The sequence below is a fragment of the Lepisosteus platostomus genome, chromosome 8 (assembly GCF_059453375.1).
Source record: "Lepisosteus platostomus isolate fLepPlt1 chromosome 8, fLepPlt1.hap1, whole genome shotgun sequence".
Classification (NCBI taxonomy): Eukaryota; Metazoa; Chordata; class Actinopteri; order Semionotiformes; family Lepisosteidae; genus Lepisosteus; species Lepisosteus platostomus.
Genome location: NC_142618.1, coordinates 56,317,985 through 56,462,163, shown reverse-complemented (window position 1 = coordinate 56,462,163; position 144,179 = coordinate 56,317,985).

Sequence of the window (144,179 nt, the reverse complement as noted above, 5' to 3'; positions counted from 1 at the left end):
CATTTCATATTTAAAGTTTTCAACATTCATGCTTTTTCTACAAAAGATTGAATAATAATAATTGCGTACACTTATAGAGCACTTTCTGTACACTCCAAAGTCCTTTATGGGTAATGGGGACTCCCAGCCATCACCACCAATGTCCAGCATCCACCTGGGTGAGGTGACGGTAGCCATAGTGGACCAATGCGCTCACCACACGTCAGCTATCAGTAAGGTTGAGAACAGAGTGATGAAGCCAAATCATAGATGGGGATTATTAAGAGGCCATGATTGGTAAAGCCCATTGGAATCTTTGGCCAGGACCCCAGGGTAACACCCCTACTCTTTTCGAGACCGCCCTGGGATTTTTAATAACAAAGGGTCAGGACCTCGGTTTTATATCTCATCTGAAGGATGGAACATTTAAATATTGTAAACAGACATTGTGAAATGTGTCACCAACATTATTGGTTAAATTTTATGTTCACTCTTTCACACTAACAATTAGATAACAAGAATTTGGAAAAACTGTGGCATGACATATTAAAGTGCATAAATCCAGCAATGTTTCAGTTGTTACAGCTCATAATTAATTGTTTCCAGTTAATAAAACAAAGAATTTGTGAGGTTCTGAACATAAGCAAATGAGAAAGACAGTTGTAAAGAATCAAACAAAAACTAAATAAATGATGTTGGAAAAAACAACATCATTTCTAATGATTGTAATACTGTATATGCACATGTACCTTTTTAGAGTTAGCAAGGTTGGGTTGAGAGGTGGGAAGTACCAGAGGCAAACACCTTCACCCTCAAGTCCCCATACCAATAAATACAAGCATGTAAATGTTTTGTCTGCAAGAGAATGTTCTATGGAAAATTGTTTTAGGAATCATACATATTTTTGAAAGACTGAACTTCAAGTAAAACATGCTGAGGAACATTACAATAATGTAAGTGTCAAATCATGCAAGTAAAGCACATTATGGCCTAGAAGTTCTTAATGGTGTCAGTAGTGATTGTGATTGTAATAAACCCCAGGGTTTTACATCCCTGATTTCTGAAGCCGGGTTTCCCATCTCATTACCTGACCAAGTTGAGAGGATTTCAATACCTTTTCCCCAAGCATGTTTTATCCATACACAGTAAAACAAGAAATAATAATGATCGTATGAAGTTCGTGTCAGTAGCTGTGCCAGCATGCTTAGGTTGCAAGGAAAAGGTAAGTGTTTATTTGATGCTGAAAGGAAGAGAAAAGAGACAACGTTTCAGCCATGGAGCCGTCTTGAGGTATGAGGGGAAGAGGGAAACCGGCAGAAAAATTCTCTGCTCTTTTGCAGGTTTCGGTCTCTCATCTCTCCTCCTATTCTCCTTCAATGCCGATACTTTTTGTTCCCTGCTCCCTGCCCCTACCTTGTCTTTATTCCATGCTGAAAAGGAAAGAAAAAAAAAACAATGCTTTCAGCTGTGGAGCTTTCTTCTAGCTTGAGGGAGAGAGGTAAACCAGCAGCATTGTTTCTTTTCTTTCCTTTTCAGCATGGAATAAACATTTACATGTTCCTAATGAACATATGGTTTTACTGTCCTTGCTTTGCCTGCTGAACACATAGTAATAATGAAGCACAATACAATTGGAACCCATAAAAAGACTGTTACTATATTTACACCTCTCATCTTGTTCCTGTGATGCTTTTCAATAATTTTTCTCTTTAAATGTGTATTTAACCCCACAGATATCCTTAAGGATGCAGTGCCTACCAAGCATGAACAATAGATAGAGAGAAAACAATAAACATGTATGTTTACTACTTTATGCAATTATGAAAGCTGTCACTAGATAAATTAAAATCATCCCTGTTTGTAATAATTCAACCTGAAACCATTAAAATGTTGTGCCAGATCTAATTCCTCACAGATTTGCTCTTTAGTCTCATCTGGGCAAATTTGCCAGACTTTTAATGCTCTTATGAAATTTTAATTGGAAATGCAGTGAATCATAAATGCACACAATTCACAAACATACACATAAAAATGATTACATGTTATGTAACATATACTGGTGCAACAAGATTGATTTTAAAGCTGCTACATTAAATTAATTAATTAAAAGCCTCAAATTCAAGTTCTATAAAAAACATTACATGATATATACACATGTTCTGTATCTAATATGTTTACATATATACTGTACATATCAATACCATAGCACAAATAGGTATATTTTCAATATTGCATCTGCAACTATACATGATTTATTAAGAACAAATAGAGGTCTGAAATATATGGAGAAGACACTTATATATTTTTGTTTCGATTTACACATTGAATTGGACTGTCAGATATAATAATAATAATAATAATTGCTTACACTTATATAGCGCTTTTCTGGACACACCACTCAAAGCGCTTTACAGGTAATGGGGACTCCCCTCCACCACCACCAATGTGCAGCATCCACCTGGATGATGCGACGGCAGCCATAGTGCGCCAGAACGCTCACCACACATCAGCTGTCAGTGGGGAGGAGAGCAGAGCAATGTAGCCAATTCGTAGAGAGGGATTATTAGGAGGCCATGATTGGTAAGGGCCAATTTGGAAATTTGGCCAGGACACCGGGGTTACACCCCTACTCTTTTCGAGAAGCGCCCTGGGATTTTTAATGACCACAGAGAGTCAGGACCTCGGTTTTACGTCTCATCCGAAGGACGGCGCCTGTTTACAGTATAGTGTCCCCATCACTATACTGGGGCATTAGGACCCACATGGACCGCAGGGTGAGCGCCCCCTGCTGGCCCCACTAACACCTCTTCCAGCAGCAATGGAGGTAAAATATGCCAATATGCCAGATATGCCAATTGAGGTAAAAAATGTGACATTAGAAAATAGGAGTGTATGTTTTAAAGAACTTGTTTTTATTCAAGAACCTTTCTTAGTACTGACAATCTGTAAGTGGGATTGATACTGCTTGATGTCATCCTTTGCCTTCCTTATACCTTTTGTAGAAGAGGTTAGCCTAAACCTGGCACAGACTTACCATCAACAAGTAATCACCCTTGGAAAACATACTGGTTAAAAGCAAAAATAGAAAAAATAACATCTCCCTAGTGGCTGAGATAGTGCCTCTGTGATTGCACAGTTTCTGACAGTAATGAGGGATATCTGAACAGTGACCCAGGCTTTCAGGTTGTTTTCTTGGAGTGATTCCTCCCACTAGTTGACTTTTAGCCTAACTTTCAGGCTTGCACTGGAGTGCAAAATAAATGCAATTTAAGTGACTTTATTTAATGTCATATTTTAAGCATCAAGAAACGTAGTTTATTGGGATGCTTGCAATTAAATGTAAATATAACATTGTGTTCTATGACTTGAAGTCAAACACCCACACAGAAAATGAAAAGTGCTGTCAGCTTTCAGTGTCTATTACTATGCTTATCACCTGCCTTTAAAGCTGAATTTAGAAATTAGAAAACTCTCGTTTTTGATTAAATCACTGGTGTCTGAAGGTGATAAAGTTAAAACACACAAGCAGTCAAATGTATTAAGAAAAATGTTATTTAAACTGCAATCTAATTTGCAGTTTCCCTGGCGACAGTATGCTGTCGTCACTGACTGATCGGCAACAGTATTAGCGAGTGAGTTCAGGCAAGTCTCTTACCATCAGCATCAGCATCGGGGGAACCCCAAGGCTGTGAGCTGTCTCCATTGCTTTTCACACTGTACAACTGTTCGATTTAGTAAATTTGTGGATGATGTTTCCTTAATTGGACTTTTGAATGACGACAAAAATAAAAACAGACAGGAGATCTTTTATAATGGGTGTCAGGATAATTCACTGTTTTTAAATACAAGTGAAATAAAAGAAATGATAATTGATTTTAGGAGGAAATGTTCTACGCCTATCATCTCGGTAACTGTTAATGGAACAGATATTGAAAAAGTAAATGAATATAAATAACTTGGTACTATTATCGATTGTAAATTGACTTCGACCACCAATATAGAGGCAAGGCATTTAAAGGAGCAACAAAGGTTGTCAATGAATTTTAATGTAGAATTCACAGTGTTGATTGTCTTGTAAGAGTTTTAGTCAGAGCATTCTAACCTTTTGTATTTAGAGCTGGGGAGATGCCTTGTCCTTGCAGAACAAAAATAAATAGAACAAAGTGATCAGGACTCGCTGCAAAATTACAGGTGCATCCTTGCACTCAATAACATGTCTAACGGGGCTTATTATTAATCAACCATACTTTTTAGAATATTCTCCTACCCTCTGGGAGAGGTAATAGATCCCCCGTATAAAGACATAAATATCATTGTTGAACACTAATTTCAGGTAGGGATCTTAATATCCTGTTGTTTTTACTATCTCCCTCTCTCCCTCTCTCCCTCTCTCCAACCTAACGACGAGTAACAACAAAAATACAATTTTTGGAATAGTCAATGTTCATTGCATATTTATATTTTTTGTCCATTAAAGGTAAAATGCTCAACCACATGAAAATGAAAAACACAAGGGAAATAGCCAAAAGCTAAAGTGGGCTCAAATAGTTTTCTTTTCCAAGGGGGAATTTCAGGCTACAACTGCATACTACATGAAATAGGTAAAATATGAATTCAGCACTGTCCTAAAAAGGTTTTCAGAGAATTAAACCCCATGGACATAAATGCAGCCGTTGTCAATAAGAAACCCTCAAACCCAGTAAAGAGCAGCATTTAAATGTTTTATCTTCAACAGAATGTTATATGAGAAATAAATGTTTTAGGAAATGTAAGTGCTTTTAAATTTATAACTTAAAGCAAAATATACTGAGAAAAGGGGCAAGACTGGAAGAGCCAACCCATGCAACTAATGGACATTATGCCTTGGTGGTTCTTAACAGTGTTGGTAGTGGTGATGATTATGAGCATTTTTCAACAAAATCAAAGTTTAAGCAAATACAATTCTTGTATATTGCATTTTGTTCTGAAGTAAATACAGTATATCAAGAATTATATTTCCATTTGTTTGCTTCCAAGCTCTTGTCTAAACGTTATGGTTTCAAAACATTCATCAGTGTATATTTCTAGCTATACAGTACATTTACTTTGCTATGAGTCTTTGGGGACTGCAGTCTTCCCATTTCAAGAAATATGACTGGACTAGAGGTATACCTGCAATTAAATTTAAATTTAATGAATAATTAATGCACCAAGAAAGAAGGTCTACATTTAATTGTTTTTGCTTTCAAAAAAGGACCATATACAGTATAATCTACAATTAGGAAGCTGAGGGGAAAGAAAACATGAAAAGCACTAAACATTTCTGTGCCATGAAAAGGTAAATTGAAAGCCATTCAGTAAAGTAAAGTCTGCAGTAAACATTTTAAAAACAAGATATTTAAATAAAATAGTTTTGAACACCTGGCACCTTTAGAAGACATGAAAAATCTGATTATTGTGTGGATAATACCAGCATTGATCAAAATGATCAAGACCTTGAATTTCCAATATTTAAAATTGTTTTTCACCAGTAAAACCAGGAACACCAGGAACAGAAATACAGCCAAATATTCTATATCAGGTCAATTTTATTTGATTACATTAATGAGAATTGCATAGTAAATGTTAGTGGATCAGAAATACTGCCATAAAAGCTTTAAACTATCTTGTAGATTAAGATAATTTTTTAAAGAAAATAATGTGTTAAAATGGTAATAACCAAGTACATACATACTGTGCAAATATAGTTTGGAGAGAAAGTTAATTCAAAACTGTCTTCTCGGCCACAGTAGCAGGGCTCTTGATTAACTCAATCATTTAAAAGTAGGAGATTAATTTAGTGTTCTTCCCAGGTATCACATTTATAAATGACACAGAAAAAAACACGTTTGCATTGGGGTTATTAGTTGAACGAGATTCATCCATATCCATTGGCAAAGGGTGACAGTTGGGAGCTCCTGAGCTCGTGAAAATAAATGCTCTCTCACTATGAAACTAATTACTGGTATAGGCTAAGGGGGTGGGGAACTGATTCCACTTAGTGAAATGGAAATGTAAGGATCTCCATACATTTACTGGTTAGCCAAACCTGTTACCCTAATCTTTAACAGAAAAGTCCAACTGCTTAACTGCTAGCATGTGCATTAAACTCATTACAATTTGTATTAGTAAAGTAATTTACTTACAAAGGATTCTATTTAAAAAAAAATGTTATAAAAATGCTGCCTTGAAATTAATTTATCTGTAAATGACCTACTGAAAAGTAAGACTCATCAACTTTAAAACTGATTTCACGAATCAGATATATTCTAAATTGAATTATTGAAGCTTTCAATGATCAGTTGTCAGAATGATGTATTTTCAACTGTGTGTATCCTTTTTTAAGAAAAATGAAAATAATCTAGAGATATACCACAGATGCTAATGTCTAACCTTATAGATATTTACTGGGTATTTTATACTTGAAAAACAGAAAAAAACTGAATAATATTGTGAAACATATTGCTTTGATTTATTAAACCAAAAAATAATGTGCAAGTGTTAACTAATTTTCTGAAGATGCTTCAACACACAATAAAAATTGTATCATTACTCTTGTTACATATTTTATTCACGTAATATTAAAATACTGATGTGGTGGTCTTAGGCCCTTTCATTTTCCCTATTTTCCTCTTCTTTGTTTGAATTTATGCACTATTGTACTATTTTTCTTTTCCCTATATTCAAATCTTCCCTCACTCCAATTTTGATTAAATGGAATTTATAGTTATTAGTGTTTGACATTAGTTGCATGGCTATTAAAACTCACAGAGCATGGTGATCTGTTGACTATTATGGCACCCTCAAAGCTCCATGGTTCAGGGTCTTCATGGAATTCACATGCTTTCCACTTGTTTGTGTGGATTTTACTCAGGTAATCCAATTTGCTACCACCTCCCAGGCATACATATTGGTTACGTTTCAAATTCCAAGTTTTCCCTTTATCCATTGTCCTGCAATTATGTTATCCCATCCAGGAAAGCTGTTATATGCTTTCTGTTCTACCATGCACCGTCCTGTACAGTATACAGTAAGTCAGGCACAGGCTCTTGTTTTGCTGTGTCCTGAATTTGCAACTTTTTGATAATGGATGCACAGAGCTATTTAAATACTTTTCAAGGGAGTGGTGGAGAAGTGCAAGTGAAGAGGTGAAATGGATGAGAGAAATATAATTTAAAAACTGTTTCAGTTTCAGGCTTTGGTTAAGGATCACAAGCATATTATATGGGGAAACAAGCACTAAATTACTTCATTAGTGAGAGATTTATTTTTTTCTTTTGAATTGAAAAGTGCTTGCATAGCGTGAAAAAATCTGCTATTAATAATGCGGCTCGGTGAATCTTCAATTACTGCTACTCTAACTATGTATGATTCTCCTCAGTACTCTGACTTTTAAGCAATATTTCTCTTATCTATTACTGCTCACAAATTTTTTACTGCCCACAACCCAACCACCTTCTAACCACCTTTTACACCACCCTCTTAACACATTAAATCCAGTGGGGAGTAAGGTTTTCTTTCCTCTTATGCTATGCCCAGCAGACATAGTATAAGACACAGACCAGTCAACGGATTGTGATACTGCCTTACAATCTCAATTCTTTGCCACACTACTTGCACTTGTGGGTGGGGTATCATCATATTCTTGAGCCCCTGCTCATCACCAGAATTTTTCAGGGTTGAGTCTTTCTTCTGATCTGCATGGAGTAATACCAGTATTTCCAGAAAATCATCAATTGACAAGTTCAGTTTTTAAAAAAGGAAAAAAATTAAGATAGTGTTTCCTTTGATGAGCACCAGGGGGAAAAGTGTTTCATTTACAGAGTATGTGGAACATCCACATACTGTACATGGAACAGCATGGTAATAGTATTTTATTAGGGGTGCTGAAATAAAGTTGATCTTCCCATTTTTCTTCTCACAAGGAACTCCTATTTTGCTGCCAAAATTATCAAGCATGGTTAAATTGGCTTTCTTCTAAATTATACTTTGAACTAATATTTCGGAACGTATCACCCCCTTCCAATGATGTCCCATTTTGCCAATGTCCCATTTAAAATTATGTTTACACACAGTAAATATTTTAATTAAAATTGAATGCTCAAATTGCACACATTTATGGGTGAAACGTTGGATGTCAGTAAAAACTGAAAAGAAAAATCAGATATTACAATATTTCACAAGTTTTAACTAACATACTTAAGTAAGGACTTGGTAAGTCTTTATAGATAAGTAATTTTCTGCTTTTATTTTTACTATGAATGTGAAAGAAGAATATAAACCCAGGTTTTAATTAGATATGTGTTAAAATAAACAAATACACCACATGATAGATGTATACACATTATAGTTGTACATCTTTTAATTTTTGATTATTTTAAATAAAAAGAATACTAATATTGACAATATAGAAAAATGGATGGATGTATACAGTATACTGTATTCTTGTTTATATTTTTATAGGAATGTGTTCAGTTTTATCCAGATTACAGTGTAAGAAGAAACCTAACCTTTTATAAGGTTGAGCAAATTTACAACCACCAAAACAATAGTGTAGCAGCAGCATAGCAATGGTATTGCTGAGATAACGTAAAAAGTTGACCTAAAAAGAAGGGATAAATACATTAATTTAACACTCTGCATTCCAGTGAATTTATTGACTGGTAGGGGAGAAGACAAACTGGTTGTGTGATTACAGGGGTGCAAATTTTCATATAGACCTTGGAAATTTCAAGGACAAAAAAAAAAAACAGAACAAAAACATTGCTTTCAAAATCTACAAAGAAACAGCACAGAAATTCATGTTTCACGGTGAAGAGAACAGGAACAATATGAAAAATAGTGTACTGTAGATGGTACCGTGGGCGTGAGAACAATATCTGTCATGCAAAAAAATTACTCATAATCTACGAGCACATCTGTATAGGTTTTTGGACAAGATAATAAATTAAATTTATGTATGTACCTTTTGAAGGTAGAATACTAACAGGATTAATGCCACAGTGACAGAATGTACACTTAAATACGTAAATAACCATTTATGTTTAGGTTTTTTTTTCTCATCCATTTTCTTGTTAATTAACATGGGAAAAGTTCTATATAAAAATAATTATTACTGTATCATCATAAAGTTCTACATTTCCTCCTAATAGGGGTTCCTATGGATCCCAAATTGCTGTACATGTAGGATGGGACCCACTTCATCAACAACTGAATTACAGCACCCACCTGTGAGAAGTGAGAAATTGCTTCACCAAGTAAATTAAAATATGAGTTTAGGAAGGCCAAATTGTGCATCCACAATGTTTTAATGAATAATCCAAAGAAAATCAACTCCTGCAACACAGCTTCCCTAGTCATTGTGCTGGGAGAATTGTTTTGTTTCTGTTGCAGAAGGAGGAGCTCCGCCTAGTAGTCAACCAACACCAATTACAGGACAAATCCTGGTTTTCCTTAAATGTCTTAACCTCTGAGATTCCACCCACATGTGCAGCATACTGTCAAAACATATTTTTTTCACCTCAGAAACATTGCTAGACTACGCCCTATGCTATCACTAACTATGGCTGAAAAGCTGATCAACACATTTGTGTTCTCCCGAATTGACTACTGTAATGCTCTACTTGCTGGGGTATCTAAATCTACTCTGAACAAACTGAAGTATGTCCAAAATTCAGCAACCAGAATCCTGACCAGGTCTAGTGCAAGTGCGAACATTACTCTTATCCTGGAGTCCTTGCACTGACTTCTGGTCAGATTCTGTGTAGACTTTAAAATCCTCATGCTCACCTATAAGGCTCTGCATGGCTTGGCACCTCAGTACCTGTCTGAACTATTATCGCCCTACTCCCCACCTCGCAACCTTCGCTCTTCTAATTCTGTTCTCCTTACTGTCCCCCAAGCCTGTCTACATTGTATGGGTGACAGGGCCTTCTCCTGTTATGCCAATCTACAGTATTTACATTTACAGTATAACATTATTTCCAAAATGTAATGTACAGTATTGTCCTTTACTCTGATTTAATGTTTTTACTTTATTGTAAGTGGAAAAAAATGTTTGAAGGATTTTAATAGGTTGACTCGTGACTCGAGTTCCACTAACCCTATTTTTTCCATAAGTTCCGAAGTTTACCTCCTGTGTGAGTATTCAGTGTCACAGAAGCTGGTCCTGACTCCCGTGAAATGTGTTGTAAAGACCCTATGCATTTGGTATAATCCGGAAGTGGCTGGAGAAGGACAAAAGGGAAGACATGGCAAGGAATGGACTGGAGGACGAGCAGGGGACGGTGACGGCAGTGATCCTGTGCTCGGGGGGGGCGTAGCGATCTAGTCCAGAGGGAAGTCCAAAAAGGGGAATCAGGGCGCAGTCCAAGGTCCAGGTACTAGGAGATCCATCCAGACAAAAAAGCAATCCAGGAACATGGAAGGTAAAACCATAATGGAGCAAGGCGCTCTGAGCCCCAGACTCAGATGGTCAGGACGCCTGGGGAAAAGGCCTTGCCATCGGGCATCTCCTGAGCCCAGTGGATAGGCGGGCCTTCAGACGTCCGTCTTCCAATACCAAGCCCAGAATAGCAGAGACGCCAGGCTTAATAATAAAAAAGGTAACAAGACACAGGTGTCGGAACTTAAACTAACTGGAATACAATAGGGTAGGAGCGCCCTCTAGAGGAGGACTGTTGTGGATGACAAGGGATTACTGTACTTTCAAGAATCTATTGTTTTTCTTTTCCCCTCATTAACTTCCTTGTTTCAAACGCGCATGTGCTTCCTTAGGTACTCAAATAGTAGTGCCCTGTGTTGCTCAATCAGTGCTGTGTCTGTACAGGCCAGCACTGAAATCAGACCGGTTAGAAATATCTAAGCTTACCTCATAGGCATGTTTAATATTCTTTGCATCTATATTGTTATTACAGTCCAGATTGCTTATATTACCTATAGTGAACACAAAATTGAAAATGTTATCATCAGGAAAATAACATTTCTTGTAGCAGGTGCACTTACATTTTGTTAAATAGACACTAATAGATCATAAATTAATTATGCTGATTAAAGATTTACCCTGGGAGATCAGCTGGTTGCACAATTTGTGCCTTTTGAGGGTTAGCTTGGAGCCCCCACTCCTGTAGTGTCTGCAGGAGTTCTGTTAAGAACCCTAGGTGGCTTTTCATGTCGTGTTGCCAGTAACAGATCATCTGTACAGTATGTTGCACCAGGAGCTGCTGTATTACCCCAAAGCCAACTGCCATTGCTATGTTTTTACAACCTTTTTTTGAACAATTCTACTGTACGTGGCTCCTGCCCATACATCTTGCTTGTTTATGTAGGATCCTGTCAGACAGTGCACTGTTAGCACACAGTTCTTTTTACTAGACACAGTGTGACCAGAAAATATGCACAATCCTACACACACAAAAAAAAAACCTTCATAAGTCTCCATCGACACACAGTCATACTGTGTGGGGCACAGTTTCATTCCATTCACTGCACGGTTTAACCACACACAGTTGCACCGAAACCCGATTCTACTGCACAACTTAAACTTCACACAACTGCAACAATACCCAGATCTGCTGTCTGGTGCACAGTTCCACTGACACCTGGTCCTACTGTAGGACTTTAACCTCACACATTTCCCCTGACAACTGTACACACAGCTCCAATGATATCCAGTCCTGCTGTGAAGTGCATAGTTCCACCGACACGTAGTCCTACTGTACGACCAACATGCATTAGTGACAAACCATTCACACAGCTCCACCCTGACAGGTCCTATTGTGTGACTAACAACACCACCTATTTGTTAATCTACTTAGATGCTCACCTGAACTCACCCCAGTGAATTTCCATAAGACCTATCCTAGGGTGCTAAATAAAATAGTACTCACCTTTCTAATTAGAAAGCCCCTGGTCACCATCTTGGGACAGCTCCATCCTCAGTGAACCCTGCTTGCGGTGCCAAAAACTGTTGGACTCCAAACCAAGAATCAGAAAACTTGAAAAACATCAATAGAGCCAGCTTTATTGAATCTGCAGAAAGGAAGACAGTGACAGTGACAGAGCCCATCATCTCAAGAACAATTCTCAAAAAGGTATAGATTTTAGTAGTATAGATTTTAATTTGAGTTTACAAGTTTACAAATATCTTCCATAGTAATAGACTATACTGTATCTTTATCTCTTTTCTCCTATTTTCTGCAACACCTGCTTTTTTCATGTAATGTTCCATTTTTGGGGTAATTTTGTATTTTTCATCCATTTTGGACCACTTTTTCATTGGCCACATGAAACAAAAATGTAAATAGCTGATTTAACACTCCAGGTCATGTGTAAACTAGGCTATTTCCCTAATTTATTAATGATGTTTCACATTTGCAGTGATTGTTAAGGATCATGCTACATACTCTGGATAATCATGTCAACAAACAGTGTCTCCGTCTGACTTTGGGGTGTTAAGTATGCACAAATAGACTTTGAATTAGCATTAGAGCTTTGTTACTGTTTTGAAGCAAAATGTACTGTGATACAATAGATTGGTTAAGGTCTTTGAGAGCCAGAAATATAAACCAGATAGCTCTTCATAAAATAAATAATGAATCAATATTTTTTCAAGGATATGAGAATCCTGATTCAAAATTGTACAACATTTTTGTAACTTTGGGGGTTGTTGGCATTTGATTCTATGGAGAATGAAGGAAAATGTCCTGTGGCAGTTATATTTGTGCTGTTAACCATTATGTCAGCTTTTAAATGAAAGTGAAAACAACACAAAAAAGAAATGAAAAACATCAGTTGTAAATGTCTGAAACACCTTAGATCAACACTAATTGTTTACATCTCTGTGCTCATAGAAAGTAGAATGTATTACAAAAAAAGCAACATGCCCTTACATACTGCCTTTCATCATAATGAGCGATATCAAACAGAAGATGTCCAGATGGACCAGCAATAATGCCCTGAAGTACAGCCATCTCTGGGGAGAAACATACTGTAACACTCCTTTCACAGCAACACATCATGTACTACTGTAGCTAGGCTCTAGAAAATCTTAGCAGGGAAGTGGGGCAAGAACCAGACTTTGGTCCAATTTAAATTTTAGATGCATGGACTTTAGGTTGATATATCAGGCAAGACACTCCTCCTAACCCAGTTACTGTTTTTTTTTCCTTGAAAAAAGGAGGACATTGGGTTGATATTATAAAGTAAAAAGAGTAGCATTCCTTAAAGCCTGCATTGGTTTTCTTTGAACAGAATTTGTTGTCTTTTCTTGTGCGATGCACATATTAAGTAAATAGTGTGACAGAGTAAAAATGATCCGGTAATATTAAGACCTAATTATCAGCAAAATTAATAGTCAGATTCTGTAATAAAATCTAAAAGTTCAGTGTAAAATCTAACTGATAAATGTATTTAACCAGAAGAAAAAGATGTATTTATTTTTTAATCTACTGTATATCACAGTATATAATGAGGCAGATCATACTGCACTTTTTATGGACATAAGCTTACTCTGGGTAATGGTGTAGGTAAAACTGTTGGTTCACAGCTTGAGGGTCCTGGTTTTGCTTCCAGACTTGGGCACTTGTCCATTTGCGTTCTTCATGCTCTCCCTGTTTTCATATCATTCTAACCATGTGCTCCTGTTTCTTCCGTTCTCAGCTTGGCTAGCTTTTATTAGCCTTTCTAAATTTCTCCTACTGTACGTCCCATGATGGACAGATGTCCTATGTGCTGTCAATCCCACCTTACTGTATGTTTCTGGGATAGGCTTCAGCCTGCCACAGCCTTCACCAATATAGAATTTTCCATCCAAACTGTAGCATAAGACGTTTACTCATAATGGCAAAATAGATTACACTGACTGGGACATCTTGAATGCATACTATGTAACTGATGTTCTAATGTTTTTTTCCTGCAGGCAGGAGTTTTATTGCATTTTATTTTATATATATATAAGATTATTGTATATTTAATGTTTCGGTAGAACCAGTTCTCTAAAAAAGATAAAAGAAATGTTTCATAATAGAGTATTTGTAGATTTAAGGTGCTAAGTATAGAATGTATTTCAAATTAACTTAAGGGTAAGAGAAAATATAATGATAGATTTTTATCAGATTAATTAGCTATTACAGGGATTCATTAGAGGTTTCTTAGAAACCAGGTTTATGTGAAACTAATCACTTTCACAATGTAACTGTGGGTGTCCTAAATGTTGGGTGTTCCTCTTTTCAAAATGGAACACTGGTTGAACGTTATGTTTTTATACATGTTTAAGACAAGTAATATTTATTGCTTTCAAACATATCTATTCAGATCAGATCATGTTCTGTTTCATATAATTAAATCTGCACTATACATTTTATTGGAAATTTTAAACATACTGTAAATGCTGCACGTGAATGTTTTTTTTATCCTGATAAGCTTTGTGAAATTCCAGTGTCTTGCAAAATTATTCAGACCCTTCCTATTGTGTCCCATTCTGTGAACTTCATAATGATGAATACACATTTAAATATAAGATGTTATTGGAAAAACAGAATGCTCAAACTGAAAACTTCTAAGGGTAAGATACAGTAAGTTACAGTATACAGTATGTCAGCCAAAACTAAAAGCAAAAGAATTGAATATGTTGCTTGCATGAGTATTCAGATCTGTGAACTCACTCTGTGGTCGAAATGCCTTTGGCAGCAATTATAATCTCAAGTCTATCTGGAAAAGTCTCTAACTCCAACTTTGCACTCCAACTTTGTGCAGTTTATGCCGATTATTGGCAGATTTGCTCAAGCCCAGGTTGCTTGGGGATGGCTTTCAGACAGGACTTTTGAATTCTTTCCAGAGATTCTCAGGATTCAAGTCAGGACTTTGACTACAGAAGGTGACTCAAACACATTCACTTGTTCTTAAGCCACTCTAGTGGAGCTTTGGTCTTGTTTTTTGGAACATTGTCCTCCTGGAAAGTAAAATTTTACTCCATTTTAATGTCTGAAGTAAACGTTCCTCTAAGATATGCCAGTTGTAGCGGTGAGGCTTATTAATAAGAAAGAATTAAGTGTTCTGAGCTTCCCAAATGAGGCCCCAATTCTCTGTTCATCTCTGTGGTGCAGCCACAGAGAAACTATTCATGCAGGCTGATTTAAGGTTTCCTTTGATAAGGTTTCCTAGGACAGCTCCCAAAGGGGGATGCACTTAGCTAAGCCTGGCTATCATGATCAATGGTCATCCATTGGCGCCTATCTGTCTAGGGAGTGCCAGATGGACATCTAGACTGCATTCCTAAGTGTCAGGAGTAAGTGACTCATATCTCACCTTGATCAACCAATCAGGGACTGGTAGGGCCGAGTAACCCACGTAGGACTCTGATGCCCATGGAACTTTCAGCCAATCAACGAGCTGAAGTTCCTCCAGGTAAAAACAGGCAACACAGAGATTCAGTGGAGGATTTCTGGAGAATTCTGTGGACTTTCCTAAAGGGAATTCAAAGGAGAATTCCAGGGCAGGACGGCCCAGGAGCAGAAGGCTCCCAAGGGCAGGATATTCTCGCAGCGCGCCTCCTGACCATCCTGAGACTCAGCCCGGACAACCACGGAATGGCCAGTGTGTCCGAGTGCCAGAACTTTCCTTTGTTCTAAGAGTCTAGAGCGGAGGTTGCCAGAGAGTAACCAGAGGATCCACCCGAAGTTAGCACCAGCAGCAAGCCTCGTGAACAGGTCAGAACTGTGGACAGGTGAATCACTATTCAGAACTAGCTCTTCATCAGGAACGAACCGGTCCTCTTCCTGACTTGCTGGGATCCACAGTCATCTTTTCTCCTGTGCACAAACTTTGCTAGTTAAAGCGGTCAGTGAGCATCAGCAGCGCACCGTCGCAAGCCGCACAGCACAGCCTGGCACCGAGCCAGAGAGCGCGGATTGGACAGCAACAAGCCTGCAACTGTTTCTTTGAGTCCGCAGGAGATCTGGATCCCCAAAGATTGGATGAGTATTTAACTTTACTGCATTACTGCTCGAGAATTCAATTGTTATCCCAACCAGTTGATATCAATTTAATTCCTAAGAGTTATGTACTTGTTTTGAGTATCTAATGCAGAAGTTATAACCAAGTTCATTTATGAAACGGTCTTAATGAATGATATACTGAATGTATGTCCTCTTGATATATGTAACTCTTTGTAACTGACTGAATATATACCTTTTGTATTCTGATAACCCTCTCGATAAGATCTGTTAGTTTTATATGCATATTCTATGTATTAATAAATGTATCCTCGTGTATTAGTACCTGTGTGTGTGCGTTGTTTGAGTTATGTCGCATGGTTGGATTCTAAAGCCATCAAAAGAATCAATTTTGTGATTTACTGCTACAATTAATAATTGTCCCAGTAAATGCCCAAACCCTACAGAACTGGTGCCTTCAGAGAGCACACTACATTACATTTTGGCTATGGCAACGTTACACAGTTCTTTGTTCCATTTATGTTCCCATTAGGTTTATAAGCTTTCCTGTCTCTGCTGATGAGAAGCAGAACCATAAAATAATTATTCCACCACCATGCTTGAGAGCAGGGATGGTGTTGACTGATAAATGCACTATGTTGGGTTTGCATCAGATTTAATGCTTCCATACAAGCTCAATATGTGTGGATTGACGAGGACATTGTTGACTCATGGACATTTTGATTTCAGTCAGTTCATGTCAGTTCAGTCAGTTTCATGTCAGTTTAGAGCAGCAGTCAGATCTAGGCAGTGGATATTTTCCACTTCTTAATAATTGACTTCACCAATTTTTAATATGGAAGATGGGTTATCTTAAAAATATAATATCTTAACGGATTATCTTAGACATGTATCTTAAGGTTGTCTTAAAAGTGTAATATTTGTAATATTTCTTATCTTAGAAAAGAAATATCTGAATGTTTTCCTGTGTGGCCTTACACAGCTTTATCCCTGACTTGGTTTTAAAGATACTTGGTATTTAAAGACTGGTCTTCATGTTTGAATGTTAAGGGCCTTTGAAATGTTTTCATAACTTTCCCCTGATCTAATGCCTTTATACAACTTTTCTCTGTCTATCCTTGTTTTGAAAAAAAAAATCCTTGATCTTATTTAGTTGAACTTTAAAATTCCCTACCCAAATGAGAGCCTTTACAAAGGTAGGTGTGTTTAATAAGAAATCATATGAACCACTATTATTGGACACAGATAGATGACACTCAACTAATTGTGTGGTTCATTAAGACCATTTTGTGCAACTAATTTAATTTGATACTCAATTGGATTGAATACTTAGGAAATCATGACTTTTCCATTTTTCTTGAAATAGAAAATTTAAAACAAGATTAAAGTATGATAATTGAAAATTAATGGCTAATTCTGACACCGTTATGTTTTTGCACCATACAGGTTAGCATACAACCTGCAATTAAATCCCTCTCTCTGCACCCGGGATGCCACAAAATAAATGGGAGCCTCTCTCCCTATTCTAGAAAATGCATCCTAAGCAGGAAAGACATTTCTAACCGAGGTATCTTTTACCCTAAAAACCCAAGTTTCCTGAAAACCTAGAATAGATAGGTCTCTCTAACAAGGTTCAAATCAGTCAGGTTTTGTTTTGAAGATCATGAAGTAAGGGCTTTAGCCTGGCACAAGCTTCAAGTTCCATCTCCTCTCTTCTCTCTTCTCATCCTTGTTCTTAATGCGATATTATATTGTGTGTTTCTGTACTGTTAATTGACAATCCTTAGCCCACAGTTTACCTAGGTATACCAAGGTAAACTTTACCATGGTTTCTGATCAAGAGCCCACCACATTTCAGCAAACATCCTCTCTGCTTTGAAATTAGAAGTGTTTACTCTGTCACAAACTTTATCTAAAATCTAAGAGGCACTTTTCATTTACCCAAAGCTGTAACAATACATAACCTTATCACAGCCTTTGTCTTTTTTAAATTAACATCATTCTGCAGTATTTCTATGTGAAGTTTAAGAAATATGCCTTTAATTTTTCTGAATTATTTACTTTTTACTGTAACTGTGTCGGACATTGAGTATAACCACAGAAAACCAATTATACTTTCCAGACTAATAAATGTTTATTCAAATCACTAGCATTCAGTGTTCTTACATATGTTTTTAAATTTATTTTGGTTGAAATTAAATAATTAGTTCTACAAAAGAACATACTGTAAGTAGAAAACAAAATGCTTTAGAAAATAATTTGTGTTAAGAGCTAGATATACAAAGTTAACATATTATTTTAGTATCATTAATTACTGTTTTTTACCACAATGACTTTTATTCTCTCTAAAGAAAGTATCAATTTCATTGTGCAGTCCTAGTCTAGGAGTAACAGATTCAGAACTGACCCTATTTACACTCTGTATCAAAATGGTTTTGGTCAAACAAGTGGACATTTTCAAGTTGAGTGCACACATTCCTTTAACTTCTCATGTAAAAAAAAAAGCAATCACCCATGAAATCAAAGAGAAAAGTGTTTTCTACAAGAGAAAGTTTTCTAATTACACAGCTTGTATCTGCCAGTTTCTTCTCCTCCACACAGCTACATGAAGACACTTTCTATGATCTTTCACCTAAACCCCTTAACCCCTGAGACCCACGCCAGTCTTGCAACAAGCTCGTTAATCTGTAATGTCGGAAACACTGAACATTCACACTCAGGAGCATAAACACAAACTTTTCAAACAATGATTATAAGCAGCAAAGCTATAATAAGTGCAGTAGGACATGCAAATAATATTTAGACAGTTTTCCAATACTGAAATTGATTGTATTTTATCAAATGTGCAAAGCAGGTAGAGACTTATCCAAGAAGACTTATTGCTATAATTTCATTTATAATTAATTTAGGAGGATCTGTAGAATTTTGTTTTCACTTTAATGTTAGAGTGTTTTGTTTTGATCAATGGCAAAAAAATAATCAATTAAATGCATTATGATTTCATATTGTAATACAATAAAATGTGACCAATCCAAGAGGGGTGAATACTTTTGATAGCCACTGTATAGTAATGTGCCTTATTGTTTCAGCTTGTATCTTTCTTGGTGGGCTAGATGCTCTATAACTCATTGGTAAGTACTCTGGGCCTAGGAGGACCAAGATAAATTAGTTTTATTTTCACAGAAGAATATAAAATTAAAAACAAAAACATCAAAGCAGAGAGAAGCAAACATTTTTCTTTTTTTTTTCCTTAGAGAATATTGTTGGCAACAGCCAACTATTAAAAATCAGAACTATACACTTGCAGAACATTTTATGTGTTTCGTTTATTTCACATTGGACATCTGTTTTCCTTTATAATAAGATACTATATTTGTAAAAATAACATGCTATTTAAAAAATAGGTTTTATATGCTTACATTTATAGGAACATACATATGCAGATGTAAAAGCAATGTGTTCGAGGTATCCAGTACTGTTATTTTAAGAAAAAGTACAGAGCTTTACATTACAGCAAATTCATTACATAGATTTGTAAATGGTTAATTCTAAAGTATTTCAGAGTAACTGTATGTTTTGAAGAGGACAAACAGAACTGCAAGAATTCAGATCTTCCCAAGAGTATATTTTTTTATAAATTAATATTAATTGCTTAAGAAATTAAAACAAGTGGAATGTGTTGCTTAAGAAATTAAAACAAGTGGAATGTGTTTGATTCAGTAAAGAACTAGCCACTGTCATTCAACACTTAAGGTCTCAATGAACAAGGTTCAATAGGTAATGAATCATCTATTAAGTTCATGCATGATAATTACATATGTTAAATGTAGAATCTGTAGGATCAGATTTAGTGTGCAATTACCCTAATCTTTAACCAGATATTAATAACTCCTAGTCTTTCCATTGTACAGTCACTTCTATTAAAACAAGGTTTTCTATTTTCTTCCAGAAACAAATAAATGCTAGGAAGGAGTTGCTAAAGACTATTAAGGAATGTGTTTTTTTTTTGTATGTATGCACATATATACTGTATCTGTTTTCTTTTATTTGATTGATTTGATTACCATTTTATAGCTGCACCAGAGAAAGAAAATATACTATTTTGTACACTTGGACATGTACCAAGATATAGTTAACAATTTTAATCATGGATATGAAAAGTAAATAAACTGACAGAACTAAGGTAGGTTACTGTCATTACACAAAACTATTCATCATAAAATAATTTAATCTAATATTAATATTTATTAATATTTGAAAGGTTTGGTAAGTCATTGCCCAATAATATTTTTAACTGTGACAACCATCAAACTTTAATCATCACAAAACCTCCCTAATTGCTAGATTAACACATATAGGTAGAAGGAAAATTAATTATTTACAGTATTTATCAAAGATGTCTCTCAACAATTTTATTTTTTAATTGAATACTGCACAGAAATCAAAATAATAAATTTGTCCCACACGCACTGCTTGACATGGTTATGCTACATCCTTTAAAATCAACAATTTAATCATTAAAATAATGCTGTACATTTCTGCATAACACCTAATGATGGATTTTAAAATGCATTCTACTATTTTATATTAAGATTCTTAATCACCTTCCTGAAAGAAATGTATTATCTTGTATTTTTTAAATAAATCAATTTTCTGAATGCTATATATTGTAAATTACTTAATTTGAGTTGAAAAACAAGTTATCACCATAAAGAATACTCTGTGACTACAAACATTAACAAACAAAATGAAAATGGAATTAGGAATTATGACATGATGGTGATTAACATTATGGAAGGTGGGATGAGTATGTATCTATAATTTCAGTGTTAGACACTTTTATATTTCACACATTTGTACTCTGTATGGCATTTAATAATAATATAATCACACATGTTCTACTTCTTAGTACAGTGTATTGAATAGTGATATGAGGGGGATTTTGTTTTTGCTTGAAATTGAAATAATCCATTTGATAAATAAGGACCTGAAAACATGTAAAACCCAAAGAGTCATTTAGAAGGCAGATTGTATGAAAATGAGAACACCATCAAAATTTCAAAATGTTAATTTTTTTACCTATTCAGAATAGTAAATAAACTAAATCAGATAAGAAACAAAAGAGATGCGGACAATTGGACAATAGTGATATGTAGTGCAATATTGCTTGACTTACTTTAAGTACCATGCATTGTATCAGACATTTTATGCAAAGATATTTCTAATCATAAAAATATATAAGGAGGCTGGGAAGGAGTATTGGAAAATACAGAATATGTCTCATTTGAAAATAACGCAGTGCAATACAGTCCACCATAATGAGATTTAATAGACACACAAATAGTGACTGGGAAAATTATTCAGACTCTTGCACAGTTTTCACATTTTGTTCCTTTAAAGCATCCAGTCATTTTGAAGTGGCAGCTGATATCGGTTATACACACAACCTACTCCACAATCAAAGCAAACAAAAAAAGAAGTAAATAGGTAATTAACATGAAAAAATGGAAAAGCCATAACTGCATTTTTTCAAAGCAGAGAATTCAAAACAACTAAATTTAAATTAACTTAGGTGCACTAAATGACCTTAACAAGCCACATAATAAGCTGATTGGCCACTGTCTGCAACAATCGTTGTTCACATGACTTTAGAATAGTAGTGAATTTCAAGGAAAGATTCAACTATGAAGACGAGGTACAGTAGCTTTAAAAGCGACTCGGGGTAAAGTTGTGTAAGGCCACACAACAAAAGGTGGGAAAGGGTATAAAACATTTCTAAAACAAAAGACCTGTTTAACATTGAGCATTGCTGAAGTCAATCATTAAGAAGTGGAAGGTACCCAGACACTGACGAGATTGGCTAGATCACACAGTCCCTCCGAATTCAGCAGCTGAGTAAGGAGGAATGTGAGTGATAACATTGAAAGTGTTACAGAGTTCAGTGGCTGAGATAGGAGAAAATGTCCATGCGTCAGCGATATATTGGTCACTCCATAATTGAAGAGAGTTTATACTAAACTGAAATAAATCCCAAACCCTGATTTATCACAAAGCAGTTAATATTCCAAATATTTGGTAAAAGGTTTTGTAGTCAGACAATTCAATATTGGACCATTTTTGTCTAAATGTATGTTATTACAGTTTACACAAACTCAATGTAGTAGGTCAGTTAATACCATGATTTTCAAAAAATCCTTAAATATTAAAGTACATACAGTACATGAAATCCCTGTTGATTCACATTTATACTGTAACATCTATAAATGTATGCTAGGGTATATATTATACATTAATGTTCACATTAGTACTAGATGTTAAATCATTGTTAAATATTAGTCAGTTCTGACACTATCTTGAGTACAATTTTGTTTCGAAAGTTATATACCGTACAAACCCACACTGTTCAGGGAATACAAAAGAAGGTCTTGGGACTTTGTTTAACTTTCTGTTAAGAGTTTGGTGTTATGGTACAAAAACACAAACTGACATTTAAAGATTGCAGTGTTTACAATTGTGTACAACAGTACAATTGGAAAGAGTTTCAGAATCCAAATTGCCACATCCACCCTTTATACTTTGGAACATTTGAGAAACATTGCCCAACCCTAATCCATGTCAAAGTGCAACAAAACTACTTGGAAAATAAGTCTGTTTTTATAAAATATATTCTTAATCAAAAAGTTTGTACATAATAAGCAAGAGAAAAAAAATAACTCTGACTGACATCAAACTGTGTCTACTCAGATGGAGTGATTATCTGATTGGATTACCCCATGAAGGCACTGTCAATAGATCTTATCTGCTCTATACTGTAAATCACTTCCAATAATACAAGTGCCAGATCTGCTCCCCCTTCATACGATAAGGAAAAATGCAAATAACAAGCTTGCACATCCATACCCAACACTAAACTATATATATATAAATGCATAGACCGCCTGTGGCAATCTTTCAAAGTGATCACTACATATCATTCAATTTGCTTTTATACAAAAAATTGGATTTTGAACTCAAAGAATTTTCCCATTGGAGCTTTAAATTCTTTTTTGGAAATGAAAATAGTTTCACTCCTCCAAGATTTTGTTCCCATAACCAATAACACAACACTGGCAGAATATGCTGGCACACATAAGTGTTTCCACAGGAATTATATAGAATATCCATGCAGTAACACACATTCTTTTGAGCAAGAGTCCGTCCATTGCAGTGTGTATGAATGGAATTTGAGGTGAAGAGCCCACACTGGTGATATTTATTTGAAATATTGGCACTGTGCCCTTATACAGGTGTTAGACATTATAAAATATAATTTAGACATCATAAAATGAACAGTTTATTCAACAAGGTAGGGTACTGATATCTTATTTTCCAGGGCAGTACCTTTCTGACTTTTTATATGGCTTCATTCAGCAATTTTTAAAGAATTCTGAGAGGCCTTTATTTCAATTATTTTTGCTGCAAAAAAATTCCAGAGTTTTCTATACTGTATGTAAGGCCGCATTGCTACATACAACCTACACTACAGTGTTGTGTATTTTCAGAGCATTTCTTCATTTATCCTCCCTTCTGTATTATTTATAGTGTTAAATAAGTATTTGTTTTGTGAAAATACTATAGAGAGCTCAAAATCTTAGCCATAAATTGTCTGTGAGGTCATATCATGGGACCAGGTGTACAAGGCAAGTGTACAGGGAATTACTAGTGTATTGGGAAGTGTACAGTATCCAATTACTGTATATATTACAAATTACTTTTTTTACTTCCATAAAAACTGACCTTATGAGGTCACTTCTGGATTAATAGAAAAAAGTTGTGCTAGCAATATACAGTATGTACCCCCCCACCCCCCGACACTTTTAATCTTCTGTGGACTGGGTCTTAGAAACCCTCAAAACCTCATCAAAAGCTTTTGGAAATTGAATGAGCTTGGCTAAAGAAGAGTATAGGATCATGTATTAAAAAGAAGCGAGTAATAGAAAAGGTCTATTTAAGTAATTCAACTTAAGCACAGTGTAGGATCTTTTATCTTTTATCATTCAGTCTATTTACTTGTCTGGCTTGTTTATGACATTTAAAACATAGTTTTAGGATAATGCTAAGGGTAGGTCATATAGTGTCAAAAGAGATGGAGAGGGACCTCTTAAGAAGCTGTGTTTTGAAGGGAGCATGGGTGAAACAGAACTAAAAGATTCATTTGAAATTAACAACACTTTTACCGCTATGCAACCAAACGCCTTCAGCAGTGAAAGGGAGATTATTTACCTCTCTGATTATTGGTCACCTGCATTACACTGTCAGTGCAAAACTTTGGGGGTTTCTGGTGGGTTTTGGAAAGCAGAAAGGCAGTGAGCTCTGACTGGCAGGATGAGTAGAGGTTAGTAATGAGCTAAAGAGATTAGAGAAAAGGCGGGTGGCAGAGGAATGACACTGCCAGGAGGACAGCGTGGTCAGCTGGTGAAGCACTGTCAGGGATGGCAGAAGAGAGGAAACCGATCGACTGCTGTGCAGGGTTGATGGCAGTGAAGCCGCTGTACAGGAGGCAGTAGGGTTAGTGGATTGCGAAGAGCAACAGGCAGTGGTGCAGCTGAGCGAGAGCTGACCAGGAATGCAAGCAGGAGGGCAGCCTGGGCATGTTCTCACGGGACCAGGGGAGTGACAAGCGCTCATGGGAATGTCCCAAGTTCCCATGGCAACTCCTAGCCACTCCCAGCCTAGGTGAAACAACCTGTCTTTCATTTCCTACAAAGCCTTTATTCATTCCTATTTACCATATTTAATAAACTAAAATAGGTACTGTTTAAATACAAAACAAGGATGGAAATCCCATTTGTCTTTCAAAATAAATCAACAGGATACATGCTTTCTTCTCCCACGGATTTTATACTTGTGCACAGAATTAACTACTTAAAAAATCACAATGTTAAATACACTGTTCTGCAGTGCAAATTTTTAAAAGATTTAATTATTAAAATCTTATTGTATACTATTGTATGCACAGTATGGAAAATCTTTAACACTTCATGTATCTTGCCTTTTTCTTATGCTCAGCTTCCATCTGATATGATATTCCGTACTTTACTGGTCATCGGAATACACAGCATAGCCTGGCTTGAAAAGTCTTGGAGACACATTCCTACAGGTTCTATTACCTTCTTAAACATAAAACCCTTATTCAAAGAGTAATTCTAAGTAATATCCCAGTATGCCAATAATAATTTTTGTAACTGTGTATGATTTCAACTTGAATTGCACTTGATTGCAGTGTAACTTTACAATAGCCATACCTGTTGTTATGTAGAATTTTCCTTTGCTTAATCTGGTATTCCAACAATGAGCCATAATATAGCCAGTTCCAACCCCTGCTTGTTTTCTCCAATTTCTAATACTTAATCCACTTGTACTTAGTATTCCTCTCTGTTGGCTTTCTGCTCGGTCTCAGTCATATTAAGCTGCCTACTGATAGTACCCTTCAAGCTTACTTCCTATTGACTACAGATATTATAATTTGTCTTTCTGCGCACTCAAGAAAGCTGAAAGAGCAAAGCACCTTTTTGCTAAAGATAATTAGCATTCTCAGTACGTTAACTCTTTTTAACATATCTTAAAATGTATAAAAACCTACTGAGAAACTCTCACGTTGCTTCTGGAATGAATAAGTAAGATTACCCCAGTAGCTTCAGTAGTTTGAAAGTAACTGGTTCCATTCCAAGTTATTGCACTATGGCCCAAACATCACAATTGTTCTAGAAATGTATTTAAATACTAATAGGGTTAGAATGCTTGAGTTGAATAAAACTTTTTCATGCATAAACAACACCTGTGTTGGGCTCAATGCCTTATGAAGCCGTGCCTTATGTATTAAATGAGCAAGAACCATGTTTTTTCTTTGGTTTACAAAATAGTTCCTGTCTGAATTGTAAATAGATGAAAACAAGGTAGGTGGGTTGGTAATGCATGTCTCTGTGGGTGTATGTTTTGATTTAATTGCTCTTAAATAGAAGTAGTAGTGGTAGATGAAAAACCACAGGCTATTTTAATTGGATGTGATATACTGTATGTTTAGTGACATAATATTTGGCAAAAACAAAGAAAAATACACACTAGATGTGCAACAGCACTGTAGTGAGATAAGACTGTTGCTTTAAATCCTCAGGACTCTCACAAGCGTTTGTGTACTTGCCTTTTGGAAAAATGGGCTTGACATACTGTATTGCTGAGGCATGTATGTGACTTGTGCACTCAGAACATTAGTGCAGATTAGATTCAATTATTCTTTATTGCCACACAGCAATAGTTGGTGGAATTTGCTTTCGGTACAGCAAAGAACACAGATTAGACATCCATACAACATACTTTATACAGTACAAATTTAAATAGGACAGAAGACAAACAAACATCGTCACATACATATGTAAACAACTATCCATGTAACAGCATAACTATACAATGGAATTCAGCGTTCAACGTAACTTTAGAGCTCATATGGCAGCGGGAAAGAAGCTGAGGTTGAAGCGGGCAGTCCTTGAGAGGAAGGATTTTAAAGGTTTTCCAGAAGGGAGAAGCTGAAAGGGATTATGAGCTGGGTGAGAGGGGTCTGAGATGATTTTCTTGGCACGATTATTTGCCTTTTGAGTAGTTATCCAAGCTCTCAAACCACACTGTAATAGAGGTTGTCAGAACACTTTGGATTATGGCTGTGTAAAATAGAAGGAGGAGTTGCAGGTTCACTCTGTGTGTTTTTTAGTTGTCTAAGAAAAACATCCTCTGCTGTGCTTTCTTATCTATGTGGTCAGTGTTGGTGCTCCATTCAAGATCACTGTTTATGTATTTACCCAGAAATTTAAAGGAGTCTGTGGTCTCTATACGGAGATCATTAATGAAGATTGGAAGTTTTGTCGGAAGTCAATGATAATTTCTCTGGTTTAAGAAGCGTTGAGTAGGAGGTCATTGTCCAAAAACCAGGCCATTCCCAAGTCAATCTACTTTTGGTAACAAGTCTCATCATTATTCAAGATGAGGCCGACCATGGTAATGTCATCTGCATATTTGAAAATCTTGACAGAGTCATCCCAAGAGGTGAGGTTGTTTGTGAAAAGGGGAAAGAGCCACGAAGATAGGACACAGCCTTTGGGAGCACTTGTGCTGAGAGTCAGGGGGCAAGATGTCCGGTTTACTGGATAATTTATGTGGATTAATGGTATTGAATGCTGAGCTGAAATCCAATAAAAGTATGCTGGCATAGGAATTTGCCTTCTCCAAATGCTGGAATACACAATGGAGAGCCAGGTTGATGGCGTCTTTAACAGACCTGTTGACCCTGTAGGCAAACTGGTGAGGATCCAGCAGGGAAGATGTACAGTGCTTGAGGTGCTTAAGCACTAGATGCACAAAGGCTTTCATAGCCACCGAAGTCTGTACTCATTGAGGCGGGATATTTTTGAAAATTTAGGAACAGGTATTATAGTGGATATTTTAAAACTGTGAGGGACTTTCTGCTGAAGAAGTGAAGTATTATAGATGTTACATCAACACAGGAGCCAGTTAATCAGCACAATAGCCGAGGGCTGCAGCTGACAAACTGTCTGGGCCCGTGGCTTTTCTTTTATTTTGTTTTTTGAAGATTGCTCTTACTTTGTCGGTATGTTTGGAGAAAGGAGGAGACAAAGAGGTGGATGAAAATGAAGGTAATGAGGAGGCCTTAATGTCAGGTTTTTCAAAGTGATCATAAAACTGGTTGAGTTTATCTGGGAGACTGGGGTCGTCATCCAGTAGGGTTTTTTTACTGTAGTTGGTCATTACAATTTAAATCTAGAGCACAAATGCATCCTCTAAAGATGTATAAAAGGAAACTGTGGAATAGGAAATTAGTTGTAACTGCAAAAGCATAAAATTCACAAAGACATTGAGAATAACAAATCTTAAACCTTATTATCATACATCATTTATATCTGTTGAAGATATGGATTTGTTATGACTTTCAAAGTATCTTTCATACATATTTTTTCTTACAATAACATTGGTTAGAAGTCATACTGGCAAATTGTTACAAAAGCCTTTTAGTTCTGACCTGTGAAGGTGAAAGGATATCATAGTTGTATTGTTTTACACAAAGAGCATAGCAGAGTTGGCTTAATCAAATTTTAAATACAGTAAATCAGTTTAGTTACTCAGATGGGCTTTTCAGATATTTCATATTATTTCTATAGCTGAATGTTTGAATAACCATTCTTTGAGTATGGATCTGATACCTTTGGTTTATGATGATGATGATTGATTATTATTATTATTGTTCCTGACAACATACCAATTGATTATTATTATTATTATTCCTGACAACATAGCAATGCTGCCTCATTGTACCAGAACTGTGGCCCTTGGTTCAATTCCTGGGGTGCTATCTGTGTGGAGTTTGTATGTTTGTATGGGCCCTTGTTTGTGTGGATTTCTTCCATGTGCTCCAGTTTCCTTCCACAGTCCAAAGACATACTGGTATGTTTATTTGGTTGTGGGAAAACTGGCCCTGATTTGAGTGTATGTGTGTGACCTGCAAAGGACTGCTCTTCCGATCAGGGTGTATCCTGCCTTGTACCCATTGCTTGCCAGGTTGGGCTCCAGTTCCCCCTGCAACCCTGTACTGGATCAAGTGGATATGAAAATGGAAGGATGGATGGATAATTGCATTTTCAATAACACCTATCATGTCAAGACATCTCAAAGTGCTTTACAGTGGAGGTAACTAATCAACAATACATAGGTAGAAAACCAGCAGCTACAGTATATCACCCTGCAGCTCTCAACTGGCTACCCACAGAAGCTAAGCAGGGTTGAGCCTGCTCAGTACCTTAATGGGAGACCTCCTGGGATGCTACGATTGCTTCTGGAAGTGCTGTTAGTGGGAATAGTGGTGGGCACCCACCCTGCAGTCTGTGTGGGTCCTAATGCCCCAATATAGTGGCGGGGACACTATACTGTAGTGGGTGCCATCTTTTGGATGAGATGTTAAACTGAGGTCCTGACTCTCAGTGGTCATTAAAGATTCCCGGGCATTTATCGATAAGAGTAATGCCTTGCGCTTATTGCTTGCCGGGTGGGCTCTGGCTTCCCGCAACACCGTATGTATGGTATAAAGTGGTTTGGCAAATGATATGACATGACATTGGTAGAAATTTTCTCTATTAAAATTTTGCAGACTTTAGAAATACATTTATAAACACAAGCAGGTAGAGATGGAAGGGCTCGTACAGTCTTAGGTAAAGAGGTCCTCAGAACAGGACAGTTCAATAAAAAGCCTTTTCAATTGGTACACAGGTATTGCATTTTATCACAGGGACACTGACCAAGTTGTACTATTAAAAGCAAAGCTTTCGAGTTGAAGCATAATATCTCAGTAAGTCCTTGAGGTATGAATGTACCTAAATGTTAAGTACTAGGATTTTGGAATGAATGCTATGTGGCATAAGCTGCTAATGCAAGCAGGCCAGATCAGGAGTGATATTAATGTGAAGCATGAATCTAGTTTCTAACCACTGACTTTTGAACATAATAAAATCTGTTGATAATGCACTTAGAAGCACCAGCTAGCAGTTCGTTACATTATTCCAATCTAGACACAATAAGGGTATGGACAAACTTTTCCAGCATCTGACTGGAATATAATAGGTTGGAAATGTGCAATATTATACAAGTGAAAGAAGGACATAATTGTAATATTTCTGACACGAGTCTTAAGTGAGGAACCGGGGTAGAAAAGAACACCATTTGCCACTTAAGTGATTTAATCTGGACCAAGATGCAAACATGCTAAAGACATCCATGTTGCACAGTTTCTGTAGATGCCTCAGTAGCATCACCACTATCATATCACTACTGAGCTGTCAAAGGTTTGTTGTATCCAGGCTAATAAGCAGCCTGTACGAAATGTGACTCACCTTTATGGTTGCATATCCTATACTGATCACATACATTAATATTAGAATTAAGACTCTGGACTTTTGTAAGCTACTGTGAGTTAGTTTGCCATTACAGGCTGTTTCACCTGTACTTGTGTCCATTGTCACCAAATTAAAACATCAGGAAAACAGAATGTCAGTATCTCATATCTCATGTTAATGGCATGCAATCCCCTTTTCAGAAAAAAATACTATATATATAGCCATGTTTCATTTTAGAACTGTAGCTAGGATATGTATTTATATGTTAACATATAAAATGTGTTATATTTTCAAGACAAACAATATGATTATAAGACTAAGGAAAACAGTGAATAAATGTACATGTCATTTCAGTTATATTCGAATGCAACAAAGGTGCCACCTATTGATCTGTTTTGAGCAGTGAAAGGTTGATTTTGGCACACCTGCCAAAACTGCATTATAATGTAGTATGCTTAACTTTAGCACGGGAATTGACACATATTATAGATAGCTACATCTGTGCATGTATCATTAATTTATAACATTACAAGATGTTTCTCATGACTTCCCTCTAACATCCTAAAATGCATAACAATTGCAGAAAACTGAAAAATATTTTAAATATATTTTTGACACTTAGGTATTCAAGTCATTTGTAATTTTCTTTATTAATTTGATTTTTTTTGTAAAACATAGATCAATTAAAGCAGCATCAGTAACTGAAATATGGATCTCTGGGCTGTGGTTACAGCAGGGATGCTAGACTGAAACAGAATAACCCAAATCAATGATGTAATAATATACATAAGGAAAGAAACATACTATTAGACTCAAACCTCATTTGTGCACCTAGACAATACACATAACATTAGAAACAGAATACAGCTTCTTTTTGTCTCATAAGATGAAAAAGAGGTGGCCTGTCATGCATCAAAAATAGATGGCCATGGAGGATGGAGCTAATATTTTGTGCCGTGAATGAAATAATCTTTCAGTTTTAAAAGTAAAGCTAAATATACTTCACACACTAATACAGGTAGGTTATCTTCAAAACCTACAATGTCTGTATGCTACTATAAAATACTATACTTAATATAAATTAAGATGTTAGTAAAGGGTGATTAGTCTGGGTTTTTTATTCCTGGAATGAACCCAACTGGACACATGGATCTTTATATTTTTCAATTACATTTCACAGCCTTTTATCCCTTGTAATCCTTGGAATCCCAGGACATCGTTTCCTTAGTTTTTCCACAGTCAGTGCATGCCAGTGCCGTGCTGCTCAGATTAATTTCAGTTTTATACAACGTGAACCATTCTTTTTCAATTTACTCTTTTTCAATTTACTCCACTGTTTTTAATATAAACAATGTTTTTATTATGTCTTTATTGAAACACTTTTATTTCTTTTTCTTAACAAGGCTTTTGATTATGATCTGTGTTTAGAAAGTTTTTCTCCTCTTCATTATGTTTCTAAATTTAACTTAAGGACATCAGAAGTAACGTTTTTTTAATTTTCTTTAAGGATTTTGATTTCAATGTATGAGTAGATTTTGGTAGTAATTAACATTGACTTGGTTTACATACAGTAATGTGTAATTTATAATGACAGAGTACAATGTTTTCTGTTGCAAGTAAAAACATGCAATACTATGGATATGGTGCTAAAACAAAACTTTTACTTCATCATTAGCAATGATTGAATCTAAAGCTTTTACTGTACTTTAAAGGTGGAGGTGGTAAGTTCAGTAAGGACTGCTGCCACCATCAAATATGACAAACAAATGGATGGGATTGCACATTTTTTTTAATTTTCTGAAGTCATGCACACATATTGCAGAAATATTTAAACATAAAAAGTGTGATTATAATTGCCGTTTATTGCTTCTGTTTATCACATGGTAATGAAATTAAAGTAAGACTGGCCATAAGTGGTAATATGACTTTGTATTAAGTAGTGCAAACCTGGATTATTTGTCTTGCCAAAAGGTTCATGGATGTTCAATGTGCAATTTGTGTGTAAACAAGGTGAAATAGTGTTGAGTTGTTTTCAGGGATGCAGTCTTCTGTAAGCCTAAAGGGTGTATTTGAGGGAATCAATATATTGACTGTGCAATGTCAATATTGTCTGCTGTAATGGTCAGTCATTCAGAGCTACTCTGGAGGAAAAATGAAAACAAAAAAGTGCAAAGAGACAAACAATTTCAATTGCCGATGGAAGTATTTGTTTTATCTTTTAGTGTTTACATTTTTTTAAAAGAACACATTAATAATTCAATTTTTATTTGGCTAGATTATTCTAGAAAAGCTGGAAACAGAAGAATCTGGGCAGAGAGAAAAAATAACTGCAAGCCATGTACAGTATTTCAGAAGAAAAGATACATGATAAGATATTGTCAAGCATTAAACATTTGTGCTTGGTTGTACTGTAGATAGTGGGGGAATAAAAGTTGAAATTTTAGTCACCCCAATGTAAATAACAATGGTTTATGATGTTGTTTTTAAAAATATACTTCATAACAGTACCATGCCTTATGATCATTAACTGCCTTTTGCAATAAATGAAAGCAATAACTGTTGAACTGGAAAGGTCTGGGGGCCCTGCCTGTTCAGGGCTCACATGACCAGGGGCTTGTCAACTTGGGCCTTGCAGTAAAATTCATTCACCCATGATTTCTAATTAGTCATGAGCTATCTTGTCAGGGTTTTGTAGTACAATTCTATTTACGAGCTTGGAGCTCAGGTCTTGCCCTTCGATGCCATAGGGGTGAACTGCCAAATGCATGCAATTTGATTGTTTTCAGATGAAATATTCTTATTGAGTTCTGAAACAGCATGTGTTTCTTCAAAGAAGACGGGAACCTTGTTTCAGAATTATTTCTTTTTTAGCCCACACTAACAATATTCACTTACATAAAATATTCATTCTTAGAAGGTTTAGACTGTGAAGCTGTTTTCGGAAGGAAATCTTCAGTATGGCATAGTGTTGTGGTGTGTTCGTTGTTAATGTGCCATGGAGCTCAGTGCTTTGTAAAGTTTAAGGAATTCTTATTGTCAGAAGTAAAAAAAAAAACATAATTCATCTGAATTTCCCAAATATAGAAACTAACCACATAAAATGTTAATATGATTAGGTGATAATGTTGTTCCACTGACTTACTAATCACTTACTAACCACCAAAAAGAAAACTATGTCGGGATATATTATACAACACAGAATGGTTTTGTTGTATTTTCCACTTTTAGTTTTATGTAAAATATTCCTAGGATGCCAGGAAATGATCTAATATCTCATTTTATTCAGTACATACAGTACAATCAAACAAACACTGTGTACTGAGAGGAGGCTCTTACAGGTGGCTCATGTGCACTACTTAACAGTGCAATAGCCTATTTATGATGTTGTGTACTCTCTTTTCATATAAAAAGTAAAACATATCTCACAAAATGTGTATGTTTATAAAATATTACACATAAATGAAACTTTCAATGAAACACTACCATGGTTGTGATCTTTGTTTTCAAAAGACCCCACTGAAAAGGGGTAGAATCCCATTTTATATTTAATTTCGCCCGACATTTATGACTTCATGTATGCTGCTTGATGATGAGAACTAACATGATGAATATTGCTGTCCCTTGTTGGCAGTGATGACAGCCTTTGCTTTGAAAAGTCTGACTTGTGAAAGGACAGTTTAGACACAGAGCAGTGTATGTTGGTATGACCTGAAGGTTGTTCTTTGCCTGATTTCCTCTGGGTTCTCTTTCCTTTAGCCTGCTGAATATGATCTGTTTCAAGTTTTGCAGTGGCATCGTAAATCATTTTTTGCCATTTCTTTCTGTCACAAGCAACTTGCTCCTATGTGTCAGCTGAGATATAGCATTCTTTTTAAGTTGGTCTTTAGGCAATCTTTAGATCTTTTGAATTGACCAACCTTAAGATCACCAGAGACTTTGCCTCATGCCTTCATGGGCAGCCTAATATCACAAATTCAGACTACCAGACAAACTTAACTTAGTTGCACATTGCCATTTTCTCTGTATATAAAGGTAGCAAAAATGTTTTGCTACTGCCTCTTCTAGTAAATAATAATAATAATAATAATAATAATAATAATAATAATAATAATAATAATAATAATAATAATCTTACACTTATATAGCGCTTTTTTGGACACTCCACTCAAAGTGCTTTATGATGGTGATGATGATAATGATAATAATAGTAATAATAATAAACATTTCCTCTTTCCTAGTTCAGAAATAATGAACTATGATGAATAATGAATAATGAAATAATGTCAAAGGCTTGAAAAATATTGTAATGGAGAAAATGTATCAAATGAACGCCTTTTGCACTCAAATATGCACAAATTGGGTCAAGATTCAAAATTAATTAGAAAAAAGAGTACATCAAGCTACCGTCTCAATGAAAACTGGCAAGAGAGAGACGTTAAAGAAAACGGTATCAGAGACAAAATATAAAGCAATGCATTCTTTTCAGCATTACAATGATACAATTTGTAAGATAATAGGTCATTATAAAAAATAAACATTCTAAATTCATATTTCACATATTTTCCAACACAGGTTTTTTTGTTTCCAGTGATACATTAAGTACATGAAGTGTGTATTCATAAACATTTAAGAAGGATATTTAATCTCTAACTGAAGACGAAAGCTGTACTCACTGAACTCTACTCAATTGTAGAATTCCAAATTAAAAAACCAGCAATTCATAAAATAAAAGTTCATAAAAGTAACCTTAATCACTCAAAACCTGTAACCTATGCTTTCCTAGCTACTCAACGTAGATTTTGCTATCCTGTGGCTGGGCTTTTCTTCTTCCAATCCTGTTACTTTACTTCTCTGAGGAGACTTTAACCTGAGGCCTCTTACCCAAGACCCAATAAGATGACTAAGATGCCTCTTATCTGAACCCAGTTAAGACACCCAGCCTTCTGTGACACTCTGAGATTCAGAGTCCTGAGGAATATAATCTCTCTAATCTACAAGCGTTAACCAGAAACTAAACCATAAACCACACTACAGAGTGTATAATTCATACTAGGAAATATTACGATTTCCATTACAACACACCCACCAGCATAAACCATAATTACAGCTACCGTCTGTAGTAATAAAACAAATAGCCATATAACCAAATCCATATATGTAACCTCTCTTCCGCAGGGAGCCACAGAGTCTGGAATCCCCAAAATCCAACAAATGTACATCGTACTCCTTTTTGGAGGAATGGAAAATAACCCTGTCTCTCCCTTCATCTTAACCAAACCTTTAAAACAGCTATAACCTCATCCTTTAACCTGTAGAAATCTTAACCACTAATAACCACTAGAAAACTTAACCTTCAATGACCTTCACGTTTTAATCTAAGTGGAAAAAAAGGTACCCTTGTGACATTTCTAACATGTGCTTCAAATGATAACACTGTCGGAAGTACAGTACAGTAGAACCAAAGTTTCTAACTTTCATAAACAGCTTGATTTAGGAACCATTAATTACAACGACATCTGTCACCATCTTAGAGAAAATAAAATTGGGAGCCTATGAACATAAGAACAGTCTTGTCACAGTTTATCTTTAGTGAACATTTTCTAACAAAATATATTGAATTTATAAGAGCTGTAGTTCTGGTTAAAATGATTTGTCATACTTAAATAATAATAAGAGAATGCTGTACTTTTTAAAGGGAGATTAATAAAATATAAATTACATATTACAGAAAGTGAAAAGAACAAAAGACTAGAAAATAGCTTACAATTTTGTCCAAATTTGAGCTTCCAAGAAAGTATGCATAAACTGCAGTTATGTAAATATGAAATTTGAACTTCAAAGGCAATGCCCTAGTTAGGAAGATAACTGTTATAAAAAAGCATTTTACAATGTGAAATATCTCTGCTATGTGTATAAACATGTACTGTATACAGTACCTTTATGATATTCTAATTAAAAAGCTATGTGACATAAATATTTTTAGAATATTTTACAAACATAATGACCTATTTTGTTGCAGAAAATAGGGATGCTGCTGATTTGAGGTAGCTTTATTATTACTGAATGTGTCTGCAAAGATGATAGAACTAGGTGAAATTAAGAGGTGATATATAAAGTACGAGAACATAAAGGAAGTATAGGCGGTTTGAAAACATGTTATGGGTTTCAACCACCCTGGGAAAAAAAAAAACAAGAGTGAAGGGTGTTGGTCTTCCTTGGAGAATGTGATGAGGGAAAACTCATCAAGTTATTAACTGGAGAACTAAACTGTGGCAAAGAGTAATACTTATACTCCTATTTTTAAGTTAAACTGTGTTAGAATATACTGTTGTAGATATAAGGGTCCCAAATAAACACATAAATATGTAAGGAGGAAATATTAGAAATAAATTGGCTTTCTACTGTAGAAGTGAAAAGATACTGTACGTGTTTAAGCATTTAGCAAAAGCACCCAGGCATATTCATTTACAGTAACAATGTATTGCACAAAATGAAATTTGTTCTACAATTAAGTTATTTTTGCCTTTCCGAGCACTTACATGTACAACATGTGAAGATTTTATGTGTTGTAAATTTAATGGGGGAAATACTTTTTTATTTAATGAGCAACTGAAAGCAAATAGCAAACTAACAAATTGAGATTTTAAGAGCAGATGTCCTTGAACCTATATTAAACTCTGCTTTGTCTCTAATAATAACGGACCCAAATGAAGGGAAATTTTGTGCAGTATTTAATTATTGTAAGATAAATAATGAAAGTTAATCTTTATGTTTTTAATTTATCAATGGATCATGCCTGTTTTCTAGTGAAATGTATCAAAACATTTCTACTTAAACACTGTGCTTTCAAGTATATGGTAGGTTGGCACACACATTTTAAGCATTCTGAAATAAGACTACTGATGCAGTTGTGTTTATGGCATGAAAGAGTTTATTTTAAATATCCACACAGTTCCCTTACAACTCAGTCACAGAAAGAATTCTGCTCAATTAATCATTGTCAGAGGTTTCTTAATCAAAATGCCTCAGAGGTACAAATACCTCTTCTGTGGACTCATTAATCTGGCACTCGTCCTCTGGCAAAAGCATGCCTCTATGCAAGCCAAAATGTTGTGTGGTACACAAAAAAACAGAATAATTTAATAGGGCATTTAAGCAGTATACTACACCACAATTATGAAGCAAAAACACTTACTTTTCACCAGGTCCTTTAACAATTATTATAATGCTTCTCTGTTGAGAAGGTGATCACTACACCTCACAAAAGTGACATAATTAAGTGCAAAAGTATTTGGTATTTTGTATTGTTATACAATTTTATTCTCTATGCAGAAGCTCAATTCTACAATGATCTTCATCATTTTATTCTAAGATAACAGTTGATCAAATACGATCTTTATTTTGTGCCACTGAAAGTGTCCATTTAGCATTATGGATGTGTAGACAGGAACAAATTATGTAACTGATGAGTCTGACAATGAGTCAATTAGATCTGACTTGCAAATGTGACATATGTATCTACTATAACACTTATTAACTGCTCATAAATTGTTTACCTTAGGTTGTTATCACCAAGTTTTGGTCACACAATTCTCGCAAATATAAATTAAAGATTCCAAAATGACTTAATTTCTTAAGTTTTTCTTACCTAACACAAGATGTATTTATAACAGTTATAACAATAGAAAACTTTAGTAAAGGATTTGAGTATTTTTTGTATTTTTATTACACACATTTACTCGACACATAACTCGTGTCTAAGAAATTTGCACAGAAGTGTATATTTCCCCAAATACTGGATTCTACTTGATTAATTCCCACAGGAAGGAGAGTTGACTCTGAGCTGAAATCACTTTGGCAGTATTAATTGGCAGTATTTCTAACAGATACATTATATAGTATAAAGCGATTGTGCTAAAGATACATTTAAAGCCTATAATGTGATGAATGGTAAAGGATAATTTATCACTACAATTTATTTAGCTTAAAAAAGTGTTAAGATAATGAATTTGATTTCAAAGCAGCACATTTGAGAATTAAAGCTTTGACTGTATTACTTTATGAAAAAAGAGAAAAAATTTGGTTACTTTTAGTATACAAAACATAGACTACAACAGAAACAACACTGTTGCATAATTGGCATTGTATCATCTTACTCTGATACTTTCTCAGATATATTTTCCCTAAGGTATTATATTTATACTGTACATCTTATGAGAATCTGGGGGTGGGGAATTCATTTCTCCATAGTAGCTCAATCAATTACTATTCAATCGTTCAAATGGACCCAATCTGAGCTTGGTTTGCAAAAATGTGGGCCACAAATCAATATTAGTCTGCCTTTTTTAGAGATAAATATAGTCAATTTCACTGCTAACAGTAAAGTAAATGCAATACTTAATGTGAAGAAAGAACAAAGGAAGTATGCACTATGTCAGGAATACGATCAATATAGAGTTATGCTGCTTTTCCTCAGGTAATTTTTCATGTATATAATTAAAAATGGAAAGTGAAAAGAAAATCTGTACCTTCATTTTACAAACGGGGAAGAGCAATTGTTCAAATGTGGGAAGTAACTTAACACAATGTGCCCTACAGGGTGATTTCAATAAGAATTTCAGTTTTTTTTCATGCTCTATAGTGCTAAAAAAGCTGAGAAAACATCAGTGATTACTAATTGGTCTTGTGATCCTCCTAATATATATATGAATTGTTTGTATTCATGAATTGACTAAGATTTGTTTAAGCAAACTCAAATGGGATTACACAAATTACAGATTATTTCTTCAGTGTGTTAAAACAATAGGCCCTGCATCATAATCTATAATGCACTCATCCCTCCCTAAAAGAGCCCTTTTGAGTTCTCGTTAAAACAAGCAATACATATACAGTACATACAGTACCTATGGAACAAGTAATAGGTTTATTCCATGCTGAAAAAAAGAAGAAAGAGAACACAACGTTTCGGCCGTGGAGCCTTCTTCAGGTGTGAGCACCTGAAGAAGGCTCCACGGCCGAAACGTTGTGTTCTCTTTCTTCTTTTTTTCAGCATGGAATAAACCTATTACTTGTTCCTTTGCAGCCTACGCATGCTGACGCAGCTACCCACCTGAAATACAGTACCTATGTTTAAAGTGAACTCCCACCCTAATATGAACTCTAAGTGAGTAGCTCTTTCTCTTATTTTTATATTTTTGCTTATCTTGGTTGTTGTCTTCTTAACAATCTTTATTGTTAGGTAACAAGGTAACAATAAAGTAAGGGTAAATTGTAAGGGTATTACATAATTATTTTGTGAAAAAGTATTTTGATTGTATAATTTATAAACATAATATTCATTCATGAAACTGAGCATATTATACAATACAATGTTTTATCTTTAGTTTTCGTTTGATTTTCCACACTGTGAATGTGTGAAACAGCTGTTCTCTCCATGCCGGCATACCCAATACCAGTCTTTACTTAAGCCTGATGCCATAGGGTGGAACTTCAGGTTTTACAGATTTAAGGGTGATCTGCAAGCCCCTGCTGGACCAGAGTTACAGACAAGGCTTCTTTTGCTAATGTTTCAGTATGACAGCCTAAGAACTATACTGGAATAGCTTGTCAAAACACCAGGGCCATAACTGCACCTATACTGTATGTAGAGAAATCAGCCATGAGCAATACCCTTTGCATCATTGTGCACTTGATTTTATTATTAATTAAACTTCACCAGAATGATACAGCACTTGTCTTTCTAACTGGTAATGACTGCTTTTTTTAATTTATGGAATCTGAAGCAATTTCCATTTCATGTATATTTAATAAGCAGCATACACTGTGCAACAAACATTAAACTGATCAAGCATCTCAATGAACATTACCATGGCACATGGACATATGCTCATTGGATCAAATGTAAAACAGAAGGTGAGATGTGAATAGATGTGCACTCTGTGGGTCAAAGTCTAACATCTTTCTAATAATCTGGAAATGTAGAGCTGTAACAATAATTATATTAGGGTGTTATGTTCATTTTAGTGCACTCACTTGTAAAATCTATTCCTAAAAATGCAAATACAGGCTTACAAGTGAATACAATCCAAATTATCTGAATTGAACTGAAAGCACATGGAATTTACATTTTAAAACTGCATTATATGCATACTAAATCTTTAACACAGAAGCTGCTACTGATCATTTTTGTTGCCTCTGAGCAAACATATTTGTTCAAATAAAAATAACTACATTAATCTACATTCGAAAACATTCAAACAGTGTTTGGGAGTTTGTCTGTGGAGTCAGGAGAAAATAAAGTGACACGACACCTACTGTTAGGAGCATATTGATGATATTCTTATTAAAGATTCTATCTTGTAGGATAATGACAACAATAAACACAGGCCTATCAGGTCATTCAAGGTCATTCAAGGGTCACCTATACAAAAGTACATAGTGATCTGTGCTTGAAAGCATGCAAAGCCTTGAATGTTATTGATTGATTGGAGCTAGGATAGATTAAACTAATTTAAATGACATATATGGATTGATAAATTAATAAATAATAAATGAGTACTGGTACATTTTAATGATTACACAACAATGTACTCATTCAATAGAATGGTTTATATGCCATTTATTGAATTTTGTAATCTATACAGTAAATATATTGATTTAAATAACAGATATTATGCACAAAAAATATTAATTTATTTTGTATACTGATTTTACAAGAATTTATCAAGACAACTTCCTAAGTGCTGTTGGGTCATTATTTTCTTGTAATTTGAGATCTTTACTCACTTGCATAAGTTTCCTCTCCTAAAAAATGAGTTATCATAATACTTATGCTGATTATTTTGTCTTCTTTTGTGAAGGTGATTAACACAACACACTTCAGAACTCTGATGCATTTTACCAGTTGTGGTTGTGTATTATTTTTCAATTACATACATTGTAAAGACGTCTTGCTCACTTAATGTTGAATCCTGAGCACAGAATCCAATTTCTACTCCATAGCCAATTCTGTTATGCGGTCTCTATCTCTGGTTACCTTGGCAATGTGCCATACCAATGTTCACCCTTTCAACAGGAGATAGATTTTCCTTGCCAGTAAGATTTATGCATTCTACTCTCAGACATGAAATGATAGCCAAGTTATCTGAAACAAGCTCAAACTAGTGCGATAATTTCAGAAATCTACTCTAAAAGAAGTTAAAAAAAAAGAATATATTGTAGTTCACAAATAATAAGCCTATGTTGTAATGAAATTTCAGATTTTGTATAAAAAATAACCACATTTTCTTCATTTGTGCTGGGATATTTGTGTTTTTATGAACTTTTGTCCTTAGAGACATAGTTCTCTTTGTAAATTATTCTTATTACTGACTACATACTTGCATATTTCATTTTTTTTATTAATCACAAATGTTATGGATCAGCTTAGGTATCATGATACTTATGTAAAATTGATTTGCTTTTCCTGTGAAAACTAAGGAAAAATACGCCAGTTAACAATTTAATGTATTAGTCTCAGCAATTAAATGTACAGTAAAAAGAAATTAAAAGATGTCACATGATTCTCCAAACATTATTCTAGGTTGAATTAATAAAATCACACGAGCAATCAACTGTACTATGTGTAGTAGACTTTCTATACAAAATTAAAACATTACATTTTTACCAAATCATTAACCAGAAAACACTACACTCCAACTTACATTAAAACTTCAAAGGAATTCCTTTATGAAACAATAGGACATTTTCTCAAACATTATACAGAAATTAAAAAAAGAGCTGAGCAAATTCATTTTATAGATTGAAAGTAATTCCTATTTTAGTAATCAAGTAATTAAAGAGTTATTTCTAGCAGAACCACTACCACCTTGTAGTTGGTGAGCTAGGCTTGTGAGTACTGGATGGGAGACATCTAAAAAAGATTAGTTTGCTGCTTCAAGTAGTGTTGGTGAACCAAATAGGCGGTGCTATACCACCGAATGAGAATTTCACATCCAATGCCCTAGTATGGCATCTAATGTAGATGCAAGCCACCATTCTGTAAATTAGGTTCAGATAGGGTGCTGCATCAGCATATGTAAGGCTCCATCCGTTCAGCACGGAATGAATCTTTACCTGTTTCCGTTCAGTAAATGAGGTGTTCAACAAGGGCTCCGACTACATGCTCATGAAGGATCCTAAGACATTTTTAAAAAGAACACACTTCATTTGAATAATGGTTTCATAATCCCTTCATACTGTAACTGCTATAACTACTATGATTATAAGATATTACAATCATTATAAGACTTTATGTGCATTATAAGAAATTACAATCACATGAATAATGCTTTACAAGGACATAAACATATGGCATAACATGTATAAGAGGTCATGACATTTATTTAATAATTGCATCATACCAAGTGTTATGAATTATGCTAGATCAAATGGCATGACCTCTTAAGCACTTATTATGTCATTTGTGCACATCCCTATACAGCATTATACAGTACATGCAATTATAAAGTTTTGTATAGCAGCTGAGAAGGAATTATGAAACCATTATGCAGCAAACTTCAAATAAAGTGTTACCAATAGGGGTGCTGAGAAGCATGCCATTTCACTCTAGGCTTGTACAATCTAAATTCTTAAATTTAAATCATCATCCAGTTTATAAAGCAACTTCTTTTTTTTCTAGCTGAAGTGCTATGTAGTGTTGTGCTCTCTATTATAATTCCTCTTGATTTCATCTTTGTGAACTAATATAGATCCTTTACATTTATTCAATGTTAAATTACCTCAAATGGAAAAAAATAGAACTGTTAAGATGCCTTAGAACTGAGAATTTGAATTGACACTTTTCTGAGATTCAAGGTGATAAATGAATATTCAATGAGGTTATTAAGGGTTGGATTTCTAAAGAGGTTTAAATCTACAGGGGATACCTTTGCACTTCATTTTGCTGCTGTTATAATACCCATATAAAAACTACATATTTAACAAGTATGCTAAAAAATGTCTCATGACACAACAATTTATTAATAGAAAGGGTTTAATAACAATTTTAAGTATTACTGATATCCCAAACCACTGAGGGTTGGAGTGCCAAACTTTATACATTGCACTGAAATTATACTACAATATTAAATCATACTCATAAATGTGGATATAATTTCAGATATTGACAAAAAACTTTGCTATATATAAAGAAGCTAGAAAAAGTGTGCATACTTTATCAATAATGACACATTTTGGTGAATTATGAATAGTTTTTGTTTTGTTTTCAAACAAATTATTTCTATTCATAATCGTTACCATGAAATGAAAAAGGCTGAATATCAGCATAACCTGCAAAGAAGTTAAAAGAAGTGAAGTTTACTTATTACGTAAGTACAGTATTCGACCTCCTAAGCTTGGTGGAAGCACAACAAGCTACCATTACTGCTCTTAATAATTCTAGACAGGCTTCTCCCAACTTTGCATAATGGGAGTAAGTACATTTTGCCCATTCTTAAAGACAAACTTCCTCCAGTTCTTACAAGTTCTTTGGGCTGTGCTGGTTTTGAACTGACATAACACTGCATTTACAATCTTTATAACAAGATCTTATAATCTTTTCCTCAGTCTACACCTGCATTTTTTGGCTGGTTCTTATAGTAGGAGTGGTGGTGAAGATGTTAATTAAAATGGCAACAATGACAGCCTGTCACAATTATATCTTAACACCTATTATTTTTAGTCTTGTTTATTGTTCTTAGTTAAAGTCTTTGGTAAGTCTAAAGTAAGTGTTAATTAACAAGGATGTAGGATTGAAATTTGTATTTGGGGTTTAATTTAGTTTCTTGAAGCACTGTAGCAAGGTCACCAAACTATAGCTGTGAGTAGGTCAAATACGGTATCTTATGGTAACTTGCCTATCCAAAATTATCTGCAGTTTATTTATGTGAACTGAAGCAAGTCTTTCTATGAACGGCTCTGGAGTAGTTCCGTAACAAGGCAAGGAGACTGAATATCCTTGTTCACCAGCCCTTTCTGATTTTCATATTAAGTTCATATTAGCAGACTCACCTGTTTTCTTGATCTTCTGGGAACACTCATCACTGTTTTCATGTCTGCTTGCTGGTTGAGCCCTCTTTTTTGGATGGCCTTCATCTCAGTTTTCCCTACCTACTGTAACTCTCAATAGCATTTGTACTCTCTCTAGGTCATCTTTTTCACCACATATTTGTTTTGTTTACCAAGATTTAAGCTCCTTCAACGACTCTCACATTCATTCTCTCAGTAAGATTTGTACTTTGGTTGTAAACCACACACAGCGGACCTCTTTCTGTAACTTCAGGCCATCTCCTAGTCTCTTTTTACACCAAAAAATGATGTTCTTACCTCACAGAGCCTAGATTATCAGTTAAGATTATTTAGCCTGGGATACTTTGTCAATAAATAAACAGCCTTTCTTGCATGGTCTTAGCCCTCTCTGGTACCCCTGCCATGGAAGCAGTTTGTATTGCACCTTACTAGAATTATGTTCTTCTTCCACTGAGCCAAGGTGAAAACTGAGGGTCTTTTCTGAGGTAATCTCCTAAATTGTCCTATGGGAGTGTTAGGATTCCCACATCAGGTATTTCTCTCTCATTGAATTTTCAGACAGCATCTGTTTTATATGCTACTGTTTGCAAATTAGTTATAGAGTGCAGCACAGCATTAAGACCTTTTTTTCATGCTAAAGATAAAAACTGTTCTAAACACAGCACACAGAAAACAGAGATTTTGTTGTAAGAAATGAAGGAGGAGGGAAAAGTGTTCTTGAGATGTTGTTCAAAAGCATCAGGAATAGATTAATGATATAACAGAAGCAAGAAACACCCTTCGCAAACATATGTAACAGAGTTTGCTATACTGTACAAACTTGTACTACTTGATGTAGATAAGTCTAAGAACTCTTTTTAAACTTTAGATCTGCACCAGTCACACTTGATCCTGTTACAGTGATATAAACACCCTGACGGTAATAATAATAATAATAATAATAATAATAATAATAATAATAATAATAATAATAATAATACAACTTTATTTTACATACTGTAGCACCTTTAAGGTGGCTTCTCAAAGCAATTAACCTACAGTAACCTACTGGCAACCTACAGTAAAAAGGCTTGGTTTCTCGAGTGGTAGGAGACCTGGTCTTCTATCATAACAGAGTTCGGTGCTGTATGGGGAGTGGTACAGTGCATTCTCTGAGTCCTTGTGCAACATTAATCAAATCCCGGAAGATATCATATTCAACCGTATTCCATATGAAGACCAAAATTATAGCTCATGCAGAAGTGACAGGGTGCTTTAAGTGCAAATGTGCAAGAAGCTTGGTACAGTACATAGTTTAGCTATAGTTTAGTATAGTTTTAGTCTAGGTTTTACACTTGCATTTAGATATTTAACTACACAGCTATTATAAGATGTATAAGTTTATAAGCTGTAGTAGTAGCTGTAGTTATGCATGTGTCATTTGCATGAACCTTTAACATTCAAGGATTTATGTTTTAGAAAAAAGAAAAAAAATAGAGGAATCAATGAGTGTGCCAGTACAAGTGATAACTGCGAAACAACTGATACGTTTTCAAAACAATCAGTGAAACATCTTCATATGCATCAGTACCAGAGATCAATGGAAACCAAACTAAATGTATTCTGAAATTTGGCTGTCAAAGATGAGCGGCAGAAACAACATGTGGTACCCTGACATCCAAAAGGATAGGCAGACTGAGATACAGTCTCTTCTCCAGTAATTTCAAACAGTTTTTTTCATGGGTTATGTGAAAAACTGTTTAAAGTATCTGAATGTGTCACTAAATGTTTGCAGAGTGCAGCTATTTATTGCACACACTTAATTTACAGTAAGTCAGGACTTGAGAGACAGTTCGACAGATTTAAAAAAAGTGAAAAAAATGGTTTCAGTAACATGTTAACAATAATGAATAATTTAATTTAAAACATCAGTAACTAAGGGACTGTATTCTTTTACCAACAAAAACTACCCAGTTTGAGGATTCTATGATTACTTCCTCTTCTAGAAAATCCACAGCTGCTTACAATATTATTCATATGGCATTGTAAAAGTCACAGGAGTGTTCCTTCCTACAGGCAATTTCATGACTGACTGTTTTGGTATCAGTTTAGGGAAACGTACATGTCTATGTGTATTTCCATTAACTGAAACCAACAAAACAGAGGAAGCATAAAGGTCTAATTTAAATTTTGGGACTGCCATAAAAGACCTATATTTTTAAATATACATGATTTTTTAAATAATATTTGTTCACACTGCAAATAACATGCATAGTGTTATGGCTCTTCTTAAGTGGAAAGAAAATTAAATCTGTCAGCAGGAACTTGATGCTTTCACCTTGTTTAAATTCGCAGTCACTGCTATCATCTGAGACATAGTAGTGTGATTTTATGATTTATGATGAAATCAGAAACATCTCCAAGAGCATACTCTTCTGCCCAATTCTGTGAAGCAGTCAAGAGAACTAGCTGAAATGTTATTCTGAATATTACAGTATTGCTGATAGTCACATTTTCCTACCTAGATTAATACAATGTAATTATAATTGCAATAGGTTTTAATAATATCAACTTCAAAAAGTTGAACAATAAATGAAAGAACAAAACAGTATACACTAATCACATGATTCTGAAGAAGGAACTGAACAATTTTCAGTATGGGAAAATTTTTGTAATATTCACACTAATGTGACTATTGTAACAGTCTTTGAATTTACAATGTCTATGTTCAAAAATGAAAAACAATGAGTATTGGCATGTATTACAGTAGTTCATCTGCAACTAGTAAAAAACTATTTGCCTTTCAAAAAACTTGGAATATCTTGCTGCCTTTGTTTTCCAGGAAGAAAAGCTCTTTATCAATTGAAAGATTATTTCAAACCGATATGTCCCAAACTGGGTATTCAGATCACAGAATGCCAGGATACTTACAACATCAATGATACAAAAAAGAGCACAGGAGGTGCAGCATTCTGCTTTAGTTCCCTTGAGATATGGAATAATGTTCCTTTATTAGCTAAGGAAGCACTCACTGTTTCTTCTTAAAAATGAAATGAAAATTTGAACTAAAAATCTGGAATTGCATTCTTACTTCTGCATTAAAAAATGACTTTTAATTGTTCACATATTTTACACATATTAATGCATGTTTTGATCTATTGTCTTTTGACTGGTTTGTATAACTAAAGCGTTTTGAGGCACTTCATTGTGCAGGCTATTTCAGAAAGCTGAGTTTGATTGATCAATTGAAGAGCTTTGGAAAAAAAATGCGCCACAAATGTGTACATATGAAGAGTTACAAACAAGAAAGGGTAGTTGGCCTGACTTGTTTGCTTGGCAACTGATTATTAATTAATCCATGAACCAAATCCAGCCATTTTTTGAAAGATCAGATGTAATCTGTTTCAACATGGTTGGGCAGTGTGTTCCAGGCACTACAGTACTTTGTGCACAATATTTCTTTTCTAAGTTCTAAATGCACTCTCTTTTCTTTTCCATTTTTTTCACTGCATCATTGTTTTATTGTTGATCCTGAAACAAATAACAGATTATCTTTTTTCACTACCTTTCAGAATCTTGAATAATTCCATCAAAACCCCTCTAAATCTCTTCTGTTCAAGACTGAAAGGATTAAGTTATTAAATCTGTGCATGACATAATGTACCCTTTAGATTATAAATTAATCCAGTGTATCTGTTTAGAACTCCAGGGCAGTTATGTGTTTTGTGACCAAAACTGTAAATAATATTTTAGGTGTGATCTGATAAGCCATTTATTGTCAGAAAGCTATCTGTTCTGATGAGATTCATATCAATCCAGAGCCTATTCCAGAGGCCCAGGGTACAAGGGAGAAATTGGATCACATGACTGAACCTTGTTGATGTCTATGTTGAAAATTAATGCTGTAATCATAATGCTCTAATGCTCTTTTATTCATCTGATACATCACAAATATCATTTGGACTAGACCTCATGAATCTGGCATCTGTAGCAGGGTTTCATGGAAATATGAAAATGCATCAGTTTGCCAAACAAGTCAACTACAACAACATGATGTAGTTGGATGAAACACAAATTGAGTTCTTGGACAGTCTTACCAGGGGACTGATGACTCTGGAGAGTAAAGGTTCATGTGAAGATTCCTGTTGGGGAAAAAAAAAACTCTGTTCTGTGAAGAATGTTCATCATAAGGTTTTCATCCTAAGATTACTAAGTTTACCAATATCTTTTGGTCACTGTAATGAAACTATTTTTGCAAATGTATTCCAATACAAAACATGACATCACACTCAATGACCAAAAGGTTAAGAGAGCATAAATATTTGTGCTCTTGATTGGTTATCACATTCTTAAACCCAGAACATATATGATATGAGCTAAAGATTAAATATCACATGCACGGGCTGTACAACCTAATATACAATACCCTCCAAACATATTGGGATACACTCACTTTAAATACATTTCAAAGTGCAAGAGTTAGTATTTTATTACATATTCAAATCTGCATAATGGAAGCGTGCAACCAGTTGAGTTCTCTATTGTGTATTAATTTCAAATGTTTTGTCAATTGCACAAGCCACTTTGAATAATTGTCTATTCCAGGACTATTCTGACTTAATCATTTCTAGAAAACTTTCTTCTACATAAGTAGACATAATGTTAATTCAAACTTCAAACTTACATCATCAATAAAAATGAGTGAGCCACTTTCAGAGGCAGCAATGCATGCCAAGTCATGACATTGATTACACAAAGAATATGGTGATCTCAATTGGTCACAGACTTCGTGCAATTATTGCCATTTATTATTGCCAATGATTTACTTCGTTTAATCATTGCCTCAGAGGGATAAGCAATGAAATACTGACTTACTCTCTGAATTGTACATAAATTGAATGTGCACCTATATTTGGATGCTTCAAGTCAGTGGGTTGAACACCCAGAAAGTAAGTTTTTTCTTGTTGTAATATATTAAAATGTGTGCATGGAACTACCCAAAATATATACTGTGTATATATTTATTGTATGTCATTCATATTACTGCTTTATGAGCAGTGTAAAAACATTTTAAGTGGCTATAGAAAGCAATACTTTTTTATCAAATCCCCCAAAAAAACACAAAATGTAACAAATGCATTTGAACATCAATCAATAAGAAATGTTTTATTATAGATTTTTACAAACAGTACAGAAAATCAGAATGTTTTAGATTTTACAAATATTTTTTAAAATATTGAATGGAAACCCAAATTGTAATGCTTAATCATTTTTTTTCCTACAAATCATTGAGAGTATGAATACAGTTGGAGGGTACTGTAAACAACAGGTAACAAACAACATCTTGTATCAAACATAAGTACCTTTTTTACTGTCAGTTCCCTCACACAGACAGTTCTAACAGCTCCAATCTGGAGCTTCTCCAATGAAAAATACAGCAGAATTTCACATTGTCTGCTAAGACACAGCAGTAGTATTAAAGTTTGCCAAGAATTGCTGTTCTGACAGCATCAGCAACTGCAAAAAGAAACAAGCAGGAGAAACCCTAAATATGTTTATGTTTTGAAAATAAGTCCAGAAAATTGGAGAGACTGAACTTCAGTGAGATTGGAGACCCCAAATAAGGATGTCTTTGAAAATCCAGGGGTACAGTAATGTTATTTACATGCATTATTCGGGGTGTGGTGTACTGTAAGTATTGGTATTGTTGGTGTCTTTCATATTATACATTTTGTCTATTAATGTTTACCATTTTATGTTAGTCCCACAATCCCACTGTACTGTAGTCTCACAATCCCGAAAATGTATTTTAAGTGACACAAATATCATATAATGTTGACTGATCCACACCCGAGGAAGTGCAGTGAGGAATACAATAAGATTATTATGTACACTTTTCTCAGACAGTCTAGTTCACGAGGTTCATGTGAACCTCAGGCACAGGCATAGAAAAAGGGTATTATTGCTTACCAAGCTCTTTCTTAAGTACATAAATAAAATATCACCAAACATAGTGCTCAAATACTCATATGCTAGACAGCCAAATATATTAAACAGCAGCAGAGAGGAAGGTGTATTATTATCACAGAAAATACAAAAATATTATCATTAATATTATAAAACATATCCAAAAATGAATGAACAAAGACCTAATGGAATCTAGGCATCTAGGCTGCGACTAAATACTTGAGAGTTACTGTCCCTCACCTCGATAGCTTTGTACAGTCATTGGATAGACAACTGGGAAATGTGTTAACTAACTAAGCTATTAATTGTTTCAATTAAGAAAATCAGGCAACAACTACATACAACAAACATTGTGTTGCCAAAGTTGTCAAAATCAAGACAACCTACCATATGCAACCATATGCATTACATGGTGTAATACTGGTATCATTGTACTTAAATTCAGAAATATAGTGATTTTTCAATCACTTTTCTGTGCTGATTGAAAATGAAGAATGTTAATTAGGATGATAATGAACAGAAAGGTGACAGAATTGCCCGATTTAAGTTGTTTAGGCATTTGCAATAATTATTTGTTTCTGATAAAGAAGAGCTGTGGTAACCATGGTAGCAGCACACCCAATTAAAGTCCAACCGTGCACCTCTGAGGACTCTTGCATGCATATTCTATGTGAGCTTGTATAATTATTTCCAATGCTGCATGCCCAGATTGAAAGGATTTTCTTTGTGTGACTTTGGTAGGGCACATTCTTCTTAAAGTCAGCAAAGTTAGAGTCCCTAAAATATTTTCTTTAGTTGTCACAGAAATGTAATCATTTTATTCAAAAATAAATGTATAATTAGAGATTTTTAAATATTTCCAGCAGAAGAATGAATATCATAGACGCATAAAATGTTGGTTATGTATATATGAATATGTGCACTACTTATTTCAAGAGTCAAAGAGTTTTTGCTTTGTCAATAAAAATAGAGATATAACCTATAAAAAAGAGGCCTAAATTAAAATATAAATGTCATTTTTGTAATAACTGCAAAGGAGTGTGCCACAGAATATCAAATTAAGGTTTTAATTATAACTCTTTTATTATTACATTTTTAATATATTGTAGCGCTTCAGGGTTCACGTGGCTATACGCCCTCGCCTCTGCCACCTCAGGTCAGCCTCAACAGGGACCCAGCCTCTTGAGCCAAAGGGAAATCTCCCCACAGCCCGGCGGCTGCGGTCCCTGCTATTCACAGGGAAGGGTGGTGACGTCACCGATCTGGTAAGCCGGCTCGCACAACCTGCAATGGTGGCCATATGCGTTACAATATATAAAGGAATATGTAGTGATGGGAGATCTTAATTTTTCTCACACAGATGAAAAATATTAAGGATGTTAATGATTAAGCCGAAAATGCAGACATACAGCAGCTAAGAGTTGCTTTTTTTATCAACGTGCCGGAACAGTAGAGCTTTCACAAGAGGCAATGCCTTAGTGATCTTGATGTCTCAAACAATCACAATTGGAGCTTTCATCTTTAATCTGTATGCTGTTTTCCACCCATTAATCATTTTTATGCAAATACTGTAAGAGATCAATGAAGGTTTAATCTTTCAATATAGTTTCATAAAAACACCATGTAATGGGAAAGATTACAAACAACAGAAGGACACATTTGCATTAAAACTCCTTGCTCGTTTGGCTTTTTGTTGCTTATTGATCTGAGGCATTGACCTAGTTTATCATTTTCTTGATTTTTTTAAACAACTTCCACAACTAATTTGAACATTTGGCTACAAATACCCACAAAACTGTGAGTAAAAAAAAAACATCCTCTGATTTTGACTTTTACATATACTGTACTCTAATTTCTTAATTTCTACTTGTCATGTAAAAGGTGTTGATTTAACATGTTACATTGTTCTCAGAATTACCAAAACTGCAGATAATTTATTACACCAGTAGCTAAGCTCTAAAACATGTGACAGGAAGAATTTAACTCACAAAAGTAGTATATTGTCTACATTCATACATGTGTTGTAAGTACAATTCTCAGTCTTAAATTATCTTTTCTTTTCCTTTTCAGTATGGCATGCTTTTGTTCTGGGGAAAACAAAACAGAATATCTTCTGTTTCAGTCTGAAGCATCTCAATACTCAATGTACTTTACTCATGGACTCATACTGGTTCCCAATGTAATTTGTAAAGAATAAACTTTTCCCAGATCATTTACATTTTTAGCATAGTGATCAGTTCTGTTGAATTGTTTATGGATGTGCATTTTTACTTTTAGGCTTTTTGTCTCTTGTAATACCTCTACATGTAATGTACATGCAGTATATTATTATTGTAAGAACAGTATATTTTGTATGAAAGAGAAAACAGCTCTATAAGAGTAAGAAGTCTATTTTGCCATTTGGTAGTACAATTACATGGGAAGGACTCTATTAATATAGTTTAAAAGAAAAAAAAACTCCTTCCTCGAGTCTTTGGTTCTCTAACCCACACCGCACAAGGGTCCTGGGAACCCTACTAAACAAATTAAAATATGTTAAAAACAGAAATAAGAAAAAAAGAAAACAAATCCTCATTCTCTCAAGGTCTTCCCAATGGTTGGTTCCATCTGCACAGTTGTAGTCACCATGATGACTGTGTTGGGCATTGAAGGATGAAAAGGGAACCATTCAATAGGGTTGGTAAAGCTACAGCAACTCTGTGATATCACAGCCGCAAAAACTCCAGCAGTGTTTTGTAAACTCACACCCCTGCTGACTTATTCTCAATCTGAGGAGGAGTAGCTGTACCTCATTTAACTGACAGGACAACTTTGTCTCTGAGACCAAAAGGTCATTATCACTCATCTGATGTTTCTATCTTAAATTCGTGTTTCCTATACAAAAAATATTTTGCACTCATTTGTATTACATTTATATTACCACGTGTCAACTACACTCTGAACAGTTCATGATTATCTTTTCCCACAAATCTACTGATACTTTACTTTTGTATTTTCAAGTATAATAAGTGTATTATTTCTAAGAAAAGAAACAGCAAAGAGTGTTCTAGTTAACTGAAATTTAACAAAGCAAAATATGTGTATATGTGCTCTAAAATTGATTGATTTATAAGTCTGTATAGTTAAACAAATTTAATATTTCTATAATTTATATTCATAATTGAGGCATTTTAATTCCCCGATTTTGCTGTAGCATGGCAGCCAATAATGTGTCAGACTGAAGTGCCTTAACACTTCATTTCACATAGGGTGTAGTGTTGATTTTCATAGTGTTACTACTGGCATGAAGCTATAAGGATTAGCAATAGTTGTTTTTATAAGTGCACAGACAATTCAGGGGCCATTACATTAACACATGTGTGAATATACTGAGATCATGTTCTAGTTCTGTTGCTCATAACAGTTTTTATTATGTGAAGTGTCTGTGGTTATATACTACATCAGTTGATTAGTTTCACATGTTTTTATGGCATTGCTTTTAAAGCATACTGTATTTTTTAGTGACGAAGACTGTCTCTGTGCAACATTACCAAACGTTTTGTAACAAAATGCAGTCACATCCTAAAGTTACACATATATATTTTTAATTTTAAGGTTCCCATTATTTGGACTATTTGAAAGGACACACTTCTGTACTTAATATACAGTAGGTTGCTTTTCAGAATTTTCTTTCTAAAAATAATTTCAGATCTAGAAACACAAATGATGAATTTGGAAACAGAAACTGAATATTTATATTATATACTTAATATACATTTTATTTTTCAACAAATTCTTTTTGAAGAATATTAAAATTGAAGAAAATACTGTACTGAAAGACAACCAGACATAGATAATTGCATATTTCACTGATATTCACTATAGTCCTTCAGGTTTTATAGGTCATTTATAATCTTCAATGAGTAAAGACCCGGGAAAAGTGGTAATATAGACCAATTAAGTGAACAATTGATTCAGATACATTTATTAAGAGTCCAGGGTGGAATGAAAACCAGAAGAAATGTCTGCCTTCCAGGACCAGGAGGAATTGATGTGGTATATCTCCATGAAAGCAATAATCTACCACATTGCATTAATTACAAGTTAATAGCTTGTTCAGTTAATATTACAGTGACCTGAATTTTAACTAGGAGATCATTTTCTTTTTAAATTTGCAGCACTCTAATCCTGTCACTTGTCTACAGAGGTAAGAAACAAGCTGTTGCCACTTTGAAAGTTTGATCTGCATAAAAAAAACATAATTATAATTGCTTACACTTATATAGCGCTTTTCTGGACACTCCACTCAAAGCGCTTTACAGGTAATGGGGACTTCCCTCCACCACCACCAATGTGCAGCATCCACCTGGATGTTGCGACAGCAGCCACAGTGCACACAGTACGCTCACCACACACCAGCTCTCAGTGGGAAGGAGAACAGAGTGATAAAGCCAATTCATAGGTGGGGATTATTAGGAGGTCATGACTTAAAAAGGCCAATGGGAACTTTGGCCAAGACACAAGGGTAACACCCCTACTCTTCTCAAGAAATGCCCTGAGATATTTAATGGCCACAGTGTGTCAGTACCTTGGTTTTACGTCTCATCTGAAGGACGGTGCCTTTTTACAGTAAAGTGTCCCCGTTGCTATACTGGGGCATTAGGACTCACACAGACCACAGGGTGGTCTTCAGTGGGTTGTCAGTTGTGAGTTGTGGGCAATAAGAAAAGATAATTATATGAGGAAAAATCTGTTAAACAATAAATAAAACATTTATTTGACAGTTAACTGTACATATGTGTTACCTGGAGTTTATTTGTAAGAAGCACAAAAACACATACCTAAACAAGAAAACTACAAGACTCTTATTATAACAATGAATGTTTAATAAAGTTACAGTATTTACCTCTGAAACAGAGGCATGATGTTGAACTGAGTGTGCCATGCTGCTTTGGATAAAATAAATGTCTTATGTAGTTCAGTAATGGCAATGTATCTATACATGAAAGTAAGAAAATAATGTAATAAAACAAATGCAATACTGCCAAAGTAGTTACAATTTTGCATGTTAAATATTAATACAAGAGGAAATTATATTTCTGCAAAAAACAGAGATTAAATTGTTCTGTATATCCACAGACTTTGTTTCAACATTAAACTACAAAAGCATTACAAAGAGCTTTAGTATATTCTATAAAAAGTACTCTATACCTCACAATAAGTTACCACGATATGGATGTACAGTATTATATCATTGTGACAGTAATCTTGCATTAAAATTGTATCAGTGTTAGCTGATACCATTACAAGATACAGTATCAAAAGTAATACAAATAAAGTATGCTTTTTGGAGTCCTTGACAGAACTTTAAAGGAGTTAAGCCTCACAACAAGATGAGATGAGAGCTACATTATCTTTATGAATATATTTATTTATGAATGCTAGGATATTAACAGTCAATTCCCACTTATCTTTTTCCATTTCTGTTAAGTATACTAAGTTTATAACAAATATTATTCATTTTATTATTTTATGTTACTTTTTTACATATTGGAGTTGAAAATTGAAGGGGGGCGCCTTCCCCTTGGATGTATGCATTGTTTAAAGCTTTCCCCTACCCAAAATGGCTACACACAGAACACGAGCAATATGACCCCAGCAATCACTGGAGCAGAATCAGCTGTGCAAAACAGGGAAAGAGATGGTATTAGTCATTCGAATAGGAGCTGAATTCAAGGAAGAATTATATCAGATCTCCCAGCCTCAACCCCAGACTAGACTGAGTCTGTCCATCATCTGAAGGTTTGCTACAAATACTATTATTTTTTTCCAGCTCCCGGCTGAAAGGACAGCATTGCTGTTGTTATTTTTTCCCAGCTCCAGCTGAAGGGCCACACCGCTGCTATTATTTTCCACTCCAGCTCCATCTGAAAGGCAGTGTCATAGCTACAGTAACTATCTTCCCCATAGTCCTGTGGGAAGAGCTCTATTTTTTTTTCACGGTCTAGCCTCAACTACAACCTGTACCCCTATTGTAGGCCACCCCACACTGCATCACACTATGTACATACAGTATGTGCACTGTACATATTCTATAGAAATTACAGTGGAGACCTTTGTCAACAAAGGAGAAGAAAGAAGTTCCACAATTAAAAGTACAGTAAACAGGAAAAAACACAAAATGTTTAAAATGACAGGTGTATTACACGCAAGAAATAAGGCTTCACCACCATAAACAGTTGAGAGTTTTTTCTACTTTTCAGCATGGAATTAACTTTTATGTGTTAATATAATATACACACATTCAACTTAAGTCTAACTTTATATTCACGAGCCATCTCACAACAGCTGATAAATTCACATAATTATCTCATTATTTTAAGTGGAATGCTACGGTAAGTTCTCTGGTGGTGTTTCAATTTCCTGATTTCCATTATGCATTTCCACATGACTGACATTTTTTATGTTTGTGCTGTTTTCTGCTTTTCTAAATGTCATACAGTAAATGTTCTGAGACCTTATCATCACCTAAATATTGTTTGCACTCTAATTGGTGTTTTACAATTTTAATGATATTGAAATACCAGCCTTGAAATGCAGTATGCAAATAAATTAATAAATAATTAAATTGAGCATTATGGCTCCCAGAGAGTCTGTATAGTGAGCTACTCAGTGGTGTTAACATGGAAATATAGGCCTTCTGACTCTGTAAACTTGTTACATTACATAAATCCTATAAGGACAGAAAGCAAAGACAAGCTTGTTTGGGAATTTTCCAGAATAACATTAACCTGAAGAATATTTTCTTTAGCTGTGGTATAGTTTTCTGTCTATTAGAGACATCTGTTAAGATTAAAATGTAGTTGTTTTTAGATGCAGCCAATACACGAGAAATATCTCCTTGGATGTGAATTGATCATGTAAATGGTGGGCACAAATTTTAATTATTTGTGAATTTTGTAGAAATGTATTTAAATATTAAGGTTCAGGCTCCTGAGTAATCGACCAGTACAGGCGTGTTCCTCCAGCACAGGTTGAGCTGTAGTCAGCAGAATTTGTACCTGGATTATGTCATTAGATGACTGTGACTGGGATTCCGCAAGCAGTGGTGCACAATCAGCATTGCACTGATTGTAGGGGTTGGGTTGGAATAAGCTGACTAAGTAATTCCTAGGTACCTACAGTCTTATGGTGCTCTCTCGAAGGGATGTGCTTTACTTTCATTCCACACAGAGCCTTTTGTATGTCACTACAGAGCTAATAGCATGTCAAAAGATGAAAGGACAGTAGATGTGCAGTTTGGAAGAGCCTGACATTCTTGCTATCGATATCCAGACATAGGATGATGCTAGCAAGAAATGGTGGGACTCATACTGTTGCTGCTAGCTCACGTGTAAGATTCTGTGGACTTTGGAGGAATTCATCTGTTTTTGCAGTACAGTATATGAAAAGGTTGCTTGCAAGTCCTAATAAGTTGATACTGTATAATAAAAAAAGAATATGTCAATTCTAAAAAAAAAGATGAAAGGGTAAGATTAAATTGTGACACATACAGCCTTTCAGAATGAGTGGTGGATACTGCAGTACCTTGCGGTGCAGGTTCTGTGGTCTACCACAGCTTTTTGAAAATACTCAGTTGTGTGACTGCACTACTTTGTGAAATCGCCAGGCGGAGCAGTGAAAGCTAAATGTGGCGTGTAGAGCATCTGGGCTGTTGCCAGAAAACATCTTGTTTCGCATCCCGGTCAATGCTGAAGAACAATCTTTTTTAATTATAGAATTTAAGTTCTATACTATTTAGACTTTTATTAATTTTAAACTGTGTACTACAACATATTAAATATTTAACTAATGAAAAAAGAATACATAGTAAGAACACCACTTGCTGTTATTGTAAAAGAAAAAGTTGTACTGTATTAATACCACTTGATATAGCTGTTGGCTAATGGCATACACCAACATTAGGGCAAGAAGGGCCAAAAGATTCTAAAAAAAAAAAGCTAATGAATATAGCATGTGATGCCAAAAGATAAATAGGAGATACATGCTGATATTTTGATTGGGAGTAAATTTAATTTGAGATGTGGTAGGTTTTCAAGACATTAACTTTCCTAAGTAGCTTTGGGCTTCTGCTTTGGATCATTGTGCTGGTGAAAAGTTGAACTTTCACCCCAGGTTTAAGTGTTAAGCAGACTAAGAAATGTTTTCCTCTACGATTTGCCAGTATGTTGCTTCATCTATGTTTTCATCAGTCTTGAACATTTCCCCACTCCCTGCTGATGAGAAGCAGAACTGCAAAATAATGCTGCCAAAACCATGCTTTGGTGTCATTTGACCACAACACGTTTTGCTACATATCTGAAGGTTCACTCAGATACTTTGCTGTAAACCCCATGTGGGACATGAGATGAGTTTGCCCTCTGCTGTACAGACAAGCTTTGGGACATGGCAAAGGTTGGGAGTGGCCTAGATATTGCTAACTGTTCTTGTAGACCACAGGATGGCATCTCTGATCACTTTTCTCCTTGTTTAGTTGCAAATTCTGATATGTTTCATACCCTTCTCCTGATCTATGATTTTCAATGACATTATCCATGACTTTCTCTGAGAACTCTGTAGTCTTTGCTTGAAATACATTACCTTACTACGGAACCTCACAGAGACAGTTGTTTATATTCTGAAATCATGAAAACAATTATTGTACACTGACAGAGGTCATTAAACTAATTGTGTGGCTCATTAAGGTAATTTTATTCACTTATATTAATTTGTTTTCCACAGCAAAGGGTTTGAATACTTATACAAACTTCCCATTGTTTATTTACTTTTTTTTTGCTTTGAATGTGTGGAGTTTGTTGTGTATACAGTATAACAAATATTAATTTTCCAAGGACCTCTATGCTTAGATAGCTAAAATACAGACTGTACTGTATATATTTAATGTGCCCAGGGTCTTATCTATTTAAATGTGTGTTTATATACAGTATATTATACAGTATGTACAGCATGGTTAGAGAGGGGAGCTGATTCAGTGTGAAAGTTCCAAAGGAAGAAGCAGAGGTTAATTCCACAAGCACAAAAAGAAAAAGTAAAAATGTTACAGCTGTTGGGCCTTCGCCAGTTGTGTGGAAGAATGAAGAAGAGAGCAGGAAATCAATCTCTCCTCCAAATTCTTTCACAATCACAATCTCTATGTTGGTTTACAGATATCAGCCTTACACACTTCTTACTCTTATATAATTATTCATATTATTTTATTGTTGTTTTCTCATGTTTCCTACTTTAAAACAGTATATCAAATATTTTTGGATTTTAAGGGTTGAACACTGGCTTCTTTAAACATTTTGAAGTAGAAATTAATATTAACAGTTCAGTCTCTTTTCTTATTTTAAAATATTGAATACTGACTATTGCTCCAGCTCAATTGACTATGGAACATAAAGGATATTACAGTTTAGCTAAAATGCACAAATCAAAGGGATATAAAAGCACACACAGCAACATTATCATCCCATTCTTCTATGTCCTGCAACATACTCATGAATAAAGTTTTTGCAGATGCTAGTTTAAATTGGAAACAATGAGAAAGAATTGTGAATGTGATCTTTTAGCCCTCACAGAAGGTTTAGATAAACTTTAACTCAATTTAAATGCAATTGGATAAGGTGCAGTTGATAACACAAGAGAATGCTTTGAGAAGAAACTTAAAACATTTTCTTTTTGGTTTGCAGTTAAATGATAATTGCTGTTCATAAGGTTAATGAGTGTTTGTGTGAATCAATAGTTAATGGTCAGTTGTCCTTTTGCATGCAGGACTTATAAGCAGCACTAAAGACCTGCAGAACTTTCAGTGTGAAAAACTAGAAAGAGACAATGCAGTATAAGTGAGGGGAATAGAAAATGTAGTTTAATCACTCTGTTGAAGTGATTTCCAAACGACTTCTATAATCCCCATGAATTTATAGAAAATATTTTTACAATTTTTGCTTGTTATGTGTTTTTTTGACGATGTTAACATATTAATATATTAATATAGACATACTGTATTAACGCATATTGGCAATGAGGATTTCAATGTAGGTCAGTTGGTAGTGGACACTTGAGAGTTTTTCATAATTACATAATTACTACAACTACAGAATATAATTTTATATTTACAGTATTTTATATACAGTTTTTTTATGAGGAGTGGCACATTGGTGCAGGGGTTTGCACTGCTACCTAGAAGAGCTGAGGACCTGAGTCATTAGGGGTGCTGTCTGTGTGGAGTTTGAATGTTCAACCCATGTTAATGTGAGTTTACTCTGGGTGCTTTGGTTTCCTCCCACAGTCCAAAAACATTCTGATAAGTTAATTGGCATTTGGGAAAATAAACCTTTGGTGATTGTGTGTGCGTGTCTGTATGTCTGCTCTGCAACAGACTGGTGTCCCATCTAGGGTATACCCTGCCTTGTGTCCATTGCTGGCTGGGAGAAACTATGGCCCCTCCATGACTCTGAATTTCCAGAAATGGTTAAAACAAGATAGACATCTTTTTGTGAGCCATTTAAGCTCCTGGTCTTTTCTTGTCAATCACAAATGAAGTGCTACAAGTTGGGATAAGGAGATGTAAAAAGACACCTCACATACACTGACACATGTAGTAAAAATATCCTATTGAACTTTACCTCTACTTGTTATTAAGACCTCCACACTCAATTTCAGAATGAGGTCATGGAATTACTGTTGTTGCTGTTCCTGATTTGTAATACAAATTTTATTACTTCTTATTATTTATGTTGCTTTTTTGATGTGCTGTATTACTGACGGACACGTAAACATCAACAACAACAATATTTTAAACACTTTAAACAAAAACAAATATAAAGATCAAGAAAAAAGTGTTTTTGTATATCTCCTCATGACCTTCTTCCCCATTTTTCCAAATCCCTTGCTACTGTACTTCTTTGAACCTGTCAATGCATCCAGCTTCTGACCCTCATAAACTGCCACCTTTCTTCAACTTTGACCAATGCATTATTTACAGGAACTGGGTTCTCACCTACCTCTGCAGCATATTTATTGGATATGCATTGTTTTACACATAAAAAGACTGAATATCCTTCTAGGATGTAAGCTCTTATATTTGATGTACTTTTAAATATATTACACAAGTATTTGAGGATGACTTGAAGTATTTACAAAACTAATACAGTAAGATCTCAATTTTGTTTAGTATCAATTATTTTACATATAGAACACTTGTTTCTAATCCAATCTAGAAAAACTAAGCGTGTTTCACCGCTTATTTACTTTGACAATCCCTTTACTTATGTACATACTCAGCTCCTCCAACCCTATTACCCAGCCAATATTTAATGTTCTAATGCTTTTCCAGCTCTACAGTGATGTACTGTATGTAATGTTTAGTGCTGGTTGTAGAAGAGGTACATCCATCACTTATGTCACCTTGAGCCTCTAGGTGACCAGGAAGTCACAAGGATTGGGTTAATTGGAATTGTACTGTCAGAGACAAATGCATGATTGTATTCATGCATGCAATACACCCTTTACGATTCCAAATCCAAATCTGTACATTATAAACACTTTACTCTTCATCTGACCTCTACATGTATTATACTGTATATACAGTATATTGTATATCCATTCACTTTCTTACCACTTTATCTAATTCCAGGTAGCAGCTGGAGCCTATCCTGGCAAGCAACAGCAAAGCAGATTACACACAGAGACACATATACTAGCATCAGGCAAGTTTTCTCAGAATCCAATTAACCTACTAAAAATGGACTGTGGGAAGAAATCAGAGTGCCATGAAGGAAACCCCCATGAACATGGTGTGAACATGCATACTTCATGCATATAGCAACCCAAGTCTGGAACTACACACAGGGTTTTAACACTGGGAGGCAGAAATGCTAACTACTACTGTATATCACTATGCCACTCTGTATTATATTAATATATACTACAATATTCAATCAAAACCATTTTAAACAATTATGCAGAAGAAGAATCAGACATGACAGTTTAAGAATTAGTTCATAAGTAAAAATGTATAATACAGCATTTCTGTATTCAGAAATACATGATAATTATATATTTAAAAAAAGATTTAAAAGGTTAAAGGGTAGTTAAAGGAAGTTTTTGAAACTAATTACCTCTTCATAACAAATTATAGTTAGCATTTCTTGTGAAGAAAAGAATGGTAACATCAACCCATAAGAATAGTGAGCACATTGTCTAATAACAATAATAATAATAATTGCTTACACTTATATAGCACTTTTCTGGACACTCCACTCAAAGCGCTTTACAGGTAATGGGAACTCCCCTCCACCACCACCAATGTGCAGCGTCCACCTGGATGATGCAACGGCAGCCATAGTGCTCCAGAACGCTCACCACACATCAGCTATCAGTGGGGAGGAAAGCAGAGTAATGAAGCCAATTCATAGATGGGGATTATTAGGATGCCATGATTGGTAAGGGGCAATGGGAAATTTGGCCAGGACGCCGGGGTTACACCCCTACTCTTTTCGAGAAACGCCCTGGGATTTTTAATGACCACAGAGTCAGTTTTACGTCTCATCCGAAGGACGGCGCCTGTTTACAGTATAGTGTCTCCGTCACTATACTGGGGCATTAGGACCCAAGTATAAGCGTAGATTTGTTAAAATATGCAAAAAGCAATGACGAAACTGCAGAGAACTGAAAACAACATAAATCAATCCTACAAAAGTTCACCAATTGGACTACAGAATATGAGCACTAGAAACGTACATTGATATTTATATGAGACAAAGTATTTTTTATTATGATTCAAGAGGTCATAAGTGGAGTATGTTTAAGTAAATTTTAAAAACATTTTTTACATAATCAAAAGCTATTGCAACTCCCTAAGTATAAGGATTATTGAAATCGAAAGAGAATCAGATCCTGCGGATCACCTCTTACTATTTAAAACATGTATTGGATTAAAAGCATATATTTTCAGAATGAATAGTACTAAAGGAAAATGTAATGTTATTCATCACTGAATCTCTGCAGATCAACCACAAAGGCTGTGCAAAACAAAAAAAAAAAGAAACAATATCTCTCTGACAGAACAACAGAGTAGCACGTATTGATGACAGAATTGATTCAAATGAAGAAGCCTATTCTTGGGATGTAATCAATGACAGTGGATGTCTCTCTCATGCAGACAATGATGTTGAAATTGTGGCATGTGGACAACATATAAGAAGTGTTTTCTTTGATGTTTGAGATATAATCATGATCTAAATGAATGCAATCTTCAGATTCAAAGTAAGATTGCACTAAAGGCATTACATCGGGATTCATGGAACAGAAATTTCAGATCAAACACAATGCATTGAATGAGTTACTGAAATTTATACAGAGTGTTGGGTACACAGAGTGACCTCTGACAGCACACACTCTGCAGAGCAGAAAACATACAGAGATACAAAGGGGAAAAATTTGGAAGTCAATTAATTCCCATTTCATGAGGAAATACTGAAAACAATCAGGAAAGTTCCCAGGTAAAAGAACTGTAGTGCTAGAAATATTTGGAGTTATCATTGAATATTATCAATCTACTGTTTTTCAGAGGTAATGAAAAATGTGGTCAGTTGTGGGACAATCATCCGTCCCAATATCTTCCCTGTCATTTTCACATCTGGGGACTAGAAACCTTAACTTTCTAAATTATGTAATCAAGATTTGGATAACCTATTGAAAACCGGATTTGAATACATAATGAAAAACAGATGAAAGAACACCAGGGTCACATTGAAATGCCTTATCTGTAATAAATAAACCCAGGCTTTTATCAAAAGCTCAAAATACAGATGCCGTCATCTAGAATGCATGTCAAAATCCATGCCAGCAGAAAGCACATTGCGGTATACTACAGATCTGTGCTGCTTTTAGCCCTTCACTGCTCAATGCAGATCAATAGGTGTTGTTAGATATTACTGAAAATGTAGCTTTCCCTTAATTTATTTTTTTCTTAGTCTAATAATCGTATTTCTTTAAAACATCAAATATTTTCAATGATATATAAATATATAAAATACATAGCCTAGCAACTATTTTAAAATGAAATGTGGCTCTCACATTAGATCACTATGTACAGTATGGTACTTCATGTACTGGAAGCCTAATTTTTTTTTTAAATCCACATAATATGGAATCATTTACTGAAGGAACATTTTAATATCTGAAAATAAGAACAACCAAGATATAGGAATGTTTCCAAAACATAAAATGAAAAATGAAGCACAAAACAGTATTCTACATATTTCATAAACATTTCTGCAACAAATTCTTTAACTCTGTCACTTTCTGTCATTATTTTTGGAAAGTTTTGACATGCTCATTTTAACTACATTTCCCATGAACACTTGCAAGGTTAAAATGAAAAACAATGAACAACATATGATTGAACAAACATAATTTATATAAGAAACTTGAAAACTTCCAAGGCTGGGCTGGACCTGCAGGACCCAAGGATCAGAACAGTGGATTTCTGGACGGTGTAGTTTTAGTGGGCAGCAGAAAGACGGGCCATCTAGATTTATGTTTTACGGTTTATTTTTGGAAGCTAAAAATTGAGAAAAGTGTGCCTCTGGTGGCAAAGAGCACAAGTAAAGCTAGTGGGAACTATGTTCGTTATAGGTTTTACAGTATAAGTAATTTTATTCAGTAGATATTGCGTTGAATGGCAACAGCACAATGTGTGTATAAATTAGGATAAATACTACAGTATACAGTATGTTGATACTACTTTTCCAGCCTTTTTATTAAAGTTATCTGGCTAATTTGAGCATTGTGTGTTGATCATAGCTATAGACTTGTCTAGGTCCCCGCTTGTCAAGAGATGTTAATTTCATATTTTGTTTTGCAATCCATAAACCCTACAACAGCATTCCAGTGCCACAAGAAAAAAAAATTCAAACATAGAACTTTTTATCTTCTAATTAGGCCTTTATTAACTCCTAATTAGAGCTTTTTATCTCTTACGTAGGACTTTATAAACTCCTAATTAGAAGGAGTTTCTAAAGCTGTATTGCAGAATACATTTTTTGTGTGTTTTTGCATATAAAGTACCCTGTATTGGACACAAGAGAACAATGTTTTATGGACAGATGAGAGAAAAAAAAACTTTATCACATATATGGTTAAATTGTGGATAGAAAAAGCTGCATATGCTCCAAGGAGCACCACCTCATCTATGAAGCATGGCCTGTTTCTAATTGTATGGTCACTTGAAATCACAGATTACAAATCCTTGAACACAAAATTTAAGCACAAATTATGTGATTTTTCTAATATGACTAAATATATGCATGGGGATACCCAAAAATAAACCATATTAAATTTGTCACGTATCAAGCTCAGGACCCCAAATCCAAATTGCTTAACATTAGAAAACTGATTTTTTTTCTTATATGTTTCAGTTAGGAACCGAAGGTTTAGGAAGGTTGGTTCTGTATTTATATGTCATGTGTGTACAGAGCATGTCCTGTAATTTTAATTGATTCTGAATAGATAAGTAGGTAACTGCATATATAGACTTTTAATAAGTGCTATGACACAATACTCATAATGTGCATTAATTTTAAATGCTAGCAAATCAGTAGAAATTTAAGAAATAATAGAATTAAGTAATTCAGTAGTTAAAAGTTATCAGTAAATAAGACTGTTAAAAAAAGTTGTAAGTTAAATTTATTAAGGAAATATATTGGCTCTCTTCAGCAAAAATTGTAATAATATTATGTTCCCTGTTGTTGCCATCTGCCACTAAATGGTGAGAGTGTAATTAGAAGCAAAGCACAGCTGTATGACCAGCAAAAAACAATAAACGTTAGTGTCTGCTGGACACAACAGCTGAACAATTTAGCTAAAAATAACTTGTTGGACTAGACTAGACTTATTCACTTTTATACAGTTTCTTCATAATTTTAAATGACGTAACTAACACAATTAGTAAACGAAGTTTGAAACAAAACTTTGTAAGAAGGTCAGAGTCTTTAACTTGTGCATTAACGCGTCTTACAGTTTTAAACCTCTTGTAAATATCACACTTATTGTTTACTCAATTGAGCATTTTGTTTTAGCATTTAGAATTTGTGCTCACCAGGGCAAACCACTAAATGCAAAATTATATGACTTATTGTTCTTTTCCCCATAGCTACTGTCTTTCTTCTGCCTGTTTGAAGAAATCCAAGCACTACCACCACCTCAGTAAACCAGCCAATTTTTAAAGTTAAACCAAAACAGAAGGGATAAAGCAATAAAATTGCCAGGGACTAGTTTACAATGTTACTTTCTGTGACTACTCTTCTTCTGTCTGTTTTCTGTCTGAAGAAAACAAAGAAGTCCAATATTTCCAATGACTTAGTAAGACACAGAACACCAGTTGATTTGAAAATGCAACCAAACCAAAAGCAAAACATAACCCGAAAGTGCTGCTTTATCACAAGTTACCTAGCGGTCAGCCTTGCCATGTTGACCTCCATCTATGCCTACCCAACTGGAACTGTCCATTTCCAACTTTCTGGAGGCCAAATCCATGTTCTTCTGCTGACTCATCAGGCTGCTAAACTCCAACCAGATTTTAGAGAAAAAAAAACATGGTTAATTTCTCATGATGGTATTCTGTATTTGATACAAGCTTTCTAACTACAAAAGAAGAAAGAGTAAAGAGTAAAAGTCTGTTGTTTGAGACCATGTTAACCTGGTAATGTCTGCACCCAGAGCAAAGAAATGGGATCTATTTCTATAATAACTAACCTGTCAATAACTCTGTCTACAGAAGAATTTCAGGTTCTCACCTCACTGTCCATAGTCCTAGTGTCTTCTGAGTTTGGTGAAGCTACCAGATCACATGAATCTCTGACTTTGCTGTATTATTTTTGTTTTTTTTCCTCTTTTACATTTGACCTGCTAATAATACCCCTCATTTGTATTTTTGTGTTTTCAAAACAAATGGTTCTGCATTGGCATTATGGGGTTCCTCATGGATGCTCAGTAAGTGTAATGGGAACCACTGCTTCAATCTCCTTCTCACAATGGTGATTTTATTGACTTATAGTACCAGGGTACATCATGCATTTAATTTTCCATATAATATACGATACCTATGGTTCTCCGTAACAATAAGTATATAATTCTAGCGAATTACATTATCTTACAAATTATATTAATTACAAAGAAATTCCCCCTCAAAGAAATCCCTGTATTAAATTATAGTGAGGAACTTCTGCAGTAGGTGTCAAGCAGTGTGGTGCTGATGAATTATAGGCTTTCAGGCAGACAGAACATTGGAACTACAGGTACAGTCTAAACAGAGGAACTCTTAGAAGGTGTCAAAACCATTGTCATGTTGTCATGTAATTATGTGATCAATTTACAGGAAGATATTTTTATGGATTTTGACATTTGACATCGGTGGACAATACTAAAAAATCTACTATCTTGTATACATAACAGATATTTACTGACAAACCTTTCAAAAGCACACTATGAGTTTAGATATTTTTGTTCTAAAAAATAAGAAATAAAATGAAAGTAAAACAAATAAAAAAATAATTAAATTCTCCCCAAAATTAGCAGTTTAATTTAGAGCCATACTTGATTCAGATTAATTTAATTACTTTCAAATATTAAATTACTATTTGTCAGACAATAACAAATGATAAGACAGCAACCTGAAGAAGTTCTTTTATAAGATATTTTCACAAAATTATGTTTAATATGCAGAATGTAGCATTGTCAGTATGATTAACTTTAGCATGCTGCATTTACTGCATCTATACATGTACACAGAATGTATCATCTGAGAAAAAATAACACACTACATAATCTGATGAAAAACATTTCTTATGGAAATACAGTAGCTTTCCTGTAAGCAGATACAGCTGTACATTCTGTCCCATACAGTAGCTTTGCAGTGTATGACTTTGGATTGTTATTCATTCAGTGCTGATTGTAGCCAAGCAAGTGTGTACTTCATTTCTTGGTAAGATCAGCCTGTAATATAGCAGGGCTAAGGTAAAATATAATACAACAAAAACATAATGATAATAATAATAATAAATATCACATACATAGTCAAAATGAAGGATATGTTGATGTTCAGCTATAAAAATAATATGAAATATCTTAACAGTGTAACAGTGGAAAAGAAAACTCTGTTCAACTTATTTATTAAGTTACTTTCCAAGCCTTAAACCATACACAATGATAAAGGAAGAAAAAATACAAAAAATAAAATAAAAAGTAAAGAAACTAAGGCACCCACAAATGTCCCTAATAAAAAGGTGAGTTCTAAGTGTAGATTTGAAAAGAGAAAATAATTTCTCTCTCAAAGATTCAGAGGAAGGGCGTACCATAACAATGGAGCTGCAACAGAAACAGCACAGTCACAGAAAATATGATATTTAGTTAATTTGAACAATAAAGCAACCTTAACTGAACTGAGCCTATGGAAGGGAGTGTAAACATTAAGTAGATTAGAGATGTACCATAGGAAGAAGCCAGATTATTTAAAGCTTTAAAAGTCAGTAACAAGAATTTATATACATGACTTTATAGGCAAGTAATGTAGAGATTTAAGAGTAGGAGTGATATGCTGCCAGGTTCTTGTATGAGTTAGAAATTTAGCTGCAGAGTTTTGGAAATATTGCAAATTACTGAGAAGCCTGTTAGAGAGCCCGAAGGGTTATAGAAATCAAGTCTTGATGTTATAAATGTGTAAATCAAGCATCGGTTATCTATTGCTTAATACGAGCAATGTCTCTAAGGTGTCTTGATCATTGTTTTTTCATGTGAAGCTCAAAAGAAGGGAGAAGATCAAGTGTGATGCCCAGATTCCTTACTTTAGCTGATGTTTGAATCCACTGTTACTGTAAAGCTCTCCAATTGTTCAGCTGACATTGCTATTTTCTGCCGAGCAGTAAATTTTCTGTTTGGTCACTATTTAGCTTCAATGAATTTAATGTCAACCAGAGCTTGATGTCAGGCAAGCAAAAGATAAGGGATAGAGGCTTGAGATCATAACATAAGTCATATGCATAACAATAAAACCGAAGACCATGTTTGCAAAAGACCTGACCAAGAGGAAGCGTAGAAGTAATAAAAAGCAATGGGCCCAAGATTTAACCCTGCAGCATACCGTGATTGACTGGGACCAAGAGGGATTCAGGAGAACCAAGGGAAACAAAATGCTGCCTTCCAGTCAGATAAAAGAGAACCAGTTAAAAATAGCATCACTGATAGACAAGAATGTCTGCAAGCATTTGAGCAACACTGAATGCTTTACTGTATCATAAGCCACACAAAGATCAAGGAGCTTACATCCACACCCCCAGTCAGACACAACAAGCAAATCATTCACAACCTTGACAAGAGCAGTCTCATACTTCAAACAAGTCATTGTTTACCATGTGAGTCTGTCATTGATGTGCAACTGCACATTCTAGATAGAAATGGTCAATTAGAAATTGATCTTTAGTTCATCATTATGAGAAGGGAAAGTTGATAATGTTGACAATCATAGGGCAGAAGTCTGGCAGGCAAACTTTCACTAAAGATGTAAGGATGGGATCTAAGTTGATCTGAAATCAATCAATCATGGATCTTGATTTCAAACTGAATCTAATTTGCCTTTGGGGATAACATTAGTATAAGATATTAAAACATATAATTTCACTCACAAGTTGCCTTGTCATGGGTTTATACAATTTTATCCTTTGTTTTTACATACTGTATATTATAATTTTGTTTTATTATTATATTCTCTTTGATCACTCATACAACAAGTTTAACACTCATGATATAATAATGTGATATTTTATTTTTTATTTTTTCTCATACAGTACAAGTACTTTGAGTTGATTACTTTTAAATGTGTCATTTAAAATAAATTGGTATGATTCATGAACCATTCAGCATCTGTATGCTGTTCTCTCTTTGATCTGAAATGTTTAATTTTATTTTACCTGTATTTAACACTTTATTTTTTTTAATTTGAGTATTACAATTCATTATTTAGTGACCTTAATATTGTATTATTATATAAAATTATTCTATAAAATATTTTTATTTTAATTTATATTTTTTATGGATTCATCATTTTCCTTTTGATCTCAAAATGTCTAAGAAAAAAAACGAAAATAGAAAATAGAAATGCATCACAGGCAGCTTGTACAAATTTATTCCTATAGTTGAAAACTCTTTGAAAAGATAGAATAAAAGAATTTTCAAGCAGCAAGAGTTCTTTTCTCTGCTGAATAGCAGCAAACTGAGTTTGAAACATGTTATCCCTTTGACCTACAATAGACATTCTGTCTCCCACCAGAGGAATGTTGAGTACCCTACTTGTAAAGAAGTATCCTGACCTTAACTATAAAGAACTGTTCTTACAGCCAAACATCAAACACCATACACTTTTACTGACAATAGGACAGTTTGGTCCTTCTTGAACGTATCCAATTCAGTAAATGCCATTTAGAATGCAGCAAATAAAAACAACAAAATAAAATAATTACCTATTTTACAGGAAGTGTGTCTACACACTGAGTTTGCCATCAGTGCCTCTCTTCACTGCAAACAAAATATATATATTTCAGATTTTTTCAGCGATTGGTTTTAAATACAGCATTCATTGATTGTTAATACGTTTTTCAAATACAGGCAGTTGACAATATAATGATACAAAACTTAAAAAAGTTGACTGAAAAAATAACTCAGAGTATAAATAGAATTCTAGATAGAATATAACACTAAAAACATTCACAATTTAAAGTTTGTAATTATTGTCTTATCAAATTAGTATATTTAGTATACTTAACCTGAAGCAGATTGGAGGTTTGATTTCAAGAATAGGCCAAATGTGGGTACTTCATTAAACAGTCATTAAAAGGAATTCAATATTGAGCTCAATGTATTATATATATATGTATTTCTTTATAACAACATGCATATCTTGAACAGTATTCAAAAAACTTTTGCTGAATGATGTTTAAGAGAAAAATGAATAACAACAGATTCATTCATGATCCTGGCTGACTGAGATGTGAATCAACAAAGTTAACATTGATCATGTCCTGGGATCTCATTTTCTGGTTTATCCTGACTTTAGAATATTCCATACAGACAAAACGTGTCCTCATGCTTCTCATATAATTATGAGATTATATAGTGCAGAATGTCCTTCTCACCAGAATTTAGTACCACTGAAACTTTGTGTCACTGATGTACGACATCTAGGGTTCATAAGTGAACAGAGATATGCATGTCCAAGTTCCATGAGAAAAATTGGACAAATTATGCAAAGTCTGTGTCACAGATGTAGAGCATTTATTGGTTCCAGTGGTGACCATTCTACTAAGCCTGTTGATGACACATGTTAATTAGTTTACTTTACTAATGTAATGTCTGTTATTAAAATGGCAGTGTACCTGCTACGAAATTTGTAATTTTCCTGCTAACTTTTTGACTTTATTATAGTTAAAAGTATTGTTTATTTTGATGGTAAGTATATATTAAGGCGTATTTTATGTACCTTAAAAAACAGCCTTACCAACCTTACAGCCTTAATGTGACTTGTGACTTGATTCAACAACATCACTACAGATGGTACAAGCAGGGACAGTGAGGAAGATTTAAGTATTGCTTTTTTTTAAACACACAGGCACACAAACAGGGAGAGAGAAGCTTGGGGTCAGAGCACAGGGTCAGCCATTTACTGTATACAGCACCCCAGGATTCCTCTGCTGACCGGGGGATACAAACCGGCAACCTTCCAGCTACAGGTTCAGATCCTTAGCCACAGTGCCACTGCTCTGACAATTTTCCATTTGGAACCTTTATTGTAAAATCTTGTATCAATTTCCAATACCGTATCACTTTCAATTATCCTGGATTTTCTGTGAACATTGTTTTTATGGTTGCTGTGTTTAGAATTTAGTTGCACAGCAGTTAGATCACATCCCCTGTACAAAATATAGAACCAACCTGTTAACGCACATTTTGTTCTAACTCTTACCATGCCATTATCTTCTAGCTTGTGTTTACCATGTTCACATCTTATTTAACTTTACAGTGTTATCATTCATACTACTTGTACAGGTCTTGAGTGTGGATTGCCTGACAACCAATGAAATTTTAGAGTTTCAACATTGTATTGTATTAGATAATATTTTCTCATTTTTCAGCACTCCATAATTATTTCCAGTACTTTACACCACTACATGAAAGCCAAATACGATAAGAAATAAACATGAGAATAATTATTAAGGATGAAATTAAGAATAAAAATACACACTTCACTGGTTCCAATTAAAACAGAATGACATTAGCCAGGCTATATCAGAATGTTTTAAAGTACCAGAAGGATAATCAACATATAGAAAATATAATACACAGACATTTTGTTTCTGTTATTTTAAGTTCTCTCTTTCATTATATCTCAATTAAAAAATGTTAACACAGTAAATTTATTTGATTTCTTTATCGTTTCTTATTTCTTTTTTATGTTAGCCTAATCTTGTGATTTGGTTATAATTAAGATTTTACACTTTACCATTTTCTATTCATTACATTTTAAACTGTTAGTGAACTTCATCATTTCATCATTGGTTTAATTTATCTATTTAATAACTTCAAAGACACTAGAAAACGTGCAGATTCTGAAGCCGTCCAAAAAAAGTCCTGCATATTTCTACTCTAGGGAATGAGCACTGGACTTGTTTCAAACAGTCTGATTAGAACGAATCTGTGGAATACGGGTTACTAATAAGAACATATGAAATGTTTCAAATGAGAAGTATTTGGTCTATCTAGCTTAAATTAATTTTCATTTATGTAAAATGGCAAGGACTACAGCTGATTGGAGTCTGTAAAACAAGGGAAAATATTTTTTTACACAGGTACACATCAATTATTGTTTTAGTTTAAACTATCAGATGAGAAATCTAACAACACAAAAATGTAATTTACAATTGCAGTTTAACATGGATTACCTAATCAGTGTTACTGGGGTTGTTAATGTGATGTACTGTAATTTGCAACTTTCAAAAACATCAATACCACAGGTCCACAGTCAGTAATCCAACGAATCTGTTTTTTTTTTTGCTGGGCAAAAGAAAGATTGTGAGATGAGTCACAAGGGATTTAATCATTCTTGAACATCTGCTCTAATGTTTTAATTTGAGAAACTTCCTAAGGGCTACTGACTATACATGTATCAATTGTTCAGAAGCCAAAGTGTTTGTGGATTAGAAGGCTTGTGGAGTACTGTATATGAAGACATCCATTAAAATATGTTTTTCAACATGTTTAAAATTACTTCTACTAAGTTTGCACATACTTTTATAATATTTCACACTGCTACAGAAAACCAACTACCAAATAACACAGCGTACTACATTTTACTGAACAATATACATTAGTTTTACATTACATAAAGACATACAAGACTACAGTGCTATATCAGAGAAGATAACAACAAAATTAAACTGCAAATATAGTGTTTGCTAACCATTACAATTCATCGATAACAGAACTTGAATATATGCAATATAATGGTAACAGAGTAAATGGTCATTATGGCATAAGAATAGCTACTAAGATCCATATAAAATCATTGTTTGGAAAAATAAACTGGCTATCAGAAACTGGCTATCAAATTATCATCTTCACTGAGGCAGATGAAAATTCTATAACAATGCAATGTTCATATTCCCTGCCTTTGTATAATAGTTTAGAAAACAACAAGACAGTATGTGACTTTAATAAATTTAAATATACATTATACTGTAGGAAAACAAAATATGATCTGTGGAGTAGTAGCAATATGAACATGGTAGCAATATACAGTAAAGAGATTCTAGAAATCTGTACTTGTTTTTCCATTAAGTCAAGTATCTTAACACATGGGTATTTAAATTAGGTTGATGTAGTGTTTTAGATCATTGCAATTTATTAGCTACTAGAATATTTAGCATCCTGAAAAAGAAATATGTGGACAGTAGTCAGTAGACTTTTTCCATATGTAGTGAAACCATTATGAAATCATAATATGGTATAAAAGACTTAAAGCTAGAGTGTTTATTAATTATGCTAAATTAAGTTTATGTTTAAAATTATTTTGTTGATGAACGTGTTGCTTTAGTGGCCACAAATATGAAAAACTATCTCTTGGGTTCTGCATGCTTAATAGTTTATACTTTAGATCTAAAGACATGTAGCACAGTGGAAATTCAAATTTATTACCTGAAATACAGAACATTGCAATCTTTTTTTTTAACTCTATTGTATATGTGTAGTTAACATTTGGATTTGTCAAACTTATGTATTAATTGCCCAAGTTGTACTACTGAGATTAAGTAGTACAACTTGGGCATCTACAGTATCTGAGCCATGCAATTGAAAGTTCTTTACAAAAACAATGCTGAAGGGTTGTAAATGATTCATAAACAAAACTATCCATACAAAATATTGTAATTGCCTATTTGTAGACCAAATTATTTTCCATTAATTGAACTCAAATTAATCAATTCAGAATATACAATAAACTTGTGAAAACCTTAAGATTTGTTTCATATAATCACAATTCAAGTTATCCTAAGAGTATGGATTTTTTTTAAGAATCAGATTACATCCTTTTTACATAAACATATTTCTCTACACTGAGCAGAAACATCACTTCAGGCTTTATCTTTTCAAATGACACATTGATTTCATTCTACTTTTCACATTCAAGCGCAAAATGACTATACAGCATCTGCTGGAAATGGAATGTATAAGTATTTATCAAACATAAGTTATTACTTGTATTGGAAACAGTGCTTGAAACCTAGTGATACACAACATAATGTTTTTATTTTAAGGCATGAATTGTGCTTTTCATTCAGAAAGAAAAAGAGTAGCTGTGATTTTTATTTTCCCTAGGCTGAGGAGATTGGCTCCATCATATGAATCAGAAGTTTAAACCAATAAGCTTAGAGCCTTGATGACAAAACATGTAGGCTTGTGGGCTGTAGATCTATAGGGATTATTCTTTGCCATTTTATTTAAAACATTTCATAGCCATTTCCATGTCAGGAAACATCACCAAGTGGTATAAGCAAGGAGGCTGGATGTAATGAGAAACAGGAGTATCCTGTGCCTGAGATGCTGTTGTCACAGGGATTAGATAATTCAGAGATTCAAACCAGGAGATTTGCCTGCTCATCTTTTAAACAGAGCCAAGCTCTTCCAAGAGGCCTTAAAAATCAACACCATCACAGACTTTTAACAGTAATAGGGCCTTCATGTCTGTGCAAGGTAATTGGTACAACTGTACCTAACAGTAAAAGGGGTGCAAAATCAAATAGCTTGTTCAGACACAGAATCTTAATTGCGTTTTACTGTTGAAAGATAGTTATAAGGTCTAATATAGGTCTAAGGTCTAAGGTGTATAGAAATTAAGAAGAACAATGTTCCTGGTCAAAGATTCATTTAGAGTGAAATAATCAGGATTTTGAGAAAACAGCAGAAATGGATGCAGCTCTCAAAAGGCAAAACTGCACAAAATGATTTAATATTGACGCACAATGTTTGAGAAATATCATGGTCAGAAATGTAAACAGTATAGTATATTTACAGTAGATTAAATTTCAGGTATTTATTTAAAAATGAAGATTATGAGCTGCTTACAAAAAGAAAAAGTATTAAGATCATAAAGGTAACACTTCAATTCTTTACTTATTCTGAACTCCTTTGTAAAGTAATATGACCAAAATTATGTCTACAATTGTTGTATTCTCTTCAAGGATCAAGTTTCTTCAAATGCTAAACCTCAGGTAATTTGCTGTCTGTACAAGAAATGAGTAACAGGAAGATGCTCTTCCATGAATCACCAATGCAGCCTTTGGCAAGGTTATATCCAAACCTTTTAACTTACCAAGAATCAATACAGGGAGGGTGCCCTTGAAAATACAGGATAAATGGCCAAAATGGCCACAGGAAATTTGTCAAAGAAGTCTCATAAAGTATTATAAGATGGTATTTTGTTACCTTGGTGTATGCTGTTTTGTTCAATCACTCTATTTGAAGGCTAAACAAAAATGGGTCAGGTCAGTGAATCAACCACATAAGTAAAATAAGTTTTTGTGAGACAATAAGCACAGCCTCTAACTTGATTTTATATTACTGCAGAAAATACTGTAAATACAGTTTGGATTGAATTTTTTACTTGTTCAAATATATCCTGGACATTAGAAAAGTTAAGAAGAGACAAACGGCTATCAACATTTATTCCATACCACTGAATATTTTACATAATGTAATAAGTTGGTCAATTAGCTGGTCTAATAGTAAGGAGTTGGTCTATTAGTAAGTAGAGACAACGGCATATGAGATGTCATAGAGAGGCAACTGGACTTGCAGTCTGTAATACACTACAGCATTGTATTATTTATTTATTTTTCTTTTGCCAATTGTTATTGTCAATCAGTCACTAATATAGTATGAACTTAGAAAAGAACATTTTACCCATTTTCAGGAGGAAATAATACCAACAGCCATTGTAATAATTAAATGCATGTATATTGCATTTCTCTTCCCAAGGAAGAACTTAGAAAACAATTAGTTGTGACCTACTGTACCTTTTGTAAATCCATGTGGACCATCTCCAGAATCTTTTTAGACCTACAGACAACGCTCTCATTTAGTCCTATCATTTTCATAAGCTTACATAATCATGAAGTAAGTCTTATTGGTTTATTATAACTTGGTCACCTTTTTTATTGATGTTACATTATTTTTATCCTCTCTGGGATTGCTGCCTCTACTTATAGGTCTTCACAATCATGAAACTTCATGAGTTTTTGTTCAGTATCTTGAATGCTGCTCAGATGAAATAGACAAGCATTGTTTTGGGAAACTAATTGCGTGACAATTTTATATTTTATTATCACTGTATATTCACTATAATGATTGAATTTCTTAATGCATAATTTATCTGTTTCCTTCTACTTTAAATTATCAATAATACATCATTCACAATCTCCTTTCTGTATCAAATCTACAACAATCTGAAAATGACAACTGCTTAATAAATTAATACATAAATTGCTAATAAATGCTAATAAATTAAAAACATCTTAAAATCTGACTAAAAGAAATGTTGGTGCTCAATTCAGCAATTTTATTTTATATTTAGTTATGGACTTGAGAGTGCTCTGCACATTTTGACAGTAGACAAATGCATTATTTCTGAACAAGGTAATATTTCTATTTTTAATATTAATAATAGTCTAATAATAATGTATATTAAGGAACAAGACAACAAATACATTTTTATAGATTTAAGTCAAAATCAAAATAATATCATTTTACATTTAAGCTTTAATTGTAATGACAGAACCAGCTTATTTTTGTAGGCATCATTGTTTCCATAGAATATTGGACTTAGCTGTCTGTTTGTGACTCTTACAACCATATAAGACATTGGTTGCACTGGCCATTCAGACCTAGTGAATCACCCCTTTCTTAGTCATTGTTATTTCTTAGACTATGTTTCCTCACATTTTGACCCCAGATTTAGAGTAATACACTAATGCTCCCCCCATACCTCCACCCCCTGTTCCCATACACACAAACAAAAGCTGTTTGTTTTTTTTCAGACAGCTCATCTATGACATACAGTACAACTGATCAAGATGGATGTCTGAAGGGGAAAAAAAAACACCAAAGCCTAACTATTTTCTACTTTATGTTTGGAAGTTTTTTTTTTCCTTTTCTGAATCATCCATCTTAAATGTTTGGTAACTAAAACATTGAGTGCATGCTGGCAACTGTAGCCGGGAAATGGTCTGGGGTCCACAGAGTGACCACTAGATCACCCTACCTATTTAAATAGTGACTATAAAACCTAATGTAAATAATAGTAAATTTGTTTACTCCTGTTATGTCCCTTATCTTGTAACCACCCAAAACCTATGTACGTGTCCTATTCACATCCCTTGTGAGTGTGTTAACCCGAGTAGTTGATGTGTAAATTTCTGTTGCCCGATTGCTGGCTGACGGAGTGCTGTCAATAAAGACATTAGACAGAAAGAGAGGTTTCTGGTGTCTCTGCATCTGCTAGAATAATAGCAATGTTTAGCAATACGTACGTATGTGAACAGTTTCTCTCGTCAATGAAGATCAACAAATCAAAATGAGCAACATTGCAATTACTCGTGTTACTCGATTACTACTTCACGTGATTTTAGGCCTGATGTTGATGTTCTGGTCTCTGCAAAACGCTATCAATGAAGCAGCCAGAATGAAGAACTTCAGAAATAACCTCACATGATGTTGAGTACATTGAGTAAAGTTAACCAACATGTTTCAAATAAACATTTCAGATTCAGTTAATTTTTTAATATTTGATGCATTTTGTATGTGTATGAATGCGGCCCACCGATTAGCGCATTTTATCTAACGTGGCCCCCATATTCATTTGAGTTTGAGACTCCTGTCTTAGAACTTACTGTATATGTACATTATTGAGCAAAGGCTTGGTTTACAGTATTTGTTAGCGGCGTATTAGGCATTTGTTTTAAATTATGATGTGTTTAAGAAGTACATGCCAGTCCGTAGAAATGATAAGATAATTAGACTCTTTAAAAACACATTTTTGTGCATTTATTATTTCATATGAACTTACAGTTTGTTTCTGTTAGTTTTGCAGGATGATTATACATTCATTCATGGGAGCCCCCTCTCACCATGGAAGGTATTTCTGTTCTTCTTGAGCTATGGAGAGACTGACATCTTATTTTTTGTATTTTTCTTTGCATTTGGCTTTAGTGACAGATTTGAGGCTCAGCCTATTGCATTGTATTTACTGTAATACATTAGAGCACTTTTAATACTATAAGATTCCAAATTTAATAAAGAGCATTTCTGTTGTTATTCTCCTCATTTCTGGAATGGGATCTGAGTGCAAATGTGTGTCAGAAATGCATGTCTTAAAAATTGTCTATCTGACAATCAAAATAGATTAGGGAAAGCAGAGGACTGATTGTTAAAGAATTGTTATCATAATGAGGTACAGTATCCTTTGAACTACACTGTACATGTAGAGTATGAAACAGAGGTTTTCATTTTTAGGAAAGCAGACTATGAGGAAATTAAACATAGCTAAAGAGGACTAGAATGCAACAGTATGGGAGAAATGTGGAATCAGTAGAAAATTGATTAAAACATATTAAAGAATGTGCTTAAAGCACAAACAGATGCACTGTTCAGATTCCTGACAAGTAAGTGAATCACAGTAGGAAAGCAGAGGCCAAATGGTTAAATAAAAATTTTAAAAGGAATATACAGAGAAGGTAGAAACTTTAAAATGTGTTAAAAAATTCAGTAAAAGCAAAGGAATATATGAGCTGCAAGCAAAGGTAAAACCGATATTAGAAAGGTCGAGAAAGAGATATAAAGGAAAATTGCAATGGAGGCTAAAACACTGTAATAAACATTTTTTTCCAGTATTACAACAGCAAAAAAGTCAAGGATGAAGTAAACTCTTGAAGGTAGAATAGGATACTTTTAGATGATGAGAGGGAAATGGCTGTTGTATTAAATGGATTTTTCACTCAGGTGTTTGCCAAGGAAAGAACAGAAAAAAGGCTGACAAAACACAGTTCTCTATTAAATGAGTTTAGCATGGAAGAAGCAGAAGTGTTAAAGGTACATGAACCAAGACAAACAAATCTCGAGGGAGACATTAATCATAGATCACTAACAAAACTCTTCTTTTGACACAACTGACTAGAAAATTGTCAATATAATGGTCATTCATAAAAAGGTTGACAAAACTGAAGTAATTACAAATCACCATTAATTTAGAAAAGGCAATAGCAGTAATGGATACAGAACTTTATATAATGTATGTTTTATTTTCTGTATGCTTTTGATAAGATTTCTTATAAAAAATATTCCTCATTATTTCCTTTTTCTCAATATTTGAGACTTGGATATATTTGTAGCAATGAAATATAGACAGACATTAGGAAAAACTAGTCTACCAATAGATAACCACAAGATGTCACATGGGACATAATCATACTGATGTCCATTTTTAAGGTAATAGTACAGAAATTAAGGAGGAAAGATCAGTTTGCTAGAATAATCAGAGAACAGAACGCATGCTACAATGTTGACAATTTTGGAGATCTAGTTGACATAGGGTCAACTAGACATAACAGGATAAGAGAAGGACAGGATAATAACATTGAAAGTAACAGTGGTCAATGTAACAAACATTCCTTTATAAGTTTTAAAGCTAAGATCCACATAGTACTGGACACTTAATTATCACATAACTATACCCTAAAGTAAAAACATAAAAGAAAAAGTAAAGTTGAAAGAAAATAGGAATTCCTAAACTATTTAACCATATGTACTGCACATGTAACTAATGTAACATATTTATAGAAAACATATGGTGTGCAATTTGTAATAGTAAAAGGGAACAGAACTCATATAATTAAGATGAAAGAAACTATAAACTAAAAAAACTATGCACTATATTTGAAACATTTTCATGTAGTGAATATTCAGGGAAATGCAAATGTAATGAATCTGAAAATGACTGAAGTTCTGTACTTCATCAGGTTCTACAGGACATTTTTGAGAGTACACTGTGAAAAAAATAATATATATTGTCTTAAAAAGTGATGCTCAAGCAACATAATAGATAACTAAAAATGATGTAGAGGCCAACAAAGCTAACAGATGTAAATTGAACTGAGACCAATCCCAGTGCAGACAAAGATGATGTACTATTGAGGGGTGCACTCTTACTACAGTACCTAATCAGCTGTGGAGCCTTCTTCGGGTATAGACTTGACACTCATTGTTATTGGCATTCATCATTCCCATCATTCTCCCACAGAGACAAAGCTGATCAACGGCTGATCTGCTAAGTGTAATTTGTAGCTGACAGAGGCAAAAAGCACTGTCGTTGTCTGTTAGTCATCAGCATTTATCTGTGTTTTAAATAAAAAAATGGCTACTGAATGAATAAACTCTTCTCTAACCTTAGTAATAAATTCCCCCCTTTGCTGTCCCTTTGTCTCTTCGAAGTTTCTTTGTCTTTTCATTTCCTTAAAAGATTATTTTATACAATAAAGAGCAAAACTCTTATTTCCACACTGATCACACACTGCCAGGTTCCTTATGTTGGAATCTCCTTCTAGGTTGCCTTTCTTTTTTTCTCTAAGCAGCCTTTTTACTTCAGAGAGACCGAAACCTAGTGGATTTGATGGAATTTCATGTGCAGCATCTCTTTGTTAATTCCCATGTGGAATTCCTGAAGATGAAAAAAAAATGAATTTACCACAGTTGAGACCACAGTTGGAATTACATTTGCTTTATGCTACCTAAGACCCACACTACCTCACTAACAAGTAAGGGGTATGACGCCTCAAAATAACAATGATCAATCATGTGTTTGCACACACAGATAAAAACTGGGTTCAGAAATCACTAAAGGCATGGTTCATGGTTGGGAAAAGCAGTGCCCAGCCTAGCTTTGCAGTTAACAAAGATTGTCCATAACCGGAAAAGTTACCATATTCTGAAGGTTTAAATCATATGTATTGTTTTGTTCTTTTTACAATCTGTAAATGTGATTTTAGTCCAAGCAGAATCAATGTTTTAATGGAAACTGGAGTTTCTTTAACATTTTTTTACATTCCACTTGGTGATATGAGGTATAAGACATAAGACTACAGACTACTTTTTCTAAATGTTCCAGTTCTGTCCATAAAGACATTGAAACATGCAGAATTTGAAATAAATGAATTAGCTTATTTTCATTTAAACTTTGGCAGACATTTTAACCCTAACCCTAGGTAGGACCTATTTCTTTTACTACTGTCATGACTTCATTCATAATAATTCACATCAGCACATTTAGAGTGTAAAACAATGATAAGTCTTCATTCAGAATTTCCACATTTACAAAAAAAAACACTATTTTGCTTTGATAGTTCTTTTCTATATCAAACTGTTGCTCATATACATTCATTGAACTAATATATCTGAAGTTGTAACCGTGTTGAGCATTCATGTCTACTGAGATAGGGTTAGGGTTAGGGTTAGAGAATCACTAAAAACAGATGCTTGTAAATAACTGAAATGTGTTTTTAGGCCAAGTAGAATTCATGTTTAAAAGTAATATTTGAGTTTCTTTGATATTTCTATTTTTTAACTTTTCTCTTAATGATATTAGGTATTAAAATACAGATAACCACACAAAACACATTTTCACAATTTTCCAGTTCTGCCTGTAAAGGCATTGAAACTCACTTAACCTGGATGTTTGGAAGAAAATTGTAAGCTTCTTTCATTAAAACTTTGGTAGACATTTAGTAATTTCCACAATTACAAAAAAATACTCTTTTGCTTTGATAGTTCTTTTCTGTATTGATTTGTTGCCGAAATACATTCACTGATATTATGTATAATGCTGAGGGACAATCTTTTTCCAACTGTAGAATTAAAGGGGTATACTATTTCGCCTCTTAAGTTGTTAACAGTGTGTTAAATCTTTAATTGAATAAAAAGAAAGTAGGGATATTTTACAAAAACAAAATTACTCAGTTGGAAAAATAGTTCCAAAATAGTTTATTATTATACTGTAGCTTGTTTTGAACACAATGTGCTTCTTTTTAGGTTTACGTCCACATTGAGATAATCTATATTTTGTCTTAATGCACATTTCAAGTAATCAGGAAACTTTAAATTTTGATTATGAAAATATATTTCACAAATTATATAGTGATTCAAAGCCATATGGTCTACTATGTAATATATACCTAAAGTACATACAGTAGATGGTAGTGGTAGGTAACTATAAAAAACAAAGTACACAACAGTATTCCACCACCTTCATAAACATTTTATGCATCAAAGTCCTAAACTTGGTAATTTACGGTGGTTATTTTGGAAACATTTTTATTTGCATGTTCCAACTATATACAGTAAAGTTTATATACTTTATAAAAAGCTGTAAATTTTATCCTTTTCTAAGAATACATAATAATAATACTTGCCTTTATTGCTGTACAAAAGTTATAATACTGATTTAATACCACATGATAGGGAATATTAATTTGGAATTATATAATTAAAAAAAAATGTGGCAGCTAAAAATATCACTTGTGGATATTTTTAAAACATTTTGACCTTCATTTTTTAAAAACCTTTTCTGTCCTCATAGTGGTAATGGACAATGAAATGTTCATAGACTCCAAGCAGCCATTTGGCAAAGCTATTTAGATGGCTGTTTGCTACTCTAGGTTGAGCGGTTCAAATCTCACACATACTGTTCCTTTGGTGTGTTTTTTACATAGCCAGGTATATAAAAAACAGTTTATTTTTTAGCTTGTTGTGAACGCAATGTCCCCCTTCCAGGTTTACATCTGCACTGAGAAAATCTATATCTTATAAATTCAGCAACAAGTAATCAGCAAACAATTTAACTTTAAATTTTGATTATGACAAATATATTTCACACCTACTGTACTGTAGTGGCTTTAAAATTATACAGTATCATACTATATATACAGTCTATTTATACGGTATATGTTCACAATGCAGTTCATTGACGTGTACGCTACTGTTTCAGTATATCAGTGGATATGGTTTCACGTGATTCACTTGTGTGGAACGTCGGGAGATATGAACCAGTAAGCGTTTTGTTTTGATTATACTACAAATTAGTCCCTAAAACATACCGTCCAAGATTTCAAAATCAAACAAAAAAAATCTAACTTTTGTTGAGTTTGCACAAGAGAAAGGGGTACCTTTTGAGAAGTCATGCACTGCTTGCGTAGTAGCTGATTTAGATAAGCTTACACAGCTAATTTAATATTAATATTCTGTATTAAGCAGATTTAAACATGCACAGTACAGAAACAGATTAAATGAAGAAATAATTTCACTAACTTGTAATGCACCAGAAGTACCACCTACTGAAACAAAGCCCCTATACTATCAAACTATATAGAAGAATCTATCCAGGTAAACTGAATGATGAGAATGTATTCTGAGCTGGATTATATGAGCGAACTTGTTATCTTATTTGATATCTATATTGTGGAATTCGCAAATAAAAACATCTCTTTTATGTAATTGATGCCTTCTCTGGAATGGGGAAATTGGTTCCAATTTATTTTCTGAGCAACAAATTAAAGGGGGGAATTTAGTCCTGGTTAGAAATTGCTTAACTTAATAGGATGTAGGTTCCCTTCTTTGCCTAGTGTGTTGTGTCTATATTTTAATTATTTAATTCTGAGTTTGTATTGAAAGCAGGGTTCTGATTACTTACAGATCTATACATATCTGCTAATAGTATATAATTGTGGTATGTATTGTAATAAACAATTGTTTTCCTGTCCAATATTGTACATGGTTATTATTCTGTTATCAGGCTGTACCACATAATAAATGACACACCATATAATGTGTCAATATAATACTTGATAATACCATTGCATTGCATACACTTTGCACATGAAAAAGGCTCAAATATAATCTAAAGAGAAAGAACATCATATAAAAGAAATTTAAAAAGAAATAGGTTAATGAATACTAAGCTAAAGTAACACTTCTTTCTGCTGCTGCTTGTATGTTTCACAACTAGTGTTCTGAAAATAGAATGCTAAATGACACTGCTAAGATGATGTTACAGAGGTCACAAATGTGTTGTAATGATTATCCTAAAAACTAAAACGTAATTTTCAAAATGTCTATTAGTAACTATTCATGGAAGTGCTATTTTATTATTTATCTTTTAAAGTACCCCTACTATAAAATCTATATCTATAATATATATGTATCAAATATATTATATCAATCTATCATTATGCTTGCAGTCCATCATTTTTATGATTGACATTGGGCTCTTTCAAATGAAATGCAATAGAAAATAAAAGTGTAAGACTTGTGTCATGAACAGAAGGCAAGGTCTCATCTGATTTAATGCAATGCTGGACTTGCAGATTTTCTTTATGCCCCTTACACTAATAAGAAAGGTTCTGCCTAGTTTTCCCTAGATTCCATGACCTTCACTGTTTGTACTTTCTCTGCAATCAATTCATCTTCTTCTATGCAATCTGCAAGAAGGAGTCTATTGAAAAAGCCAATTGGTGTCAAGGATTTCCCTCACTCGGTGCCCTGGTGCTCTTTCCTCAATACTGTCAAGAAGTCACAAAACTGCTTGTCTTGTTAGGACAGAAAAATATAAGGTTTTAAGATACACCAAAAAGGATAAAGAAAATATTGTCTATTACAATGGAAAGAGAAATTAATCATTGTTGAGTAGTATTGTTTGATCATAGACAAAATACAGCAGTAAAAAATATGGGTGCTAACCATGTGATTATATTTACTGATTTTTTTAATACCTGTATATTCACTGTCATGAAGTTATTGCTAATTGTAATAGGGTAAACCTTCTTTTAGACAGTTGGCTACATATAGAGGTTTTATACAGAGGGAGGAATATGAGAGTATGGCAGAATTCTGGAAGAAACCATCAGCTGACCACATATTGTACTGTATTTTATACAGGGACACTGAAAGAGGACAGAAAAGTTAAGTTATACTGGTAAGTTAGTTACTATGGCTCAAAGGTAGAAGATAAAATAAATAATTGCTCATCCATAATTACCCTTCACAAGGGCAAATATTTTGAGAGGCAAATTGTAAAAAAGTTCAATAATTCTCTAATGGACTCTCTCATGAGTATAGTGATCTGTCTGTATTGGAATTTTAAAGCATCACATTAAACAGGATTAAGGTAAAACAAACTTTGTTATCACACATTAAAGGAAATTTACTTTTTAATTAAAATCCATCAGGAGATAATAGATAAAGAAGGGCCTAGTAGTACTATTTAAAAGTGCAATCTTGTTTAAAATGAAATACTATATGGGTCAAGGAAAAGTCCTTAGAAGAGAGTAACTAAAATATCTTTTAGTTCAATTCAAATGATTACTGTATTTTTAGGACCATATTTAAATTCTCTACGCTTTTGTGGGGATTTAAGTGCTTGAGTGTTTTCAGTATAGAACATTCCGTTTGGAAATCAAATGTTTAAAGTAAAATAAAAATGAAAAATAAATAACAATGTTTTTTATAAATACACATTTTGGAAAATAGTTCCAATAACAGTGAAGTGACGAAAAGCAAGATTGAACAAAGATTTTAGAACTGTCTCTATAAGTGGTTGTCTTAGTGCTGCTTTCGTTGTAAGTGTCAAATGAACAGACTATTATGACTATGCTTTTAACACCAGGAGGGCTTTTATCCCTGGGAAGGCATTAAGATAACAATGATAATAGATGTACAAACTATTACCTGGACACATTCTTTGCTCTGCAGTGAATGTTTTATATGCTTTAACAACAAAAATATCAACTATTGGCATAAATACATACTGTAGGCATACATTGTTGCAATTGTATGTGATTTTATCACCAATTACAGTCTGTCAGTTCCTGTAACATGGGTTTACTCTGTACTGATGATGTCCAAATGTAGTGTAACAAGTAGTGATAATATCAAAATGTAATTAACACTCAAACACTCTGTCATTAAATATAATTTAACAATTGATAAAATCTAAGAAATCATTTTCCACACGTACTATAGCTCAGTCCTATCAGGACACTTTAATAGCTATTTACTCAATAAGCAATACTACAGTATTTTGAAATAATATTAATAGGTAAAATAAAAAATATAAAACAAGAGTACTCTAACAGAATGGTTGCCTTCATCACTATTTGCCTATGGCAAATAATAATATGGCCAAATAATTCATCTAGCTGTGGCATTTTGTTCTTCAATAGTCCTAACAGGTGTTCTCATTTTGTTTGCAAAATTCTTCTTCATAGTAGTTCATTTTCAAATGTTTCTGTTAATCTTTGGAACCTGATTTGTTTGGTATTTTCATCAGCCTACCCATTTGCCTTATGATTCATTATTCTAGTGCGTATTTAATGACATCAGTAAAATGCGATAATATTCAGTGCAATTTCAATAATCCATGGGGTGGACAGACAGATCTTCTCCTTTGTATTCACCTTTTCTTCTTGCCAACATGTAGTATTCACATCAAACATCAGGAAACCCAGATCCAACCATTCATTTTCTAAGTGCTTTATCCAATATATGGTTGAGGGGGAGCCGGAGCCTCGAAGCTCAGATAATTCACAATTTATTAGAATAGCCCATAGTATGACAAATAAAAATCACATTCGATGAATAATGCACTAGTGTGGATAATTTTGACCAACTTGGTGCTGTAGTTATTCTACTTGATAGTAGAGTTACCTAATTGTATGCGATTTCAGGCATTTCAAGGCTGTTGTCTAAGGGCTCTGAAAATACTTTAAAAACTCTGAAACCAAGCTAATAATTGTTATGTAAAAAGTATGCTCAATTAATGGACACTACCTGCTTACATAATATGTAGGCTCTGGGTTAAACAAATCCAGATATTTTACATTAAGGGAAAGAGAAATGTCTTATGTCAGTCTGTCACATGTGACAACTACTGTAACTATATATTGTAACTAAATAATTTAACTATGTATGTATTTTCTAAGGACATAAGAACATAACAAAAGTTACAAATGAGAATAGGCCATCCTGCTCAATAAGTCAATTTGATAGTTACTAATTGACTTGAGGATCTCAGTGAGTTATTTTTTTTAAAGAAGCCAGGCTATTGATTTTAACAACATGGTCTGGTAGGTTGCTCAATACTTGCACAACTCTTAAGCTGTACTTCCAAATTTGAACATATTCCCACAATCATTATGAACACTGAAGCTTTAAAAAATATATTTTTTTGAAAGTGAGAGAGCAGGATAGGGAGAACATGTAGTTTAGATGAATATAAGAGTTTGAACCACTTTTGTGATGGTTCTGAGTAATCAGACCTGAAAATAGCAGATATCAATGTATGGAGTGTATGTGTATAAGTGTATGGAGGCTATTTATACTAAAGTTCATTTTACCTATAAATAATAGTTCATTCTTCTGGTAGCAATACTAAAATAAAGTTTGATCCTGGAGTGTGCTGATAAAGAAACCAATTTGAAAATATGAGACTGGCATAAAGATGTATTCAGATTGGAAAAAAGAACAGGTAAACTGAAAAACTTGCCTGATCCTTGTTAAACATATTGCAATAACATAAATTACATTTTAGCAGTAAATAAAAATTATGTTCAACACTGTGTGTAAAGAACTTCGGGGTACTTGACATTTGTGTTCCAGTTGCACAAGTATAAGAACAAGCATAGATCGAATTCAGCATTTCTTTATGAACTGTAGCCTTTGAGTGTCATGTAGTATTTCAGTGAGCATTAGCCTTCTACTCTACTGTATTTCTGAAGTGACCTCATTTACCTTTTTGACTCGACTTGAATATTATGAATTTTCTAGCACATTCTGTTTGTTGAATAAATATAATTTATCATAGTAGTTCAGGTGGGTAGCTGCGTCAGCATGTGTAGGCTGCAAAGGAACAAGTAATAGGTTTATTCCATGCTGAAAAAAAGAAGAGAGAAAACACAACGTTTCGGCCTTGGACCCTTCTTCAGGTGTCACACCTGAAGAGGGCTCCATGGCCGAAACATTGTGTTTTCTCTCTTCTTTTTTTCAGCATGGAATAAACCTATTACTTTATAATCAATCATAGCTTGAAGTAAATTTGTTCGCAATTTATTGCAGAAAATAAACCCCTGTGTTAAACCCCCCCAAAAATCAAACAATATTCTTTTTAACATCACTTCATTGCTACAGAAGTGAATCTGACAGCCACCATCAACAAACTCTGAGTTGCAACGACTCATGTGATGATCCATAGCAGAAATCACATTAGGTCACTCAGATCTTTTTAAGACAGTAATTTCTTATTTTATTTAGAGGTTGTGTTAGATTAGAGTTTTCAATGAAGAGAGAGAATGTGTATGTTTAAAAGAGAAGTGAAGAAAGAATAAGAATGAGAATGAGGCACCATGGAGCAAACTGGAAAGTATATGAATGCTTAAATGCCTGATAATTAATGAAGACAGAGAGAACTGAGTGACACAGAGTTAGTCGAGCTGTATGATTCAGTGCCTGGTGAGTAGTGTGAATCAATGTGTGAAGGAAGAGACTTGGGAGGACCTGCAAAAGGAAAAGCCTGTTCAGTCTTCCCAGAGAAGGGACTGCTGTCAAAGAGGGTCCAAAAGAATTTATAAGATTTGGGGACAGACCACTTAAAAGTGTGAAATTGTAAGGTGGCATGGTGGCAGTGTCATATAGTTGAGGAATGTAGTGAAGTACAGTATGACACAGCATTTACTACACATTATTTCTGTAAATGTCCAATAGTACAGCATTTCCATTTAAACGTTTACAAGGGCAGGCTGATGTAAAACATGAAATGCTGAAAGGAATGCTAAATGTAAACATTCAGGAACTTGGACACAAATAAAATATTTGAAAAAGTGAAAGAGTATTCCCTTACAGTGGAAGAAAAAGAAACCAAATGAAGTTAGTACAAGGATGGATCTGCAGATTCCAAGTAGCTTTTACCATACCCAGACTACATGGTTGTGCCTTAATTATATTGCATAATTATTTTTTATTTTGACTCAGGCAGGACAAAACATGAGCAAATGCCTGCAATTTGGATGCATTTGTTCTGTATTTGATATGTTACTTTGAGTGACAATATTTACAAGGTCACATCGCATCAATGCAATTCACCTTTGTGAATGAAAATAAGAAAAATGGGAGAACTTGCTTTTCACACAAAAGATAAACGTATTTAAGTTGAAAATGTTGGCACAAGGTTCTGCTGCTGTAGTTTAATGCCCTCATATTATGGCTGTGATTTTTTTTTTAGTTTGATGCTGTTATGGACATTTAGTGTGAAGAGGTACAAGATATTCAATACTAAAATGCTTCATACTAAAATGGTGATGAACATGAAAGGGAAGCAATGGCACTTCTGTTAGCACCAGATGTTACGTGTAGAAGAAATTCTGTCTTGCAATGAACTGATATAAGAGAATATTTAAAATTACTTCTAATTAGAATCTTTCAGCACACTGGACACATGACAAGCTAACATTTTCCTAATCCTTACACAGAACATATAAATACCATATTATCAAGTTTCTTGTTACCTTTTATTATGTATTTGCCAGCCTATATAAATACACTTCTGTAGTAAAAATCTCACAAGAAATAGCTAATGAAGATAAGGTTATGCACAGCAAGTAATTCTAATATGATATTAAGCGAATAACAAAACATAATTACTAGACTTGTAACCTACTGTAGATAACCAATTTTATATGAGATGTATAAATCTCATATAAAAGCAGCCATATCACCCTGCAACTCACAACTGGCAGCCCACTGAAGTTAAGCAGGTGTGAGCCTGGTCAGTACCTGGATGGGAGACCTCCTGGGAAAAACTAAGGTTGCTGCTGGAAGAGGTGTTAGTGGGGCCAGCAGGGGGTGCTCACCCTGTGGTCCATATGGGTCCTAATGGCCCCAGTATAGTGACAGGGACACTATACTGTAAACAGTTGCCGTCCTTCGGATAAGACGTAAAACCGAGGTCCTGACTCTCTGTGCTCATTAAAAATCCCAGGGCGTTTCTCGAAAAGAGTAGGGGTGAAACCCCGGCGTCCTGGCCAAATTTCCCATTGGCCCTTCCTAGTCATGGCCTCCTAATAATCCCCCTCTATGAATTGGCTACATTACTCTGCTCTCCTCCCCACTGATAGCTGATGTGTGGTGAGCGTTCTGGCGCACTATGGCTGCTGTCGCATCATCCAGGTAGATGCTGCACATTGGTGGTGGTGGTGGAGGGGAGTCCCCATTACCTGTAAAGCGCTTTGAGTGGAGTGTCCAGAAAAGCGCTATATAAGTGTAAGCAATTATTATTATAAAATGTTTCTAAAGTAATACATTTTTTTAGGTTTTTATGGAAGTACAGAAAGATCAGCCTGTATTGCTCTCCCAAGATATGTTTGATGTGCTGAAACTTAATTTTTATTTTACTCATGAAATCAGGCATATTCTAGAAAAATAGGCCATATTTATAAATGAGTCTGTCTGTAGCTTTAGGCAAACATTTGTGTAGCATCTTTACAAGCATTTAGGCGAACAGGTTAATGGTTAGTCCTTCCTTTTCTATTTTTTAAACACCATGTTTTGCTGCAGAAGCGCTGATTAATTACTTCATGATGTTGTTTTAAATACAAGACAGATCCAGTGTTCAGGCTAAATTTGCTTAATTACATCCCCTAGTAGGTACCAGCACACTTTAATTTTCTTCTAATTCGTTGCCCTTCTTTGAAAAACATTTAAGGTGTTCTCTTATTTTTAAATGAATGGCAGATTTCTTTGCACCAAACATCTGATAGTGTTACTAAATATATTTACTATTTTTTAGAAAATATTTGCAGATGTTAAAACAAGGCACTATTGCTTTTTGTGATTATTTCTATTTTCTTGATTGAAAAAGGGATAATTGTGTGAAAATTGCTTGTTGTTTGTACGTTGGCTTCTGCCATTCTATAAGGTGCATCTATAACTACAGTAATCCGTAGTCCAACTGTACTTCAATCACATGATGGTTCCGTACTCCACAAAGTAAATAAAGGGATTAAAACTAGACTTGGAGGAGCATTTTGAGATACTATTGTACTGCATGCTAACTGTGAGAGAAGTCATCATTGAAGCCAAATCAAACCAAAAAACAATCCATCCCCCTTAACTCTGGTACCTTTGATTCCTCAAATTAAAGAATAAATATTCAACAGTGACTGGGTCATTCCAAGTGAGGTCATTAAACCTGTCTCCATAGGAATTCACTATAGCAGGAACAAAGATTCTGAGAAAGAGAGGAACAGGACACAGGGAAAAATAACACACATTAGACACTCCATCAAGGTTTTGAGATATGGTCATTTCAAATATTTTAGTTTGGGACTTTTTGGAGTTCCTTGAAGGCACTCTTTAACATCTGATCTTTACATGCTGCAGACATAATTTTGCTGTAATTTTAAAGCTCTTTGCATGCCCCTATAGATAAGTTGTCTTTGGAGTTTGTTAGAAATTGATAAACATTGATTTGTTTCAGATTTCTAGAATATAAACCTTTCAAATAGACCATATGTTTTTTTTCTCAGCATGATGTTCTACAGGATGAAAGTACTGTATGAACACAGAAATGTACAGAGTGAGACTTTGACTGGACATGATAGAGGTATTAGCACTCTTACGAACAACTTGGGAATTAGCCAAAAATAGTTTTGTACATCTAATTTTAAAGGTTAGGAAAACCAAAATTCAAGTTCAGAAAGAGGTCATTCTATTTATTTCAAAACCAAAGAATGAGAAGAATGCCAGAGGGAAAATTCTATATCCTATTTTGATGGAGAGAAAAGAGTACATGCCCAGAAATGGACAGTACCTGAGTTACAGTATATACATACACTCCAATGTCAAAAGCTAAGCTGCAAGTGTAGGTATATTAAAATAGTTTGGAATCTAAACTGAGAAGTGACTGAACAACATTTGAAGATACAGTATCAGGGGTTTTCTTTCAAATTATGATGATGGTTTTAATGTTTGACTTTTCTGTCTTTTTCTTCTTTTGCTGACATTCAAATTGTTACCCATAAAAATTGTTCAGTCTCAGTTCACCAATCAGGTTAAAATTAAATATAAACTTGTGCTAACGTTATTAGTAATTCAGCAAAAAAAAAAGACATCCCTGAAAAGCAATAAAAACTTCCGCAAGGTAATGCATGACCAGTTTCAATTTACTGATGCATGCCAACAAGGATTCACAGACCTGGAGTGAAGTTGAAAGTTCTGAACTTGCTTTCAGCATTGGTTTTATTATCCACCACATTTGCAAAATCTGAAATATTAATATGTTCATATGTTGAACAAGACTTGTGAAACGATAGATGATTGTAGAGACCTACCATACAACAATTGGAAGTGTCTTTTGACTAATGTACTATAGCTAAATGTAGCAACCATCCATTTAAAAGAGTGACAAAAACAACAACCTAATTGTAGATCAATAAATATAGCTTTCCTTACGTAGAGCACTGCAAGGTTATAAAGGCAAAAATTAGAACTAAATTACAGGATCAACTTTATGACAATAGTATTCTAGGTGACAGTCAATATGCTCTGGGAAAAAAAATGTCCTTGTCTGTTACCTCTGAACTTTCCTCAAAGACTGAATATTGGAACCCAAGTGTGCTGTATCACAAATGCGCTGCTTGTGACCTCTGATGTATCCTAAAGATCAAATGAAGGACTGTCTTGTAATGTACTAAAGAATCTATGCACGTTTACATTCCTTACTAAAGTCAGTGTGAGAGGTGAACAGCATTAAATTATCCCTAAACAAATAGGATAGCTAAAACACTGTCCATGATGTAATTAGACTTTTCTCTGGTTCCAGTGGTAATTTGCCTTCAGGTATTTCACTGATTGTGAGCAATGACATACTGTAATCTTCCCATCAAAGACATCCTTTTCCTTACTCTAAGCGGTTTTCATTTTGTATTATGACATAATAGAATGAGCAATTTAAAATTATGTCTAGTAACATTATGCTTGACATATATATTATATAGTATACAGTATATAATGTGTAACAATACATTCACAATAATTGTTAAATATTTCAGTATACAGCTGTAAAACAATAAAAGTTGTGAAATGAATGATTTTATTTATTTATTTTTGATTGTTTTATTACTGTGGTAAGATAGTTGTTATTTATTGCTATCTAATGTTTTCATTTTGTATTTCCTCATTATTTAGTGAAATTCAAACACTTTATCTCTTTTACACAATACTAATTCAATTTTAAATTCAATTTAATCTTTATTATCCTTTAAATAAAATATTTTTGTGGCATAGAGCAGCACAAAAATACAACACAAATGAACATTACCAACAAAAGAATTCAGATAATATTTAAGGAGATAAAATAATAATAATTTATTTAGCCATTTATTTAACAATATTAGAATTATTCAACTTGATATATCTAATAACGAATAGTTTTTTTAGCATTGCAATTAAAACCTTCACATCCCATATATCTAACATGATGTAAAACATTTGATATTGCACTGAGGGACACAGACATTTCATGAAAAGTTAATGATCTTTTACCTGATTTATCCCTTCAGTGGTTTAAATAAAGCAATACTACCTGAATGTAAAAACATAAAATAATCTAACAATGATGTGCATGGTTAACAAAACAAATGAATAATTCTACAATAATGGACAGTAGGGAAGGTCATCAATCAATGCTTAAAATGGAAGTTTGCTGTTAACACATTTAGTAGTAAACTGAAATGAGCAGACAATATAAACACCGGATGATATCAATTAATAAAGATGAAAAATGTGCTGCAAGTGTATTCAATGCTTTTTATTTAGAAAAATAGGAAGAAAGGAGCAATCTAAAGCTGAATGTTTATATTTTAATGAAGACAGCACAAACAGTATTCCTTTTTTCCAAATAAAAATATGCTTTTATACAGGTATGTCTGACTACTATATAGTGATCTCTGCAGTATAAGAATTTGGTTGGAACACATTTTCACTTCAACATGCTGTCATTATCTCAAAATGATGAAGGAGTATGCCATTTGGGTCATAGACTGATGTAATCTGGTGCTTTACAGCTCTCTCTGCTCATCTTACCCTTTGTCCTGCCTGTAGTATTTGGAGGTTTCAGCTTTAGCTTGTGCCACATCATTCCTTTTAAATGAACAAGTAATAAAGTAGGTTTAGAAGAAAGAAAACACAACGTTTCGGCCGTGGAGCCTTCTTCAGGTGTTACCTGAAGAAGACACCCGAAGAAGGCTCCACGGGCGAAATGTTGTGTTTTCTTTCTTCTATTTTTCAGCATGGAATAAACCTATTACTTGTTCCTTTGCAGCCTACACATGCATACACAGCTACCCACCTGAACTACTACATTCCTTTTAAATGCCAGGGTTACCATAGGACTGACAAATGCTGTTGGGCATGATTTACAGTATGATGTACAGTATTTGCACCAGATACGTTTTTTTTTTCAAAGATTTACCTTCTCCTAATAAACTTCTCATAAATTCATTACACACCTTTTGTAGACCATGTTAGTTGTTATTAATATATTATTATATAGGTTCTCATGCTTTCATATGTCCACTTTGAAAAGTTTCATCCTTTGATTGTTTTGTCCAAAAAAAAAGTGTATATATTAGTAAATTCGAGTATGAAAGAAAAAAAAAGTTTAAAAGAGAATTAGCCATCTGTCTACTTTAGGTGGTAAAATTAGAATAGAGTTCTGTTATATTTTAAAGGGAACAATAATATTGTTTTTGGATATTTTGTGTTTTCATATTAAACTATTAATTGGACTTTTCTGAATTTATAATATTCAAATATTGATATTTAATATTAACTAGATAGAAAAAGGGTGAGGCAGTGGTGTAGTGGTTAGCATGACTGCCTTGCAGCAGTGGGGCCTGTGTTTATGTGGGTTTGCTCTGGTTTCCTTCCACAGTTCAAAGTCATACTGGTAGGTGTCACGATCGCAAACCACTCCTCTTAAGGGTGCTCCAGCCCTTCCTAGTTCTGTCTCATTCCCCGCACCTGTTCCTTATTCCAGCCCCTTTTCAGTTCCCCCTTAAAAGCCAGATGCAGACGATAATCGGGGCTCTACATCGATTCCCGTATCACGCAAGCCTGGGTCCTGATGCGTCTGGCTCCGTTATGCTTTTAACTTCCTGTTCCTGTTCCCGTTCCCCCTGCCGGTCCCAACCCAGTTCCTGTTTTTAATCTCCTCTTTCGCCTGGCCATGGACTCACGCTAGTTTTTGGATTCCCTGTTGGGACTTCTTCCTGGATTGTTTGCCCCGGACTCACTCCCCCACCAGCACACCAAGGACACGCCCCCCCTCCCCAGTATTCATTTCCGATTCCTGCATGACTTTATCCTGGTGTTTCCTCACTCCACCCCAGATTGTGTCATCCGCATGGGGTCTGAAAAGAACTGTTTGTGACAACTGGCCCTGGTGCGAATGTGTTCCCTACCATAGACTACAATGGCCCCATTTGGGGTGTATCATGCCTTGTGCCAGTTACTAGCTAGAACAGACTCCAGCTCCACTGTCAACCCTGTATTGGATGAAGTGGTTAGAAAATTGATGGATGGATATATTTAAGTGTAACATTCTAAAAGCATTCTGAAAATGAGATGGTAAAATCAGATCACTGACATGATTAACACCAAAATCTTTAATTATAAAATGCATTTTAATCTCACTTAGGACAATAACTGTATTGAAGCTCTCAAATTTATGCAACTGATGTGGAGACTAAAAAAGGAATTATTTTACTTTTGTATTGTCATAGGTAAGTACTGATTTAATTGACGCAAGTCAGTTGAATCATCAAGACAATTTGAGGGAAGAAGTATCAGCTTAACACAGGAAACTGAAACCATGATGACTAAGTCATGTTGCTTTTATACTGTAAATATATAAAATACAGAATTCACATAGTAGAATCAGCTAACTGACTTGAGCTTTACCACAGTTTAACTCAAAGTTATTGAAAGCCTTGGTGTATTTTGGGTGTCAAAACAGCACTGATGTCCAGGAAAAATGATAATATGTAATAAACCATAATCGGCACTTCAACAAACCTGACTATGGCTGTTTTTGCCGAATGAAATGCGATTGAAAAAATAGAGCTTATTTTTAAAGCATGTCTCTAAGGTGTAGCCAAAGTAATTTAAAGATCTGATTTAGTCATAATATGAGCATAAAAATTTAAATGCCTAAAATCACATAAAATCAAGCAATAGGTACTGGAGATAATGTGTGTGTCTTTGTGTGATCTCTATGTGTGCCACAAAATGACACTTGTATGTCTGGAATAAAAAATAATATTTTCAATACAGCATTACATAACCACATAACCACCATTTAATACTAAACAATTTATTAAAAGATATTTGTAAGTTGCAAATTTATGATTTATTATGCATTATCAACTGGATATCTGGTAGAAAGCAAAGTGCCTATTTGCTTCCTGAAATGTGTTTCAAATCTGGAGTGTAACATATTGTGCAGGCAGTGAGCATCTGGAGGGTTCTAATAATAAAGCAGAAGACAAAATTGATTTTATCCTTTTATCCGTATTTGTAGCAAAGGTGCAAAGATTTCTCACCTCTCCACCTCCAGACTGGCTACAAGCCAGAGAGAAGCAGGCCCTGCACAGAGCACAGCCGAAAACCTACAGCAAATAAGGGCAAAACCTAAATACTACCTGCCTCCAGACATGTGTCCTATTCGTGGGTACCAGGCTCTTGCACAGGACTGTCAAGTACAGACAGACTGTCCTGTGCAAGACACAAAGGTCACAGAAAAGTGCTAAGGTATTGTAATTCAAAAGGTAATAAGATGAAAACTGCAACAGGAAATTCATAGAATTTTCAAGGTTCCAGGATACTTGTATGAGTAATTCCAAACTAAAATGCATTATCATAGGCCTTATTGTCCATAACACATAATGCCTCTGTCACCAGAATTAAGTGGCATAGCACCAGCAGATGGCACTACAATATGTGTCTTTAATATCTATTGTATTTTGGACATTAATTTCTCACAAGTAAAAACTAGTCCTCAAACTTGGATTTGTTTTACAGAAAAACAAAAATCATCATGTAATTAAGTTACAGAACGGATAATGTGATATGCGTAAAATGAAAAATGTTATCCTGTAATTGCAATAGCATTGCAGAGAACAAATTCATATCTATAAATTAAATGAATTCAAGAAAACACAAAGGTTGCATTTATCCACTCAAAACATTCCTTTAAATAAAATCCAAATAAAGCACATCTACAATATTCTGCAATTTTGTAAGTGCAGTGGAACCGTCCAGAATTATACAGACTTCTGAAGGTCTTTCCCTGGGGAATAAAATGGGGGTAGTGGTAGCACATGGAAACACTTCTGTCTCTTCTCTTAATTCCTTAATAGAAGACTCTTTCCTTCTGCTGCCTAAGGCATGTTTTTGATTTTTTCCTTTGTGAACACCTCAGTAAAATACTCATACTGTATGGTGTGTCAGCCATTTCCCTTTAATTTTCTCTTAATAGGTGATTAATTCATGATGAAAAGAAACAGGTGGGAATTACTATATCACACAATGTCCATAGTGAATCAGTGTTTTTCCTTCTGCTTACTTGCAATTGGTTGAAGTAAAAGATTAAAAAATAGCTGTTTTCCACAGCAATGTTAAATAGCTGTACAGTACATTACAATTAATGTTTGCTTGGAAATACATCATGTGTAGCTTGTCCATTTTTTTTCTCATCGCTTGTCTTTACTTTTAGATTTACTCAGCAGTTGATGAGTTAATTACTTGATTATTCTGTACAGTTTTTTAGTCCTGGTCCTAGAAATTTCTGTGTCTGCTAGTTTCTGTTCCAACCATAATCATCATTGCTAATTGCTCCCAGCAATTGATCTTCTTTCTTATTTGAGATTCTTTTGTACTCCCTACTACAGTGGTTTTAAGTCCTAGTGCTTGGTAACCCATGTCTTCTGTTTTTGCTCCAGTCAAATTCTTGACCACAGCCTAATTTATTTCAATTTTCCATCTGAGAAATTTCTGTAAATTTGTTTTCATCTCTAAAAAAATTGAGTAATATGTGTAATTAGCATGGACTCTGTGCTAATTAATGAGTTTGAGGACTGTCCTCACTGAGGTGTGAATAGCTAAAATTAAGATATTAAATATACTTTTTGCACAATTATGTGTAAGTGTGTCAACCATCTTCCATCTATGGAGTATAAAAATGTACTACAGTAATGACTTTATTCTATAGACCTTTTATTGATTCTGACCTTACATTCACTGTGGTAGCCTGGTTTGGTAACCTTAATACATGCAACAGACTGACTGAGCAGGACAGTGAAGGTAGCCAGCAAAATTATTGGTGCACAACAGCTACAGCTGTCAGACATGTCAAACAAATAGTGCAGAAGGCCAATATAATCCTTGACTGTCATGATCACCACTTGCACAGTGAATTTGAGCTCCTTCCATATGGTCATCATTTAGACTACCTAGATTCAGATGCAATAGAACTAAGTTATGTATTACTCCCATGGCTACTAACCTGTTTAATTTGGACTATTGATTGCATATTTTACTTTATTTATACATATATGTATTATATTTATTTCATTTCTCATCATACAGCACATGCCTCTTATTTGTTAATGCGTTCATGTCGTGTTAAATGTCTTGCAAAATTTCCCATTTGGGACAATAAAAGAGCTAAGTAATGGTGTTGATTTGGAGATATCCAATATCTGTGCCAAATCTAAATCTTTAATTAGGATTAAGAGAAGTTTTTCTTTGACCACAACATCTTTTGCCACAATTTTTGCAGGATAACTGAGGTGCTTTGTTAGAAATTCCACGTAGGTTTTCAGATGGTTTAGATCAGTAAAGGCTTCGTTCTTGCCACTCTATCATACAGTCTAGTTTTGTGATGTGGTCTGGATAATTTTGACTAATGCACATTTTTCCCATCTCAGCTATTGCAACCTATAGCCTTTCAAAGTTGCTGTCGGACTTACCATGACATTTTTCACTAGTTTCCTCTTGTTTGACTGCTCAGTTTGAAGGGCCCAACTAGGCAGTGGTCAAATGGTACAATGCTTCTTCCATTAGTTGATGATTTTGTAAACTCTGCTAACTGGGGTATTCAAAAAATTATTGTATATAAACAAAGACTGCTCCATAAGGTAAGTGTGTAGCTAAATTAATTTAGGTTTCCGCAGAGCAAAAGGTTTGAAAACTTATGCAATCATGATTTTACAATTTTTCTTTCATATTAATTATTTATATCTTTTGTTTTTGTTTTTTATTGCCTGGAATGTGTGGAATGTGTAGTGCAGATAATAATTATTAACTGCTGTTTCATAGTGTTGTGACTGCAAGCCTTACAACAAAACAAAAAAAAAACAGAGCAAGAGTCTTAGTGATTTAGCAAGGCACTACATAGTTGATACATTTGTGCAGTGTATGTAAACAAATAGTGAATAATTAATCCATTGATAGTGTGCTTTCCAAACCATGGTTCTTTATAGCAATTCAGGTGTGAATGTGTCTTTACTTCCATCTTGGTTCTACAGTACCACAGGTTAGATTTTGTTTTTTCGACTGAAGCATAAAAATGTGCACTACTTTAATTAACACTCATGGAATGAATAACACTTCAATAATCTGACATCTGAAAAAAGGCTCAACAGTTGAAACATTCAATTGTTTCTACTTTCTACTAATCTTGGAATTACATTTTATTTGTTTCATCAGTAAATATGTCCATGGTAAGGAGTTATGAAGGGGTTACAGAGAAGACTGAATCCCTTTTTGCAGCATATTGGAGGACCTCCTGATCCCCCAAGCAACAACATCAGTTACTGCAAGATGAAACAATGCTATCCACATTAATTATTTACGTGATGTTGTTAAATGTATTAAATATATCTAACAAGGAACTGGTTGCTACTTCCCCATTCTTAGAAATTAAGAATGAAATAAGAGTGAAACATCAGTAACAATGATAGTTCACTGCATTTATGTAGTGCTTTTCATCCCAAAGGACACCAAATCACTTTACATATAGAAGGTGACCTATTCCATTCACCTCTGAAGTGCAACACATTGCAACTAGGTGATGAACATACAGTAGATGATTTGCACCAGCAGAGCCACTGAATAACAGGTCAGGCAGAAAAGTGTCAAACTCCAATGGAAAAAAAAGTTGCTGTTGTGCTATTACTTTCATTTTGGAATTCATTCATTATGGAATAAAAAAAAAAGTTTGTGAGAGCAGATCTGCTATGGACATTCTGTCAGAACAAAACATAAGCGTCAGGATCTTAGGAATGCAAGGTTGAGTAGTAGCCCGACATTAATTTAAATTTCAACGGTGCATGTTGCATAACAGTTCAATTAAACTAAAAACTTATTGAAAATAAAGAGGTTATAGACTGTAAGTTAAAGACAGTATCTTTAACTTTTATCTTAACATCAACATACTGTAGAATTCCTGACTTAATCTATTTTAATGGTAAATGAATGGTAAATTAAAAATGTAAGTATTTATAATTATGATAATGGAAGAGCATCTTATCATTTAGCACTACTACCTTATAGCTTGTGGGTTCTGTGTTTGATTCTGGACTGGAGTTTTTTGTTCTTTTAATTTCCTTTTATCTACCAAAGACATGCTGACAGGTTTAATTGTAATTTCCAAAGTGTCCCTATGTGCTTGTGTGAGCTCACCCTGGTGCCCTGTCCATGCCTTCGTGGATTCTGTATTTTTGAATCCAGTCTTCTAATACAGCAGTTTCTAACCCTGATCCTGGGTTACTAATCTGTCTTCGTTTTTTTTTTTCTCCAGCTGAGGCCTTAATCACAGGCTAATTTATTTTAATATTCTATTTGAGATCAATTTTTAAATTTGCTTTTAGTTATTAAAAGGTTGAATGGGATTTGTAATTAGTGTAAATCTGTACTAATTAGTGAGTTTCAGAATGCCCTTATTCAAGGTGTGTAAGTTAAAATGCAACAAATTTGGCTTTAAATTGAATGGAAAACATTCTGATTGTAAGATTGTCTGATCTGGGCACTTATTATAAAATGTGAGAAATAAGGTAGCATTTCTCAGCAGGTTGAGAAGATACAACATGACATAAAGTTCAGTGACGAAATAAAAAATAGTTGAAGGAAACAAAGTTATTAGTGCAGAAAAAAAGTCTAAATGAACAAATATATCAGTTACAGGCATCAATTTACACAGTGGATTAAACGGTCAGCTGGAATGAAAACCTCTGGACTCAGGGGTCCCTTGGGGCAGGAATGTGAATTTAGGGAACCACAGTGTCGGCTGGTTTTCATTCCATTTAAATCAGTGGTGCTTATTGATGCCTTTAATTGACCTAACTTGCTCGTTTAGCTGTTTCAGCGCTCAGTCCTTGATTAAAAAGAAATACCCCAATTTAAGTGAGTTATTTTCAACATGTTCAGCATACAGACTTTTAAGCAGAATCTCCTCAAAGTACTTATTTGAGTTTGTTCCCTTAATTCTGAGTAAACATCTATTATTAAGTGATTAATGTACTGTAAATTGAACAGACTCGAATGTAAATAATTATGTTATCAAGCACTCAGTGTTCTTCTTTTCCATTTTCAGATTTACTTTTTTTTTTACATTGCAGGTAACATACCTGATTCACTACAGTTCTGAACTTCAGACATTGATACAGGTTTGATACACATTACAAATCTCAATTATCTTTTGAAACGTGTAAAGCGATTTAAAAAGTATGCTTCAAAAAGCCAACAGGAACAAATGAATCTATGACTAAAATAGGAGCTAGAATGGAAAAAATAAGGAGCGGTCTGCTACTTCCCTTTCAGTCTTCTCTGGGGAAGCCTAAATAGAATAATGTTTTAAATGTGGCAAATAAGATTGTACATTTTTTTTAAAAATATATCTTACTTATGCATTGCATAGTTTTAACAGAACAACCCGTTTCACATACTGCACTTTTAGCATAACAGTATGCCCCAAAGTTCTGTTTGCCTTTTTATTTTTCTCCACATTTTCTTGGGGATAAAACATTTTCTTTTTTATATATACAGTAGCTTTTTTATATCTACAGTATATTAATAGGCCACATATAGTGTTTCTAACGTTTGACCATGCAGCTCCCCTTTTAGTGGACTCTCACACATAGATTCCGTGTCTTATGTTGTCTTTTACGTGCTGTACAGTATATTTCAGGGCACCTGCCACTCACAATTGATCATTTACTGTATGTAGCTATCTTCAAACTATTGGATTCCGCCTGGCCATCAAACAGCTTTTTGTGCCAGTACACTTCAAATCATTTGGTGCAGTTTGTCTTCTGAATTTCCACTGTAGCGCAATTGTTTCCAGTGTAAATCTCATTTTCAAACTCCAGATAAAAGTGCAATCAAAACACAACTCAGGAAACAATTAGATTCCTCAATTAACAATGCAAGATTGCTAACAAGCAACAGATGTTAACTCAACTGCATTCTGTGAGGTAACAATGCAAAAATAGACCTTCTTGCTGTTGCGTGTTTTCACCTTTAGCTGAAAAACAAAAACATGTTGCTTTAGGTCCTCCATGGTGTGACCTAATGAAGTGAAAGTGGAGGCATGGTTGAAAGTTGCAATATTTCACTTGAAAATGACATAATGAAATAAGAGCTTCATGATCAAAAGCAAGTATACCAGCAGTGTTTTTTACAGATACAACCTGGAACTGATGTCAGGGAGGGTGATAGCAAACAGTCAACAGTGCTCCAAAAGCAGTTTTTCCTTATGCAGTGTTGTCTGTGTATGGCAGTGTCTCTAAAGCAATTTATGCGGGAGTAATTATTAACAGAATTCACATTAATTATTTAAAAAATCAGAAAAATCATCATGTTGTGATAAGAAAAAATATGTAACATATTTTACACTCTCAATTGTATATAACAGTACAGTATATCACTCTTCTGAGCTAGTCCACCCCATAAAATGATATTTTATGCTATGCCACTAAAGAAAAGAAGAATTGCTACAAACGAGAAAGGGATATTCAGTCCATCTAGCTTATTTGTTTTATCAGTAGCTAGTTAATGAAAGGATCTCATCAAATCATCATTTCTTGAAAGTAGCCAGACTATTAGCTTTAATGACATGGCTAAGCAGTTTGTTTCATATATAAAGAAATGCCTCCAGTTTCTCAAATTTAAGTATACTTCTGTCCACTGAAATATGTTTCACTGTTGATACTGAATAAGTTCATTAAGTGGTTATTGTCAGAAACTTTTCAGAACAAGATAACTGAATTAGGTGTTTTCTACGTTCGTGAGTAAAAATATTCAGTCCTCTAGCATATGATGTTCAGCTATATATTGAAATGTATCTGTTTGCTCTTCTCAGGACCAACAGCGCATCAGTATGTTTTTGTATATTAGTGACCACACAGTATTTTAAATGTGGGCTTATTCAACCATTGTATCATTTTAGCATAACGTCCTTTGAATGTTACATTTTTCTTTTATTGAATTTTAATTTCTAAAATAAGAAGAAAAACATATCACAGTTTTACTTCAATGTGATAACTGACGCTAGATGGTGTCCAACATACAGTAGCTAATACTTTTGGTCTGTACAGTATATCTCTGTATAATCAAGACTTTAAAATAATTAGTTCACTTTGTAGATAGGGTGCACTTCGGCAATTGGTTCACTTTACAGATAGGCTGGCATGGTGGAGCAGTGTTTAGCATTTCTGCCTTTGCAGAACTGGGGCCCTGGATTGAATTTCTGGGGTGTTATCTGCATGTCCTTTGCTCGCCAAGATACTGTAGGTTCCAACTTCCCCCCAAATCTGTACTGGATAAAATGATTAGAAAATGGATGGATAGATGAATGGGTGACTTTTCTGATTGAAATCCTAAATTCTAAAGATACCTGTGCATGATACAGGTTCAAGAATAAATTAAGTTAATCAGATTTTATCACAGTAAATCCACTTCACAAAGATTTGAAGTTACGATCATGCATCACTCCAGCTCTTGAAAAAAACAAATAAATCTGTCATTGACTTCTAGGCCAAAACTAGTCAAGAGGTCTTATTTATATATACTATACAGTACATACTTGGTTATACATGCTAATGTCCTGGAGACCAGCAGTGGCTTCATTTTCTACCATCATTCTGATCACGTAAGTAAAATGTAACATTTTTTTCTTCTGCTCTTATTGTATCCAAGGTTAAGTTTTGATTTGAAAGCTTTCACTGCACTAATCATGTATGTAATTGTTGTTTTCTTTGCAATTCACAGCTGAGACTGTTTCCCTTGCAATTCAGAGTGCAGGCTATTCATTTTTTTCTGCCACATCTGTTTTAAATTCCAGATCAAACAGTCACGCCATGTGTAATATTAGGGTGGTACTTTTAATTCTTGTCTCTATGAAGAATTTGATTTCCTATCCAAATAAAAGAAACTGGAGCAACACTTTCTCCTTTCTAAGCCACTAAACCTGGGTGTGCAATAAAAAGATTATTTTTCTTGGGATAACAGATCATTGAGAATTGATTTAAACTGGTGTTGCTGTAATGCTTTTGCACAAACCAAATAAATAATTTTAAAAACAGGCATCATGATGTGATTAAACCTCATCATTTTGTTGTCAATTGCTTGTTGTTAATGATACAGTGGTACAGTAGGTCAAGAAAACAGTGTCTCTTTTGTAATTTACAATGAAGCCAACATGATCTTCACTCATTATTGTTATTGTAGCTTTTGACAAAATCATTCTTAAAATTGTTAAACGTATCTGTTCTTCTGAGTGTGTCTTTCAAACACAAAAATATCAAGGATACTTTGGTAATTTGGGTATCCTTCTTGCCACGATAATATTCTTTCTTAGCCTTACTTCAGAAATCTGAACCATAATTTCTGATTTCATTTTAAAATGATTTAATAATGATTCACCCACAAGTCTCATCATACCTTTCACAATTGTGTTGTGTAAAAGTTGTTTCGTTTTTAGGCAACTTGAAATCTTGCTAGTGACATTAGCATCCAACCGTTTTCTGTAAATAAAAACAGTTGTAAGCTCTGTAATACTGCTTGTGATTCCCTTCCTATTTTTGATTGCAGACTATTTCATGTAGGAAAGGACTTTTTCAAAATCCTTGTGCACTGCTGATATTGCCTCTTAATATTAATCTTTTTTTTCCATTTGCAATTTTCACACTGAAGATTAGAAACACACTTGTCCTTAACACAAGTAAACAAAAAATCATCCTCCCACTCTTAATTAAAATAATACATCATTTGTTTCCTTTTTGGTGTTTAAAATACTATCATGTTACTTATTGGCAGATGGTGAGATATCAGTATTTTTTATTTTAAATGATTAATTTATGTTTTTGCAACCCGCATGTACCTGTACTGTATCATTAATGTGCATTAAAAGCCATCTGCTAGGTGATTGTGCAGTTCTGAGTTTGGTCTTTTAGAATTTTATTTTCAGCTTCTGAAGTGTTTGATATCATGCACAAACTTCACTATTTTACTAACTATAAAATAACATAGATAACTAAATTAAATAAATAAGAAAGATCAGTGATCTTATATGATATGGATATCTGAGGTACCCCAGTATGAGAACACACCCTCTATTTCCTGTCCATGAACCAATTCTTAGTCCAAGTACATTCATCACCTTGAGAGCATATGGTATTTTTATTTGACAATGCCAGCTAAACCCATTAAAATGATTTTATTTAAAATGAAGATGAAAAATTGCATAATCATAACTGTTTTAAGTTGTCCCATTTTACAGTTTTTTTTAAAGTTCAGTTTTAGGCATTTCATATTTTCACTTATTTCTAACTATGGAGCTTCAGCCATGATAGTACTGATACCATAAAAGGCATCATTGGGAAAGGTATTTAAAGCCATTGGAAAGACAGCCTTGTGCTTCAAATTTTGAGCAAACCATAGCGTGTTGATATATTGTTGTCTCCCTCTTTCAGTCTACTGCAATATTTTTTATTTTCTCTTCAACCAACAACACATAAAAAGCATTTTTTTACTTAGGCTGGATTTAGGAAATTGCTGATACATTCTTGTATACACAAGGCGGAACATATACAGTACTATAAGATAGAACACTATCATAGATAACATAGCCACCAAATTATGGATCCAAAATGTAATGTTATAAGGTTTGAAAACTGTTTCTATTTTACTTATGAATTAACAATAAACTAGATGGAAATTATATTAATAAACAAAAAGCATTTGTTTTGTATGAGTATTTTAAATTTACTTAAATTGTAAGATTCAGTGATAAATGAAATTTGCGAAAGCCAACTTTGTTCAGTTATGGACAAAATGACTGAATAAATGACAAATATTTTTTGATGGATTGTAAAGTTTCACTTTGTTACAAGTATCATTTTTGTAATTCTAATCAAGAAAGGTTTTATGTGGATATCATAGTGACACAGAGCTTAATGTGCACATTTCTGTTTCTGTGTGAACCCCGTAATGGACTAGCCTTCTGACCAGGGTGTATCCTCCTTGCCAAGGTAGGTTCTTGTTTCCCTAATGAGCCTGAATTGGATGAAGCAGTTAGAACATGTACAGAATACATGTACTATGACCACAGTGTTTACAAATAGTTTTAGTGAATGCTGTGGATACTGTGCTGTCATTATTTCATTAGTATTTCTTAACGGTTTACAATGACAAAACAGTCAACTAATCTAGGTAAACAAATTGACCTGTTGACCTATTTTGTTTCATTCAAATGAATTTGAAATTTATGTCTTAGGGACTGTCTTACACATTTTAAATGACCCTAGTTGCAAACTCTGGTCATTCTGAAAGTGTTTTTATTGATGTATTTATGTAGCAGAGAAACAGTATTATTTTAAACTATAGTAACATTCCACAATGACTGGTCTTAATTAATGCATTATACTTGCTTTAATTTTTTCTCTCTTCCTAGATGAGTACATTGATTCTCTTGACTAACATAGTAGACCTTTAAAAGATGATGAAGCTAGTGTTTTATTATTAGCTGTGGTGGACAAAGTCACCATCTGTTGAATACTCCTGTGTTAAATTTTGTTTAGGTTTCATTTAAAAACCAAAAAACATGATATGAATAACAAATAGACATCCTGCTATTCTAATCAAAATGTCATTACATTCACCAATCTGAATGTTTAATGTAGTCTTCTCTACTTATCTTCTTTATGACATCGCAAATTCAAAATGTCTATAAAACAACTTTAGAAGGGCACAGTGGTACACATACTGTAATCATAATGTACAATGTCACCATGACTGCAACTATAACCTGGTAAACTGTCAAGGTCATATCATAGCTGCGTACTGTTGAGATCAATGAATCTCATTTTGTGTCTTTCCCTCAAAATCTTTTTAATTCTGCCCATGCTATACATAGCACTGCACAACTGCAAACTCTTCTCTTCTTAAATATCCAAGACAGGATGACCATCTGCAGTTAGATATATGTATTGGAGCAAAGTGTTAAAAGAAATATACAGTATGTGTAACTGATAAGAAACAGAAATATATCATACTGAGTGCAGCATTTTAAAACACAAGTGGTCCAAGCAGATACATACAGTACCATTTAAATGCTGGTTCCTTCATACTGTGAAAGTTGAGGTGGTCTTACTCCACCAACAGATATTGTAGCTTCCATAGCAGTGTAAACTGCTGTTTGATCCTGAACATGCTCACTTGTGAGTTGCATTTTCTCCTGAGAGGAAATATAAACACTGCCTCTGCTCCAGTGCTCCCTGTTGTCAAGACTTCTGCCTTGGCAACTGCAGCAGTTTATTCCTTCACCTGGTGTAAGGCATACAAAGTATCTTCTAAAGTGGTCATTTACTACTTCTTGTCCACTTGCCTTTGTAGGATGGGCTGCCTCTACTTTAGCTCATGCTCTGGAAGCTACAATTGCTGTCCATTGTAAATAGCTGTTTTTCAGATCACTCAACATCTGAGGATTTTTTTGGAGAACCGTACAAGTCAGAACAGGGGATCTGGTTTCCAGCATCTGCTGATGGTCCACTAAGCATTGCTGGATTGCAGTATTTTCCAATTCCAAACAATCCATCACTACAAAAGGAGAGATGTATTCCAAAATACATTCCCTTTCACTTAATATCTATTCACAGAATGACTTAGTCCTAGGCAGAGCCCTTATTTGATAGGACAGAGGTTACCTCTGTTAATGTGTTTTTCTTTTTATCTCGGTTAAAGAGCGTTCTGTGTTTCCTGTCTGTTGAAAGCAGAATCCTGTTACTCACAGAATCATATATTTAAAACTCACAGCATTTTTGGGGTTACTACACGTACATCGTTTACAAGGAATTTAATTCATATGTTGCTTCAAATCATCTTTACAGTTTGAGGATCCCTTCCCTTTTTGAGATCAGTGTCAGATAAAGTCTCAGTGTCAGTACTGCAGTACTATGGCCACTATGCATCGATTCTTCATTACCTTATCAGAGTTCTAATCTGACTCTGGAGAATGGTACTGCATGCTCTGATTAGCCTCTGTACAAGTCTTGGTAGGGTGTGGGGCTGCATAAATGTGTCATTCAATGATATCCCAGAGACACCTACTAGATTTAAACTATGATTCATCTCAGAAAAGTATTTTAGCCCATAAAATATAAGTTATAGTTGTGTTCTTTGCTTATTGAAGTCAAGCTTGGATGTCCCTTTTAGCAAGACATGATCATTGAGCAGGTCCAAGAGGATGGATTATTCTCTCCATTTAAAACTTCTGAAAATAATTCTGTGATGTTCAGTGAGTGTTTCTGTTTGCTGATCACTTTGAAAATGATTAAAAAGACACTTTGAAATGGCCCTGGGAAGAAGTCATAATTCTGGGTGTCAACATCATTTTTGATCCCAGTTGTTTTTTTTTTCTTCTGACAGCCTTTACATAACAATATAATCAGTCCCATTTAGATTCAATGTTGTAAGTAATCTCAGAAGATTAAAGCGTGCCCATTTGCACGTGCAGCACATTAAGCTTGTGATCTGTGATTTTTCTCCTTTTGTATGTTCCATTTTATCACCTTTTAATGATCAACATTGTCAATTTTATTAATGCTATTCTGAAATTGTATGGAAACTTCGATATACTTTTTTTTTCCTGGAGAGGAAAATACAACATTTCTTGTATAGTCTTGTCATGTTAATAGAAGCACAGACAAAAACAAGTCTAAAAGTATTTAAATAGCTATATTTTATAAAACATTAAATTTATTCAAGATAATCAGAACCAAGTTCTGAATTATGTTAAAATAAATTTACATATGGATGTAATTCTGTTTGCTGCATATCTGTATTATGTATAACAGTATATTGTTTTGTTAAAGATGCTTATTTTTAGAATGCATTATATGGTATATGATTGGTATACGAAATGCAGATAGCAAACCTTAAGATTTTTAAGTACAACCAAATAATTCTGTATATTTTGTTTTGTAGAGGGTTAAACTGAGAACACCCTATCACTTTTAAGGACACAGTTAATCTTATTTGTATTAAAAATTCATATTTTTTTCAACTTGTGTAAAAGAAGGAGTTTAAGAGGGTAGTGTTTAAACATTTTTATTGTCAAGGTCATTTCAAAGTAGCTACTAGAGGAATATCACAGACTGCTTTTTCTTGTTGCCTGCATCAACTCATTAAATTTCTGCTTGGTAGGAGAGAGGAGTATCTTTTTTGGCACCAGGCATGCTTTGCAGGCATGACAGAGATGGTTATATTTCCTAATGTGCTTGGCACTAATCATTATATTTGCCTTTTCTTTGTGGAAAAGCTTAAAACACGTTAAAATAAGCTTTTAACTAATTAAGAAGCAATGCATAAGATATAGTTTAGACATACTTTTTCAGACATTTTCAAGCACATCTTAACCAGCTAGGGTACAATGATAGTAGAACATATCACTAGTATATAACACTTTTATACCTGAAGTATATTCTAATTTTTTACTTTTAAAATTATTCTAGAACGTTTTACTGGTCTATAAATAAAAGCAGAGGTCTACTGAAATCACATGTTCTCTAGACTGTGAATCATTGGTAGGTCTAGATATTACACCTTAAGGGGCAATAAAAAAGGAAGAATTCTCTCTAGGGTGTTTTGTCCCTTGAAACTAATTATTCCATTTCCACCAAAAATACTGTACAGTAACTACTGTAAAATTTTCTACAGGCTGCATGTGAAGTGTAGAGGGAAAATATATCCTTTCTAGCCAGTGTTCAGAAAGGTCTGATTTATTAATGGGTTTTGGAGCATTGTGTTACTCTACTTTTATTCTCCACTCACTTCCTAACAATTAATTTTGAGAGGTGTTTTCAAAAGTAATTTTCTTGTCACCTTTAGTTGGCACTGCAAGTATAAATATATATATATAATATATACATAAATTTGTGAAAAGATAAATGTACTGAATACACAGAAGAAAATTGTTACTTCAGTATTTCATTGTTGATTTCTGATTATAACCTTGACTGTTTTCATTATTATATTATAGTATAGTATTGTATGAAAATTTTTCATTTCACTTATTTTGCCTTTGAAAATAAAGCTTAATAATGCATTATTGCTTTTACAGAGTGAAAAAGTCAAAATACTACCCCTACTGCACTACAAATCAAAGGGGATCTGGCATTTCTTTATTATGCTGAAATGCTGAGAAAAACACACCGAATGACCAGGTGATTTTGTGCTCATGTTGATATGTTAAGGGTTTTAAAAACAAAACCAATGAGATAGAAACTACTGTACCACATTTACAATTACGATGTTCTTAGAATTACTGAAAATGTGGAGATGAATGCAACATTATTGGATGCACACTGTTCCAGAGAGACAGGATAGATAGAAGAGAGAGATGTAAAACAATATACAGGAGGCTCTCAACATCTTCAGATTTAACAATCATAAATTTGCGTATTCATGATTCGGTCTGTTCGATGGGATCTTGGAAGAAAGATCAGAATGTGTTGAAACAGGGCTGAAGGTTGCCAAGTTCAACTTTCAAATTACCCATGCAGTGCCAGTGATTAAGTCTCTATCTACCCTAGCCCACATAGCCACTACCCAGTATATGTATTTTAACATGTTCTTGTTTTTGTATTGTAACAAAGACTCCTGGTATGGCTGGGGGCATAGCAAATTACACGCTGCGGATAACTTTACAGGTTCAGTGACAGTTTCACTGTCCTTTTTATTATGGCGGGGTGTGCTAATCATGGAGAAGGCAGATACTACCTGGGAAGGCAACGAGAGAAAGTTCAGGCATCTTCTGGATGCAGAGGAGGAGTTATTTAGCTGATTACAATAAATTTGTGATTACTGTTGTTTATTTTAGTTGATCAATGTTATTTTAATTAACTTAAAGCCAATGAATAAGTATTTTAATTAATATGTAATGGAGGGATATTTAAGATTTTAGACTTCAACCTTAATGTTTTTAGAAAAGGTTGAACAGCAATCAGCTGAAAATAAAGCTTTTTGTTGTTTAGTTATTGAAACATATTTGTTTGATGTGGTTTTAGCCAAAAAAATGTCTATCAGGTGGGCTGGGAAATACAACGTTCTGTAAGTCAAGTAAATTCATCATTACATATAATTTATTTGATAGTAGGAGGATCAATATTTTCCTCATCCAGTAATGATGTACTCATTTCACTATGCGCCTAATAATAATTTAGGAACAAGTCAAAGGTCTATTCCACGCTGAAAAGAGAAGAAGGGAAACACAACGTTTCAGCTTGGAGCCTTCTTCAGGTGTGAGAAAGACAGGGAAGTCAGCAGAGATTATATGGCACAGGAGAACAAAAGCTGGGAATGTAGAGGAGGCAGAAGCAGGGGGGAGGTACTGTAGAGTTGGCACTCAAGGGGTGTGAAGGTGAGAGAGGTGAAGAGAGGTTTGAAGTCGAAACCTGCAAATGAATAGAGAGGATTAGAAGAAACTAAATCTATCATTTACAGGTTTCAACTTCACGCCTCTCTTCACCTCTCTCGACTTTGCACCACCTGAGTGCCCACTCTGCCTCCCTCCTGCTCCAACCTCCTCTACACTCCCAGTTTTTGTTCTCCTATGCCATATAATCTCTGCTGATTTCCCTGTCTTTCTCACAACCGAAGAAGGCTCTACAGCCGAAACGTTGTGTTTCCTTTCTTCTCTTTTCAGCATGGAATAAACCTATTACTTGTTCCTATAAATTAGTTATGAAGATTTTACAATGATAATGTATTCTTTTTTTCTCCTATAACAATCTTTTTTTTCTCCTCTTGTAATTTTAACGTGTTGCTTCTTTGTCAGTAGTTTCTGTTTTGGTTTTGTATTCAGGCTCCAGGACTCCGATACTTATTTTAAGAGGGAAGTACAAATTGGTCACAAATGCTCCCTTCAAAACACAAACGCACTTTTTCACTAGTACTCCTTCATCTTCTCCTTCATTTCAGCTGATAACCCCTATCTAAGCCCCATACATGTAATTGTTTATCCCTTCCAGATGGAATTCATTTATTTCAACTTTCTTGGGAGATCCACATATATTAAGCTTAAATTTATTTTCAAGTTCATTTTCAGAACTTATCTGAGAGATTTGTGCAGCTCTTGAACTTGTAATTGTAGTTTATCTGGACATGGTGCCAGTATAATCATTTAGTTCGATCACAGTGAATTTACAGTAAGTAGGTTCCATTAACATGCAGACCTCTTTTTACTAGACCAGTGTCATGACAATTTCTGAGGTTGTAAGGAACTTTGTGAATAACACATTTCCATGTCAGATATGAGCCCTCTGAATAGCATATTTGTAAAGAAGAAATGCAAAATGTATTTTTTTAATTAAAGTGTTTCCCTAATTTCTTTTCATTTAATTTGTTTTTAGCATAACTATGTTTCTGCACGTGAATATACAAACTTTAACTTTCCGAAATGAAAGTCAGAAATTATTAATTAAAGAAATCACTGAAGGACTGAATCACTGAAATTGTGAATTTAACTTATTGCTTGACAAGATGTACTGTTAAAATGTACTGTTAAAATGCACAGGGCTGTATTGCACATGAAAATTATAAAAATAAAGTTTTATGTTTACATTTCTGTAATAACAGGGCAGAAATGATTCAGACTTGAGAGGAGGGTTTTGTATAAAACAGGTTACAAGTCAAAAGGTAATGAAAAAATAAGATTTCTTTACAAAATAATGCAATAATTTAAACTGAGTTGCAAAATGAGACAGATTTTCTGAAACTCAGTGTAGATTAATAAGCACAATGGTAAGATCTAATATTGAAGCAAACAACAGTACTTAAGTCCTGAAAAATGCCAGTGTTGAATGTATACAGTTCTATGTCTTAATATTAGTAATGCAGTGGTTGACCTCCCAAGGAGAGTGTTATTGGATGTATGAAAGGATCTTTAAAATCCCTGATGGCAGCACATGTCCTGGATCTTCTCCAGTAACAGTTAATAAGATCAAGAGAAACCAGAATTCAGCTGGCAGCACAAATGGCTGACAGGCAAGAGCAAAGAGGCTAGATGGGGCTGACTGAAATCACAGGATGATGCATGAGCAAGGATGGCACTGACACAAATGATGCAGAAGACAGGAAGAAATAGCTAGATAACTCATTGTCAGGGCCAAACAGGTCAAAGACACTTATACAGGGACAGCAGACTATGCCTGAGCCAATAAAGGCTCAAGGGATTTGTAGACCACTTTAAAATAAGAAGAAGTGTTTTTTTAAAGGAAAGCAAAAGGTTAAAAACATTTTCAGATGTAATGTAATGTATTAATACTGTGATTCCAAAGCTACATTTACAACTGTTTGAATTTTGATGTACTGATATAGAGTACCTTGTGTACAGTCTATGCTGCTATGCACTGCAAACTCTGAATTCAGACTATGTGACTACATGACTCTGAGGTGGCCATGAAATACACTTATTAGAAAGGCAAACTTTACCTAAACTGCTTTAAATTGCAATTTTATATGGTACCATCATTTTATGTTTAGAACTTCCAACTATCCATTCATCATGAAGCCATTATCAAAAGCTACTTGTTGTTGGCATGTGTTGCGGCAAACCAGAGGCTATCCAGAAGTACAATGGGCATAAAGGCCCATTGCAGGACATGCAAACCCTCAAGCACACAGAACAAATGTACAGTACATACAGATTATTCTAGTGAGCATGTCTTTCGAAGGCAGTAGGAAACTGAAAAACAGAGAAAACCCATACAAACACAAGGAGAGCATGCAAATTCCACAAAAATGTGCCCAGTCTAGAACTGAATTCTACAACCAAAACCTGTCAAATACTGTACTGTATATAAAACATTGTAAACTAAATATACAGATGACTTTTGACATTGTTGTTTCATGTGGCCTATAATGAATAGTATATATATATATCCTTCTCAGTAACAGCATTGTACAAAATACTGTCATTATCCATTGATGCTTATTCACAGTTATAATAAAATTAGGCTGGGCATATTGAGTCTTGTAAAAAAAAAAATATTATCACTTAAAGGTTCACCCTATTGTTGTGCTGATCACAAACCAGTTATTAGCCTTTACTGAACTGTTTCTTAGGTAGCAATGTATCAGAGAGCACAAGAGTTCCAAAAATACATTACTAATTAATGCAATCAAATGCATAAACAATGTCATTGACTAAGTCTTTTAATTGTCTGAATGCAATTTAAAATCACAAAAGGATATGACCTGTTATGTTAATGAGAGATTTGCATACAAACTGAATCACATGCTACTTCTGCAGCTTCTGCACTTGACAGTTGCCTGTCCAATATTATGATAAGGACACAACAGAAATTTCATAAGCTGAAGTGTAGTAAGGACACCGATTGGACAGCCTGTCGCTGTTCCTTTATGTATGCGGGAGATCTGCATCCACATAAATTGGATGAGTATTCAACATTCTGCATAAAAGCTTGAGGATTCAATTGTTACCTCAACCCCAGTTGATATCAGTTTAATTTCTATGAATGACATACTTGCTTTTGAGTAATATACCGCATTATACGGCATGCAAATTAGATTATGTAATAGTATCTGGAAGCACCTTGTAAGACCTTGTAAAACTGCCAGGTGGAGCTAATAAAGCTTAACGTCTCATGTACAGCATTTGAGCTGTCGCCAGAAAACACCCGATTTTGAATCTCGGTCCCTGCTGAGGGACAATCTTTTTCCAATTAAGAATTTAGTTGTATACTCTTTAAACTTTTGTATACTCTTTAAACTGTGTATTACAGCATGTTAATCATTAAGCATTAACAAGTCGGTATATTTTATAAAAGCAAGATTGCTCAAAATTGTTGGACAAAATTGTTGGACAAAAGTACACAACCTTCTACCTTTATCATAAATATTTTAATTATGCAGAAATATTTTATGTATCAAAGATTTTTCTTTATGGAAGATATTACTAATAGTTTAATAATAAATGACCTTGGACAGGTTGTAAGCTCAAATTATTACCGTATTCTTTGTAACCGTCTGCATCAGTTTAACTGTTGCAACACGAGAAGACTTTAATTTTCCATTGACAAAAAGTAACACCATAGCATTTCGTGATCCTATCACGTATTCATTTCCAATAATACATTCACCATGCCTTTCACATGCTCATAAACTATATTAATTTAGGAACATAAACATATTATTTAAACTGTATATGGCTGATATTGGTAGTTTAAATAAAAAATACACACCAGTATTCCACTTTCTTCCTAAACATTTTAAGCATCAAAGTCTTGCATTCGGTTACATACTGTGGTTATTTTGGAAAAGTTTTTACGTGCTCCTTCTGACTATATATACCAGTACAGGACAGAAAAGCCATACAGAGGGTTGTGAGGTCTGCACCGAAAATCACTGGGACCAAGCTACCCTCCATTGACCCGATTCACCCTGGCCATGATCTGTTTTCACCCCTGAGTTCTGGTAGGAGGTATCGCAGTATCAGAACACTGACCAATAGATTCAAAAACAGTTTCTTCCCCCAAGCAGTCTGCATCTTAAACAGCTCAAACTAGGACCTGCACTTTAAGGTACTGTATTGTTTGCACTATGTCCTGTCTTGGCTGTATTATAATGTCTATTGTCTGAATTTATTGTCCATGTCTGTTTGTCATTTGTGCATTTTTTATTTTTATGCACAAATGACTATTGTCTAATGTTACTGGGTACAGCTGAATGAGTAGGAGTACCTCAGAACAGCCATGGTACATGTGCAGGCGTTATATCAAGGTGTTGAGGAGGTTAGTAGGTGGAGTTCATAGTTTTGCTAGAGCAAGGCAGCAAAGAAATTACTCGGTAGTTTCTAGAAAGTAAAAGTCCGAAAGATGCAGGAAACACAATCCAACAAATCCAAAAAAAAACAATAGTAGAAGAATAAAAATTAATATATAAAATAATAAAATATATAAAATAATTCAAAAGATTATAAACAGCTAAATGTACTGGTAGAAAGCATCAGACAAAACAGCCACAGCGTACTCTCAGACTGAAACCGGAAACACATTCCAGTTTAGAATTTAGAATCTAAAATTCTATATCTGATTGAAGAATTTTAGTGTATTCCAAATTGCACTGCTCATGCCTTGCCTAAATCTAAGACCATTTAGTCTTCTGACATTGGCACTTTCTTCACTACTTTGTTCGTTTGTATGTATGTTATTGACATCCTCTGCTGGGTTATGCTCCCACCTCTTTTGGCTTACTCTACTGTATATAGCAGTCTAGATATTTGGTCTCCAGGACCAAAATGTGTACCATGAGGATCGGAATGTTCTGTTATTATTTACTTGGATTTTGGTGTGTTTTCATTCATTGCATACAGCATTCTGAGTCTTTGATGTTAAATATACCCAGAAATGCTCGCATTATAGTATCATTTGGTGGTTAATCAGTTTTACCTGTTTTTATTTCACTTATAAATTATGCATTACTTTGACATTCTCGCCATGAAAGAGATTCTCATTCCAATGCTGTTTTCTTAATTACTGCGATTATTAGTATGTGGTTAGTAGAAATTACAGTTAACACTCCTCTGAAAAATCATAATGCTTTGAAATATATCAATGTGTAAATATTGTCATTAATTAACATTTTTTAATGATATATTTTAATCAAATTGATATTATGTCATAAATGTTAAATTTTTTATTTGTTTAGAGGTTGTGTACAAGTATGTTTCAGTGTCCAATGTCTTGCATGTTTACAGCTCTACAGATATATTTTCATTTGCTTTTCATGATATCATGGGAACAGTAGCCTTCTAATACCTTCTGTGCTGAACAGTATGTTTGGGATCAGTAACCCTGTCATGCAGTCACAAAACACTACACAGTCCAATGTAAGAGTACCAGAAAAAAAATCTAAGCTCCTTTGTTTTCCAAACAAACATGAAAAGCTCTCAAGGTCAAGCCAGAGCATTTTCATCTTTACTTGGCATCTTGTGTCATAAATGGCTGACCACAGACTTAGCTTCCTGATGTGATGCTTTCAGAGGAGTGTTAAGTGTTTATATGTGCCAGCAGCCATATCACCATGCAACTCACAACTGGCAGCCCACTGAAGCTAAGCAGGTCAGTACCTGGATGGGAGACCTCCTGGGAAAAACTAAGGTTGCTGCTGGAAGCGGTGCTCACCCTGCAGTCTATTTGGGTCCTAATGCCCAAGCAGTGACGGGAACACTATACTGTAAACAGGCGCCGTCCTTCGGATGAGAAGTAAAACCGAGGTCCTGACTCTCTGTGGTCATTAAAAATCCCAGGGCGTTTCTCGTGTAAGAGTAGGGCTGTAACCCCGGTGTCCTGGCCAAATTTCCCATTGGCCCTCATCAGTCATGCCCTCCTAATAATCCCCCTCTATGAATTGGCTTCATTACTCTGCTCTCCTCCTCACTAATAGCTGATGTATGGTGAGCGTTCTGGTGCACTATGGCTGCCATCGCATCATCCAGGTGGATGCTGCACACTGGTGGTGGTTGAGGGAGTCCCCATTACCTGTAAAGCGCTTTGAGTGGAGTGTCCAGAAAAGCGTTATATAAGTGTAAGCGCCTATATATATTATATATAAGTGTAAGTGTAATTATTATTATTATTATGTGCAAGGCTTTGCATAATTATTTTCAGTTGCTAGAACTGTAGATGTTATAAGGCATATTTGTCGTCACTGCTGGTTACATTTGAATGGTTTAGATTTTTAGACCACAACTCTGTAGATTAAAACCCATGTTACTGAATGCTGTAGATCTTTTTTTTTTGTAAGTGTGGGTTTTTTCACTCAGACTGGTTGATGTGATCCCTTAGGACAGTGCTGAGTTGTAACGGAACTTAATAGTGTAGGTCTGTGGCTATTCCGTTGGCCATAAATCCTGTACTTTTGGCTAATCTCGATTTATTATTGGAATAATACATATTTGAAAGCGAATGTTCACTATGATATTTGTGGGAATCCTGAGGGCTGTACTCATTTTAGAATTCTTAAATGAATTTTCTATGTGAAGAGCCCCTACTGTGAAGCGTGAAGCACCTCATGCATTTTTAATTTACAAAAAAAACTTTTGCCTTTGAACAAAATTTCATTGCACATCTCAGATGGTTCTTACAATCCTCTACCAAAGTAATTAAGGGATTTATAAATAATGAAAGTGATTTTTTACCCTTAAATTTTAAACCAACTAGTCATTTTCAAGCTTTATGTTCATTAAATAAAGACATTAATTACATTATTGCCATCATATTTAACCACTAGTACATGAAGGTGACTTTTTACTCTGCTCATGTGTTTTTCTACCTTACACATATCATCTGTTTACTGGAGATAGCCAATGATTTGAGTCTTGACAGAACAACAGAACTCTACCTGTGGTTTCAGTCTTTACAAGTCAAGTCTTTCAGTATTCCCAAACATTTTAAAACATTTTTTATATATATCGAGCTGAAAGTTAGGTGCATGGACCCATAATATTTGCACAAAGTTTAATGTTTGAACTTATGTTGAAAGTAATTCATGTCTTTAATTTATTTAACATGATAATGCATTGCAATGCAATACTCCTTAATGACAGTAACCTTTATCCAGGCTATTTATTTATATTACAGAGCTTCTTTGCACTCATCCATATTTTACATTTTATATTGTTCCTTTTTACATTGACTTGATTTCCAGTGGTGAATTGATCAGACTGCAGCCTGTTAAGTATTTTGATGCTTGCATACCTCTAAGTTATTAGAGAGCATGAAGTGGTAAAGGGGAACTCATTTTTTGTAATTCTGTATTTCATTATCACATACTATAGATTCAGGAGCTTAAGTATGCTCTACAATATTTACAATTTAATATATTTTTTTCACAAGATATAGGTTGCAATTAACACATCAATATGAAAACAGGAATAAGATTATCTTCATTACCTTTGCTATTTAGATTTTTTTGTGTTTTTGGTCTTCTAGTTCAGGTTGCATTATGACAAATGCAAAATAAAAGTTAACATTAATTAAACCCCATTAAATTTTGATATGAAAGCAATATACACAATATACAATGACTGGAAGCTATTCAGCCCAGTGTGCAAGATTTCCATTTGCATAATGTTCTAAGTCTTCTGTCTAACCCTTTCTTAAAAGATTCTGTAGATCCATCAACTTCAACCAAATGTCCTAGAAGATTATTAAAGACTACGAAAATCTTCTGTGATAAGACGTGCCCTCATTTTGGTCTTAAATAAAAAGTAAAACTGAAAAAAGTGACTAAAACATCATCATGTAATGTTTTCTGTTCCAGTCAAAAAAAGATTCAGATACCTTTGTCTGTTCAAAAAATGAAGTTTGCTTCATGCAAGGACTAAGTCTAGTTGTTCTCCCATTTAGTGCCTCTAAATTAATAACTATTATGCAGTGTTAAGATTACAACTGAGCATAGTAGTGCAAGTAAAGTCTAACACATTTTATAATGTGAGCATGACTTTCCTTGATCTAAATTGTATGCTCAACAATAAATCAAAGCTTTCTGTTAGTCTTTTTTCATCTCTAAACTTCATATGCATTTAATTTCCAAGGTGTTTATTCAGTCCTGAAATTTGTCAGTCTTCTTGTTTTGATTGTGCTGCTGTTAAACTTTTTAATATCACCTATTTTAAGTTATAAGAATATAGGAATGTACAGAATATTCCAAATGAGGTCTTACTTGTGTGTTATACAATTCTAACAACACATGCCCTTCATTTTAATTATACATGTTAAGCTACAGTATATATCCAAACATTTTACTTGCCTTTTTAATTACATTCCCATGTTACCTAGAAAATGAAAATAATGTGTCAAAGTAAACACAAAAGACTTTTTTCACAAGTGTCTTTTCCTATTTTGTATTTACAGTTAATATTTCTACTACTGTACCTCTGTACAAAAGCCTAAACACATCAAAATTTCTAAATTAAATGTTATCTGCCCAGTGTTTGCCATTTTATAAAATTGTTTTGATATAAGACTATGGAATTTTGAATTTGTCTGGTTTGTTTCCTATATTAAAATCTCCATCCCTGGTCATGGGTACCCCAACTTTAGTATTGTCATGATCATAAACCCCTCCTCTTAAGGACGCTCCGGCTCTTCCTTGTTTCTCTTGATTATTGCACCTGCCTCCTGTTCCAGCCCCTCCCTACAAAAGCCAGATGCTCCCACCACTCTGGGCTCAGCTTTGGAAGACGGATGCCCGGAAGCCCACCTTCCAGCGGGTCCAGGAGTGCCTCGACAGCATAGGCTTCGCAACGGCGTCCTGACCATCTGGGTCTGGGGCTTGGAGCACCTGGCCCCATTAACCCTTTTTATTCCCACGACCCTTCGCCGGATCCCGCTCCGGCTTGTCTGTCTTGGATTGGATTACCAGGCTCTGGACTTTTGCTTGGATTTCCCTTCGGACTCCCCTTGGACTGTTTGCCTGGACCACGCCCTCCCAAGCACCAGTGCACCATCGACACGCCCCCCTGTTCGTCTACCAGCCCCGTTCCTAGTCTACTTTCCCCCGTGTTTCTTGCATTCCCTTCCGGATTCTATTGTCTGAATAGGGTCCTGAAAAACGCTTCATGACAGGTATCTTTTGTGATCTCCTTGAATGACTTGAAGGTAATTACCAGCAACACTTGTAAGCTATTGATGTATTCTGCAAATTATAAGACCAATAAAAGGTTCTTAGGTTATTGTTACAAACTCTAAATTGCACAAATCAACACACCACCTATTTAAAACATCACATTTAAACTGTTCCATTTCATAAGAAATTGCTGAACATGTTTGGAAATCCCTGAGAGAGAGAAGAGAAACCTCTTTCCTTCCTTCCTTGTCGGTGGAAACTCTCCTAAATCTATTGTGAATGGGTGTTCAAATGTGTTACAGGCTGGCCGAGCATGAGAGAGATGTTAGCCACGGCAGGTGTTCTGTATGAAGACTGGCCAGATACTAGAGAGACATATAAATGGCAGCTTTGGGGATAGTTTGTGTGTTTCGTCAGAGATGCAGCATAGGAAGGTTAGCTGAGAACTATCAGCTACAGGCTGGAGAGGTGCAGCACAGTGTCTGCTATGCATGTGTTGTGTCAGCATTGTGACTGAGGTCTGTGTGAGTATTGTGAAGAGTTGGTTTGTGTTGTTGCAGCTTGTGAGGTGGTAGAAATGTGGCTGCAATGAAGATCACACTTTTCACCATGGCAGCAAAAGAGATCGATAAATGCAGACTTGAAATTTACCTGATCCTGATGAGAAAATCATTTTGTACAGTTGTATGATTATCTTTTTATCTGCGTGATTGTGATTCTACCTGTGGAATATTATTATTTTCACCCTTGTGAACACCTGCACAAACATTTAAAATACAGTACTTCAATGTTAAGAAATGTTCCATTCCTGTAATTTCTGTTTCCCTGCTTGTCTTCCATCGTAGACAAATACTTGCAGTATGTTTTGTTATTGTAACCTTACATGTACTCTGGATTTGTCCATTTTACATGCCACCTGAATTTATAAATAGTCCAATATTTGATTAAATTCAATAAATACTAGATGACTGTACTCTCCTTCCTAATTCTTTCATTTTTTCTTGAGGTTGAGGATACATGTTGACTTTCAAGAACTTTTTGCTCTAATTTTTCTCCACTTCCTTTGAAGACAAATAAACTGTATGTACTTTATAGCATTTTATCTGTTGCATACTACCTTTAAAGGATTTTCAATGTATTAATACCTGTGTCTGTAGTTTTTCAAGCAGTATTTGGATGACAAACTTCATGACAAAAATGATGGAATACACATATAGTAAATTGACTTAAATACCTTTTTTTGAATTATAAAAGGAAAAGTAAATAATGATTCAGTATCCAAAAATATCCAAATAAAGTCATTCCTGACCACATTTAGTTATTCTCTTTTTTTTAAAGAGATGCAGACATTTGGTTTTTCCCTGCCACTTTTGAACTAGTGTAAATTCTTCTGGTGTTGCACCCACATCATAGTTCTTTGCTATTTATAAGCCCAGTCCAGAAGAGCTTTTAACCATTTTGATCCTACTTACAGTAAAAGTCCAACGTGAATGGTTTCTAACTCTTTCCCCATTTATGTGCTAATGTAAAATATGAATGAATATCTGTTTTCTTGAATGCTAGTACATATATATAAATAACTTACCACATATTTCTACAGCTGAGAATTAACAATTTTAATATATAGAACCTTGAACAAATATTAATGTTTTACAAAAAATATATAAAATATCACCTCCTTCTGTACATACTGACTGTATCAACTACAAATCACATAAAATGCTCTACAATTTTTAAAAATTACAGCAGCATTTTCCTTTATTTTTTGGTTAATTTTGCATCATGAGGCTTTTTTCATGTGACTCAACTTTTCACTGATATTTTCAAACTGCTGCTAATCTGAAAATGTCACCGATGTCTAAAATTCATTTGGTTCATGTGTAGATATTAGAAAGCTCTTCCAAGAGCATTAACTTCATTCCTGCTCCCAGGACCTCATTTGAAGGGAGTGAAAGAGAGTGTAGATTTTTTAGAGCAAATTATTTCATAGTAATTTTATATTTCTTTAACTGCTTACTGAACCATGTCATAACTGCAGCGGCCCCACTGCAATTTCTTATAATAAAATGGTCTTTTCATTGGCAACTTTTAGGATTCAGCACCATTTTGCTCATTACAATGCATTCAGATCGAACTTTCTGAGGGTAAAAACAAAATATCAGAGAAAATAGTAAAGATGTACTGTAATCAACTGCGACAGTTCTATCTAGAAGTAGAATTTAGTATTTTACAATTTGTCATTTTAATCTCAATTCTATTACATTTAGTATTTAACTCTCACTTATTTTAAAATTATTATTTTATTTCATACTGAACTTTAATTATTTTGTAACTTTTTTGGTTTTGAAAGCTCTATTTAAAGTTAAAATGTGGTACATCTTTGTAAAGCTAGTTATGTCAGCTAAACATTTCCTTACAAGGATAGCATTGGATCTGTATGTCATACTTTATCAGAAGCAGAGATCATTGCAAATAATAATAAATGTTACCAGTAGATGATGAGTGTTAAAAAATTAATGAATAGAAAATAAAAAACAAAAGGAAAAACACTTGCTATGTTTTCCTTCACTCATGCAGAATCTCAGATGTGCTTAGGAATTCATATTAGATGCAGAGCTCAAGGACACAGATTTAAATTGTATGCAATAGCTTAAGGAAAAATGTATTTCTTTTGTTAACAGTATGATCCCATGCTCTTGTTATAAATTCATGCATGCCATTTGTAAGGAAATTCTGTGTTGTGTCCTTGAAGACAAAGGGGGAATAGACCTTCCACTAGTTTTCAGAAATTCATAATGCTCAGAGCAGCTGTGTTATAATGTGTTGTTTGTTTTTGCTATTCCATTGGCTTATACTGTATTATACATTTATACTTTTTCATCTTGTAAACTATATATAAAATAATACATAATGCAACAGATAACTAGAATAATGCAAATATTGTAAATGGAAAGGCAGTGATACCAGTATGTACAGCACCCCTGAGTGCCACAGCTCTCATCTTTACAAAAAGATTGACTTGAAAAGTACACTGCATGCCTGGTTTACAAGTGAATGCCTTCATTTAGAACAAGGAGAACCTATCATGCTGAACTGTTCAAGGAGGGCATGATTCAACTGTTTCACCTGCATATTTCTTAATTACATTTGCATTCAATATGTGTTTGAATTTTAGTCTGATAAGACTTGTTAGTCAGACTCAGTAAACTAGTCTGCCTGCCACTTTGGTTCTGTGTCCAGACCACTTACTGTATATACGTTTAAATACTGTAGTTTACTGATTTAGTTACTACTACCTGTTGAAAAAAGCTTTTTTCTTATTTGAGACTTAACATGTAATTTTGTTGCCTGTCAGTGATAATATTGCAGTAGAAAGACGTTTTCATGTTAATTTCCTAGTATTGAAGACAGGGTTTTGTGCAAATGTGCTGAGAAGGAAATTACAATAGGATAAAATTTAGCAAGACCAGACCTTCCTTCTGAGTGGGATGAATAACTATCACCTGAAAATAGCAATAGTTTTAGTAAAAATACTTGTAAAATATACATGCTTGTATATTTTACAAGTATTTGAAATAGGGAAAGTACATGCAAATAGGGAAAATGCTTGTATTTCTGTTACTTCCTATAAATAAAATACTTCCAAAATTATATTCTTACATCAAAAACATAAAATTGTAACAACAGTTATTTTGTGAAAGATCTTGTTCTGGACAAATAAAAAAAATTCAAATGACCCCTTTTTCACAATAATTTAGTGTTTATTACAATGAAATTATTACCTTATCCAGGTGAACTGTCTTTTCACTCTTTTATCTTACCTAGTCGATCGAAAATGTGACATCTGGATATATGAGTGAGATGTCCAGTCACGGAAAATAAGGAGATTCTACATTGTTGGTAGATTTATTATGTGATCCCCAAAATCAGAGGTTCACTTGTAGCTGTATTCCTAAATATGCATCACTCCAGTTTTCTAAACTATAGTACAACATCTGCCTTTGACCAAATAATTAAGCAAAATACTATTATTTTAACAATGGCCAGCTACAGTATTCCAACATCTCTGAGTGAATCTCATCCACCTTTGCTTTCCTACCACTATGAAGGCTCTTAAATTGCAACATTCTCAGTAAGAGCATCTCACCATATTTATCCTAACCCACTAAGAACAAACAGGTTTAGAAGCTCCTCAAAATGCTTCTTTCACCCTTACTAATAACAGTCTGGGAAACTGACACTGTTTGTCAGTTCTGAATCAAACCATTCAGTACCCATTGTCACTGCCTAAAGGCATTGATTGGTTTGCTAGAACAATCTTTGATGCTCTCTGATGGTCATTTTCTGTGACTTCTCCAAACTCTTCCCAAATCTGGGCTTTTGCTTCAGAGACAGTTGCAGAGGCAGTCTTCTTGAGGCAATTATCATTATTATTATGTCACAAAAAGTACAAGTAACTGGTGAAGAACAGTCTACAAAATCTTATATAAAAATACAAACATCTGTAGCAGTCCTCCTTACCGAGTAGCATGGTATGGAGGATCTACTTAAAAAAAAAAAACTTGCTTAGTATGTGGAAGTAGGCTAAGGCAGGGTTATCCCTGATGTTTTAACCTTCACAACCCTATTATCATGTGTGATGTACTGGCCTTCCGTTTCTGCTTTTCACTGATGGACTGTTCTAACCTGCTGATCTTGTTTGGCCAGAGAAATACAGTATATCACCTGAGATATTAGTGCCCCAGCGGGAGCACCTGTTAGTAATTTATTGTTCCATACCTTGTCATATTTCACTTTCACTTCAAAGACTATACTTTTTAATTAGCACATCACAAGACTCCACTGGACCAAATTGCGAGCAGACTGCCTCCATTGTGTGCTCTCCAATAAACCGTGAAGAATACAGACCCTTACTCTTGGCACTCTCTCAGTCTCTGGAATGGTATTACCCCACCTTATAGTGTCCTAACCCAGTATTAACATTCCAAATTCCGCTGCTCCGTTACATCATTCCTGGAGCTTTAGACAAACCCTTTACAAGAAAGTGTCCTGTGCTTTTTTTTCTAACCTATGTGGTCTACATTGTTGATATTATGGGGACGATGGAGGGTTGCTGAACAGCAATTGCAGGGTAGACACTTTAACTCATATTTGCAGTGGTAATAAGTGATTGGTGTGAAAGGAGGGTTTGTATTTGTGCTTGTACATGTTTTTCACTATTTATCTTGCCAATCAGATATATGCATGAAGTGCAAAAATGTGAATATGTTAAAGATTTTTTAAAAGTTATATCAATTATAAGATCAATAGGTAAAACCACCCTAAAAAAGGCACTAAATGCCTCAAAAGTAATCTTCTCTTTGCACAATCTGATATCACAAATTACATTGACACAGTTTTTTTTAACTGAATAACTGACAAAACAAAATAACATTTGGAGAGGTGAAGATTATCCTTTTTTATTGTTCCATTATATTTTTCCACTGTTTGGCATATGTTAATAAAAGATGTCAATGTCTAAATATTTGTGACAAGTGGATTAATTATTCATAAGCATCATCAACTAGGGTCTTAATGAGAGAACTTTGGTATAAAGTGCTTTGTACAGTATAACTGACGGTTTTCATGAGGGTTCTGTGATTCAAATATTTGGCTACTATTTTTTTTACTTAACTTCTAAATAATATTACATTCATCTGGTTATTTTAGAATATGTGTATTTAAATAATCATTTTGCATTGTCAAAAAAATCTTAAAACATAAACATACACAGTTTTTTGTCATTTAATCCCAAATTGTAGACACAAAACTTAAAATTTAGATGTCAAATGTTCACATTGAATACATATCTATTTCAGACATAATAGATTTGTCTTAAATACCTATACTATTCATGACATTAAAATGTTAATTAGATAGGAGATGTTTTATGTATTTGAACTCTATTTTTCTGAACTCCCTCTAATTTTGTCATTAATAATAATATCGAAATTGAATTGATTTACCATAAGTAAATGTCTATAAAGTCTGTCTATGGTGTTTTCATATTGTGACAATTCCCATGTCTTTTAACTTTTCAGCTTTAATTTAGTTTATTTTGCACCATTCAGAAGTCCTTTAAATATTAAAAAATGGCAATTTGCGATTTATGTCTTAATGAAAATCGCTACCTGGTAATATTTTGGTTATAAATAGTATATGTGCTATAGAATATCTATATAAGCTTTTAAATAAGACGGCACTGTATAAGATTGGGAAGGCAATTTTCCGGTATTCATCAAATGAACCACACAGCTGCTTTAAAAAAAATCCAGAAGCAATTAAAGTGAGCTTCATTCTGAAAACTCCCATTGGTATTCCATTGTTGTGTGCTTAACTTCTAAAACCAGTGGGAGTTCGAATTCCTATTATACAATCAGTGGAGGGACAAATACACATCTTAATCTCCTTGACATTGTGAGAAAAGAATACATAAATCAAAAGTTTATAGTCTCCAAAAATAGTTTGTGGTTAGCTATCAGAATCTAGCAGCTGCAGTCTTTTGTTCTTCATCTAAACCAAACTTATTAATTTAGCTGGTGTTCCACTGACCATTAAGCTAATGGTATTGTTTTACAGCCATCTCACTTAATATACAGGGTGATCCCACTCTGTAATATATAACGCACAGGAATCACAGCATAAAATTAAAAAAGGCAGGAGTTAGGAAGAGCATGATGTGATGGATTAGTTGTTCAAGGAATTAATCCACTTTGTCTGCTATCCTACCCTTCCATATTTCAGTAAGTCACATTTTAAACGAATGGTATCTTTGTTTTTAGACATTTTTTCGCTTTTGATTGTCAAAATCTGGTAACAGTGATATATGTGCTCTCAAATAATTGTTAATGCTTCACATAAATGTTGCATTTTTTATTAGACTATTTTTGCATTTCTTAATTAATGTCAGACACATTGATGGATTTTGAGGGGAAAAAAGCTCACGTATTTAAGATTCTGGGGAAGAAAAATTGATACAGCAAGCTAATTACATATGTTTTTAATAGCCAGTACCTAAGTTTGTTGTATTTATATTATACTTTTCCACCGAACAGTCTTCTGCTACTTTCCAGGATCACAGTAGTATTGTTAAATAATAAAGCATTCATGGGGAGTACTTTAAACTGCAAGCCATATAAATAGATTAACAATTGACTATTTTACGTAAACTTATTTAATGGACTCATTGGGACTTGAGTAAAGGGACTAATACAGTACCTTCTAATACTTTTTTTTATCTATCTGTCCCTCAGTCTTTCTCTCTGTACATTCAAGTAATGAATTCAGGATATGTGAGTGAAGCTGGAAGTGTTTTGGTAAGTCTAGTGTTTTTCCATCTTTCTCCTTCTTTTATTTATTACTTAAGGATTCCCTATTTGGAAAAGAAATCATGTTTTTTCCCTTTGCTCTGTTGATTTTATGTCAACATGGTGGACAAAATGGCCAGATGGGGGGTGGAGCCCAAGCAGCTAACAAGCAGCATGTTATGATAATATCTTTAGGTGATTTGATACCTTTGGAGGCTTTTGTGTGTACCATTGGTGATGTAGTTAATTGTGATAGAATATTATCTCTGCTGCATGAATGAATGGTTCTGGTGTAGTACTTCTAAGAGCTGGTTTCTTGAGCAGTCGAGAAGAGAATTATTTAATTGCTTTTTAGGTTTCTCCATTAACTGTTCCAGCTTGGAGAATTATCTTGTCTAAAGTAGTTCCATTTCTTAAAAAATGAAGCACTGGAGACAGAGTTAAATAGATTTGGTTGAATAATGTCAGATCTAAAGAGGGTCCCATTGGGCTGTGAACCCCAGCAGCCTGTGGTTACATTTAGAATGGAGGCTGGTAAGGTGTCTAATTACACTAACACAGAATTGAATCTCACAATGAGCTTCAGGATTGATGGAAAAAGGTAAGTTCTTCCCTAATCAAAATGATCCCAATGGAGAATAAACTGCCAACGTGTATCCCTTGCCCAGTTGAAGAAAGCGGTTGGCTGGGTTGCATTTAAAACCAGGAGTTGGAGGCTTCTACAGTCATTCCATGTCTGCTCATATCATGGAGGCATATCCAGTGGAGTGATGGCAGCAGTGAGAAAAGAACCCAAGACAAGAGCTGACTGACTGGCTGGAGTGGACCAATAAGCCTATATGGTTTAGGATTTTTTTTTTCCTGAAGAATCAGATTTTTGATTAAGAGAGATTTTGGTTTTGGGAACAAGAGACAGAGATGTGGCTTAGCTTTTAGGAGAGGGACACAAGTAGAAGCACAGTTAGAGCTTAGACATTGCAAGGGTTTTGTTTTCTGGTTTGAATGTAGTTCTCTTATAGTAAATAAAGGAACACTACTATTGTCACCTATTGGCTCAGTTTGTGTCTCAGGTTTCCCTGACTCATACCTATTTAAAGTTCCTGTTATTGCAAGCTGTATTCAGATATCCTGTAAAGACATTAAACTTGTATTATATTTTTCAGGTTGTGAGCAGTTGAGTTTGAGCTTTTTTGCAATTCCCAGACAGACTGTTATTCTGAAGGCGTGGAACAAATGGCATTGTTTTTGGCACAACAGCAGAATCTGGACCTTCAGACAAGTAGTAGGGGCAAAAGATATAGGTGACTGAAGAGTTCTAATTTACTCCAATTATTGTTCACTGTAACATTATTAAGACAGCCATACTAAAGTGTAAATATTTTACAGGGAGTGGGCCATTCCTAGTTTTTATACCAGACATGTCCCTTGCATATACAGTTTTCCTCGAGGAAATTGAGCATCTATACTTTTCCCATTTTGAGAGTACTATAGCCTAATATTAGCTATAATTTAACATTTATTAAAATTGATTATTGAATATTTGTGAAGGGATGTAGTAAAACAGGGAATAAATCTGATCCTCCACCTTAACATTTGAGAACATTTGGATTCAAATAATTTGTACAGTACTAAAATGAGCTTTCAGTCTTTATTGACCTTTCCTAATATATTTCATACAGAATACTAAGAGGAAATAGTCTGTTACTTTTAATATAAGAGGCAGAATGTATTTAATCTATTTCACCTAGTATTATCTAGGACTAGGACTTCTCAATTTTAGTCAGGGGGGGTCCCAAAATTACATTTCACCTGGGTGAATAACTCAGTTTGAATGAAAGAGAAGGAAAGCAGCCTTAAGGCTTGTACAATGTATTTTCAACTGTAAAAAGTGCTAACAGAATATTTTACAGAAAATACCACTTAAAGGTTTTCTTGTTAATAATAAAGTGCTATAATATAATTTAACATAAAAGAAGCAATTTATAATAGTCTTGTAGACAATTTAAACAATTATCACAAAATTAGATACAGATAAAACAAAACATTCTAAATCTTAAAGGAAGGTAGACCTGCTCACATTATATACAGTAAAAGTGCTTTGCAGAGAAGGAGATGAAGTGGAAATGAACCGAATCAGGGTTACTCCACAAAGCCCAAACTGCCATCTTTATTTCCAGATATTTCAGCCTAGACCCCAGTGCTGTTACAATATCATGAATATAATAAAAGGCAAAACACAAACAATAACAGCAAACAATTTTATATACTAAACACAGGCCTTAATTTACTTCAAACAAAATTTTAGAAAACTATGCACTTCTATCCAAACACCCTCCAACACACCAACACACAACAAACGTTCCCCAAAGGAAAGTATTCCACAAACTATCTTACTACTCTCACACTTCTCTATTTGAATAAAATAACATATTCAATACAAAAGAGAAAAGGAGAAAATCAAACACAAAAGGCACTGTGAACATGTCAAGAAAACATCAGAGTTTAGACCAGATAGTTGAGCACAAGCAGTCAAACCACAGGACACAACCTGTGTGAGAGAGTGCAAGGCTGCTTCATGATGGTGTGACAGATCTTGCATAGGGAAAGGCCAGACCTTCCTATTCAGGTGGAACGTCAAGACCACGCCTCAATCAACTGTGAATCTGTAACATTTAAAGCAAAATCAGGGGAAAAAAAGATAAGCACACAAAGGTCATAACACCAGAAAAAAAATAAAAGTATTCAAGTCTACTTTCATTCATAATTGGTTGAAAATTGCATTGTTCATCTCTGTGCATAAAATGGATAGAGACTTTGTACATAGGCAGCTGTAATTACAGCCACCAGCTGACTCAAGTGCAGAATACATACAGTACATTACGAATTTTCTTTGCAGTTTGTTTTTCTTTGCAGTTGTATTTGGCATTTTACTTTTTTCACACATAATTGTTTTCAGTTTTAACATTCAAATTTAGATTAAAAAATATACATTAAAATGTAAATACATCATTTCTAATTCAATTAAATGGAACATCATTGGAAGGAAGTGAATACCTTTTCAAGGCACTGTAGATTTGCTTTAACATAGGAAACATTTATACTATTTGTGTTATTGAAATTAAATTGCACTTTGTTATTTTTGATGAGAATCTTGTAGTTCTCTGTTACAGCAATCAATCACAGTTATGCTGAATATTGTTGTTGAGTAAAAAAAGCAACTATTCTTTCAGGCTAACTGTTAGAAACGAAAGTACTGTACACTGTGATTCATTAGGAGCTGATGGATCCCTCTTTGGTATTTTGCTTTATATTGTTTGTTTTCTTTGTTCTAACTGACAGGTGATAAGTGTTTGCTAGTGTTCCTATCAGGTGAGTTTCAGGTTTGGCACATCACTCTTCCAGCCTTGTCCAGAATAGATAATGGTTAAACAACAATGGAAGAATCTAACAATGATTAATGATGTTAAAGCATGTGCAAGTGAAAACACCTATACCATACTGAAAAACAGCATCAGATGGAGTGCAGAAGCACACCTGTTGGGGAAAAAGATTATTCATAAAAGCTAAAGCAACAAAATTCATAGTTCACATGGTTTCCTCTGAATTAAAATGTTAATCAGAAATTTACTTTGCATCTTTAACTAGATTTTTCGACAAACGTCAATGATAAGGGACTATCATACAATTTTTCAAGGTGAAGCTTCACTGTATTCAAGAAATAAAGTAAGACATTGAAGTCTAAGGCCACCCATTGGCTAATGGGGTTACTACAGCTGGATCTCATGTGAAGTAAATATGAAAATGCAATGCCCATTTATAAAAACAAAACAAAACTGTGTTAAATAGCAAAATAAATTAATAATAACTCGTTTTCTGACCTAGCAGACCTCTGTTCTTCTATTGATGGTTAACTGGTTAATGTTACACAAACACTTTTATTTTAAAAGATGAACTGTGGGGGCTGAACTTACTATTGCTTTGAATGCACCAACAAAACAAACTCTTTGTCTTCCATCTGTACAATCCCGTTTTTCCTAACATTTCTTTTTTTATTTGAACTCAAAAGAAATGAAAGGGGTTATGGAGGGTAAGCATTTTCCATATCCAGATCACAGCAGCCCGCTGAATTATTCTGTGGAGAGCACATTACTCTAGCCCCTGGATAGGATGTTAGACTTCCCATCGAGGTACTGACCAGGCTCAACCCTGCTTAGCTTCAGTAGGTAGCCAGTTGAGAGCTGCAGGGTGATATGGAGTCTGGCATATGTAAAAGTATAAGTTGCCACAGAATCATCATTCCATATGGCAGTTTTCAGGAAGGTTTGAGAGAAGTGACACCAACCAACTCTGCTGCTCTAATTTGTATTCGTGCATTATGTCATTTTCCAAAATGCTATAAAAGTTACAGAAAGCAGCTCTTTTCTTCACATTCCTTTTTCTCTCCTAAACCCCAATATTAATTTTTACTAATTCTTCACTCTGTTTCTGGATCCTAACATCCTTCTCATACAGTATGGTCCAGAACAATGGTCAGATTATTGGCCCTAAAACAAGTGAGTTTAGCCTTTTTTTATTCAGATCTTTCAATAAACATTCACAACACATTTTCTAATTGGGTGTTTTTATTATTCTCTATCTACTATTAAAATATTTCCCACCTGTAACCTAAGGCATGGACATAGTTATCTAAGCATAGAAAATGTGATTAATTCATCAAGAAGTAATTTATATTTCTGAATAACACTGTTCATTACATGTATATAGGGATACTATATTTATAAGGAGTTATTTAAAAGTGTACATAGACTTTGAATAATTCTTGAAAGAACTGCAAGTACTCTTTAGTAAGCTCTTTCAACAGGTGAAAGGGAGTCTATAATAAAGGTACATGACAAATCCTTCTGGAAGATTGAAGCATTCACACTGAAAGTAAACTTTCAGGTTACATATAATAATAATAATAATAATAATAATAATAATAATAATAATAATAATAATAATAATAATAATAATAATAATAATAATAATTAATTGCTTACACTTATATAGCGCTTTTCTGGACACTCCACTCAAAGCACTTTACAGGTAATGGGGACTCCACCACCACCAATGTGCAGCATCCACCTGCATGATGCGACGGCAACCATAGTGCACCAGAACACTCACCACACATCAGCCATCAGTGGGGAGGAGAGCAGAGTAATGTAGTCAATTCATAAAGGGGGATTATTAGAAGGCCATGATTGGTAAGGGCCAATGGGAAATTTGGCCAGGACACCGGGGTCACACCCCTCCTCTTTTCGAAAACACGCCCTGGGATTTTTAATGACCACAGAGAGTCAGGACCTCGGTTTTACGTCTCATCTGAAGGACGGCACCTGTTTACAGTATAGTGTCCCCGTCACTATACTGGGGCATTAGGACCCATATGGACCACAAGGTGAGTGCCCCCTGCTGGCCCCACTAACACCTCTTCCAGCAGCAACCTTAGTTTTTCCCATGAGGTCTCTCATCCAGGTACTGACCAGGCTCACACCTACTAAGCTTCAGTGGGTTGCCAGTTGTGAGTTGCAGGGTGATATATCGTGCTGTATTAAAATATTAGAGAGTAGTAAAAAATATATAGGATGATCTTTCTTGTTAATAGCATTCAGACTGGCCCAGCACATGACAGGCTCCTGATTCCTGTTGTTTGTAAAGTAGTAACATACCAGGCCTTTTCCTCAATGTACTGTGCTAATGTGAAGAAGGCAAATGTAAAGCACTTCACAAGCTAAGCTTTTTACAGACAGCAGTTATAGTTCATCTAAAAAGAAATACACAAACAGAAAATGCAATGCTAGGTGTAAGAAGTTATTACACTGCTTCTTACATGTAGGATATACAGTACATAAGATGCATCAGAGACCATTGGCTGTCCCATATTATCATGGACATTGGTGAATATCTGGCAGGTTATCCTATCCTGGTCCTAATATTCAGACTTTACAATGGTCTGTTTAAACCAGAAGCACATTAAAAAATGGTGAAATGTGTTGAATTGGTCCACTTAGGCCACTTTAGTGGAATGTGTTATTAAAAGCCATTTTTAGGAGAACCTTTAGAAATAGTCATTTAAGGACTATGTCTGAAATAATTTAATCAGTTCTACAGTATGACTTGATGCAGTTGTAATCAACAGTGGAGAGAGACTAACCAGTATTAGGATTTTTTTAAATTGTGGCAGGGTTGAATATACTGTAGCATTTACTGTATGTAAGTTTCTGTTAGACAGAGATTTCTTGAAATCCTTAGCCAGACTGTTGTTTAGACTTTTTTAAAATAAAAAATGTGGTACAAGAATATCCTAATACAGGTACCCCTTGCTCATGAATAGGTAATTGCAGTTTCTAATATGTATTAGGAGTAAACAAGCTAACTATTTTCAGAATGGCGTTGCTATTGCCTTTCAATATATGTCAAAAGTGCTTAGGAAGAATTTTGTAAATGTATTTCTTGTGTGACTTTCAGAGGTAAGTAATGTAAATTTTAGCTCCAGCTCTTGTTTGTGCAATCACCAGAAATCATTAGATTCAGCTAATTAAAGACCTTATTCAGTGGCATTGTTAGTGGGTAATTTATATTGCATTTTGAGCCTGCTGTAGACATATCAATTTATTACATTGAAGTGTTCGCTAATCCAAATAACAAGGTAATGAGAGCCATTTTTACCATTTCTTTTCAGCCTGAGTATATTTAATTAAAATACTTAATGAAAATTCTAATTAAAGAATTAAGCAGTAACATAGCAATGAGTCATTTACCATGCACGTTTTATGCCATTTTTGCAGAGCTGGAATAAATACTAATTACAGACATTAGTGAATGTCAATACCATAATATTTAATGAATCCCTTTTAATCCCAAAGCAATCAATTTAGATCAAAATTGTTTTTCCTAAAGAGCTAAAGGTTGTTAGAAACACTCATCCACAGCACACAGTAATGACATCTGTAATGCATCAGTCTCTCAGAACATGTTTACAATTTCTTTATTTCCACCTATTAATAAAAATGAGAAATCGTGCCAAGATCAACATTATTTAAAAAATTGTATTTAGATATTTTTTTCTCTAAATGAATAAAAAAAAAATGATCCGATGAGGGGTTCATTATGGCAGTGGAAAACAATGGTAACACAAAAGTTTTTAAAACGACTGAACAACAACACACAAAATCTAGCTAGTTCATCCATTTCAGGGTCGAGGGGGGTGAGGGACACAAGGCAGGGTACATCCTGGTTACTAGTCCATTGCAGGGCCACACACAGACGCAGACACACACATACACTCACAGCACGGTACATTTTTCCCAGAATCAAGTTACTCTACCAGTATGTTTTTGGACTGTGAGAGGATACCTAGAGAAAACGCAGGCAAATACAGTACAAAGAGAGCATCCAAACTTTGCACAGATAGCAGCTCATCAGATATATTTTTAAATTTGTATGTTGAGAAATACAGTGCAGTAATGAGAGGAAAAGTATTTTAGGAAATCATAATTAAAATAATTTTAATTTTCAAAACATTAAAACTGGATCAGATCAGGTGAATTTTGAAGTCTGAAAATGTGAAGTACTGTATATTATACAGATGAATTACCACACTCAATGAAACAATGAAAGGAAAGCTTATAGTATGATTTAAAATCAATCACAAATAAACTTTAGAGCCACGTGGCAGGTAACACATTTTCATGGAGAGATGACTATATCAAATTTAAAACATTGGGCAACATCATGACTACAGATATTAAGTTACGAAAGACTACTCATGTATGTCATGATCAAATCATTTTTAAACTCATATTTCTGCCTAAGGTAGAAATATTTCTCTGTTATTTCTGTGTATTTTGCTGCATAATGTCATATTATGCATAACTATTTCATCTGTTGTGTCCTGGAAAACTTTGGCCTTGCAAAATCTGACATCCCTAAATTTCCCCATTAAGTCAATGTATTTTGTCCCTTCTCCACCTAATTTCCTATGCAGGGGGGGCAGCTGGTGCATAATCCTGAAGCTCATCACAATGCTGCATTTCAGTGGAGGATGAAGTGAGTCTGCTCCTGTTTTAGATGGTTTGGTTCCTTTGGGATGAAAAAAAAATACAATCACATTATATTTAAATAATTAAATATTTTAGGCCTTTTGTGATTTAAGTGATAAAATATATTTTAAGTACAGCAATGAAACACAGTCAAAGTGAGGAATAATGCTCACAATCCTCATGAGGAGACACAGAGAATGGTGAATATATTGTATACGTGTTGCAGCATGAGAGAATTGAAATACCTTTATTTTTGGAATATACTTTTGATACTGCTAGCAGCCATATCACCCTGCAGCTCTCAACTGGCTACCCACTGAAGCTAAGCAGGTTTGAACCTGGTCAGTGCCTAAATGGGAGCCCTCCTGGGAAACTATGGTTGCTGCTGGAAGTGGTATTAGTGGGACCAGCGGGGGTGCCCACCCTGTGGTCTGTGTGGGTCCTAATGCCCCGCTATAGTGGCGGGGACACTGTAGTGGGCGCTGTCTTTTGGATGAGATGTTAAATCGAGGCCCCAACTCTCAGTGGTCATTAAAGATCCCCGGGCATCTCTCGATAGGAGTAGGGAGTTATCCTGGTGTCTGGGCCAAATTTCCCCACTTGACCTTTACCGTGGCCTCCAAATTGTTCCCATGTATAATTGTCTTGTACATGCCTTGCAATGGACTGGCACCCCATCCAGGGAGTACCCTGCCTTGCGCTCGTTGCTTGTTGGGTAGGCTCTGGCTTCCCGCGACACTGTATGGTATAAAGCGTTTTGGCAAATGACATCACATGACTTTTGATACCTGTGTTATATGTATGTGGGTGTTTCAATCTGTAAATGAAATGATGACACAAAATGTATGTAATAAATAATTTGTAATACATTTTCTACATATCTCACTGCAGGCAATTAATTAGTTACAGTACATCACAATTTATTGGATGAAGAACGTCTTGAATGAAGAGATGAAAGATGACTGTAACTGTTCAAAACTTATGGTAATGTACAAATTGAGACAGGTGGGTGGTTCAAATGTATTCAAATGAATTTCAGTACTAATGCTACATTTTATATATGATACATCCCTGACCGAATACTGTTAGCCTCCATATACTGTAATACATACATATTATATAATATACAGTATATTGTGTATATAACACAAAAGTTATTATTTTCAAAAGACAAAATATTTTGCTCTCAATACCTTGTACTAATTATTAGCAAACTTGCTCCTTACCATTTTTGTTTTTAAAATTATATTATGAAATTTGGTCTGTATTCAATTAAATTTCACAATTTGTTATGAATGTACTTTAATGGCAGAATGTATATCTTTTAATGTTCATTCTTTCACACACTAGCTGAAAGTGATAGAAAAGAAGAATCCTAATAAAGAGCTGTTTTATTCTCAATCACAAAACAAGAGAAGGAATTTTATTTTTATGAAGATTAACTGTTTTATTATTTTTCATAATAGAACTAGGGACTGCAGTTCTAGTTGTTGTGAAGCTCATGTATAATGTTCAACAAATGAGACCGATACTCTTTAGACAATTGCCTTAGCAATTAAATTTTGCTGTGCTGATCAAACACTGAACAGAAAGTATAAATATTTTTTATGTTAGCTGTTTTAAAGTGAATATTTGGAAAAACATTCCTTTGCTCTTCCCTTTTCTCTCTCTGTATACAGTGTTATATAATTGGTTTTAAATGTCAGCATTAATACCTGCAGCCTGATTGTGGTGACTTTTCTTTCATTTATACAAGATAATGTCGAAAGGAACATAACCATGCTTCCTTGTTAGACTAATGAGTATAACACTAACCAGAAACCAATTATAACTCCCTGCTGTAATATGGCTGTCATTGATGATGAGCCAACTAATTCTATATACTTTCACAAGTATTCCATTTCAGAATAAATTTCTAATTGCAAGGGCATATCTATTTCGGGGTTATTAACTATCTGTTCTTTAGCATTTCAAGACGTTTTGAACAGAGGTTGTCAGCCAAGCTTCAGAGTCCCACTTAAAAGGAAAAGTATTACATCTGGGTAAGTCAGGCTTTGGTTGAAACTGTCAGCTTAAAGGGCTGGAATGGGTTTTTGGGGAATGTGTTGCTAAGTAAGGAAGTTAATCCAGATCACAAGTCATGAACAAGGGAATTTACATGAAAAAGGTCATTTTTTACCATCTTTGATAATGTATACCACGAAAAATGGTTTTTACTGCCCTTGATTTAAATAAAATCTCAGCATATAATTAAACATTTTAAAAGTTTATTTTTTAAGTTTTTATAATTTTAAGACATATTCTAATCACTCACAACATAGTGACGTAAAAAAATTGCAAAATGCAAAAAATTCATAGGACAAAGTAGTACTGAGGCATCAATTGTAAATGAGGTAAAATGCAATAATGAACCTAATTATTGTTGCTCTTTAAAATACATTGCAAAAAAAATAAAACAGTTTAGCTAATGGCTTGTTTGGGTGAGGCCTAGAGTAAAATAAAATGTTATAAAACAGAATGGGAACATTTTTAGAAAAAATATAAAAGCTAGTGTCAAGTTTCCAGTTAAAACATCAACCTAATTTACATGTAAAATTTGAAATAAATATTAAAATGATTCCCTGTCTTATTTCTTTTCCTTTTCTTTACTATCCAGTGGGTATAAGAAGAACTACAGGGGGTGAGCCTTTTCTTCCATTGCTAAAAGCAATATTTTGGTTAACGCATTACAATAACAGCTAAAATTAAGAAGGTATATATAAAAAGTAGGTTTTATCCTATTGGATCATTTTATGTTGTAGCAACTGTTGATATAAATATTCTTTAAAATGCTGTAGGTGTCAGAAAGAGGGAGGAAGTGTAACATAAATGGTAGCTGGCATGGATGAAATTGTTATCCTGTTGTAGAACAGTGAGCAATTGGTCTGTAAGGTGCTGTTAGTTTGAAAAGTCTTTTCCTTACTTGGCCTGTTCAGAGAAAGTTTGTCCTGGCTTTTAATAAGTCAGTGGTGTAGGTGTGAGTAGAGGATTGGCCTCTAGACTCATAACTGTTAGATTGTACCCTTGAGCAAGTGTTGCTTCTCAGCCTGTTTCAGTAGAATGTCCATCTATCTAAATCGATACAGATGTAAGTTGTTTTGAATAAAAGCATCAGAGGAATAAATTATTAATGAAGAAACAGGTAAAGGCTGAAGGCTCACAGCTAAAAAAGGCTCCACAATGGAAATGTTATGTCTCGTTTCTTTTCCTTTCAACAGGGTATAAACCTTTACCTGTTCCTTTTGCAGCCTACACATGCTGATGCAGCTACTTACTTGAAATTATTAATGAACTAATCAGTCTGATGAATCTGATTCGAAAGTTCAGAAAGGCCAAGCTCAATGAGCCTCAGCTGTCAGTAATTTGTAATCATTTCTGACGTAATTTCTTCCCATTAAAAGCTACTGTATAAATACTATATGCGATCTCTTCTCTTCCTCTCATATGTATTTGCAAATAAATTGTATTGAAGTCTAAATCAGTGAATTGTATCATAACTGCCAAAAAACTATGAAAAACTAATGTTGGATAATATTTATGTTTTTGAATCTCAATCACATATCAATTTTTGGTACTACTTTCATGAAGACTGTAATGTAAAAAAATCCACTTTGCTCTAAATACTAATTTATGTGTAGAATTGAGCAGTTAGGTTTTGAAGAATGCTGTTAATGGTCTTTTATAGACAGTATAATATAGAATTTCAAATTAGCTTAGAGCTATCTGTTCCACACTGTTTCACTCACTATATATATATGAAGCAGTAATCTCTGTTTAACAAATTAGTTAACCAATAATCCCTAAGAAATATATTAATTCTTGTTGGTTAATAAATAATTGTAGAAAGAAATATCAAAGACTTTGTTCCTAGTCATTAACTGTCAAGCCACAGGAAAACAATAGTAACAAATCACATCAACATTAATTGTATATTCAAATTCTGTTATTTTTAAAGTGACCTTTATTTTTAATAATCACTGCATTATGTGAACCTGTCACATATTTCAAAGATATGATTGCATTTTTAAAGTAACTTGTCTTCCTCAGAATATTTTGGATAAAGAGTGACTCTTAAATACATCCAAATGCAAACACATAGTATAGAAGACTAAGATTTCTCAATTCTATGGTCTTCAGGTTTCCAAAGTACAAGAGTCTTTTGACTGGGTGAGCAACGGTGATGTCAATAAAAGAAAAGATGCAGTATTCAATCTCACAGGGTTTATTCTCATACATTTTAGTATTGCTAGACAAATAAAACATACCAAAACATACTAAAAATTAAAGCACAAACAAAACCTGTTCACACAGCATGAAATCCTGATATATAGGCCTATCCGGACTTGAGGAACAAATGGGAAAGGGAGATAAACAACACACCCTGATAATTGCTAATTATCATATAATATTGGCCCTCAGTCTATACCTGTTACAATGTTTGAATATGATTGTAGAAACACAGCATCAAGGCCCCTGGTTTCTGGTCTAGCCTTGAAGTAGAAAGCATATTAGTAGACAAACCTTTGAAGGTCTTTTGAAAATAATGAGAACAAACAGCATTCACAACTTACACTCATACAGTGTTTTTCTTAAGAATAAAGACTTTACTTTAAAACCCAAGCTATTGAAATACAGACAGTTTTAGGGACGAACAGTAGAAGCTGTTGTAAAAACTGAGAACATATCAAGTTTTGACTGGGTGTGTAATGTACTGTATTTCTCTGTATGTACTTGAAGGAAAGGGTTAAGTGCTTCCTGCATGCCTTAACTGTTACTGGTCTGCTTAAGAAATAACAGATGTAGTGAAATTAGTACACCGCGTACACCCTCTGGCAGTGGCCCAGCAGAACTGAAACTATGTTAAACACAAGCAACAACAAGATGCTCCAGGGCAGGTACAGGATGGATATCCGTGGTCAGAAACAAACTTTTTTTCACCAAGTGTTCTCCTTTGATGTACAAATATGTCAATCAGAGAAGGGTGGTGATACTATTTATCAGGAATCTCTTTCATCTTTCGTGCCTATTCTTACATATACAGTAAACAGTAATACAGTGATTTTATCCAGAATTCCTTGTATTTTCACAATGTATCTTTTACATCTAGTGTTACATCCCAGTGTGTGTTGTTTTAATGCATGTTTTAGATTTGTTCCTAGGACTGTTATATTGTTGTCTCTATTTTCCAGTTATTTTGGATGTTTGTGACAGACCCAATCCTCAAGCAGGGCAGTCCCAGAGGGCTGCACACAGAAAACCAAACATTGACCTAGAGAACCAACAAAAGCTTAATTGCATTCCTATGAAATGATACATCAATTAACCAACAATTACATAATTATTCCCCACCAGCCTGATGGAGTGTTCTTGAGGATAGTGCTTCGTTTGAGTGGAGAGCATCTAATGTGTACTGTGTACAGTATGTCACTTAATGTAAAGAAGTCCTCAGTCTTCTCTTTCTACAATGAGTGAGAAATCTTAATAAGATAAAATATCCTAATGAGGAAAGTATACAAAATAATTACATTTTAATTTGATTTCTGAATTTTTTGTAACAGTTTCAGTGAGGCAGCAGAAATTTGATTTACTGGATATGAGGATTCATGTAGAAGCAGCCATAAGATGGTCATGGTTATTTGTGATATACAGTACACAGAACCTAGAGTATGTATTATAGCCAAAACATGCTTCAAGATAGTAAAAGCACACACATACTGTACAGTTTTGGAAAGAGTAATGGAGACTGGGCCAAAGCAGATCAATTTCCCTTTTAAGGACAGGATGGTTAAAGAGATAGCAAAGAATCTAAATGATCCTTGGAAAAATGTGGAATTTTTGCTAGATCAATTGAAAGGAGAGAAGGTTAAGAAAAAAAGCAGCTTAAATATTCATGAATTTATGGATTGGGCCTGTGTGTTGTTACAATTAGTGAATTGGCACAGCACCTGAGAGATAAATTGATTGAATTTGATGAAAAAGTTCATATACTGGCAAGGAAAGCAGACTTAGAGAATGAAGTTCAGTTTTCTCCTCTGTAGTTCCTGTTTCATAAGCGATGACCTTCAATTCTGAAAAACATAGATCGGACAATGAGAGTCTAAGGGCAGAATATATTGAGTTACAGCAGACGCTATCTGATGCAAATGCTGCCTTAAGACTTGCCCTAAGGACCTCCACCTGCTCAGGCAACTACAGCAAATGTAAACAAGTAGTTGAGACCTTGAAATCTAAATTAAGAATGCAGCAGGCCATGATATCACCCATAAAAGTCCTTGCTTTGATAAGAAAAATGATATAAATTATGAACTTAACTGGGATGATCTTGATTCTAAGGTGTGGGAATTTGAAAGACAAAGAACTTTCCAATTTATTTAAGCTCCTCCTGTATATGGGGTTTCGTAGGCCTGGTCTGACAGCCTCTATTGATAGAGATTCACTGCAATGTATGCTTGTGTGAGTTTTTCATACACATTCACTATCACTATCAACTGCTTTTCCTCTTCTAGTTTCATAGTTTTTGGGAAACACAATTAATGCTATTCAGTGAAAACAGTGCAATCTGACAATTATTCAACACAGTGGTCACCTGTTCTCATGTCCCTAACAGGTCAATTGATTATTGGTTTAGATGTTTTTACAGATTTTGTTTAAGAGCATTTCACAAGGGCTGAAACAGTGCACATTAGTAGTGACAATAAATGGAGTCACACTGTGTTTATACTGTTAAATCTCTGGGACTGTCCATATTGCCTATTAGTTTGAAACCAAATGTACTGTATAACAGTATTTACGGAAATATATGGATGTCTTTGCTAGACGCAAGTATGACTGTGGTAATATAGGCATTGAAGAAGATGTCAATAGAGGTGTAGGGTCTCTTGTTCCTTTTTGTGC